Consider the following 125,315-nt stretch of genomic DNA (forward strand, 5'->3'; position numbering starts at 1 on the left):
CAGGTAGCTTATATTTGACCCCTGTGCAAAGATGTGTGTATGCATAGCAGATGAAATAATTTTGATCCACATGCAACTGTAAAACAAGGCTGGAAATAAAGGGACTTGGGGGACTGAGTCCAGGCTGTGAATTTCAAGGGATAACAGAATTCAAAATGTGGAGGATTTCCATCTTTTCTCCATAATGGCCTCCAAACATTATGCAAAGTTCCTTCATTAAAGTGGAATTTTCTGCATCTGTGGTTTAAAGATGTGCCCACAGAGTGAATCTCAGCCACTATCACCACTTGTTTTTAATATTTTAATAGGTTACAAAAGCAAAATTCAAAACCATATGAGCAAAGACATTTTAGGAGCTCATAAAATTCTGAATTAAATGTCAAATGAGCATGAGATACTATATAAGATATAAATTTACTACTGTATACCAGTTAAAGTTTTAAGCAAGAGTATCATGAGGATTAATGCATTTAATTGTGGTATAATCATTATAATCTACAGACTTATGAAACAGCAATTAAAAATTAAAAAGTATTAATTTTCAATAAATAATTACACTAATTTAATATTTAATAGTCATTTAATCACTGATTACTAAATTTCAATGAATTTTAAAAATCTTGCACCAAGTAATAACATTATTCAACACTCTATGGATTTAATATAACACTGTCAGAAATAAATGGTCAAAAAAGGTCCCTAGATGTCACTGGGGTAGTATAACTTTCAAAAAGTACATATTTGCACCCTAAAGAATTCATATTAGTACATCAAATGTATACATGTCTGTAAATTGTACATATGACCATTTTAACTGCTGCTGTCCCAGTGACAGCTCAAAGTTCATATGTCTGTCAAGATTTTTATGCAACATTGAAATAAATAACACCTGGAAATTTAAAAAGTATATAAATTATATTTATACATACATATAATATAAATAATACAAAATATAAAATATTACGTTAACTAAATAATTATTGTTGTTATGTCATTATAATATCATCATATTATATTATGTTATTGACTATGGACACAAACTGTAAGGAAAAAATTTATGTTCTACTCCGCCATCTAGTGTAGAAAAAGCGACAGTACATAGGTGCTGAAAGATACGTATGTTACTGTAAATCATTGAAGAAATATTTTAATTCTTACATTTCTATTTACAAATCTATTTTCTTATATTCTGACAATTTAATTAAATTAATATATATTTTAAATTAATTTAATTTTCTTTCGGCATCGGAGTTTTGTTTACTGTCTGTTGACAGGCTGTGTCTTCTTTAGTAGTCATACTTTTACATTTACTTAAATATGTAGATTGACCTACAGCCACAGAAATAATAATTTCCCTTGCGTCAAATTCCTTTCTTACAAGGCAAGTTTACATTAAAAAAAAAGGTTACACCACAATTGTGTCTGATTGGTCCGAATTACAGGCCAAGTCTGTGAATCCGGTCCCGTGATTGGTCCTTATCCGAAGTCTGCCACAGTGTTCGCGTTGTGATTGGACAGCTGCTTCGTCGTCATCTTGATACAATGTAGCTAGGTTGGTTCTTCCTTCTCTTTAACGTAGGTATTAGTTTAATATATAGATAAGTTAACGATCTACTAAATTAATTAATCGTTGTACCGGCCATACGTTTAGTCCGCTTAAACAAAGCATGCGCAGGGTGACGCTTTTTGTCAACGGAACCTCCAAAAATGGCAAGGTGAGTGCGTACGCACACACAGTCCACGTTTAACTCCAGTAAGTGAGCTCGAGAACAGTGATGTCCTGATAATGGCACGAAGCATATCTATGCCTTCATCTCACTTTGGTTACTAGAGATACAACAGACGACTAGATAAAACGCAGATCTGACCTTTTAAATTGTGATTAATCACCTGATTGTATCACCTTATGATAAGGCCAAAGTTAAGCTTTAGGGCTCGTGCTTTAATGTTGTTTATTTGTATTGTACTAACATTATTCAGACTAATTACGTATATCAAAACGTTTTAAAATACATTTGTATTATGTAGCCTACCTTCTTTTATATTCTGAAGGATTGAATGTTGAGTTAGAATTAATGAAATCAATTCAGTTTATATATTGTTAAATATTTAATAACTATAAATTGATTTTGTTTCCGCTTCGTATTAATCCAGAAGTTTCTGTGGGTGTTAAAGGGGTCATATCATGATATTTAAAAAATAATGTAAAATAACTCTTTGGTGTCCCCAGAGTGCGTATGTGAAGTTTTAGCTCAAAAAACCATAAAGATAAGTTATTATAGCATGTTAAATTTGCCACTTTGTAGGTGTGAACAAAATGTGCCTTTTTTGGGTGTGTCCTTTAAAATGCAAATGAGCTGATGAAATTCAAACACTGAATGCAATAATGGTGGTTTGTGCCGTCCCAATTGTGTTGTCAATTATTCTCTCTCTCTCTCTCTCTCTCTCTCTCTCTCTCTCTCTCTCTCTCTGCAAGAAATAACAGGGTCATGGTTGGATAGTGCAGATTAAGGGACGGTATTATTGTAATAAGACTTACTACCTACATCACAAAACAGGCGAAATCTGATTGACCTATTTTGCACATGCTTGCACAGAATGGTTTACCAAAACTAAGTTACTGGGTTGTTTTTTTCACAGTTTCAAGGTTGATAGAAGCACTAGGGACCCAATTATAGCACTTAAACATTGAACAAGTTAGAATTTCATGCTATGGCCCCTTTAAAGTTTTGCTAAACCATTCTCTGCAAGCATATGCAAAACTTCGCTCCCTGTGTGAGGTCAGAATGGGATCTTATTATAATTATAACGCCCCTTAATCTGCATTAATCAACTACGGCACTGCTGTTTAGTGCAGAGATCAGCTCACTTGCATTTTAAAGGACACACCCAAAAACTGCACATTTTTGCTCACACATACAAAGTGGCAATTTTAACAAGCTATAATAAATTATCTATATGGTATTATGGAGATAAAACTTCACATAGGTACTCATAGGACACAAAATATGTATTTTACATCTTAAAAAAGTCTTGTGAAATTTCCCCTTTAGAGAGTATATTGTAATATCTAATTTCTTTTGCAGGTTGTAGCTGTTTATGGGACTCTGTCCGATCTTTTGACAGTCGCCAGCAATAAATTGGGAATCAGGGCTTGTAACCTTTATAATGGGAAAGGTGGACTCATAGATGACATTGCTCTCATCAGGTGAGATACCTTTGACGTCATTAATTCTTTCATATTTCAGGAAAGAGAGCTTACACAGTGCACACTTCTAAAAATAAGGGTGCGTAAAATGTCCTTCACAGCGATGCCACACAGAAAACATTCAGCTAAAAATGGTTCTTCTGTGATATCATGTAACACCTTAAAGTAAGCGTAATGGAAAATCACACCTCAGTTCCCTGTTATTCTATATCAGCATGAGCTCAGTATGAATAAACAAAAGACCTAACAGAGATCACATCGAGCTTTGTACTCAAATATTAAGTAGAAGAGGGAAATTGAAGGTCATGTGACAGGATGCCAATATCTGTGTATGTGTTCCACAGAGATGATGATGTGTTATACGTGTCAGAAGGGGATGCTTTTATCAGTAAGTTGTTCATTTTAAAATCTTTTTTGTAGTTCAGCTGTGACTTTCTTACAAATAACACTTGAAGATGAATATTTGTACTATATTTATTTTTTAGGTCCTCAGAGCGATGGAAAGACATCAGATGACAACTCAGGTTCACAGACCGATTGGCTGACACTTAATATCGGTGGCCGGCTTTTTACAACCACTAGGTAATCATACAGGAGGCTTTGCTTTCATATTTGCCCGAAGGTCATGCATTACAGTGATTTTACAATGGTTAGGCACGACACAAACCCTCCTAACTGTATGTAGTAAAATCACCATACCGCACAGTTTAACATTTTATGTGGATTACCATCAGAATGTGAGCAAACTATGCATTGATATATTGTCTGCACACGCATGCATGTTTAACCTTTGAACATTATCATTTATGTCAAATGTTTGCTTTTGTTTTAGGAGTACTCTTGTGAATAAAGAGCCAGACAGTATGTTGGCAAACATGTTTAGAGAAAAGAGTAAGTTTCACAAGTTTTCATTTCATGCATTGTTTTGCTAGTTTAAAGATCAAAATGTAATGTTTTTCCTCCACTATGTGAACCTCAGATGTCTGGGGTAATAAGCAGGATGAACACGGGGCTTACCTCATTGACCGCAGCCCGGACTACTTTGAGCCCATCCTAAATTACCTAAGGCACGGCCAGATCATTGTCAATGAAGGAATAAATTTACTCGGTGAGTACCTGTGACATTTACTGATGGGCAAGACTCATTCATCTCATTTGTTACTACGTGATAAAATAATAAATGTACCTGGTAAAATCACGGTAATCTACAGGGATTAGCATAAACCAGGACTAGACCTTAGTTTAATTATGAAATATAACTAGTTTTAACAAACATGCCTTACTAAATGCCTCAGTGCAAGTTGTTTTCAGTTTGGATAGCTCTTACATTTATTTTAGTCTAGGACTAGTCCGGGAAACCGCCCCTAAATGTTTAATGAAGGTGCAATACATATCAAAAGATATCAATTTTTATTTTCATACTTTTCAACTTGATACTTAAAATGGGTGTTTCCCAGACAGGACTTAAGTCAGTCCAAGACTTAAATGCTTGTTTGCCTTAATTAAAAACAGCTTGCACTGGCATATCTTAAAGGGGTCCCAGACTAAAATGCATGTTTGAGCTGCCTTAATTTAAAAACAACTTGCATATCAGTACCATTGTATTGTCCCAAGATGCACACCAGTAATGTTTTTTTTTTTGTAAGGTATGTTTGTAAAAACTACTTAAATGTCATAATATAACTAAAACCTAGTCCTGGATTAATCTAAGCCCTGTCTGGGAAACTGCCCTAAAATGTATTCGTGCCATTGTTTTACCTCAAGATGCATACTAGAGGTCTTCACGGGTGGGTCCACTTAGATCCGATAACTCGAGGTCCGAGCCGAGCCCCAAACCCAAAGTGAGCCTCGGACAAAGGTCGGGAATAATATTGGCGGCATCGGGTCTCTGTAATTTAAAATGAATATGTTTTTGCTGAACGGACCAGAGACGACCCAACCTATCTCGCGTATGCACATCAACTCCTTTTCCAAACCCTCCTTTGTTTGCCAAGAGTGCTTGTGATGTTGTGTGGCTGGCGGTAGGTTAATTTTCGCTGAGACAGACGTGTCAATCAAATTTAAATGCGCATTTTAGCAGTTACCTTGGTGTCGTCGTCAAAAAAAGGAAAATAAATCCCCACTGGGTCGGACTCGGGTCGGGTCTTTATTAAAAAAAATTTATTCTTGCACGTCAGGTTCGGTTAAAAAATTATTCTGGTCATTTCGGGTCAGGTACGTTTCTTTGGACCCGAGAAGACCTCTAATGCACACCCGTAATGTTTTTTGTAAGGTATGTTTGTTAAACTACTTAAATGTCCTAATATAACTAAGGCCTAGTCTGGGATTAATTTAAACCCTGTCCGGGAAACTGCCCCAAAGTATATAAAATAAAATATATTGTCATTGATTGTAGTTTATTATCATGTTATATTCCAAATCAATTCAACTCTTAGTAATGTTTTTATGGTTTTAGGAGTACTGGAAGAAGCTCGATTCTTCGGAGTTGAGCAGTTGGCTGAACAGCTAGAGGCCGCCATAAAGGTAACAGAATGGAAATGTTTCTATACATTCACTTTTATCAACGTACAGATGTTTTATTTGTTTGTTTGTTTCACAACAGAACTCTCATCCACCTGAAGATCACTCTCCACTCTCCCGGAAAGAATTTGTTCGGTTTCTGCTGGCTACGCCAACCAAATCTGAGCTACGCTGTCAGGTAGAGGATGTGTTTTGGGATTGAATAGTTTAGTCGTGTTTTAACATCACACAAGCTGCGTTTCTTAACATCACACAATCGCACTTGTGGTATTTTCATTTCATGCACTTGACGTTTTTTTGTGACGCTGCATGAAGCATGTCCGGTGACCTCTTTTCATTGCAGTTTTGTAATATATATCACTTTTACAAATTGCCTGAAAAACCACCTCATCCGAGCATAAAGACATTTTTGCCATATATGGAACATATATGCGAAATTGCCGTGTTTCCATTGGGCGAATTTTCAATTTGAACAATTTAAATGGTAATGGAAACATAGCTACAGTCATGGTTCAGTGATAGATGCCCTCTACTCATATTAGTTTTTTTCTTCCTAGGGTCTGAATTTTAGTGGAGCTGATCTTTCTCGGCTGGATTTACGCTATATAAATTTTAAGATGGCAAATCTGAGTCGTTGTAATCTCACCTATGCAAACCTGTGCTGCTCAAACCTGGAGAGAGCGGACCTATCTGGAGCCAACCTGGATGTGAGCTGAACATCTCTCATCTATTTTAGATAATAGTAATTGAATGTGAAATTGCGAATGAAGTGCTATTTATGGTTTTGTGAATCATGATTAATGCATGATTTACAATTTCACATTTTGTTTACGTGGAAGTCATGTTGATTTGAGAATTCTTTTTAGTATCCCAGCCTGATCTCACGGGAATTCGTATATATGTCATGAGTATGAAGTACAAAGTACGATAATTAAAAAAACTATATTAAAACCCAACCATGCCCCTAACTGCACCATCACGGGTGAAAGCAAATTATACAAAAATGTATGTGGTCATACGAATTAGCCGTCTCGTAAGATACATACGAATAATTATAACATCGTGTTGACTATCCCCTTAATAAATTCTGCCAACATGATGTGCTACAGGGTGCTAATCTTCAGGGTGTGAAGATGCTTTGCTCGAATGCAGAGGGAGCGTCGCTGAAAGGTTGTAACTTTGAGGATCCATCTGGGCTAAAGGCTAATTTGGAGGGTAAAATTACACGCAAGCATTTACTTTAAACAAAATTTCTTCTGCAAAATGAATGTTACGTTTCATCTTCTTGTTTGTAACCGGTTAATTGTTGTACTAGGAGCTAATCTGAAAGGGGTTGACATGGAAGGCAGTCAGATGACTGGGATAAACCTGCGTGTGGCTACCCTGAAGAATGCTAAGCTAAAAAACTGTAACCTGCGCGGTGCTACATTAGCAGGCACAGATCTCGAGGTAAAAAATCAGTGATGTAACAAATCTTCTTATTTAAATTGGGAACTTTTTATTTAAAATGTTTAAAAGTTGTAAAACTTTCTAGGTTTAATTAGCCTTTTTAGATTCAGTGTGAAATATTCAGCAGTCCACTGCTGCACCGGGTTTCCTTAGACTTTTTCGCAAACCAAACTGAAGATGTATCATCACTACACAACTTAAAGGTGCATTGTATAACTTTTAAAAGGATCTCTTTACAGAAATGCAATATAATATACATAACTATATATCAGTGATTGTGTTTTTCTTTAAAAAACACAAAGTCACCATTTTGCACGGACACGTAGCCCTAAACGGACAAAGTGCTCCACAGAGCACCTTTCGTCATTACATTGTCTCAGATGACGACAAGTTTTTGTCCTGTGGTGGCTACTGTAGCTTCTCTATGCATTATGAAAGGGAGGGGAGTGCTGTTGGTTGCAACCGCACTGCTAGATGCTGCCAAAATCTACACAGTGCACCTTTAACATGAACTTAGATTAATAAATAGTGCAGTAGTAGTATTGTTCATTGAAACTTCATGTTAGCTAATGCATTAAAGGGACACTCCACTTTTTTAAAAAAAAATAGGCTCATTTTCTAGCTCCCCTAGAGTTAAACATTTGATTTTTACAGTTTTGGAATCCATTCAGCCAATCTCTGGGTCTAGCAGTACCACTTTTAGCATAGTTTAGCATAAATCATTTAATCTTATTAGACCATTAGCATCGCTAATAAGAAGTGAAAAATAACCAAAGAGTTTCAATATTTTTCCTTTTTAAAACTAGACTCTTCTGTAGTTACATTGTGTACTAAGACCGACAGAAAAATAGCAGTTATTGCTATTGGTAACTTTCAATAGCAGGGGACTATTTTCGGGCGTTGCGTAATATCACTACGCCTCCTGCAGCCATGTTACGCTAGCAAAGTCCTTGATTATTACGCCAGAATGAGGGTATAGTTCCTAGCCATATCTGCATAGAAAGTCACAACTTTTAATTTTCCGTCGGCCTTAGTATACGATGTAACTACGATTTAACTACAGAAGAGTCATTTTTGAGTGCAATGCTAATGGTCTAATCAGATTCAATGGATTATGCTAAGCTATGCTAAAAGTGGTAGCGCTAGACCCAGAGATCAGCTGAATGGATTCCAAAACTGTAAAAATCAAATGTTTAACTCTAGAGGAGCTGGAAAATGAGCCTATTTTCAAAAAAAGTGGACTTTCCCTTTAACATATGTTGACAAATACAACCTTATTGTGAAGTGTTACCAAACTGAGTTTTTCTTGTGCAGAACTGCGATCTCTCAGGCTGTGATCTACAAGAAGCGAACCTGCGTGGCTCAAACGTGAAAGGAGCTATTTTCGAAGAGATGCTGACTCCACTGCACATGTCCCAAAGTGTGAGATAACCAATTATGTTGCGCCTCTCCCGACGACCTCACCAGCCAGCCACGCCTCTCCCCACTTCCTGTTTCACGCTCCTGTGGAACTGTATGCAATACAATTCTAGCACTTGATTTGCCCCGCCCCTTCAATTTTAGCTTTATTCTCATGCACTAGTGCACATCCATGGCCAAAAAAGGAAAAAGCTTCTTGTAGAGATCACAAATGTTTAAACATCTCACCAAACCAAACCTATTGCTTTTAAGTTTTTAAGTTTTTTTTAAACCATTGCTGAATCGTCTGATTTTGTGTTTGATTCCAGATGAAGAAGTTCACATTTCAGTCGATGAATACAACCAAATATATCTAACTATAATGAGGCTTATAATAGAGGCTTATATTGCCATTGTTGCACAGCTTACCGCAGATAAAACATACTAGTAGCGTTTGTATATAGAGTACTTAAATAAATAATCACATTTCGTATAGGAGACAGGTCTGGTTTAAAATATGCAACACATAGCTCTTACATGATGTCCTTCCTCTCGTATTTAAACACAAAGTGTTTTCTGTTCGTTGTTTCATCTACCTCCCATCCCGCACTCCTCTTTTTATTAGTCTCACTTCACTTAATGTTTTCGAATCCATGCAGTCATGCGAAGACTTCAACCAAAAACAAACCAAAATTTGCTGCAGACTTTGACATATTAACCCTTTGATAACTGTGTAATAGCCATAGGTTAATATGCACAATAATTAACCAGTGGTGCCAATATGCTGGTTTATATGATTACTTTTTTTTTATCTATGTGAATGTTATTTTTTCAACTCCTCACTCTTTAACCCTCCCAGCTTTATAAAATAATGTTTATTTTAGTTGTTGAACATGTTGACGCGACCAACCGTTGTTCACCCAGACCAAAAAGTTATGAATTATGTTTCTGGTGTCATTTTCAAATCCGGTGCTTCCTTTCTGGTTATCGTGGTGTTGTATTTTGCATAATCCTACTTTTTTCTCCAAAGCACTAAATTCGTGCACTCATATCCAAAGCTAAACTTTCAATATCTAATTACACATTTAGCTCTTATATAAAATAAGACTAAGTAGCACATTTATAACATGCAATTTAGGCCTTAGCGTTTCACATATATTGCATCATAGACTTTTTAATATCAGCCGACCTATTTGCTGCATGGTTTAAATGAAAACCAAAACATCTCAGTCAGAAATGATAGCGACATTATTTGTTGTATATAACATGCTGTTATTTTTTCATGTTATTTTTCACAAATGTTATTGTAGGTACTATATCAATCCTGTTAAATGAAGGCAATCAAAATAGACTTTTGCACTTTAAGTGTGATTCTCTATGTATATCAGACCCTTGTGCAAAGGGTGCAAGCTATTTATTTATGTATCAGGCTGTATTTATGTAACGTATAGGTGAGGATCCTATTCAGTACTTACCTAACTCTCTTGCACTCACTCTATTACGGAAGTATATTTCCATAAATAGACTGTTATAATCAAACTGCTGTTGTCTTTTTATTTGCTTGCATTTATATGATGCATACATTTTTCTAATATGGGTGTACATTGTGCTTTCCAAAATCTTGCAGCAATTTATGAAATTACAAATTGTTTTGATATATTATTGCAATTTTGAAACCTAAATTAATGTTTAATATTTCTAGAATATTGCAGTAAATGTTTAATATCCAACTTGGTCTGATCTGACTACAGTTTAAGCCAGTGATATGCTGTCTTGACATATTCATGGGAACCAGCAACAAAACATGGGGTTATGAAACATGACTTATAACTTTCACGTTAATGTAATTTCACAGCTGTGGTCCAGTGGCTTAGTTTCACAGCCATAATAATGACACATTTACACCAACATTTGAGGAAGAAGTAATGCCTCTATGCTTTAAAAAACATTTCTCACTGAACACTTATGGATGGTTGCAAGTAACCCCTTATAGCCTTTTACATTGAAAAAGCAGAGCCCCGTCTTTATAAAGAGCGACTAGAAGATTAAAGAATTACGGTTATTTAATGTCTAGAAGGAAGTTAAAATAAAAATAAATATTTGAGTTAAAGAATGTTGCTAAATATATTTAATATATTTTATTTCATATAGCAACAAGAAGGAACATTCATCATTCTGGAGAACGTGTAAGGGTGTATTCTATACTATTTTATGCAAGTGAGCATTACAGCCAGCCATGTACAGTACAAAGTGTAATATTTCATAACTTGTGAGCTGTTTGGTATTGAATGGATAAACTATTATTTTAAATAAATGCATATCAAATGAATGCACAAATACAGTGATGTAACGTGTACTACAATAACTAATGATTACTTTCCTAAATTAACATCACATCAGCAATGTTTACTGCAAAGCATTTCCTTAAAAATACAGAAAAAAATAATGAATATTAATTTCAACCTAGACCCTTCTATAGCTCCTCGGAAGTGGTGATTTTCAGTTTGCGGACTTTTATTTTGAAAGCTCGCCGCTAAAGTTAGTAGCAGGCGGTGTGGTGGTAGTAGCTCGCTACGTCGAGCTCGATCTTTTTATTTATTTAAATAATCGCATGTTTACTTAATTGAATCAAAAAGTATAATTTGTTAATCGATTATGTCGCTTGTTTATACCGTTATGCAGATTGTCGCATGTGTTGCGCATTCTACTTAGTTTATACAAAATAAGAGCACGGTTATTTACATACACGTGCGCATATGTCGACTCTTTACTTTGTATATTACACATTTGTGTTGCTTTATATGGCATTTTAAGAATGGATTCGCATAAAACTCAATGCACCTGTAGCGCTCATCACGCGACACCAAGCGTTCATCAAACCCTGGATGAGATGGCTTTTGAAAGAGGTGCATCACCTGCATAATTTATGTGTATATATATCTGTACAGTGTGAATATATTGTAGGTACATTTCAAGGTCTTTTTTCCAATTGGTTATATTTTTTATTTATTTTAATAATTTGGTAACTTACTCATCATGATTTCCTGTGGTCTGAATTAGTCAGTAGGTGTGTTCGACTTCATGCGGCGCTGCAAGAACTGACAGGCGGATGACGTCAAGGTACCACGAGAGCGAGTCGAAATTAGACTTTTCTGTATGGTTTCTCGAAACGCTCTCGCGGTACTTTGACGTCATTCTCCGGTCATTTCTTGCGGCGCCGTATAAAGTCGAACAAGCCTAGTGTCAATTCTCGTACTTACCGTCAAACTCTGTTACCAAGGTAACAGTTGCAGTGCTTTTGACAGACGCGTGCGCATGCCTACCTGCAACTATAATCACCTATATACGTTTTTACAACAGCATTAGTATTTATAACACAAATTTTCTTCTTATAGGTATTTGGTCAGCTGCGATGGATGGCGATCTTGAGAGAGTCAAATCGTTTCTTAAAAAAGGGATTGATCCAAATATAAGGGACCAGGCAAACTACACCGCTTTGGTTTGTTGTCTTTTGGAAAATCTTGCTATATTTCTAACTTGGTACATACATAATGTATCCACAGGTTTATTTTAAAGTGACATCAGTTTTTTTTAGCTCAATGTGTAGAGCATAATGTTACAGTGCAAAAGGCCATGGGTTTAAACCTCAGGGGACACCCACTTAAATGCACTGTAAGTCACTTTATCGTAGGTATTTCTTATCCAGTGGTGGTCGGTGACTTCTCATTCGAGGGGCTTGTCATGTCAAAATATGTGTTCGGTGCATCACGTGAACCTATGTGCATCATGCGTCATGTCAAAATATGTGCTTACTGCCCACACGTCGAAAGTGTTTATGATAAAAGAGACGCTCGTGTTTACAATGTAACTACAGAAGAGTCAAGTTTTAAGTAGAATAAAAATATTGAAACTCTTTGGTCATTTTTGAGCGTGATGCAAATGGTTTTATCAGATTTAATAGATTATGCAAAGCTAAGCTAAAAGTGTTACCGCCAGATCGGCTGAATGGATTCCAAAAAGGTAAAAAACAAATGTTTAACTCTAAGGGAGCTGGAAAATTAAAATATTTTCAAAAAGGTTAAGTGTTCCTTTAATGTAAAGCAAGTATCTGGCAACCGTGAGCGTCTCTTTGATCATAAACCCTTCCTATGCATGTGCAGCAGGTGCGTAGTTTGACATGACACGTGATGCACAACAGTTCACATGACGCGCCGAACATACATTTTGACATGACGAGCTACACACATGACGGGCTAAATACATGTTTTGATTAGGTTTGCATCGTGTGCCGTCGAAAAGAAGTCACCGGCCTTAAAAAAAACCTTGTTGCACTTAAAATGTTTAAGTTTAAACCACTTAAATAAATAATTCATTTAAACTTTTTTGACTAGTTAGAAGTTGCTATAAATTATAAGAATAAAGTTGTAATAACTTAAGCACCTTCAACTTTTTAATTTTTTATTTATACCAACTCCTCACTAGTCAAAAAAGAAAGTTGAAATTACTTGTTAAGCTGTTAAAACTTAAAAATGTAAGTGCAGCAAGGAATTTTTAACAATGTACTTTTATTATTTTTTAGGTTTTTCGCTGTGTCAATGTATTTTTGGATTCACTTGCATGAAATTTTTAGTGCCTCTCATACATTTTTAAAAGTGGAAATATTAAATATATTCTCGTAATGTAAGGTGATAAAAGATGCATGCATAATAATTATAAATAATAAATAGAAAAGAAATTAGAAAAGAAATAGAGTAATTCTGACAGTTCTCTGCTTTTAAATGAAAGTTTTAAACTTTCATGCAGTGAATAAAATCTTGGGCGATCATAGCTTGAAACTGCTGACTGTGTTAAACAGACCAATTAAAGATATTATCTAACATCATAACTCCTCACAAATCCCATTCATAATATAAATAATAAACTCGTCTTACAGATCTTCTTTGTCTTTACAAGCACTATGCCGGTCGAGCAGGTCACCTGTCAGTGTGCGAGTTACTTCTGGACCATGGAGCTTGTTTTAACGTCCAGACTCGTGGCGGAGCGACCCCTCTTCATAGGTCAGCCTACTGTGGTCATCTCAAAGTGGTGAAACTACTGTTAGACCGTGGTGCTGATCCACACCTGACTGATGATGATGGAGCCACACCACTTCATAAGGTACTACTGATCAGAGTTTCATTTCATTCGTGACAGACGTAGATGTAGAGTTTGTTACATGATTGACTGGGTTTGTGATCGTATGTGCACACAGGCTGCTGAGCAGAAGCATCTTGAGGTTTGCCAGCTGTTGGTGAAGCTTTTTCCAACCTTACAAGGTGTGAAGGATAAAAGATCACAGTTACCTTATGATCTCTGTCTGGAGCACGACACATTTTGGGAGTTTTTGAGACCACCGCAATGACTTGATGTAACCTACAGTCTGTGATGTTGTGCCTGTCGGTTCCTCAAAAAGGAATCAAGAACCTTATAAAGGTTGTGAATTTGAAAGGAGGTTTTTAATGATCACCTAGAGAAATTCTAGGATCAGATCAGCAAAAGGGCTTGAAGAGATGGCACATTTAGAAAGATGGCGAACGCTTTTAATGACTTCTATATGGAGTGACTGAAAGAACAAGATACGTAGATACGAAACAAAAGAATGACGGTACTAAACAATTTTATAGACAAACACATATTTTCTATGAATGGCAAGTAGCCGTGTATTCTGATAAAATTGAATAAAGGAGGTGCAATTGAATGCGTGATTTTTTTTTTTACTTTTGCCTCAGCCCAGGATAGTCACCAAAGGCATCAGGTCTGTCCCAATTCCAAATGGCGCACTTCTTGTGGACTTTCGGTATTGTGGCCTTAAATTGCGAGTGCTCTCTTAGTCTATGAGTCCATTGTAGGATGTCCCATCTGTCATTTTTACATCTGAAGTGTGCTCATCAAATCTTATATTTACATATATTTTAAGAAAATGCTTTGAAATTTTTCAAAAACTCAACGATATACCGTGGGCAAATTTACTACCCTTTCGTGTTGTTAGTGGATGAAAACATCCACTAAATTCAACAGCTATAAAAATGTTTCAGATTAATATTTTTTCCATATTTTTTTCATAAATCTGTTAATCTACCTCAGTACTGATCAAAAAAAATCCATGATTTTAACTCTTTAATTGCCAAGTTCATAAGTGGTGTAACTGATTTGGGGAAAAAAAACACACAAATGACCAAGTTTCAATATAAAAAGTGATTGTAAACTGGATTTTTTAACCTTTTTCACAGTCTTGGGCATGTCAAAGATTGGTAAAAACATTGGCTTTGGTGCATTTTTAGTTTATGTGTAGCATCAGTTTTTTTTTTCTCCCTCATTTATTGTTAGTGGCTGTTTTGCCCCATTGACTTACATTATAACCACTTTTTTTTTTTTTTTTTTTGCAGAGCTATGGCACCTTTTTATCATGCATTTTTGAATGTTGGTGTTTTTTCCTTTTGCTAAGAGGTCAAATTTGGAATTTTTACTGTGGATCACCATGTGGCACTATTAAATTATCATCACGTAATTTACATACTGTATGTACTGTAGGTCCCAACATGTTGCTTCAAAAGCACATAAATTCATAGTAAAATTAATCCAGGTGATTCCATTGTGTCAATAAATATCTTGAATTACAGCAACGTAAGAAAAAAAATTACATTTAGAGATTGTTTCGCAAAAATGAAGCACTTTTGCAGTTGTCTAGATGACTTTTATGATGCATCTACGTGTTATTTGAAACGTATAACATTTTAGGCCTATGTTCATTGAGATATTTTTATAAAATGTTATGTTCAGCTTAAGAAAAGAATTCGTATACATCTGGGGTGAGTAAACTATAAGTGGCGGTTTCCCAGACAGGGATTAGACTAGTCCTAGACAAAAATAAATGTAAGAGCTGTCCAAACTGAAAACAATTTGCACTGATATATCTTAAAATAATTCAGTGTCCTTTGTTTTGCCCAAAAATGCACGCCAGTAATGTTTTTAGTAAGGCATGTTTGTTAAAACTAGTTATATTTCCTAATTAAACTAAGGCCTAGTCCCGGCTTAAGATCAAGCACAACAAACCTCCTCTGGATGCAGTGAGCGTGTAGTTTCTAAATTCTCCAGTAGAGGGTGCACTTCCCCTGTTTTAATTCATAAGGAAACCCAGGACTTCAGCCTCTGTGAAGCTTGAATACATTTTTCCTTTGTATACCCATCAGGTGCTGATTATAAAGATTGCAAGCTAGAAGACTTCAAATATCTTTGTAAATACTAGCAGTACAGATTTGACTTTGAGTGATCACTGTAGATGCATTATAAAAGCAAACTGCATGTTTAATGTGGCTGTGGTTTCAACACTTCAAATGACAACACAGGTCTAAAAACAGGGTTAATAAAATGCTGTTTGCCAACAAACAAAGCCTTTTGCGTCAGTCGGATCAAGCCTGGATGGTTGATATTTGGGCTGAGGTTACTTAAACCAACACATTGCACTGTTGGATGTCGGATGTGCACCGGTGATACACATGATAGCCAACACATCTGGAAAATAACAGCGCAAGAGTTTTTTTAAATCAACTTCACTTTCTGAACTTCCTGATCTGATGTAAATTTAAGGAACATGTAAACTTTGATTTACAATGTCTGAGGTTTTTAGGGTTCATGCATACAGCTTGAATAAGCAAGTTAGATGTGGATAGTTAAGAAGGACATTTGTGAAGTCCTAATCTTTCACTTACAAGCTGTAGGTATCATAAAAGCATCCATATGACTCCTGCCATATGAAATAAAAATAAATTATATACTGTAGGGGTTATATTTACTGCAGCCCTATTGAATATTAACCATGTTTTTTGTAGTAACCAATTTTGCTGTATTAATTACCATTAGCAACACAATGGTTTTACTACAGTAAACATGTTTTTCATATACAGAACCATTTTACTGGCGTACAAAAGGAACTGCAGAATAATACGATTAGGTGCAATAAAATTATGACACCTGTTTCTCCCAATGTAATTGTGCAAACATATAGGACAAAGCAGCCAATCAGAGCTCAAATAGATAAAAACGTATCCAATATTCTTTAAAAAGCATCCCAATGTGAGACCTTAAGAAACTGGCTGTAAAAATGCAAATTGGGTGACTACACTGAATATGCCAAAATATGTCTTGTTTGGTTTTACCATAGGCCTCCATTGTGATTTGATATGTTTACTATTATTTTGAAACGGGTAAAAAAAAATGTACTCTTTTAAACTTTTGAATGGTAGTGTATGTAACACAAGTCTGCTTTGTTTCATCCAACAAAGTCTTGCTAACAAAAAGTTGTTTACCTTGTGTCACATCTATTGAATTAGGTTTGATTTATGGTTTGTCGTTAAACACTTCATGGGTGATAAATAATACTGGTTTGGTAATCGGTGAAAAGAATTTGCCAAAATTTGCATGCCTTATTTGCTGAAATTCTCGCCATGTTTATGAGAGAAGTAGTGTCTAGTTTTTATCAATCAACTTTACACATAGGCCTTTTTTACAAGTAATAACATTTAAAAAAGATTGAATATTCTTTTATGGCTGAAATGTCCATCCAGAACAGTGCTCTTGAGACCAAAGCAGGGGTGTAAATCTTCACTGCTCTCATGATTCGATTACGATTATTTTTAGTAGATTGTAAGACACATCGGTTTAATAATTTGTCACAAACCTATTTTAAATCCTATGATTTCAACAAGCTCACTGATATTGTATTCACATTTGTTCATATACATCATCAGTCTGTATCACATCTCCTCCTCCAGCTGTTTAGCTGTTACTTCTCAGAATGAGCTCACATTGAGGATAAATAGGAGGTAAGAGTAATCTCCCATGGACTTGACTGACCGTTTGGCACTCAGAATTGAACAGCCAGTGATGATTTATGGCCTGACCGCCACAGCTGTTAATGTCTGCTGGCTTCAGCACTAATATTCCCTTTAAGAAATGCAAATTAACCATCGCTCACTTGGCATTCACTTACAACCTAAATAAGGTTTCATTTATTGAATGAAATCTTTTTTAGTTTACCCTGAGTCACGCAACAGCTGTGATTCAACAGTGTTCAGCATATAAAGGCAGCGCATTATTGTATTGTCACGCTTGTAGTTTTCTGTGGTTCAAGGAACAGAGTTCACGGTATACAGTGGATTCCTATTACACAATGAAGGCAACAACTGAACACCACCACATACACTCAATATATACTATACTAGGAATATACCATGAAAGGTTTAGGTATGATTTCTATATTTATAGATGGCCAGGTGTAGCTCAGTGCATTAGCAGCGCAAAAACACATACTGATTAAACACACAATACACTTTGTAGTGCACTGTAAGTTGCTTTGGATAAAAGCATGTTAATGTTAATATGGATCAAATATTTCTAAAACTATTTTCTGAATTTAGGCATAATTCAGTTTTTGGTTATTATTTTTAGTGTGTGTGTTTGTGTGTGCGCGACTGCCCGCACATGTCAGACTAATGTTGGGTCTGTGATGCAGTAATTCTATAGTTTCTCCCGGCTCAATGAACATTGGCTGCACTCCTGATTGTTTTCGCAGAAACTGCCAAGAAACGTTTCCGGAAAACATATTTTGCAATAAGCGACAGGTTACACACTGACATAAAGCTCACCATCCTTCACCGTGTATACAAGAATTCAAACCAATCCAAATAAAGTATCACACACTACACAAGTTATCCTGTGTATTATGTATTGCTATACACAAAAATGCAGCACAAAGTTAAAAGAACTTGGTTTTGCAAGTCAATTGAACCTACTATTTTTAAGTTTTGACCTATAATACATTGACTTAACTTTTAAAAACAAGTTGAATATATTTAACTTGATTGGTTAAGTTAAAGTAACATAAAAATATATGTTGATTTGACAAAAATGGTGCATTTTTTAACATTGTAGCTGGCAGTTTTGGGGAAAGTTACTTTTAAAAGTAATGCATTACAATATTAAAGCAACACTAAAGAGTTATTGCTCTTTGCTCCCCCTACAGGTTAGACGCGTAATTGTTCATTAGCACTGTCGTAAATACTGCAGCATGGCTGGCTCTGATTGGATTGTAGGTCTGCCGTAAAGCAAGTTTTTGTAGTTTTCACTCGAACTACAGGACCACTACCCGACGGTTGGAAACTTTTTTAGTGCGGGTTTGGCCGATAGAGGGCTGCAAAGCGAATATGAAAGTGCCATTCACCCTGTTTTGAGTGGATGAACCACTGAAACTTTTTTGGAAACGTTATTTTAAGGTAAAAAAACTCCCCAAAAAAGTAACTAATTGCGTTACTTAGTTACATTTTCAATGGAAAGTAATGCTTACGTTATACTTTTAAGTTAATTTTGTGTTACTTTTTCTTACTTGGTTGAGGCTTGATCTTTTTCAGGCCTTGCAGGTGTTTTTATAATCGCAAAAATGTCAAGCTCTGGCCTACCATCTCCGTTTCTGACTCAAACTGTTCCCGATCAGGCCCACAGAGTGCGTAATTCTACGTTAATATGTTCAGTTTAATTCAGTACATTATTTAATTTTTATATTGAATTAATTAAACTGAAAAGTAACTTGCATTACTTTTTTTTTAATTAACTCAAATATTAATGTGTACATTTATCAAGTACTGCGTTACTTTACTCGTTACTTCAGAAAAGTAATATTATTACGTAATGCGCGTTACTTGTAATGCGTTACCCCCAACACAGGTAGCTGGGGTGCTGCCTCCGACATATCGGGCGATGATGCTTGGTATGCTTCTCATTGAATTACGCTGAAATGCCGCTACATCCAAAAGCCAGAGGGCGCTCTCGTGCAGAAACTCAATGTGTGCTGTAAATAAAGAACCATACACACGCAGCTCCAGGAAATGGCTTAAGGATTATATTAATATTGCTGTTCTTCAAACCTTTTAGGTATTTTTCATGATAATAAAGAATATATATAATGATTATGTTTGACAAGTGTTGCTTTTTCAAATGCACATTATAAATGACTCAAACTAACAGTGATTTCAGATCGATAAGGACTTACTGATAATAAGATATAGTACATGAAATTGCTGGGAATAATATTGGCCACGCATTATTAGTGTATATGGGCATTTATCGGTGCCTAATTGTAGCCCCAAATAATATTTAGACATTTAAATTACAACTAAAAATGTAAGAATGTCATGACAAAATTTTTATACTGATTTTTATTACATTAAGAGGGAGTGAAGAAATATAATATTATATACATATAAATCTAGAACTGTCGTCAAAGGCCATTCAATACATTTTAAATGTGACTTACGTTTCCAAATATTATTGGTGTCACACCATAGCCATAGAGATACAGTAATACAAGTACAAATGGCCTCTCACAACCTCTGTAATCAAACTATTTTAGTTTGGTTTGCCAAGTTTAAGATTTTCCCTTAGAATTGTTCCCCGCGGGTTGTTAATGTGAAAGGATTTTGTTCCAATTCTTACACTTAAAAAACTGCAGCTTTAAGTTTAAACAACTTAAATATGCAAGTTAATTTAAGCTTTGTCTTGTCATAAGTTGACATAACTTAGAAAAACTTAATTTCTTAAGTAAAAAAATATATGTTGATATGATCTTGATAATTTTGTTTATGGAAACAGACTGTGTAGGCCTACTACTCCACAAATTCAAGAAGAAATTGTGTATACATGCATAACATTTTAAAATATGTATTTGAGGTGAGGAAGTGCATGCTCTGTGGTATACAGGATAAAGTCATTGGGCTTGTTTTGGGCTAGTTTAGATTTGCAGTTTGGCTAGTTTCATTACACAGACCTGGCAACCCTGCTCTTAAACATTGAAAGCAAATCGAGATGTTGTTGAAACTGCAAACGCATTTCAGTTTATAAACCACATCCACATAATTGTACCACAAACCAAAACCACGGATCATCACCAGACATATTCATGTGCATCCCTACCTAAACGGGCCAACGCAAAAAAAAGTATTTTAAAAAATAAACTCAGACAGCCCACAGAAATTGCACAACAAAATGACACAGTGGGTGTTGCATCTGAACAAAGCCCTATAATTTTCTAAGCAGGCAGGCTGAGGTGTATATAATCATTTTAGGTTATATGATTTATACATTTAAAGACCTGTGATCCTGTCGCTCAATTAGCATTGTGTTTGCAGCGCGGCCTGTGGGTTTGATTCCTAGGAAACAGACATACTGATAAAATGTATAGACTGCATGTAAGTCTCTTTAAGTATCTGTCAAATGCATAAATGTAATTGTAAGACCTTTAAAGAGCCAGCTAAATGATTTGACAAGTAAAACAGTAAAACAAAGGATGTCTGTAAAGCTACAATAGCAATTTTAATGGCAGTTGCTTAGATGGAGACAACCTGCTTGTTGTCATTAACTACTTATTTTACTATCTACTGAGCCTACAGATAAAATAAGTATCACATCTTTTGTATTTGTATGTTCCTCCTATGTGGATTTTTCACTGTTTTATTTATTATAAAACTCCATCGGTTTGAATTTATTGCATTTATTTGAATTATTAAACTTCATGAGACTAATCTCTCATCTCATCTGTGCGTGTGTGTGTGTTTCTCACCACATCCAAGATTTATCCTGGTACAGAGCCAGCTTCCATCTGGAGCTTATTGCAGCTGACGCCACATCGCACCGCGTGAGCAGGAAAATGTGTGTATAGATGTGAATATTATCGTGCAAGTTCAGTCAATGTGTGTATATTGCTCCCTAACCCTTTACCAGGAGGGTTAGCAGCCTCTTATCCTAATAACGGTGATTAAAACCCCTAAACAGGCAGATAATACATCTCCAACAAACACAACTATAACTGATGCTGCCATTCCAGCTGGGTCATGGGAAAGACAGACTCCAGATCTCATTCGCTACTAAAAGGGTGCCTATTCGTACGGTCACAAACACAGGCATGGAAAATGCGGCATAATACGCTACAGCAGTCTGACTGATTCATTGCAGATGGCATAGGCAGCGTTCGAGCAGAAACGTGGCCAGATGCCGGTTTCAAGTGAATGCTTGATTCTGTGAGAATTTAAACAATCACCCTAAGAGGCTTTCCACTGCCTTGGGTTTGCCAAAGAGCTTCTCATAAAACTGTAGAAAGAAAAAAATGTGACTTTTAAGTGCAATATGAACATAAGGGAATTTAGAGGGGTTGCAGTACATTTTGATGTGTGTGTGGTGTGTGAATAAAGAAATATCTCAGACTTTGATGTGGTAAAACAAAGCCTGGAAACTGATATCAGCTTTAACTAAAGTTAAAATGGGTTTAACCAGAGAAGTGGGGTTTTTCATTGTTTAATTTTGTTAAAAAACTGTTTTTAGGTCAGCTATGTAATCTATGATTATAGATAGTTTTATGAGTGTATACTTTTGTGTTCCATTAGTTTTATTGATGCATTAGATGCACTATTTTATTTTTAAGTATGTTAATTAACTCTCCCTGCCATTGACGAGTTATCTCATCAATTAAGAGAAAACATTTGCATGAAAAAAACGTGTTCCTGATGAGTTTTTATGGTTATCTGTAGTACCACGATTATCCACTAGATTACCCAATTTATAAAAAAAACTGAAGAAAAAAATGATTTATTAATTTTACACTTGATTAGGGATGCATAACGATTAATTGTGATTAATCTATAGCAGAATACAAGTTTTCTTTTACATATATATATGATGCATAAATATGATACATAAATATAAAAATGTATATACACATGTAAACATTTCTTAAATATATACATGCATGTGTGAACATTTATACAAAGTTTTTATACACAGTTCACACACCTATATGATGTCATCTAAATGAATAAGTAAAGTAAGTAAATGTAAACAAAAACTTTTATTTTGCTATGGATTAATTTGCAATTAATCTTATGCATCCCCAGTTTTGATAATTGTTCTGATTCTGATCTCTAACAAAATTCCTTCACAAAAAAACAATTATTTCAGCTTTTTGCTAAAAATATTTTTAGAAGAAAAATACCGATATTGCAGAGAAAAAAAAATATAGATAGTATTAAAAAAATTTAGATTTTTATTGTTTGTTTGAAAGCAATATTCAATTGTTGGGTTTAAATACTGATCACTAGAAAAAATACTGTTGTAATGTCCGTGAAGTCACCCTTGTGAAAAGTTTTTTTAAGCCATTAGTTGGCGGAGCCTGCCGGCGCCATCTTGTCAACGTGTCACAACGAAAATGGGCAAAGAGGCGGGACATGGGTTGAGTTGAGGTGCCTGGTTAAAGAAACCACACCCGCCTAGCTTTACAAAAGTGACATCAGCAGCAGTTCACCTGTCACTCAAGTGGCCACTCCTTTAATTATGCAAAACTTTAAGGTGTAACCTCCTAAGACCCGAGCTTTAGTTTGGCTTGCATTAAAGATTTCTTCCAGCGTTTGCGGTTAGGAAGAACCAATAAATATAATAACTAAATATTTTTCTTTGAACATGAAGCAGTGTAAGTGTCTACGTTTACACAGTATTCAGTTCCAGTTACACAGAATTAAGTATTATGGAGCAAACAACAAAAAAGTGATGTCCACGTATTTGGACAAACCAGGTCTTAGGAGGTTAATATAATTTTAATAGGTGGGTTTAAAAAAAATTCACCCCCTTCACAATTCCCCAAATCTCTTTTGGCAAAGGTCTCAAAATGATAAATCATAACATTAAAATGGAAATTCTTAGGGCAAAAAATAACTACTATATAAAAACAAAATGGAGCAGAATTTTGCAAATATAAATACCAAGTTAGGACTCTTAAGGGATATGCTTGCAAACAGTTGGTCTTTGTATCAGACCCAATATTTTTGCTAAGTTGAATACATTTTATGCTTGTTTTGACCATTTTTTGGATTCTCTGTCCCTTTAAAGGGCCCCTAACCAAGGTATTTTAGCAATATAAAAATAGGCTCTGGTATCCCCAGAATGTGTATGTAAAGTTTCAGCTCAAAATACACCATAGATCTTTCATTATACGATGTTGAATATGGCCATTTGTGGCTGCAATGAAAAAGCGCTGTGTGTTTTGTGTGTGTCTCTTTAAAACGGAAGTCCACCCTAAAATAACATTATGCTCCAACACTACATTTCATCACATATATGTAATTGATTGTGCTGCCATCAAATGTACTAACTCCAAAAAATTAAAGCTTTTAACTACTAGAGGAACAGTGATTTGATGAGTCGTCCTTACATCCACATACTGCACAGGTTCTAGTCATCTTTTATCGAGGGTTTTGGTGATTTCCCCTTCATAGCTGGTTAAAGCGGAATTACTCTATGGTTGGGTTCGTCTGCCGGCCAACTTCAAGTTGACTTGAGTTGATTTGAGAGCAGGTTGAGCGGTAAAAGAAGTTATTAGGCTTGTTCAACGTCATGCAGCGCCGCAAGAATTGACAGCCGGATGACGTCAAAGTACCGCGAGAGCGATTTGCGAAATCATACGGAGGAGTTTGATTTTAAATTGCTCTTGCGGAACCTTGACGTCATCCGGCTTTTGTTTCTTGCGGCGCCGCATGAGGTCGAACAAACCTTAAGGCCGCATCAGTCAGCGGTTAGTGGGTGGAGCTAATGACTCAGTTTCGTGCAGTGCATTCTGGTTAATTGAGTCCATCAAAGACCTTTACGAAAATTCCGCTTCAACACACTATCAATCTAATTATCGAAATCATGCAATTTGTTTCTCATGTAAAATGCAAAATGGACATAAATTACCCGTGATAACTGGCTAAAATGTCTAGGGTTCAATTCCGCTTTAAATGCTAAGAAAGCTTCTGTTCCCCTCAACGTATGCAAAGTAGGGGGTAGAGCTCTTACACGTGCTTTGGACGACATTAAAACATGTGTCTCTGGCAGAAGATTGAAGTATGCGCTCATAAGGCGGAGTCTGTTAGCGGTCATGGTTGGGCCGTAATCAATGTGACATCACATTGATAGGGAATCTCCAATAGCCTGTTTTGTGTGACTGTTGCGGTTTAAGGAGATTATACAAAGAAGAATAGATGGATTTGTAAAATAACAGGATGTTGCAGCACACACAATGGAGACTCATTTTCTGATAGAAATACATTTAAAAGTGCATTTTCTAGGTTAATGGCTTCAAGAGTTGGATTATGAGTCCCTTCTAACCAGACAGGATGTATATTTCCAACTTATTAAATGTAAATTGAATAAGTCACCTGGACCTGACTGAATCCCGGGGGTTTGAAAAACTGCACCCTGGAACTAATCCCTATTCTTCATTCTTTCCTTATTTGACTACTTAAATAATGACCTGTTATATGGAAGTCATCAACTGTGTAAGAAAAATATTAGGAGGAAGTTGAAGATCTCAATAAAAAGGTGTTTACAAATTACACAAAGCACTCAGGGTTCATCGGAGTTGGAGTAAACCCTGAACCCAAATCAGTCTTTATATTTTACAGTTTCCCTACCCCTAATGCTATTGCTGTACCCTTTGAGATGTAAACCAATAATACCAATGTAAATGACCACTCTCACTCTTTGTTCTCAATTTCCTTACAGTCACCAAAGGAGTACTTAATCAAATGGTCGAATTGATCTGATTAGGCTACATTGCTCACCCAAGTGATTGGATGATGTGTGAACAGATGTCTTTTATTATTATAGACCCCTTTTTGACCTGTGTTGGATCTTGATGTCTCACTTTTGCTCCCATACTATAATTAAAGTAATATACATTTAGGTTATATTTTCAGTGTATTGCTCGGACTGAGAATACCTCTATAATAATAAAGCCTTTTAAGCCCGGGATACACTGCACGATTATTGGTTGTCCCAGACGAAAGATTGCCATCGTGAAATAATCGTCGCGATTTCTGTGATCATGGCTCTTCATCGGTGGTCCTATGTCGTACAATGAGAGAGGTTCAAAGACGGCCGTTTTCCCGGTCTTGCGTCCAAAGATAGCCTATGATAGTTTTCTGACAGTGTCAGAAATTCAGCATGATCAACGCACAGTGTGTTTGCTGCTACGACCTGCGCGCCGGTATTTGTTTACCACGAGCGCATGCTGGTGACATTGCGCAACGTGTGGCGCTGCCGCCCAAGCGTCCGTGTCATCATCGTACAGTCTACATGCCTCTCGTACCCGAGTTTAAACGAGCCATGTCGCACAGTGTGATAAGGTAATGATCTTATAGGAGGGGGAAAAATCGGGCAGTGTATTCCGGGCTTTAGGGGGATGAGCTTGTTTTAATACTTAAGTTGGCGTCCCCAAAAAACTCCTCCATCCGAGCTAAAACACTACAGGCCTGTATCATTAATGTCTTTCATAATGAATTGTTTTCAATTTGCATATAAACAGAAGAGAGGTACAGATGATGCAGTGGCCGGTGTTTTGCAAGTAAATTACAGACGTAAGTGATAAGTAAATTACAGTGTTTACAAGCTGCATCATCACTAATACGTTCTATCTAATACGATCTATTACTTTCTTTCTAAACAGACCACAGACGGTTAAAGTAGACAATGCTTTATCGCCAACCATTGTTCTTAATACTGGCGCCCCTAAGGGGTGTGTACTTAGTCCATTACTTCTCTATATACAAATTATTGTCAAGAGTCCATTTACTACTACTCGTTCCTTTAAATATGCAGGTGACTTCTTTATATAAGACGTTCGGTTAGAGCTTAACTATATTCCTTCCTTTTTTTAAACTTCCTGTCAGTATTTTTACAGTAAGCCAGGGATAGAAACACAAACACCACAGAGGAAAATATACAATGTTTATTTGCAAAAGTAATGAAAGTTTCCAAAAATCCACTTCCTCTGTTGCCACATTCAGAGGAGAGTTGGGGTTTTGTGTTGGAGTGTTGGTTGGGTCTTAGATGGTTTTGAAATCAAATTTAAGATTTGTGGATGTTTGTGAGAACGGATAGAGTGCAATAAACAGGAAATGTGTAGTGCCAAATTGTCCTAAACATTTTCAATGTCTCACCCAATTTATGTGATTAAATCAAATCAACTGAAGTGTGTCAGGTGCCTTAGCAAAACAACTGCAAGCATCCTTTTTTCCTATTTTCTCTCGTCTGTATTCTCAGTACAAGTGCATCTTGTTTCAGAATAAGGTTTAATCAGGTAAGTGGCCACCACTTCAAAGAGCTTCAGACAACACGACACATCTATAGAGGTAGACAGGCCCCACATTACCTAATAGCCTCTGTGGATCTACTCTGGAGGAGTGACAGTGGGTGGTAATCTAATCTTTGGGGACAGCATCACATGCAACAGCAAACCCGAGTGGAGGAAGAGGTCGAGGGGTAATTGAATATCCTCTGGCTTGATTTAAAACATCTTGTCGTTTTGTTGATTGTAGTTATTTACAGCCTTCAGCCTGGACGAGGTGGGAGGAGCAAGGAGGTGTTAGAGGAGGGTCAAGGTCAGGTCTAGAGGTAAACAGTCAGAGGGTGCGGCTGTGTTAATTGTTACTAAGAAATTATGCATCACCTTTTTGCAGTCATGCTGAACGGGGTCAAGACGTCTGTTTTTACAGTAGGGATATCCAATGTGATCTCATGAGTATAGGTGTGTATTTTTATGTAAAGTGTGGTTGTACCATTATGATTTTGAATTTAAATATCGTGCCTCAAGAAGCTTTACGACACATTGCAATGGCACATCAAATGCTCATTGGCTGCGTCCAAAACAGTAGATACTGAATGAGATGAAGTACCTACTTACCGTTAAAACAGTAGGTACTGTATAGTATACATGCTTGTAGTATGAATGAGATTCGGACGTACTATATCCGCCATGTTGCTACCTCACGTGACATACGTTGTCATCAGGTCATGTAATTCCAGCGCGAATACAGCCTAATATGGCCCTGTCCCAAATGGCACACTCCTGACTTGTGGTCCTCTTCAAAGTCCACACTTTGATGACATCATAGAGTGCTGACTTTAGGGACCCTTGATGCGAATCCACGTGGGTGCACCAGAGTCGTATTTTGGGACAGACTCGAGCGTCACAGTGAACTCCTCCCTTCCATTGTCTTCTGGGCCGTAAACCGCATCAAGGGGGCGCTGATGAGTACACTTTAAAGCGTAAAAATGACAGATGACACACTGCGGACTCGTAGACTAAGCGAGCATGCACAATTTAAGGCCACGAGACCGAAAGTCCACATGAAGTGCGCCATTTGGGACAGGGCCAAAGACGACGAGTTGTCTTCTTCGTTGGAATGGTAGGCAACTCCTCTCCCGGGGCATCGTAGGATAGTGAAGTCTCCATCATATGCACACTACAAAATCTAACCGGAAGTAGTAGGTCATCTGGGTACTTTTCGCATACTGTTTTTCAAATACTATGTATTCGGACCTACTATTTGCCTCGCCTACTGCTTTTCGCGTACTATATACTATGGAAGTAGGCAGTTTCGGACGCAGCAATTGGCTCTTGCGTGCTACTTCACAGATTTCCGACATTGCCGTCTTTCAGTCTATGTACTTTTGAATTCGAAATGCGCTCTTTGACAGAGAGAAGCTGGATTCGAGTTATCGTGGATTAATAACTTTAATACTCAACTAATTTCCATTATCCCTGATTCAAGGCATCACCTAACCCCAACCTCCCTTTCAAAACTTGACCATGAGTTTTTGTAGTAACCATGGTTTTTGGTGTATTGATTACCATTGGCAAGATTATGGTTCTATTAAAGGACAAGTTGGGTATTTTAGACTTAAAGCCCTGTTTTCAGATTGTTTATGATGAAATAGAACGGTTTTGACTGAAATGTCGACATATGCGGCTGCCCTGAGAATTTTCGCGTGTTTGTGTTTCATCTAACACCTCTACAATGGGTTTAATGGTGCACTGGAACAATCCTTTCTAAAATGCATTAAACTTTCGTTTACAAAGACATGAAACTCACTGAGTGGTCAGGGGTGTTCACTGATATGCTCACACAAAAATCGCTGCAAAAGATGCTTTCCAACAGCTGTTTTAGCATTCGTTGTTAACTTGTGGACCTATTTTTCCAAACGCCTCACACCCGTACATTCTTCCGCTGAGAGCTTGAATAATAAACACTCCAGCCCAGTTGATGGCGATAATCCACCTTTGCCAATTGCAAGAATAGAAACAACGTTCCCGGCGCGGAGTAATACCGTACCTCACAACACATCTAATACTAGTCAATGGAGTTGGACAAAAGTATGATAAAACCTGTTGGAATGCATCTTTTGCAGCGATTTTTGTGTGAGCATATCAGTGAACACCCCTGACCACTTGGTGAGTTTCACGTCTTTGTAAACGAAAGTTTAATGCATTTAGGAAAGATTGTTCCAGTGCACCATTAAACCCATTGTAAACGTGGGAGGTGAAACAACAAACAATCGAAAATTCTCGGGGCAGCCGCATATGTCGAAATTTCAGTCAAAACCGTTCTATTTCATCATAAACAATCTGAAAACAGGGCTTTAAGTGTAAATATATAATTTTTTTTGCTTACACTGTAGTGAAACTTATCATAAGGGATAACCATAACCCATCATCTAAAAACACAGACAATTCATAGTGTAATGAGACATTTAAATCCCAATTATGGTTTCAAATCAATACTGATTAGTGTTTCCCAACCCTGTTCCTGAAGGCACACAAACACTACACATTTTCCAACTCTTCCTATTCAAACACACATAAATCCATTCATAAGCTCATTAGAAGAGACTCCAAGATGGAAAATAATGGGGTCAGATGTGGGTGAGATCCAAAATTCGCACTGTTGGTGTGCCTCCAGGAACAGGGTTGGGAAATGCTGGATAGTGTTAGTTCAGTGAACACGGCCAAAATATGTACCCCTGCTGTCACTGGGAGAGTAACTTTAAAAAATGTCCTCATATGTACCATTAGGTAAAGAAATACATTTGGTACCAATATGATCCACTGTAAAAAATAAGCCCTGTCCGGGAAACCGGCCCATAGAGTTTATCTGAGCTAAATGTGTAATGGTTGGTCATTCATTTAAAGAATATAGTACAGTGCACTATAGCTGTAGGCCTGTTTGAACACGTCAGGTATGTATCTGAATGACATACATTCATAGACTGCAGACTTGACAAAAGACTTACTTTAGCCCTTCAAAACAGGATAAATCTGCAAGAAGAAAAGGAAAAAACCCACAATATTACTTTGTATTCACCATCTTTACCTGATTAACAAAGTCATTTTCCCGCCGTAACCCTTAAACATTCATTCCTCAAACCATTGAGTTAATTTGACTTTTCTTTTCCAAATACTTTCAGTCTTTTCAAACACATTTCAACCAAGAGCTCAAATGAGTCTCATATGTGAGCATGCATGATTTAATAGTTTTGCATAGTTAAGGGCAGCATGAAATTGCTATATTCAAATTCCACGCCCTCATTTTTTCAGTTTGGTTTGTTTGTTAACAAAAAGCAGTCGGCCCTTTGGCACCAACAATCTACACTTTTTAATGTGTTCACACCCGACTATCTTGTTTGTTCAGATGTCAGGAAACAGAATTGAATGACAGGTGAAAGAGAGAGCAGAATAGAGGTATTAAACAGAGAAAACAACACTAGTTTCACTATAGCAGCTGTTTTTTCATTCACAACTTGTATTCACAAATACAAATGAATTCCAGAGATACCGCCACACTACACGAGTTAAACAGGAAGATACACCTTTACTAATAAATGACCTTTAAAACACACTTAGAACAGACAGGTTTGCTTTTATGTATATGATGCAAACCAACTTTTTGGAGTTTCACACCTGTTTAAAGTGGACTTTTTCATGTTTAAGTGTTATGATTGGGTCCCCAGTGCTTCTGTCAACCTAGAAAATCTGAAAACCCAGTAACTAAGTTTTGGTAAACCAATCTCTGCAAGCATGTGAAAAAACAGATCATTGAAATTTGGCTCCTCTTGAGATGTCAGAAAAGGATAATACCGCCCCTTAATCTGCATTATCCAACCACGGCACTGCCATTAAGTGCAAAAATCAACTCAATTGCAGCTGACAGGACACACCCAAAACGGCACATTTTTGTTCACACCTACAAAATGCCAATTTTAACATGTTATAATAAATTATCTATATATTATTTTGAGCAAAAATTTTACTCTGGGAACACCAAAGTTTTATTTGACATTTTTAAAAAGTCTTGTGAAATGTCCCCTTTAAATGTTCTTGTGTGGTTGTTTCTACAATACAGTATAGCATATATTTATTAAGACACTACACGTTTCCCATTTATATATAAGCCTAGACGACGTTTTATTAACATTAATAAATGCTATTTTTAATGCTTTGCACTATTTTCTTGTGATAAAAATGAATTTTATGAAAGGCACAATTGATAAAAACATTTTTATTCTTTTTAATCACACATTTGCATACATCTAAACTTAACACTTTATGGACTTTTACGATATTGCTTCTTTCTACACTGTCAGAAAAAAAATAGTTAAAAAATGGTCTCTAGCTATCACTGGTGCAGTACCCTTTAAAAATGTCCTAATATGAACTATTTAGCTACAAAGGACCAACATACCTTTAAGGCAGTGGTTCTCAAACTTTTTCACGTGTGGCCCCCCTTGTATATGATGCCCTCCTTAGCGGCCCCCCCAAAGAAAATGTATGACAAAAACAGTTCTATAACTTAACAATTTAATTAACAAAACATAAAATTATACAAAATAGTGCTATTGGTTAGTGGCCTTATTTTTTTAGGTTTAATTACACAGAATTCATGATAAATGAATATATTTTATAAAATGTCATATAAAACGGGGGCCCCCTGGCACCATCTCGGCCCCCAATTTGAGAACCACTGCTTTAAGGTACTAATATGCACTTTTATATGGACCAAAATTCCAAAATTGTCCCATTGCACTTGACATCCAATTTACTCCTACACTGCTAAAATGACTTTTAGTATTTTTGTCTTGTGTTTAGTACAAATCTCTTGTACAATTTAAGTACAAAAATTCTTAAATTGAGATCTATTTCTTGCACTGTAAAAAACTCTTTGCTGCCATCAATTTTCTGTTTCGTTTTTTTGTTTTATTAACTCCGATTTACAATTCATTTCAAGAATTTTTTACAGTGTGATTTTAGTAAGTCTAGATTTTAGACAAAAAAAATTAAATTTAAGTGAATTTGTGTTTAAAACAAGCAAAAGAAATCTGCCAATTGGGTAAAAAAATTGTTTTATTTTTTTCTTGAATTAGGTGTTAAATAAAAGTAAAAAATATTTTTATCTTATCCCCTTGGCAGATTTATTTATTTATTTTGCTTGTTTTAAGCACACATTCACCTAAAATGTATATATTTTTGTCTTATTTTCTTGGGTCATTTTGCTCATCAAGAAAATGCATTTTGATTGAAGAATTTTTAGATATTTGTACTAAAAACAGACAAAAATATTTAACAAGATTAATATATAAACAAGAAAGTCATTTTTTGCACTGCATAAATATATATTAGTTTGAATTTTTTTTTTCAACCAACTCAGCTGGGAGCTGCACAGTTTGCAACAGCAGCTGCAAGGCTGGACAGGAATCTGCGCTGAGCAAAGTTTGAAATACATCCCACTTATAAGCCATCATTTTGGCACACTGGTATGTGCTGAACATCAGCATCTCCGGGCTCATTTCAGGTCACGAGAGGAGGATCATATCTCAGCACAGGAAGATGTGGTCCTGCCAGAGGAGATAACATCATCTTGGAGACTACAATTATATACCGGGAAAACCCATGGGTACAGTTTTCATATTTTGGTGCTGATGTGCTCAAATCTAAGCTCAGGCTTTCTGGTTAAAGAGTCAGAGACGTAAAATTTTTAGATCAGTACATCGAGTCTGTTGTTATTGATTAAAGTAATCTAATACGCTCAAAAGCATCACAAAATGATTTGTATTACTAAATGAGGAATGACTGAATCCTCCTCCAGATGAAAAATATGAATTGTCTTCTTTGATATGCATTACCAAAATGAAATCTATCTAATTCACTAAGAAAAAATTGCATTTGAACTGCCTGATGCTGCCTGTGATGTTTAAGCTCCTGAATCACTACAGGATTTATGCAAATCAACAGCCACATGTCTGTACTGCTTGTGGAAGATACAGCAAAGTACCGCAGTCTGGCATGCTTTACCGGGGATGCATTGCATCACTCCACCACTAAAATCCAGGTACCCGAATCAACTCTTTAAAATGCTAAAGACCCCTTTGATATCTGACCAATCATAATGCTCATGTATAAATTCAACGCTGAGCAACAGAGGAATGTAGCTGATGTTATCTGTACTGGGCGGATAGCAACAAGCATTATAAAAACAGCACACTATAATGAACCTCATTTAAATAGAACGGTAAAAATACAGCATATAAACGTTCACATCAGCACATTTAGTGTATGGTTCACCTGCACTGCCGGCACTTCCTAGACAGCAGATGACTCTGGGCTGGATCTGCACCAGATCCGTGCATCTCGGGTTCAATTGTCTGCTATCAGGGTTATACTAAAAAACTTTTCTTTAACCTATGCTAGGTTATTTCAACCCTGGGTTGTTTTAACTCATTTTCTAGGTTCATTCAACCAAACAGCTGGGCTTGTCACATTTTGACCCAAATAACCCAGCATTTTTTAGCGTGTAGTCGGTGAAAAGCAAGGTTTGCACCGAAAAACCACATTCATAAGTGCCACAACTGTCTAATAGATTCACCTCCAGACGTTGAAAGATATTCACCCCTCATTGAAATCAGCCAGACATTGCACTGTGGATCTAATCTCTAGACGTGCCACAACACATTTAAGCCTATTCAACATAACCTCACTGTTGCCAACTGTAAAAACAAAAACCTCTCGTATTCACAAATCGAACAACCAACTTCCACGGGTTACGGCCAGCTGGCCAGCTATGCGCTCATGTAGACAACATCTAAGCTTTTCATTTTTGTCCTCTTCTGTTTTAAAAATATTCTGCCGGGGGAAATTCTGTGAAAGCCTCCCCTGTCATTTTCTTCGTGCTAAAATTGCAGAGAGGAACCCACACCCTGTGCATTAATGTGTGATGTTTAAGATCCTGTCTAAGCCTGCACGTCTAAGCCTGGTGTTATTAAAAGGATTTCTTGTCTGATTGGAAAATCCACATTTATTTTAAAAGGCTGCAATCTGTGTTCAATAAATAATCTGACCTTTCTTTATTCTTTTAGTTTCTTTTTCCTTTTTTCTTTCATGCACACCACTAAAATGAAACTATAAGAAAGTACCCAGCATGAATGCAATGCGTTTAATATAAAGATAAAGCCACATAAAATCCTGCCAATAGCACAAGATTTATGAATTAATAAGGAAAACTTCATCACAAGTCCTTTTGTGTTTTGAATGTATTACTATGTGACCCTGCCTGTGAATTTTTTTTTTGTAATTTAATATGTATTATTTTCTACATTAAATCATCCTACAAGATCATTCTGTGAAAATATAACCTTAATATCTATAATATATCAAATATGATAGTAAACTTTGCTCCAGATCTCTCATCCTTTATTTAACCTAAGTTTCACAGACAGGGTCACATATTTGTAAGGACATTTTCACAAAATTAAAGTTAAACTTTTACACACGTCTATTGTTAGTGTACCAAGATACCGACTCAATGCAGACAACCTCTAACCCCTAACAAAAAGGTTCATTCATGATTTATTTATTTAAGAATCAGGTTTCAAATGAGGATGTCCCCAAATCTCTCCAAAGACAGGATTTGTCAGATTTAGCTCAGTTCTGGAGACAAATCTGTCCCCCAGCAAACACCCTACCCCCAAACACACGCACTCATTCAATGAGCCGCTCAATCTGTCTCCAACAAAGCCACGGAGGAACTCTCCGGAAAGACACAGAAAGGCTGATGGAGGGCACAATGGCGCGTTGACAGGTGCATGAGCTTTATCACAAGTGGAGGTGGTTCCTTGCGTTGCTTTGACACAAGTTACATCACCACCCAAACCCTTACAACTCCAAAAACACATTTAACCCTATATATAACAGTGATATCCTGGACCTTCTTAGCAGTAACTTTCTCAGGACAAGATGAGAGACGACATGGGAGCAGTTAGGGACTATGAAAATGTTTATGCAAACGCAATCCCGCGGTTCTATTGTTCAGATGGGGTTTTTCTCCTCTTAGCTCCGGCTCATGACACTGTGTGGGTTTTTCTTTTTACCCTCTCCACGGATGAGAGGGTTTCTGTCTTAACTGGTGCCTGCAGAATTTCCTTATGCTGAAAAAAGAGGGCGGAGGCATACGTGCTCGGAGGATGCACCTCTTTGTGAAGCAAAGCAGAATTCAACAGCCTGTGTTTTAAAGGGAAATAGTTGTATAGGTGTTTAGTGCCAGGTGTTTGTTACTGAAAAGACAAAGACGTCTGTCTTATTTGCCCTATGCAAAAATTCTGACTGTCATTTGACCGAGATTGTAGGAACGGGTGAGTGCTGTTGGTATAGCGTCGTGTGTTTCTAATACAACCAGGATATGCGGAGGTCCTGGGAAACGGTCAATGATTAAACGTCTGTGCGGAGTTTATATAAACCTCCAATAACACAAAGCCTTCGTTTTTATTGCTTTTTATGGTGGCTTGTATGCGTGCGCTGTTTAAAGCTCCTCAGTTCCCAGCTGTCTGTTGACCTACACTATAAACACACATACACTAAAAATAAGAATGATACACCATGCAATAGAAGAACGGTCTTAAAAATAAAGGTGCTTGAATGGTTCTTCACAGCGATGCCATACACTCTCAGATAAAAGGTACAAGAAGGTACAAACGTTGTCACTGATGCAGTACCTTTTCAAAAAGTAAACTTTTGTACCTGCACTGGTTCCTCAAAGGTACATATCTTTACCAAATGGTACATAATAGGACCTTTTTAAAAGGTAACATTCTTTCATACCATTTTTCGCCACAAAGAACCTTTTGTGAGTGTACAGTGCATGTTGCGAAGATTTTGTCATCACAATTTCGGGATTTTAGTAACCATGCATACTTTGTATGTGCAGGTTGCGCATACAGGAATATGTAAGCCAGGGGAGGTATTGCAATTTGTCGCAGTGCGCATGTGTCCAGCACCTGTGTACGCGTCAAACGAACAATGCTTTGCGAGGCTGTATGTCGACTGTGGGCTTACGCTCATGTAAGAAAACGAACTATACTTCCAGATTTAAGAGGAGATATTTTTCTAAACCATAAAAAACAACACATGCTATCCACTTAAAGAGATATTCCAGGCAAGCTTTATAGGAAACAGGGAACATATTTTGACTTTAAACCCCCAAAAAGTGCATTCATCCTTCACAGAAGTAATCCACATGGCTCCAAGGGGTTAATAATGGTCTTCTTTGGGTAATCAATGCAATTTTGTATCAAGATTTCAAACTTTATAAACTATAATAACTAGCTTCTGGTAATGATGCCATATTGGACTTAACGCGATTCACTGCGCAATGTACTTATGGCAATCAATGCTCACTAGACTTAGGGCTCTATCATACACCCATCACAATGCGGCGCAATGCTCAACGCAAGTGTCTTTTGCTACTTTCAACCTGGCGCAATGATCATTTTCACGTTTAGCGCCACGTTGTTTAAATAGCAAATGCATGTGCGCCCATTTTTGCACCCATGGGCGTTCTGATCTGAAAACGAGGTGTGTTCAGGCGCATTGTTGGCGCGTTGCTATTTTGAGGCAACTCAAATAGACTACGCCATTGAACAACTAAAACCTGCTCTAAAGTCTATGGCGCAATAGTGTTTTTGTATATTTAAATATGAAAAAGTAAAGCATTCAAATGTAAAAGATTATTATTGAGTCTCTTGGACATAAATGAGGACCGATTATGAGACATTAGAAGGCATAAAGAGCTGTTTCACCCTGCAGCCTGGTAAGTAAATAAATGCTTTGCTTTAAACAAATGCATCTGTTTTTAAATGTTTTTTAAATGCTACCCTACGGATTTATTGTATATGATGACTCTGCACGTGTGGATATGGTGGGATGAGAAACACTTTTAAGTAATGCTTTAAAAAAACTCATGGCGCTGTCCGGGTGCTGAAACGTTTCGGCTTTACGCCCCGTTTGTAAATTCTTTATCTCCTGTTTGATACAAATAAAGTATTTTAAGAGTACAAACCTTTTCTTACATACTTGACTTGTAAATTATTTTTTGATGATATTGGATAGCCATACATTTACAGCAATTAAAAGCCTGCTTTTTTACCTCCATGACTAAAAGAAAACGGGTTTTAAAGGTTTTAATCCAAAAAATAACAATTTCAAGTGAAAACCAACACAATTATTTAACATTAACTGGGGATCTTCTTCCTCCGCTTAGTTTTTCAGTTTACAAAGTCCGTCATCTAAATAGGGATTAGACATAGCATTTACATTTACATTTACATTTAGTCATTTAGCAGACGCTTTTGTCCAAAGCGACTTACAAGTGAGGTAAACAATAGAAGCAATTATGGCAACATAAGACAGCAATACATAAGTGCACTGCAAATAGTCTCATCAAGTCCAACACAATATACATAGCCAAGGGTATGTTAGTAGTAATAAACCAATACCACATAGCACCAGCGCAACTGGCTTTTAAAGGGGATCAGAGCTGAGACTCTCATTGGTTTATTACATGTTACCCCCAAAACACTCCCATTACTCATTAGGAGAATAGGACCAACCCTTTTCGACCGTGCGCTCGGCGCACAAACCATTCTTCCCGTCCTTAAATTAGCAAAAGTGGATTCGGACACGCCCATTTAGACCGTGCGCTGGGCGCAATGCGCTTAGATCGTTAAAATAGGGCCCTAAAACTCACGTAAGTCCAAGATGGCATTTGAAATGTGGATATTTTCTTACAAAATTGCATCGATTACCTGCAAATGACCTTTAGTAGCCCCTTGGAGCAGTGTGGATTACTTCTGTGAAGGATGAATGCAATTTTTTGGGCTTCAAAGTCAGAAGTTGTTCATTGATCCCTGTTTTCTAGCATTAAATAGCTTGAAAGAGCAAGGACATTTACTAAAATAACTAAAAATGTGTTCGTCTGAAAGATAAAATGTATCTCGATTGCTTGAGGGTGAGTAAATCATGGAGTCATTTTAATATTTGGCTGTGGTATTCCTTTCAGTTAAGTGTGTCAATGTAGGGAGTGTTGACACTAAACTGTTTTTAACTAAAATAATTAAGTTTTTTTTTAGTTTGGCAATTCATTTACATATAAGTAGCTTCTGTGACTCCAAATACCAAATCCATACGACGTCCACACTTTACATTATAGAGTTCAAAAATCGACGCTTCAAAATGACATCATCAGCAATCACAAACCCACTGCAAACGCAACAGTCTCACTTTAACGTTATGAAAGACAAACATACTTTTATGATTCACTTCATCCACATAAAACACACAGCGATATGCTGCGCTTAAGCAAATGAGCTCATGATGGTCTCATGTGAGTGTTTAGTGTGACTTGGGTAAACGAGAACTGAACTGCACGTGTGTTCCACATGCATGCAGGGTTAAACGCATGTCAGGATCTGAGGAATATCTGTGGGCCGTTTGAAATGCTTTGTGGTGTTTGGCTACGGTGTTACTATGATCCACTGCAGCTGGATCTCTCAAAGCACATTAAGCTAGTTGCTCTGGACGCAAAAAGAAAGTATAATTGGGCGTTTAGATTGTCATAAATTTGTGGTGTTGGCTTAGGCAAGCATCACTAACACTTAGGGTTGTCAACAGTCTCATATTAGTCGGGAGGTCCCGTATTTTGGACTTAATTGATTTGTCCCGTACGGGACCTCCCACGGACCGTTTTTTAGACTGCTGCACTGATCTAACCAGTGACTGATACAGCAGACTTGTTTGACTTCATGGCGCCACAAGAACAGAGAGGCAGATGATATCAAAATCCCACCCATATTTCAGAGTGACAAAGTTGGCAACCCTACTAACACTATCACTCATACTAATGAATATCCATAACTTCAAGTAATACATTTTTTCCTACAAGATGAATGGTACCTTGAATTATGTGCCATGTTGAAAAAGAATATGCTATTACTTTTCTAAATAATCAGATTTTTGCCAAGCAGACAATAAAACTGGCATACAAATCCTATACATTGAGGAAAGACACAAGCCAGCAACCACTTAAGCAATGCTCTAGCAACCACCTAAAACATCCTAACACCTTAACAACTGTATTGCAACCACATTACAACCATTTAGCCATAGCATTCCCATAAGGGTTTACAGTTTATACTTTACGATTACGTTACAAGACATAAACAAACGCATAAACAATCAACTTTAGCCTTGATGATATATAACACTCCAAGTTGTCGTAGGAGATTTAATCTCTTAGATTTAATGCCTCTTGATTGTTGAAATATAATAAGCACACAGAGCTGTAAAATGAATATGAATAAATAACGTGCACTTGGAAGACATGTGATATCTTTTCTCATAAAACAGATTAAGTCAAAAGTCTCCATGTGCTCTCCATTTAATTTCATTGCTATCTGTGAAAAAGAACTGTAAAAAAAAAATATTTTTGTGATTGTATATATTCAGTAGCTTATTATGTCCACCTAAAGCCCGGAGTATAGTTTATTTTTTTAAACAAATGTACGCGCACGGTCAAATGCAATGCCTTGCAAAGTTGATTTGACTCGTAGGTGTGTATGCAGATATTTGACAAAATTTTGACAAAAAAACGGTGCGTCAAAATTGCGACAAAATGCTTTGCATCTCCTTGGCTACATACTACATTCTCCTCTCTGCAAAAAATTACTTTCTTATTTAGTATTTTTCGTCTTGTTTTCAGTAAAAATATCTTTAAAAATTTGAATTAAGATGTATTTTCTTGATGAGCAAAATGACCTAGGACAAAAAAGTCTAGTTATAAACACTTAATTCAAGAAAAATTTTCTTATTCCATTGGAAGATTTTCTTTTATTTTTTTGCTTGTTTTAAGCACAATTTCGCTTATATTTTATTATTATTTTTGTCTAAAAACTACACTTGTTTTCCTAGGTCAAAATACATCTTAATTTAAGCATTTTTTGATATTTTTACTGAACACAAGACAAAAATACTATGTAAGAAAGTAATTTTTTGCAGTGCTGTAGTGCACAAATGTTCGACCTATGTGTGCAATGTACCACGTCTTTCTCCTTTCGGCCATGTGGCGGTGCGTCCTCGCTCGCGGTGTGAAGCGTGTCCGTGCTATTCTCCGAGATGCACTTGATGGCCTTTTGTGCAGCAAATTATTATTATTTTGGATAAACTAGTTAAGGCGGTACAGTTTCCCAGCTTAGGCGGGCCGCCCGAACTGCAAAATGCTGCGGGAAACCCTGCCCCATTCACACAGAGTACCTAGTAACATTGCCGTAACATTCAGGGAAAGCCATAGGGTACCATAGTGAGGATGCACATGTCATTGGAATAAGAAGTTATGGTTCAGCTCTTTGACACAGGGATTTAAACGCAGATCAACATTCGCAACAAGAAATGTCTGCAAACTGGACTGAAGCAGAGATCATGGAGCTTGTCACTATCAGGCTGAAGCTCATTCACCAGCATGATAGAACAGCGCATCACACGCTCCTTATGATTTGTCATAAACAAAAATGCACCACAGTGTTATCTGGAGAAAGAAATCACGGATAATCAGCAAACTTCAGACGCTGTGGAAAAAAACGAACAAGTGCAGGTTTGTTACGGGATCTTTATGGTATGTGTGTGAATGCACGCACAGATTCCAGAAAATCATTGGCAATGTGAATGAACCAAAAATCAAACGATCCCTCGGATACATTTCCCGTGCATTTTCTGTAATCTCTGTGTGAAAAGGGATTTCGATAACATGCTAACTCTCACTGACCTTGCTAAACTCTCTAAATATAAAAATCGTCAGTAATTATCACATTGAAAAGATGAGGTGAGAACAGACAAGCTTTTGCTTTTAAATGGATTGCCTGGTGCCGTGATCAATAATCCAAATTGATTTTGCTAAAAAGCTGTGAAGCTTGGATTCATTTAAAAGGATCTTAAACATATTGAACGAATCAGAAGCTATATCATCGGTTTTCTACAGAAAATAACTTACACCGCAATGTAGGAGAAGGTTATCTGTGCTGTGAAGAATAAAGGACGATCACAGCGAACCATATTTTACTTTAGAGAGAGGATATTATTCACAAACAGCTTCTCTTGCTGACAGTCAAGATGATTTGTAGATTCAATTGAAGAAACGCCAGCATCACTTAGCAGGCAAATGTTGTTTAGCGCCGGTGACATATCAAAGACGAAGCTGCAATGTGCTCACTCTGACCATCAAAGAGTTTGAGAAATATATGACAGCTGTGATAACACAATGAATGCATATGGATTGCAATATGGATATTTTTCCTTTGTGTGCTCTATATCATGTTGTGATGGACTAGAGAGTCAAAACATTTGAAACAGTAAGTCAAGTATTAGTTCTTGCAGATATTGCCCTTGTCTTTACTGGACACTAGTTATCTTGTTTTTACTTTAGTTGTTCTTTAGTGTTTTGACCATTCTCCCTCTATCTACGCCTGTCTCTGCACTTCCCCTCATTAGTCTCACTGAGGCTGGTTCACACCTCATTGCCACCTTCATTCATTGCTGTATTTGGTGATAAGCCCCCTTTAGGAGGTCAATGGGACCCTTTCAGATTCAGCTGCCTGCTTGCCTAAAGAATGGGGGGGGGGGGGTAACAAACAATTAGTTAGATTTATTCCCTAATCTTAGCCATTCTGAAATAAAAACCATTTCCTTGTTTTAGGGAAGCATCATCTGGTCTTACATAAATGGAGTTGGCCATGAGTAAACTCTCTGTTATTGTGCAAATAATAATAACAATGTTAAAGTAACTGATGTTTCAATAAAACGCAGTGTCAAAAGGAAAGAAACATTAGTCCTTAGGTGCTTTTGGAACATGAGCGGTGTATTACACATTGCAGAGGCGCCTGCTGTCGCTCCCATGGACTTCGCTGTTGTTTGGAGAGCAAATTGGGTCAATAAAGGTTTTAGTAGAGAGAAAACTGTCGCCTCGAGCCCCGCAGGGAAACCTTACAACTATGAACACAAAGCTGGCAAACAAGTAAACAATGTTCAAATGGAATTTGAGGGGAAACTGGTTCTTTCCTAGAAAGGTATACCTCAGACGTGTATACTTTTAAATACAATAACAAATAAACATGTCATAAGCAGAAACTTCTGGGGGGTTTCTATACTATAGTTCCCTGTACTAATGGTAGTTAAATTAGGAGACGCTATCTGAAGCTTGACTGAACCTTTTCCTGCTGTTGAGATAATAAATGTGCAGGCTCTTAACTTTGCTGTGGACACCTTTACTAAGCAAACACAGGTCATGTCAGGGGTGTGTGGACATTGTTGATGCACACAAAAAGAATAAACAGAACAGCTTTATCTGTAGACAAACCTAATCACTCATCCTCTTTATAAGGTACTTTTCAGTGTTTACAATACTATCCCATCTTTATCTAGTATGTTATTGTATGTATTTTAAAGTTTATAATGTTATTGTATTAATAAGCATTACATTATGACCACCCCCATCCTAGAGTAATGAGCAGACCTGACAACCAAACAATGGCACAGCTGCAGTTCATAGAGACGTATGTATACCACCCAAGGACCATTTTTTTGGTCAGTCAAGTGTTTGGTGGCAGTATTGAAAAAGCTAGTGTTCAGATTTTAATAGAGGACAAATTGTGATGGCACAGAACCTTAGAACTTCAATCTCATAAACGGTGCGCCTCGTGGGTTGTTCACTTGCCATTTTAGGGAGTACATATCAAAAGTGGTGCACAGATGTCCAAATGACAATCCAGCATCCAGCTGCATGTCATCTGAATGCCTGTCCATGACTGTCGCCCATTATTCACAGCGACCGCAGGGCCACAGTGTGACAAATCACCAGCAGCTACAACAGTGTTGACCAGGGCAATGTGTCACAGTTTATCGCAAACTTCTGCGCATGCGTAGTCCAAGCCAGGTCCTTATGATAATGGCACACCATTGCCAACAATGCATGAAATGGGCACAAGATCAATGATTGGGCCGTGGATGGTTGGAAGAAAGTGACCTTGGTTCCTGGTGCATCACATTGATGGTAGATATGCCGATTAGCAACATAGGCTATGGCACCTGGATGATCTGTTGGGCGGACACAGGCTGGTAATACTTTCTTGGGACACTTTTGGCCCTATTATCTTAACTGCAGCCAGAGCCGATCGTCCCTATACGCAGGCTACGCGAGCTGCGTAGGGCCCCGCACCACTAGGGGGCCCCCTTGTTCTTAACTTCATGCAGCGCTGCACAGACCAGCCTGCGAGTGACATCATTGTGCCGCGAGAGCCATTCAAAATTCTAACAAAGAGTCTGATCTCACGATATATTCATTTTAGTTGTCAGTCCATCTATGCAGTTACGCATGTGGTTGACGCGCCTATCGACATGCGTCTTCATTTGGATACGGTTTAAAGCTATTCGTCCGGAGCAGGAAAGACAAGCGCCGTGAAGGTGAAATAAAAAGATTAAGAGCACATTAATATTTTATATTCCTATTTAGTCTAAACTGACCATGCAATGGATTTATATCAAACACTGCAGTTTTAGTCCAGTGTGTTTTGTTAGAAATGCTTGTACACACACTTTCATACATGTTAAAAAAATAAACACATTTATTCATGCAAGATGTTGTGTGACTCCTGTTAGCATTTTAAAACAATGCATATTATGTCTAATGTTTGCATAGAGAATGATTTATTTATTTTGGTATGTTTATCTGTGGAATCTAATCATGCCTTTGTTAATCTGACAACTATTTTGGTTTTATTTTGTTGATAATTTTAAATTTGTTTCCCTGATGTTCTACATCTCTTAAAAAATAATATATTTGGCAGTAGACCTTGTTTTCTAAGTCTACAGCTATAAGATAATACGTGTTTTAATTAACATTTTGTTTATAGCTCCATTTAAGCAGAGACAGTGAATATTTTTTTATGAACGCGATGACAGGGCCCCCTCACAAAGTTGCTTAGGCCCCCAGAAGGCCAGGATCGGCTCTGACTGCAGCTGACTATCATTGTGGACCAAGTTCACCCATTCATGGCAACTGTGCCAGTGTTGACCATTAGCACCAGAATAATCTGGCATGCAACACTGTCAGAATCATCAAGGAGTGGTTTTAAGAACATGACAGTGAATTTCTGGCCTCCAAATTCACCTGACATGAACCACATTGAACATTTGTTGGTCGACTTGGAATAGCAGGTTTGCAGTACATCACCACCCGCAATATGCAGGAACTGAAGGACCTACTGACATTATTGTACCAGATACCCCAGGAAACTTATTGCCACCTTGTCAACTCAATGCTTCACCTCATGCCACAGAAATTTGACTGAATGTAAGTGTTTGTATGAGCATATGTTTTAACATTGCATTTGTGCACAAGTACCAGGCGTTCATTTCTGTGTGGGAATTTTCAGATTTATGCTGGATTTATATATTTTTTTGACAAATGGATTTTTTGCATTTCCTATTCATTTTCAATTGGGGTCATATTTACCCCACGGACCAGATTAATATTTTTTTTTACATACCTTCAGAACAACCAAATCAAGTTCAGTTTTTTGGTGTATGTATAGATATATTATTAAATGAGCATTTCACCCGGGGAAACATTAATCTTTATTAAAAGTGGATCATATTTGTAGTCAAAATGTAACATACATTTCGAATTTAGTGCCTATTTGACCGCAAAAAGAAGTGTTTGTAGTCTCACCCCCTCTACACAGATATAGGACTTCCTTCTTTCAATGATGCAAAATTATGATTTTTACATCATTGAAAGAAGGAAGTGCAACACTGAAATCTGTATTTCTCCTGTCTCAGAGGGAATGATGCATGACCATTCAAAAACATGACTGGGTTTCTATACACAGCTTAATGCAAATGGGTGAAGTGTCCCTTTAAGGAAAAGTCACAACATTTTATATCTCTGAGATGAAGGGAATCACTTTTTTAAATAATGAAATGTCGACTGGGGTCATATAGACTCCAAGGACCAATTGAGGTTAATTAAATATTAAAAACAAGAAATTATAGAGTTTATCATTGTATTGTATCTATTGATTAAGCACTATTTGCCAAGTCAATACGTTTTTGGTGAAGTTAATTTAATTATTTCATGTTTATCTTATTTGCTATCCATAAATTCCATTATGTAGCTTAGATGTCAACATATTACTGACCATCCTGTTTTATAGATATTAGGATTAACCATTGGAATACACTTATGTCATATGTAAAAATGTTATTGTTTTGATATTGCATGTTCTTTCAGAAAAGCATTTATACAGTAAAGGCTGTGTGGTGCCACAAGGAACCTTTAACATCCACAGAAGCTTTTTGCTGCACAAACTGTTCTCTTTAGTTAAAAATAAAGACTCTTTCAACTATTAAAAGGTAAAACAAATTTGTTCTTTTAAAAAACGTTAACTTAAAAGGTTCTTTGGAAAACCAAAATGGTTCTTCTATTCACAAACCTTTTATGAACCTTTATTTTTAAGACAGGTGACGACTTTAAGTTTTTTTCAAAACTGCAAAGGACGGGGTTCAGTGTTAGAGAAACTACAATCCCAGAATGCACCGGGTAAGCTGTTTGGTAGTACTGAGGTGTTAGTGATGGAGGGGGAGTCAGTGATGTCAATGTGTGTGTGTGTGTGAGATTACTCACAATCCTCCATCCATGAGTGCGGAATCTCGCTGTATCCTCTGAAGTGCTGGGGGAGGCCGACGACACGGACTACTCACACACCAGACAAAAAAGATTATAAAGTTAATTTTGGGAAACAAGTTCTACCATAGAGGGAACTGCGACTCGAGTAGGTTACCACAAGAACGTTTTGCCATACATTTGTGACTTGCACGGATTGCCGACCGAAGTAGCGAGCGGAGTAAAAGTTTCCCCCCTGATCTTTTCGCATGGACACAAACAAAAACCATACAGATGGGATTTTTAGGAAAAACTGGACAAAACAGGTCGAAACATCGCTTGTTGATTCCGTAAGTAAGCCGTGAACTAAATACCTGTGCGAAATCTTCACGAGATCTTCAAGCACGCGCCTCCGCTGAGTGTATTCACTGATTTCAAACGATTCTCGAGCGAGTTGAAAAAAAAAACAGTTTGTTAAAACATCCTAAAACAAAATATTACGACTAAGGGAGAAATGTGGAGTTTCTTCCATTGACTTTCTGGAAGTGTTTTTTTACGAACTTCTAAATCTAATTTGGGATTGAGTCTTTTTAAGAAAGGATTTACTTCAGAAAGGACAAGGTGAGTAACGTTAACGTCTTTGAACGCTGTAAATGGAGTCTGTCTTGTAGGCTAAACATGTTTGCTTTTTTTAACAACAAAATGTCCTGTCGATTTTATCATTTTTCCCCCAAAAAGATATAGACAGTTATACGTTTACACAAAATATCCAAAATATATGATGTTTTCTTATTTACTCTTCTAATCTAGCACAATGTTTATATTTTGCTTGTTTTATTTTTCTGTCAGAAAGATTTCTTTCAACCATAATACTCATACCGATGTTTTTGCAATTAATTTGTAGTGGTTTAATGGGATTTTTTTTTTAAAGCAGCTTGTATATGTTGTTACTGTAACGTTAAGTTGTTTTTACATAACGACACGCGCGAGAAAGTAAGAAAGAACTGAGTAACATTTACTTTTATTCTCTAAATGTGAGAGAGCCTATACGTGAATCAATGCGCGTTCCTGTACCGCCACGCGCGTTCTCGATTATCGCTTGCTTTTTAAACGCATGGTGTGGCACAAGTTTTTCAAAACATGTTTTCATATCTTGGCAATTTTAAATGAGTCTTTGCTAAAAGTCTCCTTTAGATAACCAATATCATTTCTGTACTAAGTTTTTGAGACATTATTGAGCAGTTTGGTAACTTTACAATATATGATATGTTTTTTTTTTAGTCTTGAGCTGAACCCAGAATAATTAAGTTTAGTTTGCTCATACCCTGGCTTTCCACATTGTTGTCGTTGCAAAATTTGCCCCTGTGCCTGAGCTTTGTTTGTTGCATGTTTGTTCTTGCAGTTGTTTATGTTCCTGAAATAAAACATAACTATACTTATATGGGCATGGGTGGCCCTGTGGCAGAAGTCTAATACATAAAAAGTCACACAATATTATGAATGACACATTTAATCCCATGAGCATTTCAGATGCCTGTAAGAGAAAAGACTTTCCATCTGAAATAAATCATTTTAGTCCATATTTTGGCAGCAAAAGGATATACCTTTCCCAGATGTTAATACAAAATGTATCCAACACAATCTAATGCAGCTAATGTACAGTACAGTTCCAGGGCTTGTGTTGTATTAATTTCTACATGGCAATATTTTACTGCACCCGTCACACTGTGTCAGCCCCTCTTTTCCCCTTCATCAGTCACTAGATAATTTAACCAGCACTGCAAAGACATAATTTTAAGTCTAGAACTTTCTATTCATTGTTTACCGAAGTAACACAAAAGTCCTTCCAGTTCAACTTCCCAAAACTTTTCCTGCTGTTAAGTGACCATTGTCATTTGAAATTAGGACATTAGCGGACAGTTTACACCTTTTCACTTGCTTTGGGGACGTGATGGGGGAGCTGAGCATCTGAATGGCGACACACAGGCTGGCAACTGCATGTGCAGACATGACCGAGACTTTTTGTTATACAGTACAGTGTGAGCGAAATACAGGTAGTTAAGTAAGTTACAGAACATATGCAGATAATATTTCCAATAAAGATCCATATCATAGTTCATTTCCATTTCATCCATGATTTCCATATTTGTGGTTTAGGTTTGTTTTGCATCTGGACTTTCAATTTAGAAACTAATTACTCCCAGGCAAAAGCTTAGTGCATTGCGTGAAATTGTAGGGGTTTGCTTTGCATGCCCGTTTTCAGTTTATCTGGCAGGTTTAGGGTTTATTCTTCGATGTTCTATCAAGGGAGTTCTTTAATTATTTTCAGCTACTAAAATACTGAAAAACTGCACTAAGGAACCGATCTTGTAAAAATGCAGTCGTTTTCCATAATTACATCATTTGCTTAAATTAGAGGGGAAATCATTATGGCCCCTGGTCCCTCTGGATATGACCGGTGTTTGTACATTTACTCGGTCTGAACGGGTCAGTGGTTCAGCTGGTTTGAAGTAAAGGTGTACGCTGAGAAGCATGTGACAGTCTGTGACAGCTTAATAAAGTTACAGTATGATTTTCAGTAAGGAAGTTTACTCTAGAATAGTTTGAGTTTATGGATTGTATTTACTCACTAAGGGGCTGTTTACACCACAGGATTTTCAACCAAAACTTTTTATGCATTTTGGCTATTTGTTTACATGAAAACAGCTTTTTCAGGTCCTGGAAACATAAACGTTCGTAATTGTGTTTGAAAAAGCCAATTTTTGACAACAGCGGTGTTATAAACGAAAGAATTGCAAAAATGTAAGTAAATTGTACATTGTTTCCCACAGAAAATCTGTTAGTTAAGGTGGTAGGGTTGGGCGAGTGGGCGGGGCAGAGGGTGTGACATTTAAAGGGGCGGAGCATATGTATCACAATGAAAATTAAAATAGTTTTATTTAAAACACTCAAATAAAACTTAATTTTGAAGAAACTATGACAGAAAATGAACAGATACTAGATTTTTAATGAATTAAATGTTTTACCTCTAATGGGAATAGCTGCCTGATGAAGTGAAACTAAATGGTTAATAAACACAAACTAAAGCAGATGTTGTAGAACGTCAGGCGAATGATGATAGGTGCCGCAAAAATGGTGAAAACTGATTATTTCCCACTATTAATTATATTATCTTAAAGGAGTGTAACTACTGTAGCATGTAAATAATGCACATGAATAAAGTGAGCAAGAGCGCTCAACAATTATATCTAATCAACAGGCACGTGAAACCTAGCTAGCAGACAACAAAATCACCAGCTAACTTCCTTTAAATTTGCAAGAACTATAGACTAATACAATAACAGGCTTAAATAAGCCCAAAACATAAGTCCACCTACAGTTCTCACGGACACATGTTTTATCAACTGGCTATCCTCCAGACATGACGGACCACGTCTTTATCTCATTTCGGCCGTGTGGCGCGCGTGCGTGCAATTTCGGGGAAATTTCACATTAATTATCAGCTATCACGGACGTATTGCCTACGAAATGGATGCGATATGGTCCAGCTTGTCACTGAACTACAGCTTTGTGTAGTAAATGTCGCTCCATCTGAAAGCAGCTGATGGCGATTTACTACTAATCAAGAAACCGGCTTTACTGACGAGATGCACATAATATCGAATGCAAATTATCACCCATCTCTACCGTCCATCTAAACAAAGTCGCTTTTGCCATCTTGATTGTTTGTATTTATCACTCTGTAGAAAAATGCGTATGTGTGCAGGCACGTAGTGTTTCTTTACAAAGTTACAGCGCCATCTGCTTGCCAGACATGCGTAATACAGCATTTTAAATATTTTCGATGATCTGTGAAACATAGGTCTATATGATACGGTTATCGTAAGTGTGTAAAAATGTCAGACATTTCTGATTGTTGCATGGTCTTGCGGTGAATATTTTACAGTACAATGTTATGTTCTGTGGTTTGAAAATGAAAGGAAGCAATTGGATGGAGACATATTGGGACTGTGCCGTGGGTGTTCTTCCGGTGGAAGTGTGTTTTTGAAGGTTTGGGGTGGGGAGGAATTCTGTGCTTTCTAATTTACAGGGTTGGGCTGGCACAGCCAAGTATCACCCAGTGCTTTTTAAAGGAAAGTTGTGGTTATAAACATGTCTGAGAGCTTTAACATGAAACTTCTGTAGATCGTTTCATTTCTCCAAGCATTCACAATCTAAACGTTCTTGACAAAGTAACAAAATGGCCGCCTTGCATTACTCGCCAAAGTTTTACCTTGTTTTTATGTGTCTGTCCGGCATCGCATGATGACATTTCCATCATCAGATTAAAAGTGACTGGGGCTTCTGCTCGATCTTGGTTTATTAAGAAAGTTTTGGAAAGGGAGAGTATAGAGGGTAATGTGTTTAGAGCAGCATTTGAGATTTGAAATAGTAATTGCAAGGGGCGGTAAGAAAAAAGCAGCAAAAGAGAGGTTTGTAGATAAAGTTCATTAGTCTCGTCTTAATGGCCTCCCCATGGAGTGTCAGTCTGGGGACACATGGTTTGGTGGGCTGACTTTGGTTGTGGCTCCCACCAATCCCGAAATGGGTGAGGTCAGGCGTTCCGTCTCCGAAACAAACCAATGGTGTTCTCTGGAATGTTCCGCTCCAGTAGTAGGCAGGCAGCGGTAATGAGCTGGGCCTGCTCCAATCTCTAGCCACGTTCCCCTCCAAAGATCAGACGCTGGGGTTCATTAATTAGGGTACTAACTTTTCTTTCCACTTGACTGGATCTATTTCTTTTTATTCCGGTCTCTCCCTCCCTCTCGCTTTATCCTTCCCTTTTTCAAACAGTGAGGAACGTTGTGTTAGTTAGAAATACTATTTCAACAAAAGGTTATTTTTTAATATTCAAACATTTAAGATAATTTCACCCAAGTTGTTTTAAACTAAACTAAGCATTGGTGAATTTATTTTCATCAAGAAATGATTTGTTTTTCCCCAAAAGTTTAAGTATTAAAAGTATTAGACTGAAATTTGGCTGCCAAATGTGGATAAATATTGAACTACCAGTTGTTAGCGAATAAATTATGTTATAATTACAACTATTGTTTATTCAGCTTAGTTTTGTGATATTTTCCCAGTTTTATTGATTCGATTATGAACAGGAAAGAGGAAAGGGGATGCGATAGGACCAGGAAAATCAGTATAGTTTGTGTTAAGCAACAACTTTAAAAGGCTACTTTCATTTTTTTAGGAACATTTATGCTTCTTAAATGAAGGTTCAACAAGGTACTCTTAGTAAATCAAATAGTATCAGCTGTTGAATGTATCTAGTTCATATTAAACATCTACCCAATGGAGATGTGTTTGGCTATGAGCATAATTCACATATAAAGTGATTTGTTTGAAGGATGTGAAGTTATAATTCTCATTATATTTAGAATATTATTGTATGAATGCAGTGATTCTGTAATGGGCCCTAAGCTAGATGTTTATTACATTGCATCACTGTTTGGCACATAAACAGTAAAAGAAAAACATAAACACATGACGGAGACTAACAGAGATAAACAATCTACAGAAAAAAACATGCTGCTTGTTAAATTGTGAATCATTGCTCTCTTTAGACCAATCCATTTGTCTTGGGGTTTGTGTTGAAATGTGTAAATGATGTTTGAAGGAGGAGTTCTGATAGCTAGAAGAACAAATGGTGTGTTGGGGTCACGCTGGGGTCTAAACCAGAGCTGACAGATATCTGTGAACGGGTGGAGTTTTTCAGATAGATTGACCCAGACGTCAAGGTTTACCATATAACGGTTCAAAAATTATGATGGTTGTCAAGGGTTATGCAGCCTGCTATATACATTTATCGTATTTTGCCATCAGTGCATTATTGTTACTTCAATCAAACGTTTGGTTGAAACAAGGATTTAGCTTGTTCAAAGCTTGTTTTATGTAAACTCACTCACACAAAATGTTCTTTTTTATTGGTTCAATTATGCTGGCCTTATAAATCATCTAATGGATGTCACATACATTGTAATGGTCAAACTGGGGTCAAAATCCTTGAATTTTTTAAGGACGCGTTCCACTATTGGCCTTATACAGCAACATTTTTTGATTCAGCTTCATGGTGGGAGAAGAGTTTTATCAGGCTGTTTACTAAAAACTCTGATCGGTGTATCAGGCATCAACAGGGGTTTCTGTGAAATTATTTTGTGAATGCAAAATAAATGCTTTTTCTTTGCTGTGGTTTTGATGGTAGAAAGTTTGTGGTAATATTTGCTTATACGTGCAGTGTGAAATATATCAGTTTCATATCTTAATCAGAATCTTAATGCCTCAACTTTCTCTGCATCTACAAGAAGTAATAATGGAATCATGTTGGTGTGACAAAAGTAGTGATAGACCGATATATCGGCCGGCCGATATATTGGGCCGATATTTGCCGATACGTGGCTGCCATGTTCGCCGATTTTTCTCTGCATTATTTACAGACAGAGTGCTGGAAACCGCAAGTGATGGCAAGTCATGTGACCAAAAACAACCAACCTTTCAATGACAACATCGAAAGCTTGGCCTAACAGCTAGGGATGATCCGATTAATGCCGATCTCCACTAATAATACATGGCCGATCACTATTCTGAATTTTGTAAAAATAAGTGCATTAAGCCCTCGTGTAGCGATCCCAATGCTCTAAATAGTCTTTAAACGTGACTACATGTTTAACCTATACAAAGATGTGTGTCCATCCATATGTGCATCTGACATTTAGGTTTCGGTTTTAAAACATGTAGGATTTAGAAAGTAGTGCAGGACTTGCTTGATGTTAAATTAGTTATTAAGAGAGATAAAATTTGAGACCTGATCGATGTTAAAATAATTATTAAAGCGACAAGACATGAAAACGTTCTTCTTCACGCTGACTGATCGATTCAAAGTAGGGGTGCAACGGATCACAAAACTCACGGTTCGGATCACATTACGGATTTTGAGGCACGGATCGGATCATTTTTCGGATCAGCAAAAAAAAAGTATGGGAAAATTCTAATAACAAATCAAGAAATTACAAACATTTATAAAAAGAACAAGGTTGCACATTAAGTAAGGTCTAAAATCATTAGTTACAGAAATCAAATGAATAATAACACTGCATTTATTGTATTAATTAAATGTAATTATTATTTTTTTAAAGCTTCAGAAGTGATTTTCTCTTTGTCTTGGGTTCTTTGATTAACATTAATGACACAGACTTAAGTAGGTCAATTGAGCTTACTGTCTCTTTAAGACCAAATGTGCACAGACTGCATCTCTCTGTTTGTGCACTACCGAGTCCCCTTAAACGAGCGCACAGACACAGACAGAGGGCGAATTACAGACGGCGCAGCATTACAGTCGTCCCACATAAAAACGTTACGTTGTTTTTCATTGCTCTATTAGCCAAATGTATTTTAATACACTACAGTATGAGAGAGAGTAGCGCAACTCTCTGAAATTTAAACATCAAGAGTTCTGATCTTTGAAGGATTATGTCTGACTCGAGCTGGACCGGACGCATTCAACCGCACGCGTGCGTTTGTGCGTAAAGTAAACTGATCACTTTAGCGCCGTTTTGCAGTTAAACTGTTTAAAATCACTTGAATGTTAACATTTGCAAACCTTTATAACACTTACAAATGATAAACTTTCCCTATTTAAATTTGCGTATTAATCCGCGAATCACATGCGAGCCGAACCGTGGGTCGTGATCCGTACGAATCACGGATCAACTGCGATCCGTTGCACCACTAATTCAAAGCATGCACACAGATGCGCAAGCGCGCAACCGCTATATATACACATACACAAAATTAAAATTTTAAAAATATCTGTTTTGACAATAATTTACACGGATATAATCTGTTATGTCTTAGGTGAATGATTTTTAAACTGTTGGGGGAAAATGTCTGATGTGTAACAATATATTAGATTAGCATTACAGTAGATCTTAAAGTTGTCTGTCTCAATGTCAACAACAAAAGAAATGAAAAAGTTTTACACATATTTTTTTCACATAGATATTGTTTTTACCTTTGTGTATGCAAAATCTATTAGTTTTACCTGTGAATTTAAGGTATAGATGCAGTGATTTTGTTTTCGAACTTTATCAATTTCAAACAGGTGTAGCTCTGTCATGTTTTTTTTATGATTCCAACAAACCATACATTGTTTTGAAGGTTTTTTTTTAAAATTTGCTAGCATGCGTCACATAGTAAAAGTTTTTAATATTAAACAAAATTGTTTTCTTGTTTCTGTTTATCTGTCCCACACACAGTACTGATGTCCTAGTTGTGTTTATGGAGTGCTGGGTGGAGAGTTCAGATGTAGTGGATCTTTTATCATGATGATGACGATGAAGACCATGCTGCTGCTGATCTCAGTGCTCCTTACTCAGACTCTTCAATCACAGGGCAGACCCGCAACTCCAGAAGAAGGTACGATTTTTTTGTAGCACTTTTGTAGCATCTTTCAGCTGGGGATGTGCCAGTCATGTGCTTTTTTAAAAAAGCAGCATCCTAAACTTGTGGCACACTCCACTTATAATGTTAGTCAAAATAATAATTTTTTTGAACATTCACCAAGTTTTACTATTCCTTTTACGAATTTTTGTTATAATTGGCTAACTTAATCAAAATCATTAGGATTTTTGAATGACCATTTTATTATCTTTGTAAAATTGGTTTTAATAAATGGTTTAGTTGTACAGCAGAAGGAGGCTTGCATGGTGCAATTACAAATATGTTTACATAGTATGTCAAACTCTTATTTTAAAGGAGCGAAAATACTGTTTTCTACAATATATCTCATTTTAAAAAGAGCTACATTTTAATATGTGATTATAAGTTGACACATAGATACGACTTGTCTATATTCACGCCTCAATGCTAAAAAAGCTATTTAAAACCCAAGCACTCACGTAGGCTGAGAGTAAAATGGATAAACGGAAGGAAAAAATGCCAGCTGAAATGAAACCCTAAAAAATTTGTATCTTGGCAGCATTCCAGTGGAGTGAGTGCTGGTGTCTTTCAAAAACTGGATTTAGTAACTTCATAGTCCTATTTAGATTTAGGAAATAAAGTGGTCTCAGGGGACTTCTGAATGCCTTATATTATGGTTAGAACATTGTGAAATGAGTAGACTTTTTCACTGACCGACTGTGAAGGCTTTAAATAAACCAAGTTGGTTTGAATTTACCCTAGAGCTGGAGGTGTGAAATAGCTGTCGTCTGTAGCCTCCAGCCATGTAAAAATACCTCTGTTCTCTCTTCCCCCACTATCTCTCTCGCACTCCTTCCCGTTGTCCCTCTCTCCTCCTTTTGTAATGAGAAGGTATTTGTTATCAAGGGAAGAGTTGCCTACCGGAGACGCTATAAATTACTGCTTTTAAAAGAAGAGACAGAAAGTACTCCGCCCTGTGGTGCTATTCCACAGTGAAGATCATGTTTCTGGGAAAATGCAACAAGTTTTCTAGTGGATGGTTCTAGGTTGGTCAAGCATAAATGCTCTTGATGATAAGTGGGATTATTAACCAAATATCACCTCTTAAACCTTATATCTTGCTGTGGTTGTAACAAAGTGGGGGCTTGTCTGGGATATAAATTTGGTAACTGTTGCCATTGATAATCATAATTCTTTGTCCACACCCACAGTTTTCCAACTATTTTGGGTGAACATTTCAGTTTCTGATAATTGATTGAACACATCCCTTAAGGATTTTGTCTCGATTATAAAGTAGAGCGGAAGACCAGGCCAGAATGTGATGGATGAGCTTTTACCACTTAATGCTTGACAGCCAAATGGCCAGACGTGCTGAGACCATCTACTTGTTTTCCCTTCCTCTCTCTTCTTCCTCCTGTCAGGACAGAGTTCCTCTCTTTCTGTCCCCCCAGGCCTCCTGTGGTGTAAATGATAGTTTCAGCTGTTGATGAGTGACTGAAACTTCGGCATTTTGTTACACTTGTTAAATACAGCTTCTGCAAACAACACGACTTCCTTAAGTAGTGTGTACATTGTTCAATCAGAAAAGTGTGCTTATTACTTAATTCAAGCTGAAATAGACAACCTTCTGTAGGGTTATAAAGGATACAGTATTGTGTTGGTGTATTTAACCCGGCTGTAGACTTTTGACTATGATCCAGTCATGTCTTTAGCGGGTCATTTCCTTATAGTTTCCTCTGGCTCGTAATTCTACATCCTATGAGCTCCTGTCAGTCAAGAGGGAGTGGAAATAAAATGTAAGAGTATTAAATTATCATAATCATAACCAGTAAAGCAGTCCTCGGGTGTTAAATAGGGATGTGCACAAATGATAGAATTGTTGAATTTGCAATAATAATTCAAATAGAAAAAATGCTATTCAAATTAACCGGATATCTGCACATTGATGTTTAACAGCAAACAGTAGCAATAGCTCCGTCTTTGTGAAGTGCTCTTAAATTAAGTTCGTAACTTTGCACAGTAAGCAATAAGGTATCAAGTCAGCCTATGTTATTTGTAAAAATGTGGATATTCTTGTTAGATCCATCTGTTGTTCTTACCGGATAATCACGGAGCAGAGTTTTCTCTGCAGCAGCATTATTGTAGTCAGAATAACAGGCTTTCACTGGAACAAGTAGGCTAAATATGATTGTCTTTCTTTACACACTGCAAAAAAAAGTTAATTTGTGCTAAAACAAGCAAAAAAAATCTGCCAAAAGAATAAGAAATTTTTTCTTGGATTTACTTAATACAAGAAAAATTCTGCAGAAAAAATTCTTTTTCCATTGCCAGATTTTTTTTGTGCATGTTTTAAGCACAAAATCGCTTAAATTTGATATGGTTTGTTTAAAAACTAGACTTATTTTCTTAGGTCATTTGGTCATGAAGAAAATACATCTTGATTTAAGAATTTTTAAGTATTTTTACTGAAAATAAGACATAAATACTAATTAAAAAAGTCATTTTTGCAGTCAGTGCAAAAACATGTCAAATAAATAAAGAAGATATTCATATGTCGATTCGGGATACCTTGCAAAAAGTGATTTTCAAGAAAAAAAATCTAAGTATTTTTGTCTTGTTTTTTAGTAAAAAATATCAAACAATTCTTAAATTAAGATGCTTTTTCTTGAAGAGCAAGACGACTCAAGAAAATCAGTCTAGTTTTTAGACCAAAAATATCAAATTTAAGTGATTTTCTTAAACACAAAATTCAAGAAAAATTAGCTTACCCCATTGGCAGATTTTTGTGCTTGCTTTATGCACAAAATTGCTTAAATTTGATATTTTTGGTCCAAAACTAGACAAATTTTTTTGGGTCATTTTGCTCCTCAAGTAAAAGCATCTTAATTTAAAAAAATGTAGATATTTTTGCCGAAAAAGACAAAATACTAAGAATTTTTTTTTGCAGTGTAATATTTGGTACATTATCATTTCTGTAAGATCAAACAGTACAGAATTCATACTAACGACCGACTTGAAATCAAGACACGTTCAGCATAAACAATTAAGTTGGAGGTGTTAGTATAAGTTTCATATTCTAAAAATGGCTAAAGTGTAGATAACCTGTTCGCATAGTATGTTTATGTAAAAATATTAAATTATTAGATTTTTTTAAGAATAGTTAGTCTCTTATACTGAATCATTACACAGATAAAGATATGTTGTAAGCCAAGACCATGTTAAGTTAATGTAAGTAGTAGTAGTAAATGTCTACCAAGTTTCTGCTCTGATTCCCTGTTGTTCATAATAAATGTCCTTTGATTTGTTGTAATGTACAAATCTGTAAATTTTCTCAGTGCATTATGCTGCTTTTAGTAACCGCCGTGCAGTCTGTAAAGACGCTCACTCTCTAAATAGAGTTAAATAATGTTTTGTGGAAACAATGACTGTTATTCAGACTGATCTCATTCTTGTCCTACTGCAGAGCATGTGCATGTGTACATTAGCAGATTCATGTGTAGGCAAGCAGTGATTATGTTTGTACAAGCATGGCTATTGTGAACAAATGTCCTGTAGAGATGTGTCAAACGACAGTGCTAAGACAGGGGAGGTCATTAAAGGGTGCATTAGTAAATTTCCCTGTTTTTTGGGGGGTCACAATTAGCTAACACATTTACTAATCATGTTAAGTAACTGCGTAGTGAAGTAATGAAGTGCTAGTCACATAATCAAATTTAGTCACGAAATGAGATTACTGATCGTATTGCAGTTTATTTCTATGTTGATTATTTGTGGCAGCGCACATTCCAATCTCTTACTGAGACTAAGTGTCTCTCTGATCCGAGATGAACAGAGTATTTTTGTCGTTCATTAAAATTAAAATCTATATGCTTAATAACTAGGGCTGTCAATAGATTAAAATATTTAATCTAGATTAATCGAATGATTTCATGAGTTAACTCGTGATTAATCGCAAATGAATCCCATATTTTTTATTTGTTCTAAATTTACGTAAATTTAACACTCTTCAAGTGTTTCTTTTATTGTTTAATTTTGACATTGAGACAGACCTACAGCTTTAAGATACTAATGCAAGGGTTTAATATAATGTTGCACAACAGATATACTTTTTCTCAACAGTTAACCAAACATTCACTTCAGATATAACAGATTATTGGTCATACCTGTGTGAATTCTTGTCAAAACAGCTATTTTTAAACATGCACATGCGCGTTTGTGTGCATGCGCTTCAGACGTCAGCGTCAGGAAGATCGCTTTTGAGTCTTGTCACTCTTAATAACTCTTTTAACATGAATCAGGTTCCAAAGTTTATCTCTCTTAATAATTATTTTAACATCAAGCAAGTCCTGCAGTCTATTTTCTATCATTTCTGCATGCTTTAAAAACTAAACCAAAAGTGAATGAAGATGCATCTTTGCTTTAGATTATGGATTTGGGACAGTGCACCTCTCAGGAAACGATGTTTAATGACCATTTAGAGCATTGGATTCGCTAGACGAAAGCTTAATGTTCTTATTTTTATGAAAACCTGCGACTCAGCTAGACAGCATGGGTCACTTGCTGCGTCTCAATTCATCCAGATGTGTGCTAGACCAAGGGTCAAACAGAAAATGCGTATTGTGTTAATCGTGCATTTATAAATCTAGTGCCGTTAAAATGATTTTGCGTTAACGCGTTATTCACGAGTTAAGTTTGACATCCCTATTAATAACATAAGGTATTTGGTCTTGCCTTTGGAAATGGTCAGAAGATGATGCTTATGGGTTTAAAGTAAGGTGACCAGATTTTTCTAATAAAAACTGGGGACATGCAATAGTTAAAATTTCATTGAAATCTTATTTGTTATTATGTTATCAAAAACAGGATTGTCCCTGGAAAACGGGGACGTCAGGTCACCTTAGTTTAAAGAAAAATTAAATATAAAAGTTTTTAAGAGGATAAAATACATTTTTTGAAGCATCTTGGAAAAAAGAAACCAGATTGCAAAAGCTCTTGCCCCATTTAATGTCAGTCAAAATTACACTTTTTTTTTTTTTTTGACAAAAAAAGAAAATTATTTGTTCTAAAGAAGTTATTGATTACTTGATTATTTCTTAAAACTTCAAATTTCTCTGGACAGCGCGGGTATTTTTTTCTTGACTGGTCTCTTTATTTCTCTATCTTCTCTCCAGCGAGAGGAAATCCCTGTAGTAATTCTCTTGAATTGCTTCCTTTTGTATCCAGTCTCTCCGAAAGGCCTCTTTCCATCCTGCACACTGCCTCTCATTTTGTGAGTCATAAATAGAATATATAAATTCACTTTCAAGATTAAGTATAATTAACTTGATTTTCAGAGATGTCAATCATCTTTTTGCAAAGTGTAAAGCAGGAAAAAGAATGCAATGATTGCATTTCCAAAAATATGCACTTTAATCCAACTTAATCTGGTCACCGAATCTGAAGGATTAAAGGGAATGGGATTTTTGGAGGATCTTGGATGTTGCTCATCTTTTTGTTTGGTTTGCACTAGACTATGCTGTTGTTTTTAGACACATAAATGATACCTAAAATCATGAAACCTATATTTCAACTAAACCTTTCAACCATCATTTTAAATCTAGTCTGTAATGCTGTAGTTTTGTAGCATCTGGCCTCTATAGCTCATACACCATAGCTTATCTTGTTGCATTATGAAAGTTTCGTTCTTTGTGACTTATGGCTTGGTAGCATGCCAGAATTGAATATCCTGGAAGGAAGTATGTCGATTAATGACCATAAATCGGCAGCTGTAGAGTTTCCTCCTCGTGCGATTATTGTACAATAGTCTCACTTGATACCTCCCAGCCTTTTCAGTGACTGGTGTAAAATGTTTTGGAATCTGTTGTCCTCAATTAAAGTGCCAAGTGGAAATCGCAACCTTATTGTCACAAACTTATGATCTGTTGTGTGTCTGTGATATGTCAAGAGTTGCTCATCGATACAGTGTGATGTGTTCCTGGCTGTAGAAATGATACAGAGGTCAAATGAGGCTGTGATGTTTTCGGGGTAGAGCCTTTGAGCTTGTGTAGACATAGGCCAGATATGGATACAAAGTTTTTGAAAATTATGTTGTTTTTATTTCAGTGCAAATGTTAGAAATGCAAATTTATGAAAACTGTGACATCTTGCACTTGAACAATACGTGTCTGGTCTACAGGGTGGTGTGAGTACTTGGCAACCATAACAACAATGGTTATTCACTTATAGTAATAGTCCAGGTTCATTTATAGTAATAAACCTACCTCATCATCCATCCAAACAAAATTGTTGATGCTTTATTGTTGGTATTTTCCACTCTGTAGAAGAATTTGTATGTGCGTTGGTGCATAGTGTTTCTTTGCCAACTAACATCAACTACCGGCGTGGCATGCATAATACGGCATTTTTTGTCATTTTAGCGGATCCACGTAAATGGGAATCATTTTGACAACTTGATCATAAACGCAAAGAATAGACTTCCGTTTTTAGTACTACCGTTGTTGTGTAAACGTGCCCTAAGGCTACACTGGCTCATCATCTTTTCTTTTGCTTTCATTCCTTTCTGCAGTGTTACAGTGGGGTAAGTTGATCTCTTTCAGGCCCCTGTTCCTGTCAGGATTAAGGGGCTGTTAGACACATGCGAAGCAGGAAATACCTTAACTAGACCCTACTGAGATCACCATGGATACGAGCCCAAAAACCTGCTGCTACAGGCCTCTAGCCCGCTCTCCTTTATTGGTGGAGTTAGTGCAGAGCTCCAGACTGCAAACAAATTGTGTCCTTTCACAACCAATTTTTGAGACAAGTACAACTACTTGCATTCTTGCGACCTGCAAGTTTACAATTTCATTGAGTTGTTATTTTATTAAAACCACGAACCTACCAGTGTGCTCTGGCATGTGTAACATGGGCAGCCGGTACAGGGCAACAGTGATAAAAAACAGAATACGGTATGCCACAGGGTTTTTGCCGCTTATCTCCGTTAGTCAACTGTGCAAGTCATATCTCTCTTTAATGAAAATAAAATGGCACTTTGTAATTTCTTTAAGTCAAAGTTTTTTGTCAGTAATTGTTATTTTGAGGAAATTTTTGAATAATTGAATTGCAGGCTGATTTAAGTTGTGGCCTAAATTTGCAGTTTGCGCTCCTAAAATTTGAATTCAGGGGCTACAGTGCACCTAGTAAACAAAGTCAGTCTGGAGCCCTAAATAACCTGGAGTGACGGGGTGGAGTTACTACATTAAAATTACTTTGGAGGAAATGTTTGTGCGGACTGCTTTCTGTTACAAACGCAAAAAGCGTAGCAGTATTAATGAACCTTACATCCTAAAGCTTTAAAAATAAAATATTGACTCATGTCATTTAATAGAAAATTACGTGTTTAAAACTAAAAAAAAAAAATAATAATAATAAAATAATCTTATGATATGTAAATCCACACATTTTATATTTAACTCCATTAATTTCCATAGACTCATACAATTTTGTGCCATTCTAAACTTTACAGTCTCACTTTTATTCTTGGGTCATCAAAGTAACTCACAGGGATGTAGGTCATGCATTGTTTCTTTAGATTCACTCATGCATCACAAAACAATAGTGTAAATGTCATTCTCAGCAAGTGGCAGCCCTTCATGGAAATGTAACCTATTTTGAACAACTATCCAGCCGGGATGCATAGTTTACAGGAAACCATTTGCTAACATTTCAATCCCTTAGAGCAGATCAGATGCGGTGTTATTGAACGAAAGTAAATCCAATTACCATGTGAATATACAGCAGTTAGCATTTGCTTTGTAAATGTAAAAAACTCATTTAGGTTTACTGTTGGTATGGAGGCGCAATTAGCATACGGTGTCAGTATGTGCTCTTTGACGACTTCAGGCCATTCTTTTAAGGAGGAGCCCTAACAGGGACAATCTTACAGTATGCTTATGTCCTTAGTAGAATCAGACCACCTTAAGAATATACTACTGCTCGTTTGACAGGTACAGATTGGTGACAAAATGTTGATGGACATTGAATCAGCGTAATTAAATTAAGCCTTCCCAAATTCAAATCTCAGCCTCCTGTCTCTAATGGTCACCAGTCGAAACGGCTGGTCTCAGGTGGCTTTGTCTGAGGCAATGCCCCCAACCTTGCATCCCATAATCAAATTTGAGTTCCCTCTCAGAATTGGCCTGACAATTGGCCCTTGACTAATTCCGAATGAGATTTGATTTCACATGGTAACATTTTTGCTCAATGTCTGTAGCATGCAAAATTCACTACAGGAAAAACAGCATCTTCCAAACCCCCATAATTTGTCCTAAGTACATAAATTCACATGCAACAAAATATATTTTTACCTTTTTTTGCTTATAAATTAAAGGTATACTCCATCCAAATATCAAAGTTATCCCAAAATTTACTCACCCTCACGTAATCCGAGAGACGTATGTCGATCATCTTTCAGACAAACACATTTGGAGTTATTTTAGTAAATGTCCTCGCTTTTCCAAGCTGATAATGGGAGAAAGCAGGGAACAACTTCTGACCTAAAAACCCCAAAAAGTGCATTCATCCTTCAAAGAGGTAATCCACACGGCTCCAAAATGGTTAATAAAGGTCTTCGCGGTAATACTTAGCTTCCAACCATCTTTGACGCACGTGAGAGTTTTAGCATAGTAAGCGTTTGTTGCCATAGTCAGTTTGTGCATTGACTCTTTTGAGTCCAAGATGACGTCGTTGCCGAAAGCTTTATGGTTTATAAAGTTTAAAATATAGATATTTTTCATACAAAATCGCATTGATTTCTTGCAAAAGACCTTAATTATCCCCTTGGAGCCATTTGGATAACTTTTTTGGACTTTAAAGTCAGAAGTTGTTCCCTGACCTCTGTATAAATGTGTTTGTCTGAAAAATTATGGACATAATATCTCAAATTGCTTGAGGGTGAGTAAATCTTGGGTTATTTTTGATATTTGGCTGTAGTAACACTTTAATGAACATACAATCTGTCTGTTTTAGTTAATTCATTCAGTGAGGATTCAAAGAAATAATAGAAAGTGTCTTATGGTCTTATCACTTTAATTATATTCGGCAAACTCGCAATATGATACTTTAGGTTTAGGAGCAGCATAGCAGCTTGTGTATTACCAGAGTCTGTTAAAGTATTAAGTATGTGAAATAATATTTAAAAAAATAATAAAAATCTTATTCTCCTGTGTGTTTCCTTAGCGGTCGCCCTTGTAGAGCCCACACCATTCACTCTCTATCCTGGGGACAAACTGGAGCTGGGCTGTAAAGGTAAAGAAGAAGCACATGATGTGACTTGGACTAAGGATTTCATTCCACTGGCTGACGGAGAGCACACGCGCCTACGAAACAATCAACTGGAGATCGAAGCGGTGGAAGTGGCCGATTCTGGTCTGTATGGTTGCTTTGCTCAGGGACCCAATAGCAACCACACAGACTATTTCAATGTTAATGTTACAGGTAAGAAACTTATTTTTTCCCAGATTTATACTGTAGATTGGTTTGTTCATTGTCAGTAATCAAAATTGTATTCCTTGAGCAGATGGATTAGCTTCCTCAGAGGATGAGGATGAAGAGGAGTCTTCCTCAGAGGAGACGAAGCTATCAAGTAGCCAGAAACTGCTCCGTGAGTCACTTTCACTTAAGTACTTTTAGTATTCTTAACTCAAAGATCAGGTATCTAAAAATGTCAATAACAGAATTAGTTCATTATGCAATCGGTATGGTTGTCAGGAAGTACTGCACATAGTTGTTTTATAAGTCACAGCTGTCTCCAGTGAAATTGGTCAAGCTTTAGTTCCCTAGATTGAAAGTCTGTGTTTATTTTGATGGATTAGTCTTTGGGTCTGGAGGACATCATTACTCAAGTCAGACCAGCATCACCCAAACATTTCCCCTTTGATCTGCAATTCGGTCACCAGTCACTCTTGAGGAACGTACTACTGTTGTTGTTGTTGTTGATGTGCATTTATGAATGAATACTTAACCCAAAAATAAAAAAAATACAATAATTACAAATAAAGGATAAAGTGACTACAGCCTGTTAAGTTTCAAGAAGACTTTTTGGTAAATAAATATCAATCTGCTTCTCAGACAAAGCTCTCTTATGTCTTCACAATGCCTGTTATCATTGCATATATGCTCATGAATGTTGTGAAGTTACTTCTTCACCCTAAACATTTTTTTGGGAAACTTTTACCTTTAGAGTTGCCATTCATATGTTACATTATGGTTTTTGTGTGGATTATTTTAATATTCTTCACTCTTTCTCTTTCACAGCGATGGCCCCAGTCTGGGCCCAACCTGATAAGATGGAGAAGAAGCTCCACGCAGTTCCTGCCAGCAAAACTGTCAGGTTTCGTTGCCAGGCCAACGGTAACCCTAACCCAACACTCAAGTGGCTCAAGAACGGCAAGGAATTTAAGAGAGACCAGCGAATAGGAGGATTCAAGGTGAGAGTGCCTGGATATGGATACAGCAAGATTAGATCAATAACCCGACACTTTGTTATGTGTGTTGTATTGCTAAGGCAAGCGTAACAGTTACTGTTGGCCAGCCATTTTTGGGATTTGGGGTTTATTCCAATTTTGTGCTACAAACAAATGAAACCACATTTTTTAAAGAGAGGTATACTGCTATTTTTCTTGGAAATCGGACACAAAGCCATAACATACTACTTTAATAGAAGTTGGCGCATATCAATCAGTTTCTTCCAAAAACTTGAAAATGTAGGTTATTCATTTTGTATATATCTAGAATCTTTAATATATGAATGTGTCCAGAATACGTTAGTATAGTACTCTGGTTTTGAGGTACGAAGGGCAAATCTTTTCCTCCTCCTCAACAGATCAGTCTTACAGACACCTCACTATAGCATGACAGGAACATAATAGCTGTGCCTGGAAGGCAGACACTGGATCTGTGGATTTTTGGAGAAAACATATCTTCTGCGCTTGACCGTCCTTATTTCACGCAACTGGTTCTCCTCATGAGAATAAAGTCCTGAATGAAGCGTCTTAAACAAACTTAAAGTAACAAAACAATTAAATTACGTTTTGGAAACTTGTTTCACACTTGTTTGATATTTTAGGCCCAAGATTGTTCTTGTTGCACAGTAAGGTTTAAAAATTGAAAATTTATTGCTGTTTGTTTTGTTACCATGTTTGATTTTCCTCATCATTAGGTAGGTCGTTGCCATGTACTTTTTATATTTTACGGAGATTCCTTTTTGTAATCAATGTTAAAGGTCGGAACATGAGATCCTCAATCGGACCTGTGGCAGGATATGATTGCTTCATGCTGCTGCCTTCTAATAGAGAACAGAAAGAGCTTTCCTTGTTTTTCCCAAAACACTGTACCGTGTTGCATAAGGCTACATCCAAAATCTGTTAAACGCAATTTTTCTTTTCAAAATTGTGTCCGTCCACACTGACGTTTTTAAACATTTACCAAAAATCGCTAGTAAATGCTTAAATAATGATTGTTATGAGATGAGTTTCCCCAGCTTTCCTTTCATTTACCATTTTGACCCTGGACCACTTAACCAGGGTCTTAAGTTGCGCGGGTTGCTATAGCGAACAATACATTGTATGGGGTTTCATTAGGATTTTAAGTAAATTTCCTACTGTAAATATATAAAAATCTATTTTTGTGAGTGGATGCAGTTTTCATTTGGACAACTTAAAAGGTAATTCTCAATATTTACTTTTTTTGCAGCTCTTTTGGGATTCCAGATTTTGGGCAAATATTATCATATCCTAACAAACCACAAATCAATGGAAAACATATTTATTCAGCTTTTAGATTATGTGTAAATCTTAATTTAGAAAAAATACCCTTATGACTGATTTTGTGGTTCAGGATCACATTTGTTTTGCTTCAATCTCACACTATTAGTTGAGCCAGTGCTGTTACGTCGAGATGCTCAAACATTCACTGGAATGTTTTTGAAGCCGTACAATTTGTTAAAGATATCAAGAAATCAACCTGTATATTACACTGCAATTGGTGAAAGTATTTAAAGCTACCGGACAATTACTTTCTCCATGTGATTCCCTTCTACATGACATGTCAGTGATATTTTCTGCAGTTTTCTGCTTGTATCATTGTCGCCTGTGTTTCTCATCAAGGTGTACTCCAGCTGGGAGGCATTAGTCCTCTTCCTCTCTTCACCGCATACACACTTTACCATCTGGAGTGTGTTTGAGGCCACTGCAATGCATACGGATATACACACACACACACACACACACACTACAATTACTTGTATGTTTGTATAAAATCAAGTCTACGAAGTATGCAAATCAAAATTCTTTTGGCTCTTCGTTTTTTTTAGATGCTCAGAACCATAAGCAAGGATAATGCATGCATCCATATCTAAGCTAAAAAAAAAAAAAGTGTGACGGGGCTTTTCGTTGAGGGGCCCTGCAGCTTTTTGGTGCAACCTCCCCCTCGGCCCCATTTCTGTTCCCTTTTGTTTAACAAGAGTCCGGCACAATTGTTCATTTACATTAAGTGTATGTGAAAAGGAAGTCAGGCAGACTGAGTGTAGCAGATCACATCTGGGCTTTTGTAGCTTGAAAACCCATATTAATTGTCCAACCATAAGCTCTTTGCGTCTGTATTTTATAAAGGCTCAGAAAAAGAAATTATAGCAGCGAATGTTGTGGTTGGGCTTAAAAGAACATTTCACCCCAAAATTAAAATAGTCAGTGCGCTCACCCTTATGTTGTTACAAACTCTAATAACTTTCTTTTAATGGAAAGCATACAGTGATCGTGGTTTCCAAAATAACTAAAAGCCCATAAAAGTAGCCATGATGATTTGCTCAATAGTTTTTTTTATATAGCCATACGATAGCTTTGTGTTAAGAAACAGACCAAAGACCTTAAACCTTTCTGACACAGCTTTTAAAGGGACACTCCACTTTTTTTGAAAATATGGTTATTTTTCAGATCCCCTAGAGTTAAACCATTGAGTTTTACCGTTTTGGAATCCATTCAGCTGATCTCCGGGTCTGGCGGTACCACTTTTAGCATAGCTTAGCATAAACCATTAAATCTGATTAGACCATTAGCATCACGCTAAAAAATAACCAAAGAGTTTCGATATGATGATACATGATCTAACGCAGCGCCTGAAAATAGTCCCCTTGGTAACTTTCAGTATCTGGGGACTATTTTCGGGCACTGCATAACATCATTGCGCCTGGTGCAGCCATGTTACGGCAGCAAATTCCTTGATTATTACACCAGAATGAGAGTATAGTTTCTAGCCATATCGGTCTAAAAAATCACAACTTTTAATTTTTTCTTCAGTCTTAGTACACGATGTAACTACAGAAGAGTCAAGTTTTAAATAGGAAAAATATCCTATTTTTGCGTGATGCTAATGGTCTAATCAGATTTAATGGATTATGCTAAACTATGCTAAAAGTGGTGCCGCCAGACCCGGAGATCAGCTGAATGGATTCCAAAACTGTCAAAATCATATGTTTACCTCTAGGGGAGCTGGAAAATAAACCTATTTTCAAAAAAGGTGGAGTGTCCCTTTAAATTTCATTCGATCTTTCAAATTTAATTCAAATTTTTAATCTGTTTTTTACACAAAGCTTTGTATGTCTTTAGTGTCATTGAAGCACTTTTATAGACCGTTTCAGCAGCAACAACAACCTTTTACAGTAGTTTATTTTTGATAAGAATCTAAATAAATTAAGTAGATTATCTTTATTCATATATCATATCTAACTACTACACTTAGCTAACACTACGGTGTAAAATGAACGTATACAATGTTAGCTGCCAAATGTCTCCGCACAACAGTGTTTGGTGTCTCCCTTCGTCTTTAGCAAACCAAAACATTTCATTTTCGACAAGGTATTTGTTTCTGATATCAGGTTAGCCACAAGCCAGATGATAAACGCAGACCAGACGTTAACTTTGGTTCCAGGCGCATTGCTTTTTGGATCTTCTTTCATTATAAATTATGAACATTGTCTTCTTGTGAAGAACATTTATTGTGTTATACAGAAGAAAAACAAAATATCATACAGGTTTGACACTACTTATGGTTGAGTAAATTATGACAGGATTTTGTTTTTCAGTGCTATAGCAATTTCAGTATGTTTCAATGTTCAATCGAGTGTCACCTTTATTATAATTCATCTGCTCATTGTTTCAATAAGTTAGGTTTTTTAAAGTTTGATGTGTTCTTTATAGGACTTTTGACTTGTAATGTTTTAATGGACATGAAGTGGCTTGTTTCCCACTCTCCATGGAGGAACATGCTGTTCTTCACGGCTCTGATCTGGATGCTAAACTGACCTGATATAGATCGGTTGCCAACATACTTTGTAAACTTCCTCAGCCTTTCATCAAAATGATCTTAAAAAGACAAATGGGCCTCTAATGCATTAAGCAGTTTTCTGTTTGTTTGTTTTTTTACACTGGGTTGGATGAATATTTTGTTTTCGAGGGTGTGTTTATGCATGTCATATCATAGTCCAGAGGTGGGCAACAGGCAGCATTGTCTGTGGCCTTTGTTGGTAGTGATGCCAGCTAGGATCCAATGCCAATTTAAACTAATAATTCTGCCATTCCTATACAGTTCTGAACTGATCTGTGAATCTTTTTTTACTGCACAGGTTCGAGAGCACATGTGGACCATCATAATGGAGTCTGTGGTGCCGTCCGACAAAGGCAACTACACTTGTCTGGTGGAGAACAAATATGGCAGCATCAACCACACCTACCAACTGGACGTAGTTGGTCAGTCACATTTTATTATTACTTATCTCTGTTTTTCAAAGTTAGTTCAAGGGTAAATGGGATTAACCAAGTGCTCTTACATCATTTCTCGGTCAAAGGCCATTTAGAGTCTTCCCCTCCCCAATAGTTTAATTTCAGTGATTTATCCCTTAGCTTTTGATTAAATTGATTTTCGTGTTTAGCTACCACATAACACACAAATGGTCCCCAAGGGAGCGATTCATTGTTTACTCGAGTCTATACGATGTAAATGGGTGGTGTTTACCATGTAGCTAATGTTTTGGTGCAGAACGGCTAATGGTTATCATTACTTCAATGCAGTGAACTGAGGTAATGGGTTGCTTTACGCCTCGTGCGAGAGCTCTTGTGTGTACGTGTAGTCTAATGACGGTGTGGGTGAAATGATCCATTGAATAGATGAAGTGTTTACTTGATGGCGTGATGAGTTAGAGATGCGGTTAGTGGACGGGATGAGATCAGAGTATTTGGAATAAAGTCATTTAGAACACTGATTGGTGGATGTACACTTGATTGATGGCTTCATTAAGTAGGCAATAAATCAGTGCCACGCCCTTGTAGATGGAAACCAAATGTGACATCATTTGTACAAACAAGCATACATTTTCATAGACACTTCATTGTCCTGTGAAGTTCCTCATTATGAGAAGTCGTAAGTGTTATGTGATGTGGACACTGGACAATTTGTATGTTTTCATTTCTTACTTCCTGACAAAATTAGAGCAAGGTTTTTAAAACTACTACTGCTAACTGTAAACCAAAGGATGCTAATTAAATATGAATATTTGATCTGTGTGTTTAAGCATTTATGCTACAGAGAATCTTGAGAAAGTTTTGTGTCACAAGCCTCAGTTTGAACATTGTGCAAAGTGAACCGTCTGTGTTTGCACTTTATTTCACTTTTAAGTGTATCGCCTTTTTGGTGAAAATGGGTTGTAGCTTAAAACAACAATACCACTCATTTACACCAAATTGCAGCAATTATACTGAGATTCTAGTCTGCATGTTAAGAAGGCTGATCCCTACAGGCTGTTTGAGATTAGCATCTGCCCTGCTGAAAAAACAGCTTAAAGCAACACTATGTAGTTTCCTTGTAAAAATGACTTACAGCTCCCCCATGTGGTTGAAAAGCGCAACAGTGCCTGGTATCAGACACTCTTCTGCAGGCAGGGGGAGGGGCGGGGCTGTGTTTCCTACCCTCCACCGCCACTTTCAGAGTGTGCTTGTAGCAGCTAGGAGGTTGCTCAGGTTGCAGCAACAGTACAATTTGTCCAGTTAAAAGTTGTTCTATCACTGAAATAATTTTAGAGACATTATTTAAAGGTAAAAAAACTACATAGTGTTGCTTTAAACCGACCTAAGACCTCCTAGTCTTGGCGGGCTTTCCGACTTAGCTCGGCCAAACGGTTTGCTGGTTTTATGGGCCGTTTACTAGTGTTGTGCGATATTCCCTATAGTAAGATTGCCTTTCTTCAGCCTGTCAGATCGCCGATACACGATAGTATCGGGGTGGGGCAATAGTTTACTAATTTATTTATTTCTACATTTGTTTTACTCATTTATACGTATAAGTTCAGGTGCGAGAAGGAGATAGCCACAGGCTCTATCATGTGAAGAAAAGCATGCAATGCGCATTGGTGTTGCATATGCGGGTTATAGGGGACTGTTAATATGAAAATATGATGATGATAATGATAAATAATAATAGCATGATTATAATAATTTAAAACTATAATGGACAAACTATCATCAAAAAGGCTAGCACTATGTCTGACTATCATCATGACATTGTTTTCAACAGGAAGCTGTAAAGTTTTTATGCAGTTTGGCTGTTCGTTTACATAAAATTTCCGTTTTGGGTTCTTGAAAACGCAAACCAGTTTTCAACGTGCAACTTTTTAAAAATGACACATTGAAAACTACCTAAACGCAAACCTGTGATAACCGTGACCTCATGCACGAGTGTTAATTTAGTATATAGGCATCTGAGAACAATTTCGGGCTTTAGGACTGTGTTTATGCTACTCAAGATACTGAGTTTATTAACAACGTAAGTTTACAAATTTTGGTAGCTTACATCATCGTCTGTCTAAAGAAAAATTCTCGATGACTTTATTGTTTGTATTTTTCGCATATGTGCACAGACGTTTAATGTTTCTTTACAAGGTAACATCGCCATCTACTGGCCTGGCAAACAAAATACACTGTTAAAAATACGCAAATCAACATATACTGTATGTTACTTTAACTTAAAAAATTAAGTTAAACAATTTCAACTTGTTTTTCTTAGTTATGTTAACTTTTCACAAGCCAAAACTTAAAATATTAGGTTGAATTGACTTGTAAAACCAAGTTGGTTTAACCTTATGCTGCCTTTTTTTTTGACAGTGTAGACATGTTTAGTTGTCTTCACGAATCTGTGTAAACACAGCGGTTTGACAGCATTGTTGTCTGTACTTGAATTTTTTCAAAAGCTTTTAGGTCTGATGGTCAGATTAAGAGACCTGCTGGCCAGCCAACTAAACAAGCTAATGAACTGCAGATTGAAGTCAAACTGTAACCAGTTTAAGCAAGGGTTTAAAGGCACCCCGTCCTTGTAGATGTATGCAATGGGCAGATGCTTTTTTCCAAAGTGACTGTTCATAAAATTATTTCATGCATTTAACAGTAGGGGATCAAACCCATTACCTTCACACCGCTAGCATGAGTGTTCTGCAGGAGCACATGTTGATAACTCACTAACTGTGCTAACTTTTTGTGCTACAGAGCGTTCACCACACAGGCCAATCCTTCAGGCCGGGTTACCTGCTAACCGCACAGCCGTGGTGGGTACCGATGTGGAGTTCGAGTGCAAAGTCTTCAGCGATCCTCAGCCGCACATTCAGTGGCTGAAACACATTGAGGTCAACGGCAGCCGAGTCGGGCCTGACGGACTGCCTTACGTTCGGATCCTTAAGGTAAAGAAAAATGTTCATATTAAATACAGTTGTTTATGTAGTGAAAATCTTATCTCATCCAACAGAAATTTTGGTTCAGAACATTTATAGATAAACATTTTAATAAAACCATTTATTTGGCCTTCACAGTTTTGGCCTCCTCTCAAAGGCTTTTGTTGCTGTGTCCAAAATTGTTTTCTAGGTAACTTTCCCCAAATTGCTTCCACCTCTGTAGACAGGAGAACCTTTGTGAATGGAACAGGACTAACAGCTTTTAATAAAACTATGATCTGTGCTTTTGGCAGGCTGTCTTTATTTCATAAGATCAGTGACGCCTGTTGCCTAACAAAGGCAAGGTGGTGTTTTTCAGTGACGGTTGGAAACACAGCGATCGATAGCAATGCGACTTTGTGCTTGATCTCTGACATGTTTTGACCTCCGCAGAGCTCTGGGGTCAACAACTCGGACACACAGGTCTTGACGCTGTACAACGTGACAGAGGAACAAAGCGGAGAGTATATATGTAAAGTTTCCAATTATATAGGGGAAGCCAACCAATCAGCATGGCTCACCGTTACACATCCCTCCCAAGGTAACCCACGACCCCCGCTGCAGAGATGTCAGTCAGTGCAGAAATAGACAAACATACACGCGCTAGACGGGGGTACAGGCGGGCGCGCTTACCATAACACATCTGCCCTCTGTCGTCTCTTGTTTTCTCTGGAGCCCCTTTTTGCAAATGATGCCATGGAAAATCCCAGCAGAGCAACTGGAAGTATTTTGGCTGTTGTTTATACTGGAAGTTTCCACTCTTTCCATACCTCTGCTACACTCTGCCCTCCTAATAAGGGTGTGTTTTGTGCCCTCTGAAGGATTACTTACGCTCTCTTGCCCTTCAAAGGCTTCTCAGCGGCACCTTAAATGTGCCTGTTTAAATTCCTGTACCTCGCTCAGGGGCGAATGCTTTATTTTAGTCTGACAACTTGACTTTTTTCATGACTGCTCTGTTTCCATTTCCTCTTTCTGTTTTTGACTCCTAAAAATTAGTTATGTTGTCAATGTTATATTAAAAAGAAATCTATTATCTGTAGTAGGGGAGAGCGGGGGCACAACCTAACCCTTTTTGGTTTTGGCTAAATCATTCAAAAAATATTTGAGTTGGAATAATTATATTTTTACACAAGCGACACACACATCTCTGCTACAAATGAACATTTGAAGTTTGTTTTTTAGTACTTACCATTCTTGGATAATTACACCAAACGTGACAGAAGTGCAGACGTTACAACTTACCCCATAGGTGGGTTAGTTGTAACACTTGCTTAAAATTAAGTTTGCAGGCAAATATTTTAATACTATTTTGTCAGTATACTTGAAGTGGATATTGATTATATATCTGTCTATAATAGATAGGTATCCACACTGTATTCATTCATCCAGCCCTTTTCTAACTATAGTTCAATTATAAATGGATACAAATGTCTAAATATGTTAGAAAAAGCAGCACAATTATGACAATTCTGGTCACAAAAAAGTATCACGCCGCTTCCCTCCTCTTCAAAGCGCGTGGGCGCTTCAGAGCGTCTTTCTTTGCCAAGTAACCTAAGCATTGCTTGACGCTGTCGAATTTGCCACCTATAAACACGCATGTTTGTAAAGAACTGTATATCTGATCATCGTTTACATTTTTATATTTCAAAATATATGTATGCATTATGTATAAGACCTATATGCATCAACACACAAAATCAATCTATAACCACTGCACCACCGCGGTGAATTTGTGCATTACCACAGCAGAGGTAAAAAACTGCTACCATCACAGCCCTACATGCCAACAAAACACTCGTTCATCAATAATCTCTATGTAAAAATATTTAACATTTCCAATAATTTGTGGGAGATCATCTTATGTCAGCGTGAAAAAAATACCAGAAAAACAAAACGCTCAACCTTGTGCAACAATGTAAACAGTCCGTGTTACAACTAACCCTGCGTTAGTGTTTGCCCTGCGCTACATTTTTGCGGAATGGGCCATACCTGAATTTAAAAGAGTCATATACCAACAAACTCTAAATTGATAAAAATTGTATTATTTCACAGAAAACATTGTACTCCGTATTTATATATTTAAATGTAATGATGCAGTTTTGGTCCCGGCGGCGGGTCGGCAGAGGTTTAAGGGTTAATATAACCTTTTTACTGTATTCCTCTATTTCTTTGACTAGAGTTCCTTTCTAAACTGTATAATGTCTTTACTTCCTATTCTTTTTTTTCTCTGTGTGTATAAGAGTGTTTTTGTACAGTCTCTGCTGGTTATATTCCATGTGGCCCATCTTATGCATGTGAAGATAGATTTTAGGGTGGCGAGTGGGGTTATACGTCACCCTCCTCTCTGACGACTCGTCCACAGGTGTTGGGTCTTTAGCAGGTGGAGTCATGCGCTCTTTTTTTTCCAGCTAACCACAAATCTCTCTGCAGGCTCATCGAACGATTCAGTTCCAGTCTTATTTCCTCTAGGGACGGTGACCTTATCTTAGGGGTTTCTCCAGTATCCGCAACCTTCTCTTCGTCAGTCTAAATCGATCAAATCTTCACCTCTCTCTATCCAAAATCTCGCCTTCTTTCTCCTCTGTTGGGGTTTTTCCCGGAGCACTCCGGCTTCATTCTGTGGTTCTTTTCTCTAGACGGCAGGCGTCAACACGACGGATAAGGAGATGGAGATACTGCAGATCAGGAATGTGTCTTTAGAGGATGCTGGGGAGTACACCTGCTTGGCTGGGAATTCTATCGGCCACTCCCATCATTCTGCATGGTTGAGTGTCTATGAAGGTATCTTTGGTTCTTCTGGTTGATGGTTTCTTCCTGTCTAACCGCGACAGTTACACCGTGGGTTGAATTTGGTGCAGTCTATGGTTTTCGTAGGTACTTGCTGTTGGGTTTAGACATTGTCTGTGCTAGCAGACGACAGCTTTTGTGTCATTGCGTGCAAAACTGTGGGTTTGTAGCGCATGACAATGCCAACTTTGTGTGCTGCACTATTCTTCAACCCACGTGTTTCTGCTTTTCATCTGTCGACTGACACTTGTTGAAATGTCAGCTGAAACATGTCTGAATGTCATGTTTCCTCTCTTTCGAAGCAAAGTCAAACCACCCGCAAAAACTTTTACTCGCATTTGGAAATTTTCCAAACACATTTTGTAACCGTAACAGCGCAATCATTTCAGACTGTGTTATGGTGGTTTGGCAAAGCTTTTTCCATTATAAAATTACTTTAACATTATAAAATTTTTTCTCAAGTTTTTCCAAAATTAACCCATTTCCAATTAATATTTCTTCATGCCTCAACATTACTCAAGCATCCCAAAGAAAATGACTCTGCTGTTGTTATTTTCTCTATGGGTCATATTTGATAAATACCTTACTTGCCCGAAGGATGAATCTGTTCGACTTTCGAATAGATTTGGTTTATCAATGCTTGCCTAAAGTCTGAATCACAAAGCAAGCTCTTGCGTATGTGATGCCAGACTGTAATGTTGAGACATTCAACATTAGGAATGAGTTACATTTCATTCTCCATGTTGAATGTTGATCTCACCGCTGCATATTGCATGAAGAAAACACTGGCAGTATGTTGTTTCGACAAAAACCCGCACATAAGCATGTTAACACATTTCATATCCACCCTCATATTATTTAGGTTTTTTTATAAAAACATGAGTAATCTATTAGATGCATTATTTGTCTCTGTGTATTGATTGTATCTGTGTGAAACGTATATACAATAAAATCTTTTGTGCACGTGAATTGTGTGAATGAAACCCAGTATTATAAACCCGAGCTTTGTGTCAGAAAAACAGCAACCAAATAGCTTAGGAAACATCTTTATCATTCTGACTCTTTGTGTAATTTTACCCCCATAACCTAGCTCTCCATTTATACCTCTTTTCGGATATTGTCTTCCCACCCAGATTAGCCATTCTTCTCCATTTACGTTTGTATTTGTGTTGCAAATATAATGTCTCATATGAGCCATTTTTCAGCCTAATCTAGAAGCAAAAGCTGGCAAGTATCATGAGCAGCGGTTTCCTTCTCCTGCTTAGTCCCATAAGCAGAAGAATGTGCCGTGAAACCTGATCCATGAAAGAAGTAATTATGATGCTACAATAGGAGTTTGTGCTCCACGCAATGTGCCAGTCACATGAACAACTGTTTTTCCAGTCCATTCGTGCTTTGGCAATTATTTTGATTTTGTGTCTTTGGGGTTTGCAATTTTTAAATTGTAGGTGAACATGTAGGTTTATGTAAAGAGAAAAAGGTTGGTTTATTAAGCATGTAAATCATCAGAAGGCCTAATTTATACAATATTCAGTCTTTGTAGATTCATGCAAGATCATCATTTTAAAGTACGGTGAGCTCACTGCTTTCTGGCACCTTGCATTGCTCCCCCTTTCCAATTCTAGCCGTTCCCCCGACTCAGCTGCCCAACCAGACTTACCTCGAGGTGCTGATCTACTGCGTGGGCTTTTTTCTTATCTGTGTGATGGTGGTGACCGCCGTATTGGCCAAAATGCACAGCTCGGCAAAGAAAAGTGACTTCAACAGCCAGCTGGCCGTCCACAAGCTGGCCAAGAGCATCCCCCTGCGCAGACAGGTAACAGAAAGTAGATAAGGGGTTTGAAATCTTTACCACTAAACACGAACCTCTTTTTCAACAGCTTTTTGTTAGTTTTACATTAGTGTTAAGTTAAATTAGCTACCAGTAATGCATGCAATTAAAATATGTTTTATCGATTATGTTTTTTATGCTGAAATGAAAAATGTATCCAGATTTTTATTCAATTGTGACGCTAAAGGATTGATCCAGGTTCAACGTAAGTTCAGCTTTATCTGCGGAGTTTGTGGCGTAATGTTGTGTACCACAGGAAATATCTCACACACAAACATACGTCTATAGATACACCCTAATAAAGTAACTTACATTCACAGTTTGCACGCATGTGTTTATAGCGCTGTGTTGTTTGGAGAGTAAGCTTTAAGTGTTTCCGTGCAGGTGTCTATAGATTCCAGCTCATCAGGCGGGATGCTGGTTCGGCCTTACCGTCTCTCCTCCAGTGGCTCCCCAATGCTCTCAGGGGTCTCTGAATATGAATTGCCTCAGGACCCACGCTGGGAGGTAGCCAGAGACAGGTAAAACACTCACATTGCACTCTCAGATCTGATCATATGCATTGTCAGACTAATTGTGTGGTACAAACTGTGCAAAATGTATACATATCTATAACTAAATGGTAGATATTAGAACTTTTGTTAAAGGTTACTGACAGCTTCGGACCATTTTTTCTGACAGTATAGTAAAGAAATTATTTGGGGGCTTATAAAAGATGTTGTGAAAATGGTTTATAATTTGATAGGCTGGTTTTAAAACAATCTCTGGGAATCAGATTGCTCACGTTTTAATATATCAACAGATTGATGCCATCAAATCTTAGATATGCTAAAGATTCGTTCAACAAAAATCTTCTTGTTAGATAAGTCAACAGGATAAGCATGTCTGGTTATTTGAATTAATAGTCAAAGTTGTGGGCAGTACAGTGGGTAGCACTGTTGCCTCACAGCAAAAAGGTCCCCGTTTCGAGCCCCGGTTTGGTCAGGTGGCATTTCTGTGTGAGGTTTGCATGTTCTCGGTGTCAGCGTGGGTTTACTCCGGGTACTCCGGTTTCCTCCCATAGGCCAAAAACATGCAAGTTGGGTGAATCGGAAATTCCAAACTGCCCCTCCCCAACCTTTGTATAGATTTAACGTTTGTGGATCAACCAGTTCTCGCCCATGAATATAGTCAAAGATGCTGGAATGGCTTGAAGAATAAAGAAAGATAGTCAAAGTTATACTTAGTTCCAGATTTACCCTAAAACAATTATTTTGAAAATAATTCAATTATATAAGTCATTTTTTTTTTTACCTCCCCTAGAGTTAAAAGCACACCTTGGATCTTTTTGTCCACTAGGGTGTGCTATACATGTATTTTTTACGTCTATTGCCCCTAAAGGCCACAAGCACCACAGCACTGTTGCAAAGGAAAAGAAGACAACTCTTTAGGTCACAAAGTGTGCAGAGGGTCACAAAGGGTTTTATTTTTTTCAAACACCACAAGATCGCGTAGCTTTCATTTACAAGCCAGTTGTAACGGTGGTCGCTTGGTTAAAGTTTATATTAAAAAAATATTGCCTTAAAGGGGAATCGAACCCGGCTCGCCCGTGTCCTAGGTCCATGACGCCACCACAGTGCCACAATGTCAAATGATATAAGTTTCTCTCTAAACTCTCCAAGTAGCCTTCGGTAAAATTCACATAAAAAAAATAGCGTTCGGGCGCCAGACAGGATTTATATATTCAAGCACTATAATATTACTTACTAGTCCAAAAGCATGAGGACCAAGTCAGCATCAGTCAGACACCCCTCCTCCTTCTTTAGTTCATGCCAGGGAGTGAACGCTGCCCCAATATAATAATCCTCGTCCTTCTTTTTATTCTGTCACTCTCCCGTTTTCTCTTTCTGGTCTTCTCCGACAAAACTTTGGGTTTCTTTTTCTTAGTTGCTGCTTCGGCCATGACAAAAACATCAGGAAAATGCGCTCTCACATCCGAATTTGAGGAAGTGACGTATGCAGATTTTTGTAGTTTTTTGTTTTGTGCTCTGGTTACTACCCGAAACCCCAAGTTTAAAAGTACGAGTAAAAGCGTCAGGCTATGGTGGAGATGTCATTCAGCATATTTTAAGTTGATGTACCATCACAAGGGTCTTGAAAATATATTATGAAGGTTGAAAAACTACAAAGTTTCACTTTAAACATTTGATTTTTACAGCTTTGGAATCCATTCAGCTAATCTCCGGGTCTGGCGCTAGCACATTTAGCATATCTTAGCATAATCCATTGAATCTGATTAGACCATTAGCATCGCGCAAAAAAATAACCAAAGAGTTTTGATATTTTTCCTATTTAAAGCTTGACTCTTCTGTAGTTGCATCGTGTACTAAGACCGACGGAAAATTAAAAGTGACGATTTTCTAGGCAGATATGGCTATAGGAACTACTCTGATTCTGGCATAATAATCAAGGACTTTGCTGTTGTAACATGGCTGCAGCAGGCGTAGTGATATTATGCACTGCGTGAAAATAGTCCCCTTAATTACTTTCAATAGCTGGGGACTATTTTTAGGCGCTGCTTAATATCACTACACCCGCTGCAGCCATGTTACAACAACAAAGTCCTTGATTATTACGTCAGAATGAGAGTATAGTTCATAGCCATATTGCCTAGGAAATCACAACTTTTCATTTTATATATTAATTTTATTGTATATTATATTTTCAAAAAAAGTGGAGTGTCCCTTTAATAAGCAGATCAAGATTTGGCATTTTCTTTGACCGAGTGTTAGGTCTTGTACAGAAGAAGCTGTAGACCTAATGCTAATAGTGTAAAGTTAAAGAGTAATTTATACCTTTTAGGAATAAATGTTGAAGTTGTGTATTTGGCACATGTGTATTAATGTTGTATATTTGTGTGTGTGTATATCTCAGGCTAGTTCTTGGAAAGCCATTGGGTGAGGGCTGCTTTGGGCAGGTGATGATGGCCGAGGCTGTAGGCATGGACAAAGACAAACCCAGTCGTGTCACCAAGGTGGCTGTCAAGATGTTGAAATGTAAGTGCTTACTTCCCACTTTTGGCCTAAGTGTAAACTCTTCCTGGAAATCTGTGTCTCATGAGGAATCTGATGGTCTACTGAGATCTCGTCTCTTTTCCACCTCGACCCTGAAGCACGTTAATCGAGCTCTCGTGTCACATACCATACCAGAGCAGCGTGTGTTTATTCTGGCTCAGGTCCTGTTGTCCACCTCTCCTTTAGCAAGTGAACGGCCAGAAACACCAGCAAACCGTCTCACTGATACACAGATTTTTACTGGTCAAGCAACATCCCTACTTACTATGTTCAGCTAATATATGGTTTGCTTGTAAGCTTCATATATGGTTTGGAAAAACATTGCACTATGCTGGTAAATGCAAATATCTGTAATGTCAAATATGGCAAATTAATTATAAACAAAATGCAAACTACATCAGATATATAACAAAAGTTTAGCCTACCTTGTATGTAGGCGAGAGTAAAACATAAACCAACTGAATGGTGTGTCATCTCCGAAGCTATTTATCTCTTGTGGCTGGTTGAGGTTGAAGGTTGCGTGACCTGTCATACTAAGATATGCGTCTTCATCGATATTTCTTTTTTTAGCCGACGCCACAGAGAAGGACCTGTCAGACCTCATCTCCGAAATGGAAATGATGAAGATTATTGGCAAACACAAGAACATCATCAACTTGCTGGGAGCCTGCACACAAGACGGTGAGTAAAGCAGGAGGCAGAAGGACAAACGGGGGGATGGAGACATTTAGAGATCGTTTCATCATTTCATTTTCAAAATCAATTTGTTATTGGCACACAGCTCTTTTAATTTCGGGAGTAATGAATGTTGTCATGAGACAAACTATTGCGATTTCACAAGCTAGGAAACATTTGTTGTTTTGATGAATTACTTTAATGGATGATAAAACTGACACGGAGAGAAAAAGAGATTAATGAAAGACTAGACATTTGTGGATATTTGGCCGTTTTGAGATCAGCATTGGTGATGATGGTTTGACAGGCTTGTCATTGGGTGATATAAAAGGCTGAAAATGCAGGCAGCTATAGTTTAAAGTAATGGCCGAATGCTAAATGCTGATTTATTTAATCTCAATTTAAAAAAGTGACCCTTGTGTTTTCTGGTCCAGATGTCTGGTCACAAATGTGTGTTAACCACTGACTGTGATCAGCTTGTGCTATATTCCTTTATCCCTTTTCTGCTTTCAGGTCCACTTTATGTGATTGTGGAGTTTGCATCAAAGGGTAATCTGCGTGAATACCTGCGTGTACGTCGTCCTCCTGGAATGGAGTATTGCTATAACCCTGACCAGGTCCCTGTGGAGCACATGTCAGTCAAAGACCTGATCTCCTGTGCTTATCAGGTGGCACGTGGCATGGAGTATCTCGCATCCAAGAAGGTTGGCATATCTGCTTTACTCTACCTGAAACAAACAAGTTTTTAAGCACTTGACTGCATTTATATTTCTTGTTGATGTTAAAAAATGTGACTTTTTTTGTGTTAATATTACCTAAGGTTGATATATTAACTTCCATTAACTAAATACTGAAGATCTATCTGTCGTCAATCTACTCATCTCTTACTTTATTATTTGTTCACTCTATCCATTTATTACTCTATCAGACACCTTTTCTTCCTTCCTTTCTTTCTTTCTATCTTTTTTCCCTTCCCTCTGTCCTTTCATCTTTTCTTCCTTCCATCTTTACATCTTTTTCATCCTTTATTCCTTCCTTCCTTCATCCTTTCTTTCTTTTTTTCCTTTCTTTCTTTTTTCCTTCCATCCTTTCTGTCTTCCTTCCTTTTATCCTTTCTTTCTTTTTTTCCTTCCTTCCCTCCATCCTTTCTTTCTTTCTTTCTTTTTTCCTTCCTTCCTTCATTGCTTTCTGTCGTCCTTTCTTTTCTTCCTTTCTTCCTTCCATCCTTTCTTTCTTTCTGTCTTCCTTCCTTCTATCCTTTCTTTCTTTTTCCTTCCTTCCCTTCCCTCCGTTCTTTCTTCCTTCATCTTAAAATGTTTTCATCCTTTATTCCTTCCTTCCTTCATCCTTTCTTTCTTTTTTCCTCCCTTCCTTTCATCCTTTCTGTTCTACCTTCCATTTTTTTGTCTTCTTTCCTTTTATCCTTTCTTTCTTTTTTCTTCCTTCCATCCTTTCTTTCTTTTTTCCTCCCTTCCTTTCATCCTTTCTGTTCTTCCTTCCATTTTTTGTCTTCTTTCCTTTTATCCTTTCTTTCTTTTTTCCTTCCTTCCATCCTTTCTTTTTCTTTTTTCCTTCCTTCTTGTCATCCTTTCTGTCCTTCCTTTCTTTCCTTCTGTCTTTGTTCCATCCTTTCTTCTATCCTTTCTTTCTTTTTCCTTTCTTCCTTCCATCCTTTCTTTTTTCCTTCCTTCCTTTCCTCCTTTCTGTCCTTCCTTCCTTCCATCCTGTCATCCTTTCTGTCCTTCCTTTTTTTCTTCCTTTCTATCCTTCCTTTCTTTCCTCATTTCTGTCCTTCCTTTCTTTCTTCCTTCCTTCCATCCTTTCTTTCTTTTTTCCTTCCTTCCTTTCTTTCTTCCTTCCATCCTTTCTATTTTCCTTTCTTCCTTCCATCCATCCTTTTTAGTTTTTTCCTTCCTTACTTTCTTTCTTCCTTCCTTCCTTCCTTCCATCCTTTCTTTCATTTTTCCTTCCATCCTTTCTTTATTTTTTCCTTTCTTCCTATTATCCTTTCTGTTCTTCCTTCCGTCCTTTCTTCCTTTAATCCTTTCTTTCTTTTTTCCTTCCTTCCTTCCTAACTTCCTTCCTTCCTTTCGTCCTTTCTGTCCTTCCATCCTTTCTTTGTTTCTTCCTTCCTTCCAACCTTTCTTTTTCCTCCCTCTCTTCCTTCCTTCCTTTCTTCCTTCTGTCCTTTCTTCCTTCCTTCTTTTCTTCGTTCCTTTCTTCCTTCCTTACTACCTTTCTTCCATCATTTCTTTCTTTCTTTTTTTCTCTCTTTCTTTCTTTACTTATTCTGGCAAATAGGGATGCACCGATACCACTTTTTTGGAATACAAGTACAAGTACGAGTACTTGCATTTCAGTACTTGCCGATACCGAGTACTTAATAAAAAAACATGATTTAAATTTGAAGGTAACAGCTTTAGTCATATAATTTAACAAAAAAACAAAGGACTAGTTTTCCAGTTTGTTGTAAACTCTGCCTCTTTTGACAACACAAGAGGCATTAACCCCTTACACGCCGCTCAAACATAGACATTTCTCAGACCGTGGTATCGATTCCAGGTATCGGGGGACTTTTAACGAGTACGAGTACTTAAGAAAGTATCGGTATCGGTGCATCCCTACTGGCAAACTTAATACTATTTTGAACTTTTAGACTATGCTTTACCAAAGCTTTACTAGAGCGTCATAAAGTTTTTCCTCAAGGTTTTACCATCAAATAATGCACAAGGTATCATAATATAACTAGATGTAGTTATATTATGATACCTTGTGCATTATTTGATGGCAGTGAATTGATCTTTATTGCAAAGTTTTGCCCAAAGTTGACTGTACTATTAAATACCACTCGGCTGTGAATGCTTTATTCTGATCAATTGAGAAAGTTTTATGGGTATGTATTATTTTTCTGTTAAACGTACACCTGACCTGTCAAATGTCTAAAAAAAAACATCAGAGCAATGTCTGTGGTGTAAGCTGAATAATTGACTTCAGTCTTTTGGATTCCTTACATAAAATGTAGAAAATGATAGTATGAAAGGATGGCAAGAGGTGTGTACAAACTGTATATCTGAAAAGCTTGTTTTGCCAGTTGGTATTGAGCCATGTCTTTGTCTAGACTTTGATCAACTGTTTCCTTAAATAAAGCATGCGTGTGTTTGTGTTTTCACTCTTCAGTGCATACATAGAGACTTGGCTGCCCGTAATGTCCTTGTAACAGAAGATAACGTCATGAAGATAGCAGACTTCGGCCTTGCTCGAGACATTCATCACATTGATTATTACAAGAAGACTACCAATGTAAGAATCACATCAAAACAGAAAACATTGTCTTTGTACACAGTTTTTTGTTTTTTTATTCTGTTGTCTGATTGCTGTAAAGATTATTTTATGAAACTTTTAGTCCATCCCAAACAGATATATCAGGGTTTGCATATTAGCACTATTTCTTTTATTTATCACCACTGCTGTAATAACCAATTGGCCATGGGTAAAAGTAATGTGTGGGTCATTTTTTCCAACTCACGGGTCCCGCTTTTATGAAATTTTTGCATGCAACCATAAAATAGACATACTAGGCCATTTACATTGCTATGTAGTCCTACGTATTGTATATAATAATATGAAAATATATATTCCAAAATATTTTATATAGGCTAAAGGGAATTGCACGCAACATACATGGGTTTTTATTTAGTTTTCTAATGTCCCAACCCATCTCACAAATAAAGTGACAATTTCTTTACCCGCCCCAACCTGATCCACGGGTTACCCACAGGTTATGAGACAACCTGCGCATCACTAATAGGTAGTATTTAAAACAGCATGGCTGCAATTCTGACACGAGAGAAAAACAGATAGGTGTTTCATATAGGTGTTGAGTTTGTATTTATGTTTTCCACAGGGTCGTTTACCAGTAAAATGGATGGCACCTGAAGCTCTCTTTGACCGCATTTACACCCAGCAGAGTGATGTGTACGTTTGACCCTATTCTCTTTAAATCTTACTTTGATACGAAGTCACGCTTCGTGAAAAAGTTAGCAATGCTTAGTAATGTTGTTTGTGTATCAGGTGGTCATTTGGTGTGTTGCTCTGGGAGATCTTTACACTTGGTGGCTCACCGTACCCAGGTGTGCCTGTAGAGGAACTCTTTAAACTCCTAAAGGAAGGCCATCGCATGGACCGCCCCTCCACATGCACCCATGAACTGTAAGAGTCCTGATTGGTTGAATAATATCTGTCACTGTTTTAGACATCATGGTAACCGTTTCTTCTGCAGGTATATGATGATGAGAGATTGTTGGCATGCCGTTCCATCTCAAAGACCCACTTTTAAACAACTGGTGGAAGATCTGGACCGCACCCTCTCTGTGACGTCCAATCAGGTGAGTCTGTTTAAAAGACTGGTTGGATAGCTTGAAAATAACTTCAATTTAGTTAAATACAATTTGATTAATGTTTTAAAGGTTTATGGTTAACCAAATGTATGGTATGTAATTGTTATAGATTATATTTAATAATGTTTTAATTCTCTGTTTTCATCTATTTAATGCTTAGATTAATAGCAATTAATTTGTCAAATTATTTGTCCAGTTGAACCAATGTCCTGTTGGCTTGTTGCAGTTCTTGCTGGATTAATGGTGTTAAATATGCACATTATCCATTTGTTATTAGTCTTTCAACTAACCAGTAGTATTGAGAGCTTATTAAATCTTCTGCTCATATTGCTGCTATCATGTGAATGTGGTTTGAACTCAATTTTGTGCTTTGATGTTTTAAGGAGTATCTGGACCTGTCTGTATCCCTGGACCAATTTTCTCCAAACTTCCCGGACACGCGCAGCTCTACCTGCTCTTCAGGTGAAGACTCTGTGTTCTCCCACGACCCCGGCGCTGATGAACCCTGCCTGCCCAAATTCCCCCCACACCCCAACCGCGGAGTGCCGTTTAAGAAGCGCTGAGTTCCCTAACCTTTCACATCTCCAATGTGCTATAGCTGGCTGGACTCGGCTCATGAACGTTTGGAAAATGTAAAGCTTTTGCCACCTACGGAGTGAAAGCGCTTGGAGATTATGTGATGTTACGGCTTGGAAGGGAACAAACTGGTCACACGTGGACCCCTCTTACCTGTGGTTGTTGTAAAGCTATAGGGCACTTGAGTAAAGAGTGGTGCATTTGTGAAGACATATAAAATTGCCTTGGTAGTAGAGAAAACCTTGGAGTTTTTCGTTTTTTAAACACGGACATTTCTTTTGTTGCTCAGACCAAATTCTTAAAACGCGTGATGTGCCCGAAATGAATTTTGCCAACGGGCACACATCTCACTGACTGACTGAAAGGACACACAACCTTTCTTGTAAATACAGCTAGAAATGTATAAATATGAATATATATTTACACTCTGCCTTTATTTTTATTACACTATTTGAATTATGTTGCTTTTTTGTACCAGGATGCGTATATGTAGACATTAGATGTGTAGCTTTTTTGAAAGGGACGTTACAAGGTCCACAAGATTGTAGATGAAATTATATTATTAAGAGCTGATATATGGCCAGTTTTGTACGTTTTCTGGATCATTGATGCATCCTGGCAGAAGTGGCTCAAAACTGCTGCTATCTCAGATGGTACCCAGTTAAGCTATATGTATATAGGCTACCATTGCTGAAAAGACAACAAAGCCTACTTTATGGTTGTTCTCTTCGTATCTCTTAGTGTCATAAAGAGTCATTGCTCTTCATGATACGGTCTTTGATGATGATCATAGGAAAAACTTCCAGATAGGCGCCCATTCCAGAGAAAATGTACCTCAGAGAGAAGCTATAAACGTTTTGGTTTTGCACTGAAAAATGTACATTTTGTCATAATTTACTTTAAATATAAATATTTGTGTTTTGCTGAACATGAAGATATTATGAAAAATGTTAATAGCCAAGCAGATCTGGGATACCATTGACTTCCATATAATATAATATCATGGAAGTGAATGGTGCCCCAGATATATTAGCTATTATCATTTTTCAAAATATCTTAATTGGAGGGTGAGTAAATGATGACAAAAAATAATTTTTCGGCATCTCTTTAATGTAATGAAAAGACCTGCATGTCATTTATGTTACTCTAGGATTGCATCCAATAAAATGCTGTTGATAAACAAATCACGAAAAACTTCATAAACAACCTTGTAAATATCTTGCCGACGAGTTTACAACATAAATTTGTGTTTACAGTCCGTCGGACCCTCTCATTTGGCGTGGGTTAGCAGGGGTGATGATATATCATAATGTGCAGCTTACAGTGTAAATGCCAGGTGAAAGCCGAGCGTGACGATTAATGTTTTATTTATAGTGGTACGAATGATCCTTCTTAGTAAGGTGCTATGCTACAAATGCATGCGACTGAAACCCCTGTTACCAATGGTGACTGGCTCACATCCAGTGGCTGATGCATCACGTCTTGATGCGGCCAAGTGATTCTTTCTGGCCAGAACCGGCTCGCGCTGGTGAAGCCAAGGCTTGATTTATATGGCTGAAGTCTACAGTTGAAGGGTACTGGGTATACGGCAGTTTCAATTTATGACTGTTTGTGAGTGTACAATGTGTTTATAGGACAGCTGCGGTAAATTTTAATTTGCGGTACATTGTTAGGTTCTGAGAGAGGTAACGCAGGTCAAACAGATGGACTACTGAAACATTTGTCGTATGTAACACATGCATTATAATTGGAAATGCAGTGCAGTTAAGTTAATCGCAATATTTTGGCTCAAATTCATCAATAAATGTATCAGCTTTTATTTTCTGTGTGCCCTATTGTGTCAAACTTTATTTCGAGTTGACCAATATGAAATTGAATGACTTAAAGAGGATGCTGTGGGTTATTTTCAACCCAGCCATTGAGTTAAAGGATTAGTCAATTTTCTTAAGAAAAAAATCCAGATAATTTGCTCACCACCATGCCATCTAAAATGTTGATGTCTTTCTTTGTTCAGTCGAGAAGAAATTTAGATTTTTGAGGAAAACGTTCCAGGATTTTTCTCATTTTAATGGACTTTAATGGACCCCAACACTTAACAGTTTTAATGCAGTTTAAAATTGCAGTTTCAAAGGACTCTAAACGATCCCAAATGAGGCATAAGGGGCTTGTCATTTTTGACAAGAAAAATAAAAAATATGCACTTTTAAACCACAACTTCTCGTCTTCCTCCGGTCCTGTGATGTACCAGCGCGACCTCACGTAATACGTCATCACGTCAAGAGGTCACGAATGACGTATCGAAACTACGCCCCAGTGTTTACAAGTGTGAAAAAGGAAAGAGGACCGTTCCTACGTTGATACTAATTAATGTCTTTGTGTCAGTTTATTGTTTAAAATGGTCCGCAAATGTGCGTTTCATATATGTAACACGTGACCTACCTTCATTATGCAACATTTACATATAGTCATTTAGCAGATGCTTTTGTCAAAAGGGCCTTACAAGTGAGGTAAATAATAGAAGCATGGTGCGACCCTTATGCCTCGTTTGGGATTGTTTATAGTCCTTTGAAACACACTTGAAAAAAACTGTTAAGTGTTGAGTTAAGTATTAAATGTTGGGCTCTATTAAAGTCCATTAAAATGTGAAAAATCCTGCAATGTTTTCCTCAAAAAACATAATTTCTTCTCGACTGAACAAAGAAAGACATCAACATTTTAGATGACATGGTGCTGAGTAAATGATCTGGATTTTGGATAAGAAAATTCACTAATCCTTTAAATTAACCCAGAAAATGTTTATATTGGACCCAACGCTGTATTGAAAATGTCCCAACTGTGTGGAAACGAAACAGACAGCCCCTGGTCACCATTTAGTTTTATTGCATAGAGAAATAACAAGCATTGTGAAAATTATGTTAAACACCTTTTTAGTTAATAATAGGTTAGTAAATAATTATGCAATTTTTATTTTTGGCGTAACTCTCATGAAACATGATTGGTTTTGGCAAGAGCAACGCGTGTCAGTGTCATATGCATTCTCATTCCCTATTGATTGCATGTTAATGCGATCTTGAAAAATCTCCATTAAACCAATGCAGTCTCATTAGACAGGCTGTTTTGATTTTCTTGTTAATGTGATGTCACACTGACAAAGCCCCGCCCACAGCCATAGATTGACTAGTTAATTTAACTCAAAAGCTTTTGTTAATGTGTTTGTTAGCATGTTGTAGCACTAATGCATCTAGAGATACTATCATCACAGAAATCAGATCTGTTTTAACCAAAACCGCTCACTGTCTGTTAGTAAGGGATTGAGGAGCAGTAGCTCATCTGCATTTAAATATACACATTTTTTTGCTCTCACCCAAATGGGGGCGTCACATTTTGGACATGATATAATTAAAGATCTGTGGATTATTTTAAGCTGAAACTTCCGACACATTCTGGGTACAACTCAGACTTATATTAAATATTGTTAAAATGGGCTCAATAAATACTTTACAATAAAAAAAATGGTACGATACGGTTTGCTATTTTGGTACCACTGACAATGGAAACGGGCATAACCGCATACTGTGCCATAAAACCTGGTGGAAACGAGGCATAAGTGTTCATTTGTTGCAGAGATGTGTGTGTTACTTATGTCAAAATATGATTAATTAAACTTATGATAGAGCCAAAACCCAAAAGCATTAGGTTGTGCCCCACTCTCCCTCCTAGTACAGCAATCCTTAAGGGATCATCTACACTCTTGTCTGCGTGGACATTAAAAAGTGGGTCAGCAAGTAATGCTGGAGGTAAAAGTGGTTGATGTTAAGTGAATTGTGTTGTCACATTGGACAGAAGTAGAAATGAAGATATCGGCAATCTCACAACGGCTGAAGCTTGTAAGTGTTATCTTAACAACGTCAGCTTAATTGACAGGAATCCAATGCCAGTCATGTGCTTCTAAGTGTTACATACAGGACACGTTCACAGTATTGAGGCCAAACTCAAGAAAATCAATCATTTCAATTGATTGGGGAGTGCGGGGCACAAAGTAAGGCTTTTTGGCTTTGGCTCTGTCATTCAAAATATATTTAAAGCAACACTATGTAGTTTCCATGTACAAATGACTTACAGCTCCCCCATGTGGTTGAAAAGCGCAACAGTGCCTGGTATCAGACACTCTTCTGCAGGCAGGGGGAGGGGCGGGGCTGTGTTTCCTACCCTCCACCGCCACTTTCAGAGTGTGCTTGTAGCAGCTAGGAGGTTAGTCAGGTTTCAGCAACAGTACAATTTGTCCAGTTAAAAGTTGTTCTATCACTGAAATAATTTTAGAGACATTATTTAAAGGTAAAAAAACTACATAGTGTAACTATGTAAACCACACGGACGCGCAAGGCACTGAAACCGAACATTTTTGAAAACCCATGCCAGGGTGAGGATTTTAAGAAACGCCGGTTTCAGTGCTGTCGTGTAGACCGTAAAACTGGGTTTTTTGCCAGGCGACATCACTTTTTGTTAGGCTTCTGATTGGCCAAGGTGTCTGTACGATTTGGGTTATATTGCCCCCTGCCGGTGTGGCGTGTTTTTGCTTTTTCTTCACAAGGATGGAGATTTCTTTTAAACCGAGAATGTGTTGACAGGATTTTTTTTGGGGGGGAAACTCTGGTTATAAAAATACGCGTGTCTGTGTGGACTAGACCTTAGATGAATATTTTTTGTTACACAATCAACACACACATCTTTGTTACAAATTAATACTTAAAGTTTGTTTGTGGAACCTACCTTTTTCGTACAATTACATCGAAAGTGACAGGAGTGTAAACGTGACAACTTACCCCATAGGTGGGGTTCATTGTAACAAACAGAGGGTTAAACAATTTGGTTTAAACACAAATATTTCAATTAAATTTTGTCTAAATACTGAAGGTGGATATTGTTTATATAATAGATAGATATCCACACATTCATCCATCCATTATCCTTCATCTAACCATCTTTGTATTAAGCATCAATGCATATAAATAGATTTTTTTTAAAGGGCTGTAAAATTAAGACAAAAAAATATAATTATGAGTTATTTCCCCTGATATTGTATTAACAGTTATCATTTTGATGAAAAGTATTTACATTGTTTTTAATTCACTATCATTGTATACCTGAGGCTTCATTATAACACTGTGTGACAACTAACCCCGCTGTGTAAAAATGTTTTTAATCCCAGCTATCAGTTACTAGAAGTTGCTGACATGTTTCAAAATGCTGTTATGTTTTAGGTAACAAGACAGTGATTAAAATAATATAAGGTTGGATTTGGTGACTTGCACACCCAACTCAGAAATGAAAAAACATGAAGAAATTTACTTTCATGCCTCCAAAACACTCTTTGTTCAATATCTTAAACAAAACACATCAAAACTTTTTATAAATTCACAGGAGATCTTCTGACAGTAAGAGAAAAAGACCAAAAGCACAGATAAAATTATCAATTTTCTCCATTAATAAAATATGTAACGAAGGTCCAAATAATGTTAGCAATACTTTTGGCTAAAGTTAAAGAAATATATTTTCATTTTATAGCTGCAGGATTTTATTTGTGATTTTAACTTTGTGTCTCTGCTTTCTATTATTCAGTTCACCAACATTTCATCTTATCAATGTTGTAAAGTTCATTTGTAACATTAAAGAGCCACGGTGTCGTCTGAAGACAGACATGTAACCACTTCTTCTTTATTTAGCCTCTTCAAGGACCTGCCTACGTTCTGCTATCTCTGTCTGTAACTGAGCTTCTTCTGTTAGTGGGTGGAGTGCAGGATCTTTGATATCTTGACCCTTTGAAAAGTAAAATATGGGTTTGGAGATAAGCAAGTATTTAGGGATTTCTAATCTTCAAAGACGCTAAGATTGGCATCCTTTAATGAAAGCATTTTTGAGTTGCATAGTCAATCTCAACGAAAGCAGTTTCTCTAAACCTTTATGATCTTTTAATGGAACGTCAATTATGATTTGTTTAATTGAGAATCCCAAAAGTGGATCCTGTTTTGGGTCAGTGACCCCTTGAAGAGTGCATGTGTGTCTGTACTGCTGACCGGCCTCCATATGGAACCCAATCACTGATGTGGAGGGCATTCAGGCGCCTCAACCTGTCAATCAATCTTTAGTCCTGTATTGTTTGTTGTTTCCTGTTTCTGCACCCATTCATATGAATGGTGTGAGAAAGTGACGGAAACAATGAAGCCAACAAAAGATTGTAACAATGGATACAATGATTCAAGTAGTTTGTATGCATTTTAAGTGTGACAGAATCAGATGTAATGACAGCCGCGCAAAAAGATCAGTTCTTTTGTGTGAGCCATTGAGAATAAACATCTACTTATTAGAATACTCAGTTGGCATTCATTTCAGCATTAAAGTTGCATCCATAAAATGTTTGTAGACAAAAACTCTATATAAATGTCTTTTTTGGAGTAATAACCATTGTCAATTGATCTTTTTAAAAATTATCCTTACAAGAACAATATTCATAAATGATGTGACCTTATTTTTATGAATGAATTTTTAAAAATAATAGACTGTGCGAGACAACTCTTATGCACCTGTTACCCTGAGGCTGTACTTTGCTCTGCTCGCAAAAGATCGGATTTCCGCCACAGGAGTACACTTACATGTATAAGGTGGGGCTGAGTAATCACGGCCTGTCAGCTTGTTCTTCAGCATTAACCCTTTGGCTAAACGTACATTTCTTGTCTGAACAGACACAGTGATACGTGGCAGACAAAAACTGTATCATTTTACATTTAGGAACGTCTGACCGCGGGCATATTCTACATTTACATTTATTCCGTCTTACAGGGAATAATGTAGTCCATTACTTTGATGAGCTCGCAAATCAGTGAACCGAATAATTCCTACAGTCAGCAGTTAATTCAGTAAAATTGTAATTTTTTATAGCAAACTAAAAACGTTGCGGTAGTTATGCAGCTGTTTGCCAGTAACCTACTGTAGATTTAAATTAGTGCTGAAATAAAAGTGCATAATATATGTGGGTGCATGTATGTGTAATTATTATGTCTATATAAATACACACAAATACATATATACATTTCAGAACATTTGTATTTATATATTCATTTTTATTTTTAATATAGAATATATAAAAATATAAATAAATAAATATATATATATATTCTGCAGAATTTGTTTTACAGTATAAAAATATATATAAATTCTTCTATGGTATTTGTTTTTCCTACTATGGAAGTCGGTTGGTGCCTTGAACTGTTTGGATTACCATAATTTGTCAAAATATGTTCTTTTGTGTTCATCAGAATAAAGAAACTTCAGAACAACATGAGGATGAGGAAATTACGACAGTATTTTCATTTTGGGATGAACGTACGAGCTGTAACTGCTACGAAGCATTTTACAAAATATTGACAGAAATTAATAAACTGCAATCCCCTGACTTTATCTTTGACTTCAATCATATAAGAGAGATCATACTAAGGTCACTTCAATCTTGTCCTGCAACGGTCCTCATGATTTGTGTTATAAAGGAAGAAATGAGTCAGTAGACTGATGTCTGCTTGGATCTCTCTAATCATATCACTGAACGCTGAAGCACATGTCTTTGTATTCTCCATAATTGAATTGGGTTCAGATTAAATTGCATGACAGCACTCCTATTGTTTAACTTCAAAATTGGACACAATTCTTCCTCAGTAGCAGTGGCGGAGGCAGAAAATGTATGATGGGTAGGCCTCTAAAAATCTGGGTGGGCCAGAATCATTCGTATCATTCCCTGTTTTTCAACCTGCTTTAACCTCCCTAGACCCGAGCTTTGGTTTGTCTTTTTTTCAGATTTCTTCCAGCTATTTCGGTTTAGGAAGAACTAATAAATAATAATATCAAAATATTTTTCTTTGAACGTGAAGCAGTGTATGTGGCCACGTTTGTGTACAAGACAGAGAATTAAGTATTATGATGCAAACAACAAAAAATGTGATGTCCACATATGTGAACACACCAGGTCTTAAGAGGTTTATCTTTATTCAATGCTTTATTACTCTATATAAAAACCTAACACTGGATTTGGACATTTCTTGATAGCTTTATGCCTTGGTTTGCTGCCTGCGAAGGCAGTGTTTTAGAGGTTTCGAATGGAGCCAATATCTGGAAAAAATTTCTTGAGAATCTCAGGAGATGCATTGCATCTAACGTTTGTGTACACGTACAGGTCAAATATATACTTTGCAAGGCTGTGCATTTGGCCGTGCGTATAAATTTGCGTCCACATAAAAACAGACTATACTTCGGGCTTTAGCTTAAAGTTTCTATTAGTTTAAAATTTGTTTAATGTTAGATTGAACTTGATGCCAAATGCTAATCTCAGATACTATTGTAGTGGATAGTATGTGAATTGGGATATTTTATATGTATATAGTACACACGTTTACCCCTAGTGTCATCTCATAATAGTGCTAGGCTCTCTGCATCTGACACAGTCTTATAATCTCTCTATAATGTTTCTCTCTAATTTGCTGCTAAATGTAAATGCACTTACACTATATGTGTGCTTATTCCTGTAAGTGACTTGGTCTGGCCAGTACAAAGATTTGAATGATTCATATGAACCTAGGCGTGCTTTCAAAACGACCTGAACTGCATCCAAGCACATATCCTAAAAGTGGCCAAAAACATTATACCTGAAGTGAGATGGAAAACATAGACTTTCCTATTTGAATCCCACACTCCGGCCAAACTTGTAAGGATGAAGAAACTTCCACAGATGTGCGAGGGGAAACACACACAGGCTCTCTTTGACTGAACCTGGCAATAGGATCGAATCAGGAAGTGGGTTTGGGATGTAAACTCAATAAGGTTTTTATCTGCTGTGATGAATCAATGCGCATGAGCCATGGCAGTGATTCACGAGGGCCGATAGCTTCCAAACACTATAAAGCCCAGAGAAGCTATTGCCCTGTAGAACGGATGTCATGACTCATGATGATGAATTAAAGTCCAAATGTCCAAACTGAGCATAAATGACAAATGAGTGTATCTGCAAGATAGACAGACAGACAGACAGACAGACAGACAGACAGAAATGCAGATAGACAGATAGCTATAGACAGACTGACATATATAGATCCAGACAGACAGACAGACAGACAGACAGGTAGAGACATATAAGCAGAGACAGACAGATGGATGGACAGACAAACAGAAATAGAGAAAGACAGATCAGACAAATAGATTCAGGCAGAAATACAGACACACAGACACATAAAGACAGACAGGCAGGTGGGCGGATGGACGGACAGACAGATAGATACAAACAGACAGACAGACAAACAAACAAACAGATAGAGACAGATGGACAGACAGACAAACAAACAGACAGAGACAGAAGCGAGAGAGAGATACAAACAGATAGACAGATAGATACAGACAGACAGACAGACAGACAAACAAACAGAGAAAGACAGACAGATCAGACATATAAATACAGACAGACATACAGATAAAGAGAGACAGGAAGATGGACAGACAGACAGACAGACAGACAGATGGATACAGACAGATGGATACAAACACACAGACAGATGGATACAAACACACAGACAGACAGATCGACAAATGGACAGACATACATACATTGTAGACAGAAATACAGACAGACAGATAGATCTGCAGACATATACAGACAGACAGACAGACAGACAGACATATTTACAGAGACAGACAAACAAACAAACAAACAAACAAACAAACAAACAAACAAACAAACAAACAAACAAACCGATATAGACAGACAGACAGAGACAGACAAACAAACAGACAGACAGACAGACATATAGATACAAACAGACAGACAGATAGATAAATACAGACAGATAGATCTGCAGACATATACAGACAAATACAGACAAACAAACAGATAGAGACAGACAAACAGACAGAGACAGACAAACAGACAGACAGTCAAACAGACAGACACAAACAAACAAACAGACAGACAGACAGACAGACAGACAGACAGACAAATACAGACAAACAAACAGATAGAGACAGACAGACAGACAAACAGACAGACACAAACAAAAAGACAGACAGATAGAAACAGACAGACAGACAGACAGACAGACAGACAAACAAACAGACACAAACAAACAAACAGACAGACAGACAGACAGACAAATACAGACAAACAAACAGATAGAGACAGACAGACACAAACAAACAGACAGACAGATAGAAACAAACAGACAGACAGACAGACAGACAGACAGACAAAAACAGACAGACAGACAGAGACAAACAGAGAGACAGACAGACAAACAGATAGATAGAAACAGACAGACAGACAGACAGACAGACAGACAGACAGACAGAGACAAACAAACGGATAGACAGACAGACGGACAGACAGATAGAAACAGACTGTCAGAGACAAACAAACAGACAGACAGACAGACAGACAGACAGACAGACAGACAGACAGACAGACAGACAGAGACAAACAAACAAACAGACAGACAGATAGATAGAAACAGACAGATAGAAACAGACAGACAGAGACAAACAGACAGACAGACAGACAGACAGACAGACAGACAGACAGACAGACAGACAGACAGACAGAGACAAACAGACAGACAGAGACAAACAGTCAGACAGACAGAGACAAACAGACAAACAGACAGACAGACAGACAGACAGACAGACAGACAGACAGACAGACAGACAGAGACAAACAGACAGACAGACAGACAGAGACAGACAGACAGACAGACAGACAGACAGACAGACAGACAGACAGATAGAAACAGACAGACGGACGGATGGACAGACAGACAGAAACAGACAGATAGACAGACAAACAGACCGTTAGATAGATACAGACAGATAAACAGAGAAAGACAGACAGATCAGACATATAGATAGAGACAGAAATATAGATATACAGATAAAGAGAGACAGGCAGATGGACGGACAGACAGATATATAGATACAGACAGACAGTCAAACAGAGAAAAACAGACAGATTCAGACAGACAGACAAAGAAACACACAGATAGTTCGGTAGACGTTTACAGACAAATACAATCAGACAGACAGACAGAGAGACAGAGAGACAGACAGACAGAGAGACAGACGGGCAGATACACATACTGACAGATAGATCAATAGACAGACAGAGACCGACAGATAGATTCCTGACTTTGCATTTTGAGATAAGTTGTTCTACATGATAAACATGTATTTTCTCTTCTCAAGGGAGACATCACATGAGATAGCAGGTATCCAGTGCACGTACTGGTACCTCAGCTTCAATAGGCTTGTGCGTGTTTTTGGTGTCAGCTGGTGAAAGCTGTGCCTGCCACTGCAGTACTGCCCTGCCAAGAACAGAGTGACTGAGATCAGAGGAAGAGAAAGCAGAGGGAGAAAAAAGCTTGTTATCCATTCTGTAAAGGGACTCATAGTAACGTTACTCTCAGGATGTTAAGTGATTCTCTTATGCCCCCTTGTGGTCACCATGCAAATCACCATAATTCACATGGATCTGATTCTGATTTCTAGTCATTGTTTAAAACAGATCAGTGAGATTTGTAGTTAATCTACTGAAGTCTTTCTACTGTGTATAGACCATTTGAGGACCACACCAACTGCAAATATTAAACATTTTACCGCATGTTGTACCATGTATGACTGCGTATGTGACAAATAAAACTTGAACTTAAACTTTAGTAATACGGTCACCCTATATTGTGCAGCTTAAGAAGAGGTCTTTGCAATAATATTTGAACCAGTAGTCTTGAGGATGATAAAGCATGCATATATGCCCCCCCCCCAAAAAAATGGTGGTAAATAGCTTAAAAGTTATTATATATGTTAAAACTTATGTTGTTTTTGTTACTTTTTGTTAGAGGTGATATTAAAAAACATGCATTTTCAAAAAAGATGCACACTTCTTGTATCCAGTATTTTGCCTTTTAGTAACTGAAAACTCATATTTTCTTTTTTAAAATTTTAAAAATAATTGCAGTTTAACATAGCAAGAACCAAATTGTAATAGTTCAATTATAAACATTGCACACAGAAGTGCAAGTGTAATCAACGCATTCAGAACTCTTAAACTTTTTGTTTATAACTGTTTAACTTTCATAAATTGTTACATTTCAGGTATTCACAACATATAGCCAGTCTTCCTTCTCCTATTGACTAAAATTGCACTTTATGTTTTATTTTTTTATATTTTAAAGATATAGGCTACATCCAGACCAGATCCAGACACAACGGTCGGAGTTCGCCCCCTAGTGGCAGTCGTATGAAATTTCTGTTTAATTGTAAATCCGTGTCAAGACAAGAGCCTTTAATCTACGAATGCATACTTTTAATTTATTTATTTATCTATCTATCAGTAATCAATCGTTTTTAAACGATTCGACTGTTACTGATGAAGTTAAACAAAAAAGGATTAATAATTTTCACCTTGCACAGTCTGAATAAAACAATTGTTTAAAGTGATACAGTCATTCAGGAAGGAACCTGATATTTAGGATTGGAACCAGGAACCATTTCATAATAACTTAAAGGAAAATGAAAGTTCTTTCATTATTTACGCACACAGTCGTTGTTAATCTGTAAAAAGGTCTTTGTTCTGCTGAACACAAAGGAATATTTTGGAATCAAGCAGGAAACAGGAGCACCATTAAATTCCATAGTAGGAAAGAAAAATACTAAGGAAGATGATGCTCAAAAAAGGTTTGGTACAAACAAAGATATACAAGTTTATAACAACATGTGGGTGAGTACACATGACAGAATTTTTATTTTAACTATCTCTCAAAGTTAAGTTACCATGGCGATTTTAGTGAGGTTCCCAGTACATTTGTAGTGTCCCAAAAGGAATATTATTTTTGATATGGGAAAGTATGTAGATTTGAGTGTTATGCAACAAAGTATGCAAGTAGTAACAAAATTGACTGGGCAGTATTTCAGATACATGTATTTAAAATACGTATGTGAAATACAAAATAGTATTTTGTATTTAAAGCCTTTGGAAAAATGAAATGTAATTTGTATTTAAATACATTTAAGATGACTATTTTTGTATTTTTAAAAATACTCAAAATACTTTGAGTCAGTCAACCAGTCAGGGTGCTGTTTTCAAGCATCAACTAGTTCAGACCAGACACGCCCCTTCCCCCACCCCAACAACATTCATCCAGTGCCCGGTTGCATACATAGCCGTGACGTTAAGAGTACGACTGTGTCTTAAAAATGAGTCTGACTAACTACCAATTAGTTAGGGCTAAGCAGTCTTATTATTTGTATTTAAATTAATCTACCTTTCTATGTAACATGCTCAAAACAATTATGTTCAGTCTTGAAGATAAAAATTCATGTCTAACTTATAAGACTAGTCAAGGTTTATGCAACTGGCCACAGGTGAGCCGCAGCTGTACAACCCAGCCTTAAATCAGCAACTTTTCTGGAATAAGGTGAGGATGTGCTTATTAAAATTAGGGCTGTAACGATTGTGCAAATGTGCATTTTCTCAATAAATAAATTTTAACTATTACGGTGTAATCTCGGCACATCCGAAAGCCAGGGGGCGCTCTCGTGCAGAAACTCCATTTACAAACGCTATTCCAGGAAATGTCTATAAGGATATTTATATTTCTGTTCTTCAAATTGTTTCAGGTAATTTCATGATACTAAAGAATATTTTGAATGTTTTTGTTTAACGAGTGTTTCTTTTTTTTAATGCACGTTATAAACGACTCCGACTCATAATGATTTTAGATTGATAAGGACTTCGTACTGACCAAAACACCATAGTACACGCACAAGCTGTGCATGAAACACGGAATCGATTTAAAATCGATTCTGAATCGATTTCAGACAGGCATTTTTAATGGGACAGAATGTTAGGGATAGGTGATATCATATAACAATACACAGGGCTCTCAAGTCTCACGCATTCACCGTGAGACACACACATTTCAGTCAGTTCACACGCCACACCTTGTATTTCTCACGCTGAGAAGTAACAGATAAATTGTCCTGCTTCGAGTTTTTTAAGTGTGGTCAACTTTACGCAGCGCCGCAAGAACCGACACGCAGATGACATCAGAGTACCGCGAGAAATCTTGCGGAGAAGGCTGATTTCAAATCGCTCTCGCGTTACTCTGATGTCATCCACTTGTCGTTTTTTGCAGCGCCTCGCCTCATGAAATCGCACTTTGTACAATTCCATAATCTACTTAAAGTGCTCTATATTCATGTACTAATTTTGTATTTAATTAAGCCTACATTTTTGTTCCTTAGTACATTAATATGAAATATGCTTAAATGTAATTTAAAAATGTATTTAGGGACCACTTGTAATACATTTGAACCCATCTTTGTATGAAAGATGAGTACAAGTTTACTTAAATACATTTTTGTAATACAAAATGTTAAATGCATTTCACTTCATATTCATGACATCTCAAAATTACACAGATAGGGATACCTATGTTTTTAAAATTATTTTAAATGGATTGTTCACCCAAAAATAAAAATTCTGTCATCATTTTCTCACTCATGTTGTTACAAACCTGTATAAATTTCTTTGTTCTGAAAAACACGAAGGAAGATATTTTGAGGAATGTTTGTAACCAAACCTTTAATGAGCCCCATTCACTTCCATAGTAGGAAAAATAATACTATGGAAGTCAATGGGGCTCATAACAAATTTGTTTACAAAACATTAGGTAAAATTAAACTGTTAGCAAAAAAAAAAAAATTGGGTGGGGCAGAGGGGTCGCTGTCACAAATACCCCCTCCCCTGACGGATGCCATCTCACTACAAACTTTTGGTAAAACTTGAGAGCCCTGAATACATATCGTAGATTTGTAGGCTAACGATGATATAAATTGTGAATCGATGGAACTTTTTCTAAATTGTTTACATTGACAGGCCTATCGGGGTAAGCAAATATATCTGTGCAGCTTTTAGTGGGCAGGAATAATTGAAATCTTAGAGTGGGAAAAAAGCAAGTTTGAGTTATTGGGTGTGATTTGTGTTATTATAACTGTCGCAAAAGGAAATTTCATATTCACACTTGTAGTTGGCAGGCAGTTTTTGCACGCCCGAGACAAATAGGCCTACACTTTTGACTTAAAGGAAAACACCACCATTTTTCAATATTTTACTGTGTCTTTACTAGGAATGTGCATTTTTGTCATTTTTTCATTTTGATAAATCCATAGGTCTGAAGAACGAGTACTCGATTAACTGGGGGCGGGGCAATCAAAGGGGCGGGGCGTACACGTCATGGTGAAAATGAAAATATTTTTATTAAAAACACTCAAATAAACTTAATTTTGAAGAAACTATGACAGAACAATGAACACATACCAGATTATTAATGAATTAAATGTTTTTATCAGAAACCTCTAACAGGAAAAGCTGCGTGATGAAGTGAAACTAAAGGGTTAATAAACACAAACCGAAGCGCTTTCTATATGACGCACTCTGCCTAATATTAAGCCTTTATACAACATAAATGTACAACGTGCATCTATCTGCATAAAATGCAAGACTTCAACTGAGTTTTCAACTAAGTTATGTACAGAAAGTTTAACTCCCTTTGTGGATGTGCATCATAAACAGCGCACTTTTAAACACGTCCAGTCAAAGCACAAGCTTCTTAACATTAAGCGGCTTTAAGTGTTTTGCTATCATTTTAGCGATTAGCTGTGTCGTGCAGGATGTAATGTTAATGCTCGTATGGCTCTCTGGTATCTCTTTTGATGTTGAAATATGAGATGATAATCCATTGAACTTTTGACGGCGCTGTACATTTTGCACCTGACTGACTGTATTTCCGAAAATCACGTCATCCTTTTAAACCATAGTGCCTCAGTGATGTGAGGTGTGGCCGGCTTCACGGGATTGGCGGGCTGCTGCGCATTGCGCAGATTGGCTGGTTGCTGATGCGCGGTCGCACAGAATTATTTGTTTGTTTTTGTATCACATGGTAATGTCACATGCCGGTCTGCGTAGCTCGACACAACGTCAAACATTCATCTCCAGACCCAGTCTTTACTACCACATGCGCTTGTAATGTATCAGACATCCACATGCCGCCATATCAACAATAAAATAAACCCACATGATCATCGTTTTCGTGATCGATCATCGATGCCACGTTCGAGTACTCGAGCAATCGAGTACTCGTGCCCATCCCTAGTCTTTACCTCAACTTCGACAAATTAATACGTAACTATCTTTTTTCAATGCATTGAGGAAGAGCACTTAGTTTGCAGCATTTGACCTCCGTACATCTTTACAGGAGTGATGATGTTACTGCGCCAGAGGTCGAAGTGCTGCAAACTAAGTGCTCTTCCACCATACAACATAGTTCTCATTTTTTATCCACTTAAAAAATCACCTCGGTTTATTTTTTGCTACCATACTTACTCGTGTAACAGTCTTTGAATGAGGAAAACATGAAAGTGTTTGGTGGCTTCTAAATTAATCCCTTTTTGGATCCTAAGGAATGAATGGGGCTAGGCTAAATGCTAACACATTCATGACACTGTGCAAAGATGAAGTGCACGCATTGAAAAAAGATAGGTATGTATTCATTCGTCTAAGTTGAGATAAGAACATAGTAAAATATTGAAAAACGGTGGTGTTTGCCTTTAAAGGCCCTTTCACACGGGTCGCATGCAGTCTTTAGCTTTGTGCAGTTGAAGCCTTGTTTACACTTTTGCAATTCGCATGGCTTTACTCTACGGCGTGAACTAGAGGTCTCCTCGGGTCCAAAGAAATGTACCCGACCCGAAATGACCCGAATCACTTCATACCCGAACCCGACGTGCATAAATAAAAATTTTTTAAAGAAAGACCCGACCCGAGACAAACCCGAGAAAATTAGACCCGAGTCCGACCCGAACTAGTGAAATTTTTTTTAACCCGACTGGAACCGAATGTAAACGGCACTGACGTGTGTGCATTCTGCAGACCCACGCGCAGCAGTCAGACAGAAAGAAACTCCGGTGGCCTTGCAACCAATTTGGCGAGCTGCTCCATTCGTTTTACTTTGTTATCTGACGACGACACCAACGTAACTGCTAAAATGTACATTTATAATTGACTGACATGTTTGTCTCAACGAAAATGAACCTTCCGACAACCACACAATGTCGCAAGCGCTCTTGGCAAACAGATGAGAGGTTTGAAAAGGACATTGACGCACACAGGCGAGAGAGTTCGGGTCTTCTCGGGTCCGTTCAGAAAAAACACATTCATTTTTAAATTACCCGAGACCCGATGCCGCTATTATTGTACCCGACCCGTGTCCGAGGCACATGTGAAACTTTTAGACCCGAACCCGATCAGGTCTCGGGTCGGACCTTGGGTTTTCGGATCTAAGTGGACCCGTGAAGACCTCTAGCGTGAACCTGCTGAACCTGCGGGCTCCTCAGTAAACCTACACGGCTTTAATGCTTGACGTGCTCTCAGTTGTATAATTCTGTGAAATGACAGAGGGCAACTCTTGAGTAATTGTTCTCAAAACCATCAGAAAGCATCGATGAGAGGAAGTAGTTTGCCGAATAATTTTTCTTACACTCGTCTCGTGAAGTTTGTAAATGCATGGATGTCTTCACATATAAACTGATTAGGTTGTGTGTCATTTTGACAACACATGAAAACGTTTTTATACTTGAATGGGTGTTCATAAGGCTGACATGACACCTTCATAACCATGACATGACACGTGTCATGAATATGAAGGAGATTTTATGCACGTTTATGACTACTGTCATTAAGTGTCATTGGTTCAATTATGTCATTTTTATTGCAAGGATGACATTGTTTGAGATGTCTTTGTTATGACAACTTGACATTCTCAAGACCAGTGATACAAATTTATTTTGTCATTAAGTGTTAATACTCTGTCAAATAGTTTATAACACCGTCATGAATATTTTTCTTGACCTCAACTACAGTGATACAAATATAATTTGTCATTAAAATGTCATTAAGTGTTAATACTCTGTCAAATAGTTTTATAACACCGTCAATGTCAATATTTTTCAGTTCATAATGTTTATTTGACCCGAGTATTAATAATATTTGATATAGTATTAACACTTAATGACATTTAAATGACAGTTTAATGTAATGCTAACCCACAAAGCTAGGTAGTTTATTCAGTTTGATAATTATCGTTTATGACAGATTTATAACAGTTGTGTTGTATTGGTTTATGTCAAGTTGTCATAACAAAGATATCTCAAACAATGTCATCTTTGCATTAAAAATTACATAATTGAGTGAATGACACTTAATGACAGTTGTCATAAATGTGCATAAAATCTTCACACACCCCTTAAAGTAAAGTGTTACCAAGGTTTTTGTAGTTCTTTATTTCCTACAGGGCAGGGGAAGGCAAGAGGTATGTAAAATAAAACGAAAGTTTCTAAGCAGTTGCACACATCTAAATGCTTTTTGGCATTCAGAAATAGACCCAGATAGATTTCAGCCTAAAAGGGATACTTGCACTGAATCGCCAATTTCACATGTATTTTGTGTATTTTCAAAATACTAAATATTGGATTTGTATTTAAATACATTTTCCAACACAGTATTTTTTATTTGTATTTGAAATACATTTCCATGTATTTATGCCCATCTCTTTTGTTGCCCAGATGTAGGGCCGTATCATACACCTGCTGCAATGCGTGATGCAAGTGTCTTTTGTTAGTAGAACCCGGTGCAATGATCAATTTCACGTTTAGCGCAACATTGTTTACATAGCAAATGCATTTGCGCCCAATTTTATGCCCATGGACGTTCTGGTCTGAAAACGAGGTGTGTTCAGGCACATTGTTGGAACATTGCTATTTTGAGGCAACTAAAATAGACTACGCCATTGACCAACTAAAACATGGTCTAAAGTCAATGGTGCAATAGTGTTTTTCGTTATTTAAAGGGACACTTCATCCATTTGCATAAAGCTTTGTATAGTTAGAACTCCAGTCATGTTTTTGAATGGTCGTGCATCATGTTCTCAGTTGCCGCTGAGACAGGAGAAATACAGATTTCAGTGTTGCACTTCCTTCTTTCAATGATGTAAAAATCATCATTTTGCATCATTGAAAGAAGGAAGTCCAATATCTTTGTTGAGGGGGTGAGACTACAAACACCCATTTTCTCGGCCAAATAGGCACCAAATTCTGAATGTATGTTACATTTCGACTACAAATATGACACACTTTCAATAAAGATTAATGTTTCTACGGGTGAAATGCTCCGTTAATGAGCCCAGTATGCGCCTATAAATGGGACGATAAATTCGTTACAGCCCTTGCTAGATTATTAAAACAGGCTCTGTAGTGTTTAATGTAACATTGAATTTATTAATTCAATATATATACAATCACTAAAAATGAATTACTGGTACTCTAAGAATGCTCATTTCCACACTGCAGTGACCGGAACTAATCGTTTTATAATTTGGGGCATATTAGTTCAAATTTCGATTACTGTTTAGGACGGTTCGTATGCAAACTGGAACGCAGGTAACCCAGGTAATATCTGATCTCATCATATATCACGTTTATGTCACCAAAATATTATTGAGACATTGGGGTTAGCTCGATGATTTGGCCCCATATGCAATATTTTGGATTGGCAAGCAATACTACGGTAAATGTGAATAAATGGTTCTGTTATTAGCTATTAGAAATGTGACCAAAGAGTGATAATGCATATAGTTTTAGATGATATATTAGTGTTTAGATGTTGGTTAGTAAAGACTGCTGACTGATGGTTAAAATGATACATTTTGGTTGTTCAGTGTCAAATAAAAATGGGGTCAGTACCTGCAATTCTGCTTTTCTGCAGCACTGCAGTGTGTCCTGATATCAATGCAGAATCATAAATCATACGCTTGATCGCTTAGAAATGTTAAAGCACACTATCAATACGTAATACTTCGGGTCGGGACCCTCTTTCAGGCCTGGGATAGCCCAGATCCACATCTCCTGCTTAAGTGTGAGTGTAAAGTGAATTATTCAGTATTAGGGTTGCTGAGTACACACACGCACGCACACTCCTGCAGTCTGACAGCTGCACCACTAAAAGAGAGAGAGAGAGAGAGAGAGAGAGAGAGAGAGAGAGAGAGAGAGAGAGAGAGAGAGCAAGCAGAGAGAACTGCAGACCACAGAGAGAAAATCTAATACACTGATAGACGCGCACACAGGGAACACCATTCACTGCCCACTCTATCTGTGACTGGCTCTGAGCATAACAACATCCCATCTCTCCTTTCCATTTGGATTTTATGTTTTCCTGCTGTTTTTACAACAGGGACAAATTAAAGCACAGCACCTCATCCTTGTCTCCAGCCGTCCAACAGGAGAAGAGAAAGTGCATATGATGGTGGAAGCGAGGCCCAGGCGGATGCTGCGATGGCCAGACTGGCGTCTAACCGTTTGTCTGCTGCTTTTCTGTATGTTTGGGTTCACCGTGGGCCGCAAAGCTCCTAAAATCCCACGGTGTCCAGCGACCTGCTCGTGTACGAAAGACAGTGCCTTCTGCGTGGATACCAAAGCCATTCCCAAGAGCTTCCCACCGGGAATCATCTCATTGTGAGTATTGACAAGACAAGTATTATGTATGTTGTACATTGGCCTGTTTGTTATTTCATTCCTTAATGCATCATATAGTACTATAATCCAAACCCTAATTCTCATGCACTTGTACTTTCCCAAAGAACTTATAACATGAAAATCGTTGACATACTGAAGTTGTCATTTCTAACTTGAGTTAAAGTATGTTCCTGTAGTTCAGATGGCAATGTATGGTGCTAGCAACACAAAGCTTAAAGGTTTGATTCTCACAATACCCATGAATTGGTCAAATGTATAAATCTATAGGATACTGAATGTGCTTTAGGTTGTTTGGATCAAGCATCTTTGAAACAAAGCAGTGGAGGTTTGTATGTTGGTTTAAAAAAACTTCAAATCTGTGATATATCAGAATATTTGTTAGTAAATGTAACACTCCTAACTAAAATGCATATATTCAGTCAAAGGTGAGCTATATACAAGGATGATTTTACTTAAAAGGTTTACCTTAGACATGATTTGTTGTCTATATCAAATTGTGCACTCTCAGAAATAAAGGTACAAAACCGGGGCAGTACCTTTTCAACAAGTACATTTCTGTACATGTATGGTACATATTAACCCTTTAAAGGGTACTGTCCCAGTGACAGCTTTTGTATGTTTCTTTCTGATAGACAGTTTCATCGGACGCAAGTGCGCTGACACGATACACGTCTGGATCCAAACCTTACCTCCGTTTTTTTTTTTTATGGTCTGACTAGCTGCTAAACTGATCTCTTGAACAAATGCCTCATCGAAAATAACAAATGTTTTGATTTCCTAGGTAATCTATGTGTTGTTTTTTTGCCTGTTTTATATATAAACTACGTTTAAATGAACTTTGTTGTTATTTATTCTTAGCGGAGTATACCGGAAGTTACGTGCAGACCACGACAGCCGCTTGTTTATGTTGTTACTGCTAAAACCGTCTATACAGTATGACAAAACATATTCAGTGGTGTTTTGTGTGAAAACCAGCCTCGGTCTGTCCTACATGCAGTCTGGTCACAGGACAGCTGAGTACTTCATAATGTCACATTATCTTGTGATGTAACACAAAATGAGGGTTGACTGAGGTCTGGCTTAAATATAGCCATAAAGCTTAATTATGGGATGGTTTGGTTGGGGTGACCTGCTAGCTCTTTAAAGTGTTGTGCAAATAGTGCAGAAGAAAGAAAGACCTCAAGGATAGTTAGCATGTCTCTCTGCACCCTTTCAGTAAACCTTGAGTAAAAGGTGCAGAAGAATGCATTGAAATATATGTTAATTGTTCTTTGTTATCTACATAGAAGATTTGTGTCTTTATTAAGTGCAAAAATTATCCAGAAATGTACATTTACAACCCTAGCATTTGACTTTAGAATGAAATGGTCTATTATTTATATACCTTATTTGAAAGGGTCATTAATAATAATGATGAGCTGTGCTCTGATTGGCTGTTTCTCAGAGCGGCACATTTCAGTAGCTTTCTGTGTGTGCAAACAAACCTTATGTTTGAGTCTGTATCAGATCAAGATACAGATTTTGAGGAATAATCAGTTGTTTGGAGATTGTTAATGGATGCTTCTGAGTTGAAAGTTTGTGATTTTTTTTAAGTATGAACCTGCAAAATGTAACTGTAACCCCAAAAGTAGAACTTCAGCCTAAACGTTAGCATATAGCATTAACTAGCATATAGCGCTTACTCAGCACATCTTTGTTTTTAGCATTATAACAACGTTGTAATTAATTGAATGTGTAATTTAATGTTGGGGCGTACATCTTGACTGTAACGTCACAGTCGGTGTTATGTTGAAATTGGCCTGTTTTCCAGCGGCTTTTTGTAAGCGTGAGATTTACATAAGAAGGAGGAAACAATCATGTTTGAGACTCATGATATGTCATTACTTATTATTCATCTATGCCTTGATACATTCTACTGTACCTTTAAATTGAGTTTCTTATTTTGGAAAAATTTCTTTAACCTATTCTCCTAAATAAGAAACTAGTTTTATATGTGGTGTTTATAATAATGATGGTCTTATTTCACTTCAGGACTATGGTGAACGCTGCCTTTACAACGATTCCCGAAGGAGCTTTTTCACATATGCAGCTATTGCAGTTCTTGTGAGTACTTGTATATTGATCTCTCTCTCTCTCCCCATTTATCTATACCGGGCTTTATGTTTGAAGCTATAAAAATTTAAGGTGAAATAAAAGGTTGTCTCTGTCACGTGCATGTGTGTTTGTCTGAGCAGTGTATCAGTAACAGAGGCTGCATTTACAGACTGCCTACACTCACATAACAATGACTTCTCTATCATCCCTGTGTCTGTGAGAAAGACAGACAGAGACAAGTTTGTTTTCGAATGACAGCACTGAATCAGTCAACAAATTAAAACCGTCCTAAAATATAATATTTAGAAAAATGTGTCTGTATTAGTTTTCAAAGATACAAATCATCTATCACCATAAAATCCTTACAGATCAATCTGTTCCAATCTAAAATAATTTACAGTCAAATGTCATAAAGCAAAACCACTGTTTGTGTGTGATTGTGTTTACCATTTATTGTGTGTGTGTGTGTGTGTGTGTATGTGTGTGTGTGTGTGTGTGTGTGTGTGTGTCTAGTACCATATTATATTTTTGTATTTAAACATGAGCAAAACTTGATAGACCTCATTTTGGGAGTGTTGATATTTTTATTACAAAGTCACATCAAAAATCCTCAGAATTTTTATAAATCCACTGGAGTCGTATGAATTACCTCTGCACTTTTTTGGTTCCAAATCTGTAGCACCATTTACTACCATTATAAAGCTTGGAAGAGCCAGGACATTTTCTAATAGGGCTGCACGACATATAAAAAATGATCGTTATTGTAATATCAGTATATGGGATATCCATATCACAGAGAGTTACGATAATTTCAATTTCTTTTACGTGTCCATCATTTGTGTGTTTCATGCTTAAATTGTCCCAATTAGACTAATCAAAAGGGGCCTTAGTAAATAACAAGTAGGTCTTATACTGTTATAGGGGAGAACCGGGGCAAAAGTTATGCTGGACGAAAGTAACAAATCGATTTTCTCCGAGCCCTGATAACATTTGAATCCCAAACTATGACAGCATCTTTAACACACAAACCCTTGAAAGACCAGACAAATATCGTGTTATTTACTCACCATTTTTCGTATCTAGAAAGGTGCTTTCAACCATGATAAGTAAATTCCTCAAGCGGTCATTTTTTTCTTATAATGCGTTGTGTTTTTTGTTGCATGTGTTAAAGTACTGATCAATCTACAGGTTATTTAGTGCTCTAACACATCCTGAAGTTTCACTTCTCTGAGTTTTTCAAAATAAAAATTAAATTAAGTTTTAAATGTGAGGAGATCCACTTGAGAACCATGTTGCAGTTGAGAACCACTGGGCTAAAGTATTAATGGGTATTAAAAAGGTTTTTCTATTCTTAAATATTAACTCTTTCCCCGCCATTGACGAGTTATCTCGTCAATTAAAAGAAAACATTTCCCTGTCAATGAGGCTTCCCTGGAAAGTTTTTACGATAATCTGTAGTTCCGCTATTATCCACTAGATGGCATCTTACCCAATTTATAAAAAACTGAAGCAAAAACTAATTTTACAAATTTTAAACTGTGTGTATGTTTGATCATCATTCTGAATATGACCTTCTTTACAATAATACCCATATTTAAGAGGTGATAATAAGAGACCAAATGAAATGTTTTTCCCCTGTTTTGTTTGTTTGTTTGAAAGCAGAGGATCTTTCATTTCATTTCTTTCATTTGTGATATTTGTATGTTTATATATTTATACACGACAATTTTCGTGGAAGGCATTTTGTGAAACTTTTGGGGAAATTACAAAAAATGCTGGCAGGGAATTAGTTAAATGTTAAGAAGTCCAGCAAAAGTATGAATTAATATTAATAAAGGTTTACCCTAAGTGAATTATCAATTGTTGGGTGTTTGTGTGTTTAACCCTAAGGGTAAGACTAAAGGTAAAGGTACTGTAAAGCGGTTATTGGGTGCAATTCTTTTCCCCACCTTGTTTCCGAGAGGGCTAACATTGGACAGCAGTTATTACTGTTTATACCACAATTCAGATGTATAGCATAATGAAATAAAAACTCTAATGGGTCTTTCTTTGTCTCTCTCTCTCTTTCTTTATTTTTCCCAGGTTATTGAACTCAAACACATTCTCTTTGATTTCTGCTGATGCATTTGCTGGCCTTGGACACCTGCAGTACCTGTAAGTGTTCTTGTTTTGCTGTATGGGCCTATTATAAAAACTATTTCAGACATGAGTTAATGCATGTACGTAATGTACAGTATGGATTTTATATATATATATATATATATATATATATATATATATATATATATATATATATATATATATATATATATATATATATATATATATATATATATATATATATATATATATATATATATATATATATATATATAATTTCCTATAAAATAAGTTAATAGTCAAATCTATTCCAAAGTCAGTTTATCATTTTGACAATGTAATTTTTTTGCTGACATAGAATGAATAAATATTTAAATTATATAAAGTTTAAAGCTTTAAATTATGGCTTTGGTCACTAAGACTTTATGCACCTTCATGCCTGTATCTTTCATCTTTGTGCAAGCTGTGCTGTTTCCTATGAATCTTTTTTAAAACTCATTTACCTTTGTCCGGAGAAGACAAACGCTAAAGCACTGTCAGCGCTATAAATGCATAAAGAGAGGGAATGAGATGAGAGAGAGAGTGGGCAATTCCTTGCTATTGCAGAAAGCTTTTAGCACTAATGAAAACACTCACAACCTCCATGTCATTTAGCTAAAAGCTATAATGAGACATCTCTGAAAAGCCAGGCTTCATCTCTGCAGCGGCAAGCAGGCTCTACCTAAACCTTAATAGTCTTCCTCAATGATATGACGCATGAATCCATTAGGAAGACAGCAAGCAGTGTTCCTCTTCGTCTTCACCGTTCATTATAAATAGGAAGGTAGAGAAGATGTTTTTGATCAATACCCCATCCTAATGTTTTATACCTCTAATCACACAACCCTAAATCTTTTTAATGACTTTTAATCCTTTATTCTATTATGCGGCAAACTGACAAATGGGTTTCCTTTAATTATTTATTGTATTCCCACATCCTTAATCTTTTCATTTCTTTTCTTACAGATTCATTGAAAACAATGACATCCAAGCTCTGTCCAAGCACACATTCAGGGGACTCAAATCTTTGACACATCTGTAAGTATACTCCTGTTCAAAATGCTCAAAAATATGTCACTGGGGCGGTACCCTTTTAAAAAGTACAGCTGCGGACCTACAAAAGTTTATAATAGTACATCAAAGGCACGTGCAGGTCCCAAATGTATACATATATGTATATATCTATTGTAACATTTTTGGAGTTTTTTAATGGGTACTGCCCCAGTGACAGCTTACAGTAGCTACATATTTTGTGTAATGAACACAACATTGGACACACTTTGTATATTCTAGTATAATGACCCAAATTGGTCATTCATGTACTTTCTAGATGTATAATTAATATGAATTAAAAATGCCTGTGATTTGGATTTTGCCATTTCAGATCTCTATCCAATAACAACCTGCAGGTTCTGCCCAGAGATCTCTTCAAATCCCTGGACATCCTCACAGACTTGTATGTACAATGCAGTACCTCACAGATTGGATTTATGAATGTGTGTTTTCATGGCACATGTCTTCATTTTTTTTCCAGAGATTTGCGAGGAAACTCGTTCCGTTGCGATTGTAAGATCAAATGGTTGGTCGACTGGATGGAGAAGACGAACACCTCGGTTCCAGCCATATACTGCGATAGTCCTTTTGAGTTTCAGGGCAGACGCATCCATGACCTCACTCCACGTGACTTTAACTGCATCAGTGCCGGTAAGTTCATTCACTTTCCCTGATCAATATTTGAGATCAGCTCATTCTGATCCAGGGTCTCACAATCGGTTCTGGGGATTCAACTGAAACTGAAACGACAGATATTTGCGTAGACATTTGAACTTTTTGCACACCTGAAGCATCTAATTAAGGTGCTTCAGTTGTGTTTGTTTAGGGTTGGAGCAAATCTCTGCAGAAATACCGGCCCTCCAGGACCAGGATTGGTGACCCCTGTTCTATGGCATCATGAAGCAACTTTATTTATAATGATGTATTGCATATTCTGCGAGGGGTTTATAAACGTATGCACAGTATTTACTGTATGTCTAATGCTTTACTAATTATAATATGAACCCTTCTACTCCTCAAGATTTTGCAGTGTATGAGACATACTCATTCCAGTCTTTGTCCGTGGAGTCATACGAGTTTAAAGATGACCAGTATGTGGTTTTCGCTCAGCCCAACACTGGAATCTGTACTGTGTTCATATGGGATCACGTGGACATGCTTTTCAAGACACATTACAACATTACATGTAAGTCAAAAACTACTGAGTTGTAATTTGATTCTTTTTACTTATTTTAAAAGATAGACAGAAAAATAACAAAGCATGGGTACATGTATAAAAGATACAGTACTGTGCAAACGTCTGATGCCACCATTAGATTTGTTGTTTTTGCAATGGTATAGGGATCATATATAATTATTTCTCAGTCTCTTTATTAGAATACAATCAGAAAATACAGGAAATGTGTATGAAGTATTAAAAACTGTATAAAGGTGTAAGCTGAAAACTTTTGGGGAGTACTGTATATGTGACCAAGGACCATAAAGACAGTCATAAGGGTCAAGTTTTTTAAATTGAGATTTATAGATTTGAATAAATAAGCTTTCCATGATGTATGGTTTGTTAGGATTGGACAATATTGGACAAAAATCTGGAATCTGAGGGTGAAAAAAATATTAAGAAAAATTGCATTTAAAGTTGTCCAAATGAAGTCTTTAGCAACACACACATTAGTAATGATTACTATTTTTTTTAATATTTTATGGATGTAGGGAATTAACTAAATATTTTCATAAAATATGATCTTATATATATATATATGATATCCTAATGTTTTTTTTTGCAACAAAAAAAAAAAGATAATTTTCACCCATATAATGTATTGTTGGCTTTTGCTACAAATATACTCATGCGACTTCTGACTGGTCTTGTGACCCAGGGTCACATATTTGACTTTTGTCATTATATTCCTGGACCATGAGCCTTGATGCATTGCAAGAGACAACAATAATGCTACTAGATCTGTGGCATTATGATGAAATTTTTGCGAATAAAATGAAAGTGTGCACACATTTGTGTCTAACTGGCTATAATAAACTTTATGTTGCTGCAGAGAGTAAAAATTCAAATAAAGAGATCATTTGGCAGTGAGATTTTTTTTTTCTCGCATTGAAAGACAAGTGTGTAGATTTTTAGTGGCATCTAGTGGTGAGATTGTGAATTGCAACCAACGGCTCAGTCCGCAGCTCACTCCCATACCCGTTTTTCCTGAGATTTCCCGTATTTTACCATTCTTTCCCGCCATCATCCCGTTTCTATAAATTTCTCCCGTATTTTTAATCTTTCTAAAAAAAATCTCACTGGCCATAGTGACAAAACGCGCACTATAGAGCAGTTTGTCTGTTTAGGGCTACTGTAGAAACATGGCAGTGACTTACATGTGACAAGAGGACCTGTGTGGTGTATTTAATAAAAACAATACAGTTTATTATGTAAGGTCTTTATACACCACTGATAATATATAGTTATATATTTTAATTAGCATTTCTGTCAGAAGATCAGATCTAGAAGTTGCACAATGCACCTTTGACTATGGATGCATTTTTTCAGTTTTTAACATGAACTCCAAAACACAACATTGATTTAATCTTTCAAGTGCACCAATATTCATACTTATCTATTGACAAATATAAATGTGAAATACTATTGTGTGTGCATTCCAGCTCGCTCTGCTGTCTACTGTAAACCTGTGGTTATCAACAACACTCTCTACATGGTTGTAGCCCAGCTCTTTGGAGGATCCCATATCTACAAGTAAGTCTATTTGCTCTGCTGTTGCTGTTTACACTATGTTGAAGAAATTTTGTCATTTTTCTGTGATTTATTGTTTTCTACATACAATCATCCAAAGAATATTCTGTAAAAAATATAAGCTTGATATCTTAAATATTGACTGAGTAAGAGCATGTGAAAGATTGAAATCAATTATTAACTCTTTCACCGCCAGCGTTTTTAAAAAAAGTTGCCAGCCAGCGCCAGCGTTTTTCATGATTTTCACCAAAGTTTAATGACTTCCAGAAAATGTTCTTCTTCAAATATATAAACATACAATATACCAAATGAAAGAACAGACCCTCTGCTTTCAAACAAAAAAAAAACGTTTCATCCTACCTTTAGTGGTTCTTTTGCAATCAGCTTTTGAAAATGGGTAGGTTTTTGCAAAAACACCATATTTTGAGCAAAAAGCAGAGATAATTCCATTTTTGCGACGGACTTTTCATAGAGATCCCATTCAGAGCGATCTTTAAAACAGACACGGACATGCAGCCGCTTGCCATAGGGCAATACTTCCGGTTTTAAAAAGTTGCGGAAGGATAATAGCGGTATTGCGGAAAGACGGAAAATCTCGTCATTGGCGGGGAAGTGTTTTCTCTTAATTGACGAGATATCTCGTCAATGGCGGGGAAAGAGTTAAAATCAAACTTTGATCGACATTGGGGTTATCATAAAAATAAGTAGCTACATTAAGCTAGGGATAATTGGCATGAGATATCCGGCGCATCTCGTCAGTAAAATCGGTTCCTTGATTAGTAATAAATCGCCATCACCTGCTGTAAAGAACCATATGTATCATATTTGTTATGTGTGTATTTTCCGCCTGCATTTGCACGAAATTTTTACAAAATGCTATCCAGGAAAATTTTCTCGTAAAAATATATAAATATACAAATATATCAAATTAAAGAACAGACCCTCTGCTTTCAAACAAACAATAAACCAAAAAACAAACAAACCTGGAAAAATACGTTTCATCCTATCTATATATTTTTACTCTGCTTATAAACTCTTAAAGGTGCAGTGTGTAAATTTTAGCGGCATCTAGTGGTGAGGTTGCGAATTGCAACCAACGGCTCAGTTCACTGCTCACCCCTCACTTTTGAAATGCATAGAGAAGCTACGGTAGCCGCCACCGGAAAAACATGCCATTGTCAGAGACAACTTAGGAAAAAAGTTTGTCCGTTAAGGGCTTCTGTAGAAACATGGTGGCACAAAATGGCGACTTTCACATAAGGGGACCCTTGTGTATGTAGATAAAACGTCTCATTCTAAGGTAATAAAAGCATAATGGTTCATTATATAAAGGTATTAATCCACCCCTGATAATATAGTTTTGTATGTTATTTTCCATTTCTGTCAAGAGATATTTCTAAAAAATACACACTGCACCTTTAAATATGGGTATTTTTCTTTTAAAAAATACAAAATACAAATTTTTAGCAAAAAGCTGCAATAATTGCATTTGAGAAGAAGAATTTAGTTAGAGAACAGATTCAGAACGATGATCAAAACATACACAGAGTTTAAAATTAGCAAATATGTTTTTTGCCCAGATTTTTATAAATTGGATAAGTGTGCCATCTAGTGGATAATTGTGGTATTACAAATTAACATAAAACCTCATCAGGAACAATTTTTTTTAATGCAAATGTTTACTCTTTCCCTGCCATTGACGAGTTAATGTCAATCACATAATAAAAGAAAGAAAAAAGTGTGCCATATATTTTTCCTATAGATATTGTTGACTGTGTGTGTACCAAATCTATTAGTTTTACCTAAAATTTTAAGGCATGGATACAGTGCTGTTGTTTTTGAAACAGGTGTAGCTCTGTCATTTTTTGTCAGATTTCAACAAATCATACATCAATTTGAAGGGTTTTTTTTAATAGAGAACGTCAAAATATAAAAATTCAGACTCAAATTGCAAGCAGGGGTCACATATGTCAGTGGTTCTCAAACTTTTTCAGCGTGCGGCCCCCCTTGTGTGCGGTGCATTCCTTTGCGGCCCCCCCTAAGAAATTTATGACAATTTTGTTCTAAAACATAACATTTTATTTAGACAAAATATATTAACGTATACAAAGTAGTGCTGTTGGTTAGTAGCCTTATTTTCTTTAGGTTTAATTACACAGAATTTATGAAAAATTAATGTATTTTATAAAATGTCATAAAACTGGGGCCCCCCTGGCACCATCTCGCGGGCCCCCAGTTTGAGAACCACTGACATATGTAAACTGTACACCAAAATTAAATTACCTAATGCAACTGTGTTACTTTGTTTCCTATTTTCATACAAAGCTGTTTTTGTAAAAAAGTGCTTAATGGATATGAATTTAATTGAATACTATCGTAACATTTGATTGTGTTGTTTTCAGATGGGAGGAGGCCCCACTGCGCTTCGTCAAAATCCAGGATATCGACAGCACCCGTGTGCGTAAGCCCAACTTCATTGAGACTTTCCAGATTGAAGGAGATTGGTATTTTGTTGTAGTTGATAGCTCTAAAGCCGGATCCACCAGCTTGTACCGCTGGAACAGTAACGGATTTTACTCGCACCAGTCCCTTCATCCGTGGCACAGAGACACTCATATTGACTTTCTCGAGATGGATGGCAAACCTCGTCTCATACTTTCTAGCTCCTCTCAGCCCCCGGCGGTGTATCAGTGGAATTCCAACCAACGACAATTTGTCTACCAGTCCCTCATCACCGATTCTGGCGACGTCCAGATGGTCAAGCACTTCTGGGTGCGAAAAACTCTATACTTCTGCCTCACGCGCTTCATAGGAGACTCAAAGATCCTGCGCTGGGACAGCCAACGGTTCGTGGAGATCCAAACCCTGCCCTCACGTGGCTCTATGGCCGTGTATCCGTTCAGTGTCGGAGTGAGGCAGTACCTTCTCCTGGGGAGCGATTATTCCTTCTCTCGAATTTATCTGTGGGACGACCTCACTCAAAGGTTTCAGCCCTTTCAGGAACTGAACATGCTGGCACCTCGAGGGTTCAGCCTGGTCTCCATCGACAATAAGGATATTCTGCTTGCGGCCAGTTTCAAGGGAAAAACCATGGCCTACCAGCATTTATTGGTGGACCTCAGTGCCAAGTAGGCTGCTAATGTTGTGGCTCTCAGGCTATGTGTGCATAAATGCCAAGGATAGAAAACACTTCATTCACATGCAAATTAGGTCTGTAACACTGTAACATTGACTATTGTCAAGCTATTATCAACTCAAAACTATCAAATGATTATGCATTTGGGCCTTTACAAGCAAACATTTAATATCTGCATTGCTATATTTATCTCTTAACAGTATGTGCATTGCTTAGAAATTTCATCTAAAATGTTTAGACAGATGCCACACCCAGCGGTGTGGACAGTGCCTTCTCGGAAGGCTAAATATGTGTTCGGTGCGTCATGGGAACCTATGTGCATGTCATGTTAAAATACGTGCTTGATGCAAATGGGTACATGATAAAAGAGACGCTCATGTCTTGCAAGATACTCACTAAACACCAAACCCCTGATTACCCTTACGAAGCATCTGTAGCAGACACATATTTTGACATGACGCGCGATGCACATACTGTTGGTTCATATGACGTGCCGAAAACACATTTTGACATGAGGAACCACACATACATGATGATGAATTCACGAGTCGCCACTGGCCACATACATGCTCATACACAAACACCTACACACTAAAGATATAGGAAAACATGAAATTGCATCATATGACCCCTTTAAAATAGTATGTGCCCCTGACAAAAATAGCATGTTTAAAAAGTCCTTTAAAGCCAGATCAGGGGTTTTCAAACTAGTGGATCCTTGCAATGTATGTCCTTTGATCATGTATTTTTTGAAAGGTTTCTTTTCCCGGCTGATTTAGGTTATTTATTGAGGATTGTAAGGTGTTATTAAAGCAACACTAAAGAGTTTTTGCTCTTTGCTCCCCCTACAGGTTAGAAGCGTAATTATTCATTACCACTATCGTATATATTGCAGCATAGCTGGCTCTGATTGGATTGTAGGTCTGCCGTAAAGCAAGTTTTTGTAGTTTTTACTTGAACTACAGGACCACTACCCGACGGTTGGAAACTTCTTTAGTGCGGTTTTGGCCGTTAGAGGGCTGCAATGCAAATGTGAAAGTGCCATTCACCCTGTTTTGAGTGGATGAACCACTGAAACTTTTTTGGAAATGTTATTTTAAGGTAAAAAAACCTCTTTGGTGTTGCTTTAACTGTCAATCTGCTTTGGAATATTTGGTAACACTTTACTTGAACAACTAAATCAAAACTTACTTTTTTACAGCATAAATGACAATGTACTGTAATATCTGTTTTGATTTTGGAAATTGTATCTGAAATGCTTCTCTAACAAGGAGATCAACATACAACATTTGTATTTGAGGGTTCTTGTCATTTCTAAGTTCGATAACCCCTGAGCTAGACTGTTAAAAATTGTAATTGTTTTTTTTTCTATGTGTAGGTAATTCTGTAACAATACTCTAAATTACAAACTACACTCTAAAAGAAATGGCCATTAAAAGTTCACTAGCTCGTAATCATAGAGAAACCATTTAACTCTTTCGCCGCCATTGACAAGATAACTCGTCAATTAAGAGAAAACGCTTCCCTGCCGATGACGAGTATTTCCGGCTTTCTGCAATACCGCTATTATCCATCAGGTGCGCACTTCCGCAACTTATAAAACCCGGAAGTATCACCCTAGGTCAAGATGCTGCATGTCTGTGAATGTTTTGAGGATCGCTCTGAATCTGATCTCTAACAAAAGTCCTTCACAAAAATGGAATTATTTCAGCTTTTTGCTCAAAATTTTGTGAAGTACCTTCCCATATTTGAGAGGTGATAAAAAGAGAACTAATGGTAGGATAAAACTTTTTTTTGAAAGCAGAGGGTCTGTTCTTTCATTTGATATATTGTTTGTTTATATATTTAAGGAAGAACATTTTCTGGAAGGCATTAAACTTATGTGAAAATCATGAAAAATATTTCATTAAAAATCGCTGGCGGCGAAAGAGTTAAGTGCTATATACTGTAGCACCTGTAGATCCATACAATGTGCTATAGCATTATTATGGTTCTACATAAATATTCAACACGTCCATCACCATTTTTCTCAGTTAATGTATTTCTAAAGGTGCTGTTGATATGAATTTTTTTTACCCGATGTTGACAACAACCTACAGTATGCAATCCACACATACACATCATGGTAATATGGACATCTATGGTTGGATTTCTTTGCATGAGTGGATTGCATGAGTTCTTATTAACATCTGGTAAAAAAGATTCATGTCAGTAGCGCCTTGACATGAAAATGGTGACGTGTTCAATACTTATCTTACCCGCTGTAGATGCTATATAGCACTTAAAGTGATTTCCTTATGAGACTATTTAGTGCTCTTTAGCACCATTTGTATAGATTGTAGAGTGACTTACAGTTTAAAAACTTTGCTGTCATCAGCATGCATTGCAATAACACTATGAAAATAATAACTTAAGCCATGACGCAAAATAAAATTGAAATATCTGTTTATCTTTGTTTTCTTTTTTTCAGCCTATATCATGAAGTGATTTTTATAATATGCACTTTGTAAAATGGTTTGGTGGTCCAACCTTTACGGCCACAAGTGAAAAAAGGGGGCACGTAGGGGCGCTTTAAGAAGAGGCTGAACAGTAGATTGCCAGACAGACATCACTTGGATATACAAAGATAAACCTCAAACAGTTAACCTCTCTGAAGGACAAAAATGACCGAAAAACAAAATGAAGATGCCTCAAATGACACAAACCTTAGTTGAATTTTAGAAACGGAACATCAGAGGACGAGTAAAAGCAACAGGAAATCAAACTCTCCATCTAAAAGTATCTCAAGAAGAAACATCAGAGACAAGAAAAATAAAAGATGTGGGAATAAAAAAGAGTGAACATTATAATAGAAGCACATCTCCAAAAGGAAAAGTTAGGACAGATGTTCCGGTTCTTCCTAATAGGTAATGAAAGAGTTTATCATCCAATAGAATTGTATCAGAGCAAATTTCACAGAATAACAGCGTTTAATTACAGCTTTTGACCCCCTTGTAAGGTGTCTTTGGGAAATACAACTCTCAACTGACTGTTACTTCTTTCTTTTATAAATGTTACAATATTTGCCACTTTTGGTTCCAGCTTCTGGTGGTACAGCAAAACTAGTAAGAAATAATGTAATTCATAGTCCTATCAGTATTAATAGCAGACTACAAGTGACAGAAATACGACAGACTCTGCAGAATAAATATGCTTCATTTATATCCCTCCAGACTTAAATCAGACACACACAGACCTAGATGATCTTGTAAATCAACTACCATATATTTATTCTCATGGGAGATTTTAACTGTCATAACATACCGCGCGGTGTTGTTGTAGAAATATCCATATTTAAAACTTTATTAACGAAAATAAATACCTTCCGGTAGCAAATTCGGAGGGCAGGGGCACAGAGCAGCAGCAGAGTAGCCTCCGTAGGCTGCGTAAAGCTCTCATCCTGAATGCGGACGCGACTAAGATGGCGGCGCTACCGGAAGGTATTTATTTACGTTAATAAAGTTTTAAATATGGATTTTTCTACAACAACACCGCGCGGATTACCCTCAGAAGACCTTTGTTTATCATCCTGGAGCCGTTTGGATTTAATTTGTGAAGGATGGACGCACTTTTTTTGGACTTGAAGGTCGTGGACCCCGTGACATTACATTTAATCAACTGAAAGATCTAAAATATTTTCTAAAATATCCGAAAATGTGTTTGTCTGAAAAACGATGGACATATGCAACGCGGACAGCTTGGGGGTGAGTAAATCATGGCTTTAATATCATTTTTGGCTGAACTATCCCTTTAATATTTGTTACACAAGCCTATTACAGTCGTATGCAAAAGTTTGGGCAACCCTGACAATTTCCATGTTTTTCATTTATTAATATTTGGGTGTTTGGATCAGCAATTTAATTTTGATCTATCAAATAACTGAAGGACACAGTAATATTTCAGTATAGTGTCATGAGGTTTATTGGATTAACAGAAAATGTGCAATATGCATCAAAATGAAATAGACCGGTGCATACATTTGGGCACCATTATAATTTTGTTGATTTGAATACCTGTAAGTATAGGCCGTATTAGATTCTGGCGGTATGATAACCTTTAGCAAAAATACCACAGTTTCACTGTGTTGCGGTATTGCCATTGCAACACTAAAATGTGTTATTTTCAAATGCCAGGTAAAAATAAAGCCTTTATATCAGCTTATAATATGCTTTAAAAAATATTTCATATTTTCGTAATGTATATTAAATGTGAACATCAAATCAATCACATGATTTAATGATTTTTGTATAAACACAGCTCATACCTTGGAGAACGTATAGCCATCGATCTCAGTTTTGATTTTTTTTAAATAAATGATACCATGACTAACAGTGAAATAGAACAGCTAAATGATTTTATTTTGTATAAATTTGCACTATTTATTTAACTTTTTGGTAACATGTAAAAGCCGCTTTCTTCTCTGACTAACTTTAAAGGGGTGGCGCTCCAGCGCCCCCTTATTGACCAGCAGCCGCTATAACAATGTACCAACTTATATCATGTAACTTCAACTGTTCAAATGACATTGTGCTGCGTTGCATGGTGAAGATATCTATGCTAAAGACATTGGTTGTTTTTTATATATGCTAATAACTACACTTATTTATTATTTGAATGAACAAAACTGCTTAACTGAATGCTTGAAATAAACCAAACACCTGTATTACTTAGAACATAACCATACATACTAACTTTTACTTTTGTTAATAGACATCTGCTGTTTTCTTAAAGCTGACTTTTATTTTACTTACAAGACATTTAGTTTTTTTTTTCAAAAATGAAAATTTATACTGGATTTATATTGACATATAAGATTAGCTTTGTCCCATTAAATTAAGCTACACACGTACAGATGCAGAAATATAGGCTATAATATATAATTGCATATTTGTATAATTGTAGTTTGTGTTGCTGTCAAAATACAATGATAAATAATAACAACAATAGCATTTTTAATAAAATTTTATTCTCATGTTGTGTGTGATTTATTTTTTTCAATTAAAGAGGGCACCACAATAAAAGTCTGCTTAGGGCACCAATTTGACCAACAGTGGCCCTGCATACAGGATAAATATGAATTTAAGAATAAAAACATGCCGTTGTATTTTGTTGTAAGAACAGTGCAAACAGAAAATGACAGGAATCTAGGCTATATTAGAAGCATGACTTTATTCAGTCCACAGAATACAATTAAATCATTGGCTGTGCCTTAAACCTTTACTATTTCCTATAGAGAATGCCATTTGAGTCCCTATGGTGAAGAAGTGAATGAAAATGAGTGTGCAATTTTGGACACTGACATAAATACCATTCATCATTAACTCTTAGACCTGTGTAGCTTTATGGATTCTACTGTGAAACGGTAAAGTTTACTTTCTTACTGTTTGTCACAAATGTTTATTGTTTATGGGATTAAGTTGATAATAAAGAGAACAAAACAACTTTTTTACATATTTATGCTTGTTTATTATATTTAATTAAAATATGCATTTTAAATAAAAGGTATATTTTTTAAAGTCTAATACAATACAATCCACTTTATTTATATAGCACAATTTAAACAAACATCAAGGTTACCAAAGTGCTTTACAGTTGATTTTTTTTTTACATTTAATTAAAATAAATTATTGTAGGAATTGGTGACCCGGGGTGACCAATTCAATTCAATTCAATTTTATTTATATAGCGCTTTTCACAATTGGTAATTGTTTCAAGGCAGCTTTACATTAAAAGAAGCAAAGCACAGAAAATTGACAGATAGCACAACATAATACTCAATAGCACAGCAGCTAAATTTGCTGCGGTTATGAATCAACATAACATAACATATAAGCGAGCGTATTACTAGTATAACGTATAGAAGAGGGTGCTAAATTAAGCCCAAGAAGGCTGCCTCCCCGGGTTGAAAAACCCCCTAGGAGAAAAAAACCCCAGACTTTTTAGCCGGGGAAGTAAAAAAAGTCCTAGGAGGGAAAAACCCTTGGGAGATGGCTCCGCCTCGGCACTCGGACAGATTGCATGGTATCACGTTGACTGCTTTTCGCCTTTCTGAGGTTCTGCATTAAGATATATATCCTCCGAGTCCTATGAAGACAAATAATTATGGGTATAATATCTTATACAGTCAAGTACTGATAGAGGTCTGTTAAGCTGTCTAAGGGCAGTGTTTGTACCTTTTGATGTTAGAATGAGAGTGAAGCTGCCAGGTTTGCTTGATAACTTTATCCATCTGACCAGTTGAAGTTCATTTTTCTTTACTGTCTAAAGACAAAATATAAACATAAAAAAGCATACATTACATTTGGTAAAATTAAACTTAATGCAATAAAAAGAAGTGTGGGGTTGGAATTGATCCACCAGGAGCAAACCGTTATTAAAGAAGCATCACAGATGAGATCTCTTTAATATCTCAATTACTTCTAGACATTAAGGAGTGGTTTCCCGGACAGGGATTATCTTAAACCAGGACTAGGCCTTAGTTTAATTAGGAAATATAACTAGTTTAAACAACCATGCCTTACTAAAAAACATTATTTGTGTACAATTTGATGCAAAACAACAAAGGGCGCTGAGTATTTTAAGATACGTCAGTGCAAGTTGTTGTCAGTTTGGAAAGCTTTTACATTTATTTTAGTCTTGGACTTGTCTAATTTCCATCCGGGAAACCGCCCCTAAATGTCCAGTTTCACAGACAAGACCTAATGGCTAGTCCCCAGAAAAAAATGTATCCTTGAGCTGTATCAATTGAAATCTTAAAGTATCTCATTGTCATTGTTTTGACCTTTAAGGTGCATTGTGTAACTTTTAGAAGGATCTCTTTACAGAAATGCAATATAATATACATATCTATATTATCAGTGGTGTATAAAGACCTTACATAATGAACTGTGTAAGGAATAATTGACAACATGCCATTGAATTATTAAAAAATAATGCACATCCAAGGTAGTAATGCGGCACTACACTGCGGCGGAGCACGTTTCATCCCTACGTTGCCTCAGATGATGACGTGTCCTGTGGCAGCTACCATAGCTTCTGTATGGGTTTTTAAATTGAGGGGTGAACTGTGTTGACGGTCACGATCCCCCGTTATCTGCCCTCACCCCCTGAACTCTATTTCCCATGATCCTTTGCACCCTGTCATCAATTGTCTATCTTCTTCACCTGTTCACTATTACCCGGACTATATACATACACTCAATCTTTCCCCTTACTGTTTGTCGGTTCAAAGCAACGTCTGTTTCATGAGTGTTTTATTATGTCATTAAAATAACATAATTCTTACTTCTCGTCTTTCGTGTGTGGTATCCTGACATGCAGTTGACATCCCATTTTAGACTTTGATGAATGACTTCTGCCTCTCTTCTTGCTCTTTAAAGTCAGTTGGATCTGCAAAATCAAGAAATGTAAAGCACTTTGTATTTAACATTCTACTTAAGTTTTGTTTCTTGGAAAATATTATCTATAATATTTCTGTAATAAGATGAGCTGCTACTGACCTTTATTCCTCCTTGAACCACTGGTGATCCAAGAGATCTTCTAATGTTGCGTTTATGCCAGGCTTGCATTCCAGGCACAGATCCAGCATGTCTCGACACTCTGTATTATCAAAGGTAATAAGAGCAATGATTAGGCATTTATGTTAAATAACTGTTTAATATAAGCCTCTGAAATAGAAACAATAATTAGTGATTGTCATTGCGAAGTTTAAGAAGCAATACATTTATAATTAGGAACTTGCATTTGGTGGGGATTTTTCATGAACATTCAGTAGCTTTGCTTGGGTAAAACCATGCATGTTTTGTTAGTGCGGTTCTCTTACCATTAGATATCGTAGCGGTGTAAACGGCATCTTTGCTTTTCATCGAGTCTCCATGCAACAATTTGAACAATAAAATACCCAGCATACTGACCATGTACGACGCAGCAAATTCTCGCTCTTTAACATAAACAAGAGGTGAGACATTATTTCATTAGTAAAACTCATCCAAGTTATAGTACAATGGCATCCAATCTATCTCAGTAGTGTGCTATCAGGAAACAACTCACTTGCATTGCTGTCTTCTGTTCCTCCACGGTCGCAAGGAGGGACAATCATACTGATTCCAAAATCGATTAATTTGAGTTGCATTGTCTCGGTGTTGACCAGGAAGTTGTCCAGCTTGAAGTCATAGTGATAGACGTCGCGGTCAAAGCAGTCTTTATATGCGAGGAGTGCTTGGTGCATCAAATCCCGTGCCTGGGTCTCAGGCAGACAACCTCCATTCTTCTCGAGAAAGTCTTTGAGATTTATGCAGGGATGTGGGAACTCCATAATAAGGATGCTTTTATCTTCCTCTTCAAACCAATCCAACATTTCCACAATGTGCTGGCTTTTCT

General features: G+C 37.0%; 4 protein-coding genes across 8 annotated transcripts; all 4 read left to right on the top strand.

Moving 5' to 3' along the window:
* The first annotated feature begins 1,505 nt into the window (after positions 1 to 1,505).
* Positions 1,506 to 10,114, top strand: kctd9a (potassium channel tetramerization domain containing 9a). Its single transcript, XM_065247652.2, has 12 exons — positions 1,506 to 1,715; positions 3,087 to 3,208; positions 3,553 to 3,596; positions 3,694 to 3,790; positions 4,041 to 4,099; positions 4,188 to 4,316; positions 5,664 to 5,731; positions 5,811 to 5,906; positions 6,286 to 6,435; positions 6,838 to 6,943; positions 7,044 to 7,177; positions 8,492 to 10,114. Exons 1-12 carry the CDS (start codon positions 1,668 to 1,670, stop codon positions 8,606 to 8,608), a joined length of 1,170 nt encoding a protein of 389 aa, XP_065103724.1. The 5' UTR covers positions 1,506 to 1,667; the 3' UTR covers positions 8,609 to 10,114.
* A 998-nt stretch (positions 10,115 to 11,112) lies between these two features.
* ankrd39 (ankyrin repeat domain 39) lies at positions 11,113 to 14,312 on the top strand. Its single transcript, XM_065247653.2, has 4 exons — positions 11,113 to 11,481; positions 11,971 to 12,074; positions 13,529 to 13,732; positions 13,827 to 14,312. The coding sequence occupies exons 1-4, from the start codon at positions 11,391 to 11,393 to the stop codon at positions 13,974 to 13,976; spliced, it is 549 nt and encodes a 182-aa protein (XP_065103725.1). The 5' UTR covers positions 11,113 to 11,390; the 3' UTR covers positions 13,977 to 14,312.
* Positions 14,313 to 45,503: 31,191 nt separating this feature from the next.
* On the top strand, positions 45,504 to 86,886 carry fgfr1a (fibroblast growth factor receptor 1a). Of its 5 annotated transcripts, none has more exons than XM_065247656.1 (18): positions 45,504 to 46,119; positions 53,796 to 53,955; positions 63,175 to 63,432; positions 63,515 to 63,598; positions 64,252 to 64,424; positions 68,615 to 68,738; positions 71,523 to 71,713; positions 72,137 to 72,284; positions 76,156 to 76,352; positions 76,746 to 76,882; positions 79,275 to 79,396; positions 79,985 to 80,095; positions 80,603 to 80,793; positions 83,267 to 83,389; positions 83,994 to 84,064; positions 84,161 to 84,298; positions 84,369 to 84,474; positions 84,870 to 86,886. In XM_065247656.1, the coding sequence occupies exons 2-18, from the start codon at positions 53,862 to 53,864 to the stop codon at positions 85,047 to 85,049; spliced, it is 2,448 nt and encodes an 815-aa protein (XP_065103728.1). In that variant the 5' UTR covers positions 45,504 to 46,119; positions 53,796 to 53,861; the 3' UTR covers positions 85,050 to 86,886. The 5 variants fall into 5 exon arrangements, with proteins under 5 accessions (XP_065103728.1, XP_065103731.1, XP_065103730.1 ...); XM_065247659.1 differs by having other exon boundaries at positions 76,156 to 76,346; XM_065247658.2 differs by lacking the exon at positions 72,137 to 72,284 and adding an exon at positions 74,380 to 74,524.
* Positions 86,887 to 105,248: 18,362 nt separating this feature from the next.
* On the top strand, positions 105,249 to 119,346 carry lgi3 (leucine-rich repeat LGI family, member 3). The gene is made up of 9 exons (XM_065247654.1): positions 105,249 to 105,705; positions 107,758 to 107,829; positions 109,903 to 109,974; positions 110,926 to 110,997; positions 111,344 to 111,415; positions 111,494 to 111,663; positions 112,034 to 112,198; positions 113,674 to 113,764; positions 116,164 to 119,346. The coding sequence occupies exons 1-9, from the start codon at positions 105,491 to 105,493 to the stop codon at positions 116,891 to 116,893; spliced, it is 1,659 nt and encodes a 552-aa protein (XP_065103726.1). The 5' UTR covers positions 105,249 to 105,490; the 3' UTR covers positions 116,894 to 119,346.
* The last annotated feature ends 5,969 nt before the right edge of the window (positions 119,347 to 125,315 follow it).

This window comes from Paramisgurnus dabryanus, chromosome 11, assembly GCF_030506205.2.
Source record: "Paramisgurnus dabryanus chromosome 11, PD_genome_1.1, whole genome shotgun sequence".
Lineage (NCBI taxonomy): Eukaryota > Metazoa > Chordata > Actinopteri > Cypriniformes > Cobitidae > Paramisgurnus > Paramisgurnus dabryanus.

Excerpts from the sequence above, each read along its gene's own strand:
- kctd9a (XM_065247652.2), top strand. The coding sequence starts at position 1,668 with ATGCGCAGGGTGACGCTTTTTGTCAACGGAACCTCCAAAAATGGCAAG. Across the intron at positions 1,716-3,086 it reads GAACCTCCAAAAATGGCAAG|GTTGTAGCTGTTTATGGGAC; the intron begins GTGAGTGCGTAC and ends TTTCTTTTGCAG. Across the intron at positions 5,907-6,285 it reads AATCTGAGCTACGCTGTCAG|GGTCTGAATTTTAGTGGAGC; the intron begins GTAGAGGATGTG and ends TTTTCTTCCTAG.
- ankrd39 (XM_065247653.2), top strand. The coding sequence starts at position 11,391 with ATGGATTCGCATAAAACTCAATGCACCTGTAGCGCTCATCACGCGACA. Across the intron at positions 11,482-11,970 it reads TGAGATGGCTTTTGAAAGAG|GTATTTGGTCAGCTGCGATG; the intron begins GTGCATCACCTG and ends TTCTTCTTATAG. Across the intron at positions 12,075-13,528 it reads AGGCAAACTACACCGCTTTG|CACTATGCCGGTCGAGCAGG; the intron begins GTTTGTTGTCTT and ends TGTCTTTACAAG.
- fgfr1a (XM_065247656.1), top strand. The coding sequence starts at position 53,862 with ATGATGATGACGATGAAGACCATGCTGCTGCTGATCTCAGTGCTCCTT. Across the intron at positions 63,599-64,251 it reads AAGTAGCCAGAAACTGCTCC|CGATGGCCCCAGTCTGGGCC; the intron begins GTGAGTCACTTT and ends TCTCTTTCACAG. Across the intron at positions 79,397-79,984 it reads GGCTGTCAAGATGTTGAAAT|CCGACGCCACAGAGAAGGAC; the intron begins GTAAGTGCTTAC and ends TTCTTTTTTTAG.
- lgi3 (XM_065247654.1), top strand. The coding sequence starts at position 105,491 with ATGATGGTGGAAGCGAGGCCCAGGCGGATGCTGCGATGGCCAGACTGG. Across the intron at positions 105,706-107,757 it reads CCACCGGGAATCATCTCATT|GACTATGGTGAACGCTGCCT; the intron begins GTGAGTATTGAC and ends ATTTCACTTCAG. Across the intron at positions 107,830-109,902 it reads ATGCAGCTATTGCAGTTCTT|GTTATTGAACTCAAACACAT; the intron begins GTGAGTACTTGT and ends TATTTTTCCCAG.